The sequence below is a fragment of the Balaenoptera musculus genome, chromosome 19, assembly GCF_009873245.2.
Source record: "Balaenoptera musculus isolate JJ_BM4_2016_0621 chromosome 19, mBalMus1.pri.v3, whole genome shotgun sequence".
NCBI classification, from domain to species: Eukaryota; Metazoa; Chordata; class Mammalia; order Artiodactyla; family Balaenopteridae; genus Balaenoptera; species Balaenoptera musculus.
The window spans coordinates 16,146,659-16,269,069 of record NC_045803.1 but is presented as its reverse complement, the minus strand read 5'-3'; the positions used below and the strand labels follow the sequence as shown (position 1 = coordinate 16,269,069).

Below are 122,411 nucleotides of genomic sequence, written 5' to 3'. Positions count from 1 at the left end.
TCTTTTGCATTTCCATACAAATTGTGAAATTTTTTGTTCTAGTTCTGTGAAAAATGCCAGTGGTAGTTTGATAGGGATTACATTGAATCTGTAGATTGCTTTGGGTAGTAGAGTCATTTTCACAATGTTGATTCTTCCAATCCAGGAACATGATATATCTCTCCATCTATTTGTATCATCTTTAATTTCTTTCATCAGTGTCTTATAATTTTCTGCATACAGGTCTTTTGTCTCCTTAGGTAGGTTTATTCCTAGATATTTTATTCTTTTTGTTGCAATGGTAAACGGGAGTGTTTTCTTAATTTCACTTTCAGATTTTTCATCATTAGTGTATAGGAATGCAAGAGATTTCTGTGCATTAGTTTTGTATCCTGCTACTTTACCAAATTCATTGATTAGCTCTAGTAGTTTTCTGGTGGCATCTTTAGGATTCTCTATGTATAGTATCATGTCATCTGCAAACAGTGACAGCTTTACTTCTTTCCGATTTGGATTCCTTTTATTTCTTTTTCTTCTCTGATTGCTGTGGCTAAAACTTACAAAACTATGTTGAATAATAGTGGTGAGAGTGGGCAACCTTGTCTTGTTCCTGATCTTAGTGGAAATGGTTTCAGTTTTTCACCATTGAGGACGATGTTGGCTGTGGGTTTGCCATATATGGCCTTTATTATGTTGAGGAAAGTTCCCTCTCTGCCTACTTTCTGGAGGGTTTTTATCATAAATGGGTGTTGAATTTTGGCAAAAGCTCTCTCTGCATCTATTGAGATGATCATATGGTTGTTCTTCTTCAATTTGTTAATATGGTGTATCACGTTGATTGATTTGCGTATATTGAAGAATCCTTGCATTCCTGGGATAAACCCCACTTGATCATGGTGTATGATCCTTTTAATGTGCTGTTGGATTCTGTTTGCTAGTATTTTGTTGAGGATTTTTGCATCTATGTTCATCAGTGATATTGGCCTGTAGTTTTCTTTCTTTGTGACATCTTTGTCTGGTTTTGGTATCAGGGTGATGGTGGCCTCGTAGAATGAGTTGGGAAGTGTTCCTCCCTCTGCAATATTTTGGAAGAGTTTGAGAAGGATAGGTGTTAGCTCTTCTCTAAATGTTTGATAGAATTCGCCTGTGAAGCCATCTGGTCCTGGGCTTTTGTTTGTTGGAAGATTTTTAATCACAGTTTCAATTTCAGTGCTTGTGATTGGTCTGTTCATATTTTCTATTTCTTCCTGGTTCAGTCTCGGAAGTTGTGCATTTCTAAGAATTTGTCCATTTCTTCCAGGTTGTCCATTTTATTGGCATATAGTTGCTTGTCGTAATCTCTCATGATCCTTTGTATTTCTGCAGTGTCAGTTGTTACTTCTCCTTTTTCATTTCTGATTCTATTGATTTGAGTCTTCTCCCTTTTTTTCTTGATAAGTCTGGCTAATGGTTTATCAATTTTGTTTATCTTCTTAAAGAACCAGCTTTTAGTTTTATTGATCTTTGCTATTGTTTCCTTCATTTCTTTTTCATTTACTTCTGATCTGATCTTTATGATTTCTTTCCTTTTGCTAACTTTGGGGTTTTTTTGTTCTTCTTTCTCTAATTGTGTTAGGTGTAAGGTTAGGTTGTTTATTTGAGATGTTTCTTGTTTCTTAAGGTAGGCTTGTATAGCTGTAAACTTCCCTCTTAGAACTGCTTTTGCTGCATCCCATAGGTTTTGGGTCATTGTGTTTCCATTGTCATTTGTTTCTAGGTATTTTTTGATTTCCTCTTTGATTTCTTCAGTGATCTCTTGGTGATTAAGTAGTGTGTTGTTTATCCTCCATGTGTTTGTATTTCTTACAGATTTTTTCCTGTAATTGATATCTAGTCTCATAGTGTTGTGGTTGGAAAAGATACTTGGTATGATTTCAATTTTCTTAAATTTACCAAGGTTTGATTTGTGACCCAAGATATGATCTATCCTGGAGAATGTTCCATGAGCACTTGAGAGGAATGTGTATTCTGTTGTTTTTGGATGGAATGTCCTATAAATATCAATTAAGTCCATCTTGTTTAATGTATCATTTAAAGCTTGTGTTTCCTTATTTATTTTCATTTTGGATGATCTGTCCATTGGTGAAAGTGGGGTGTTAAAGTCCCCTACTATGATTGTGTTACTGTTACTTTCCCCATTTATGGCTGTTAGCATTTGCCTTATGTATTGAGGTGCTCCTATGTTGGGTGCATAAATATTTACAATTGTTATATCTTCTTCTTGGATTGATCCCTTGATCATTATGTAGTGTCCTTATTTGTCTCTTGTAATAGTCTTTGTTTTAAAGTCTATTTTGTCTGATATGAGAATTGCTACTCCAGCTTTCTTTTGATTTCCATTTGTATGGAATATCTTTTTCCATCCCCTCACTTTCAGTCTGTATGTGTCCCTAGGTCTGAAGTGGGTCTCTTGTAGACAGCATATATATGGGTCTTGTTTTTGTATCCATTCAGCCAGTCTACGTCTTTTGGTTGGAGCATTTAATCCATTTACATTTAAGGTAACTATCGATATGTATGTTCCTATTACCATTTTCTTAATTGTTTTGGGTTTATTATTGTAGGTCTTTTCCTTCTCCTGTGTTTCTTGCCTAGAAAGGTTCCTTTAGCATTTGTTGTAAAGCTGGTTTGGTGGTGCTGAATTCTCTTAGCTTTTGCTTGTCTGTAAAGCTTTTAATTTCTCTGTCAAATCTGAATGAGATCCTTGCTGGGTAGAGTAATCTTGGTTGTAGGTTTTTCTCTTTCATCACTTTAAATACGTCCTGCCACTCCCTTCTGGCTTGCAGAGTTTCTGCTGAAAGAGCAGCTGTTAACCTTATGGGGATTCCCTTATATGTTACTTGTTGTTTTTCCCTTGCTGCTTTTAATATTTTTTCTTTGTATTTAATTTTTGATAGTTTGATTAATATGTGTCTTGGCGTGTTTCTCCTTGGATTTATACTGTATGGGACTCTCTGTGCTTTCTGGACTTGATTAACTATTTCCTTTCCCATATTAGGGAAGTTTTCAACTATAATCTCTTCAAATATTTTCTCAGTCCCTTTCTTTTTCTCTTCTTCTTCTGGGACCCCTATAATTCGAATGTTGGTGCATTTAATGTTGTCCCAGAGGTCTCTGAGACTGTCCTCAATTCTTTTCATTCTTTTTTCTTTATTCTGCTCTGCAGTAGTTATTTCCACTATTTTATCTTCCAGGTCACTTATCCGCTCTTCTGCCTCAGTTATTCTGCTACTGATCCCTTCTAGAGAATTTTAAATTTCATTTATTGTGTTGTCATCTCTGTTTGCTCTTTAGTTATTCCAGGTCCTTGTTCAACGTTTCTTGTATTTTCTCCATTCTATTTCCAAGATTTTGGATCATCTTTACTATCATTATTCTGAATACTTTTTCAGGTAGACTGCTTATTTCCTCTTCATTTGTTAGGTCTGGTGGGTTTTTGCCTTGCTCCTTCATCTGCTGTGTGTTTCTCTGTCTTCTCATTTTGCTTAACTTACTGTGTTTGGGGTCTCCTTTTCGGAGGCTGCAGGTTCATAGTTTCCATTGTTTTTGGTGTCTGTCCCCAGTGGCTAAGGTTGGTTCAGTGGGTTGTGTAGGCTTCCTGGTGGAGGAGACTAGTGCCTGTGTTCTGGTGGATGAGGCTGTTTCTTGTCTTTCTGGTGGGCAGGTCCACGTCTGGTGGTGTGTTTTGGGGTGTCTGTGGCCTTATTATGATTTTAGGCAACCTCTGTGCTAATGGATGGGGTTGTGTTCCTGTCTTGCTAGTTGTTTGGCATAGGGTGTCCTGCACTGTAGCTTGCTGGTCGTTGAGTGGAACTGGTCTTGGCGTTGAGATGGAGATCTCTGGGAGATTTTCACCATTTGATATTATGTGGATCTGGGAGGTCTCTTGTGGACCAGTGTCCTGAACTTGGCTCTCCCACCTCAGTGGCACAGCCCTGATGCCTGGCTGGAGCACCAAGAGCCTGTCCTCCACATGGCTCAGAATAAAAGGGAGGAAAAAAAAGAAAGAAAGAAAGAAAGAAGAAGATAAAATAAAATAATTAAAATAAAAAATAATTATTAAGAAAAAAAATTTTAAGTAATAAAAAATAAAGTAAAAAAGAAAAAAAAACGGACAAACAGAACCCTAGGACAAATGGTAAAAACAAAGCTATACAGACAAAAGCACACACACAAGCATACACATACACACTCACAAAACGAGAAAAAGGGAAAAAAAAATATATCGTTGCTCCCAAAGTCCACCTCCTCAACTTGGGATGATTTGTTGTCTATTCAGGTATTCCACACAGGCAGGGTACATCAAGTTGATTGTGGAGGTTTAATCTGCTGCTCCTGAGGCTGCTGGGAGAGACTTCCCTTTCTCTTCTTTGTTTGCACAGCTCCTGGGTTTCAGCTTTGGATTTGGACCCGCCTTTGCGTGTAGGTCGCCTGAGGGCGTCTGTTCTTCGCTCAGACAGGACAGAGTTAAAGGAGCAGCTGATTTGGGGGCTCTGGCTTGCTCAGGCTGGTGGGAGGGAGGGGTACGGATGTGGGGCACGCCTGCGGTGGCAGAGGCCAGCGTGACGTTGCACCAGCCTGAGGCGCACTGTGCGTTCTCCTGGGGAAGTTGTCCCTGGATCACAGGACCCTGGCGGTGGCGGGGTGCACAGGCTCCTGGGAGGGGAGGTGTGGATAGTGACCTGTGCTTGCACACAGGCTTCTTGGTGGCTGCAACAGCAGCCTTAGCATCTCATGCCCGTCTCTGGGGTCCACGCTGATAGCCGCGGCTCGCGCCTGTCTCTGGAGCTCATTTAGGCAGTGCTCTGAATCCCCTCTCCTCACACACCCCGAAACAATATTCTCTTGCCTCTTGGGCAGGTCCAGACTTTTCCCGGACTCCCTCCCGGCTAGCCGTGGTGCACTAGCCCGCTTCAGGCTGTGTTCACGCTGCCAACCCCAGTCCTCTCCCTGCAATCCGACCGAAGCCCGAGCCTCAGCTCCCAGCCCCCACCTGTCCCGGCGGGTGAGCAGACAAGCCCCTCGGGCTGGTGAGTGCTGGTCAGCACCGATCCTCTGTGCGGGAATCTCTCCACTTTGCCCTCCGCACCCCTGTTGCTGCGCTTTCCTCAGTGGCTCCGAAGCTCCCCCGCTCCACCACATGCAGTCTCCGCCCGCGAAGGGGCTTCCTAGTGTGTGGAAACCTAGGAGGAAACCTTTCCTCCTTCACAGCTCCCTCCCACTGGTGCAGGTCCCGTCCCTATTCTTTTGTCTCTGTTTTTCCTTTTTTCTTTTGCCCTACCCAGGTACGTGGGGAGTTTCTTGCCTTTTGGGAGGTCTGAGGTCTTCTGCCAGCGTTCAGTAGGTGTTCTGTAGGAGTTGTTCCACATGTAGATGTATTTCTGATGTATTTGTGGGGAGGAAGGTGATCTCCGCGTTTTACTCTTCCACCATCTTGAAGCTCCTCCCAGTATGTAAGTTTTTGAGACTAGTTTCATCCATAATGTTGTGTGTGTCAATGGTTCATTATTTTTATTGTTGAGTAATATTCCATTTTGTGGATGTACCATGGTGTATCCATTTATCCATTGAAGAACATTTGGATTGTTTCCAGTTTTTAGTGATTATAAATGATAATAATATAGACATTCATGAATAGGTTTTTGTGTGAACATAAGTTTTTATTTCTCTAGGCTAAATATAAGTGGGATGGCTAGGTCACATGGGAAGTGTATGTTTAACTTTTTAAGAAACCGCCATATTGTTTTCCAGAGTGTTTTTACCACTTTGCATTCCCATTAGCAGTGTATGAGAGTTCCAGTTGTTTCACATCCTCTTCACTGCTTGGTATTGTCACACATCTATGATTGTGAAAAGCCCCGGTTTATAGAGACCAGTGTTGATATCTGTGTTTTGGCTGCTGTATATTACTTATAAGGCAGGGCATGACAAGTCTGGCACTATTTCTGGACCACAAATTAAGTGAAGATATTCAAGCATTACCTGGCAAGAATGTTTCAGGTTTGAGATGCACTATGCACAATCTGATACTGGGGACACAAGAAGTGAGACGACATGCTTTTTTGCATACACAGATTATCAGAAAATACACAGGAGTTGTAGGAACCATGTTTATGGGATGGAATTGATATATAGCTGGACTGGAAAATCTCTAACATTATCTCCATGATGCTTAAATGTCTGATGTTGACTTTGATTGAGATAAGGGCAGAGGGATATATAAGGTGCTGTTTAAAGTTGAAAACATCCTCAAAGACAGCCCAGAGTCAATTTGTTTACTCACATAAACAATTAGATAGCCCAGCTTGACTATGTGACCAGTGAACAGAGGGTCATAAAAGCCCTTGTGGGGAACTTCTGCCTGAGCTCTCCCAGAGCCAAGGTTCACACAGATCTTAGTGGTTCAGTCAGGAGATAAGAGTGCAGTCTCTGTGTGAATAAGGACACTGGGGAGCTTGCAACTGGACTCCCCCCAACCAAATGCTTGCCTACCCTTTCTCTTGGTAAGCTACATCCTTTGCTTTTAGAGGAAAGCATTACACGTATATACTCTGTGGAGTTTTGCTAGTTCTTTTGAACTGATGAAATTTTTGCCCATGTTAATTCTCTTGTGTCCTATGACCTTGCAGTTAGGTCTACAAAATATGAATTTGCAAATTAATTCCTATCTTGTTGTATATATTTAGGAATAAGTGGACTTGGATTCCAAAACCATGTCCACTCCTCAGAGCTGCACAAACTTCACTGACCAAAAGATCAGTTAGATGAAAATCCTCATTTCATATATTTATCAATTCATAAAATAAGGACCCATAAAAATTAATGAAAAAGAACATTTTCAACTTCTTCAAAAGAAATCTTAACACAGGAGTTTGGAATATAGCCCAATCCTGTTTCATACCAAAATAAAAACTTTTGGACCTAATTTTCCTGAACGGCTGTTAGAAAGCAAAACTTCAAGGTATTCAAAGGTTCCTCCTACAAGGATATGGCTGTACTTATGTCCATTGGATTCTATATCTTGATTTCTGTCTTCACCTTAGTTCATGAAATGACTCTGCACAGGATCTTTCAAAGATAGACTTACTTCTCTCTGCACTGTCCATAGCTGGTATTTTGGGGCTATTTTAATTTTTTTTGCAAAATTGGGAAGTATACATTTGCATTGGTAATCAAGTTGATGAGTATAACTTACTACCAGAAAAGGAGAAAAAAAAAAAAGGAGGAAAAAAAAGATATGTATATGGACTCCTCACTGAATTGTTATGTAGATATGTAATTGTAAACAAAAATTACAGTCCAAACTTCATCTGTATTTCAGGGCCAGTTTTTGCTCACGCCTAGATCACCTCGTAGTCACCACACTTTTGCTCATTGACCCTGGAATCCAAATATTCATACCTTTATTTTTTAATACAGATACTAACAGATTATTTCCCCCTTCTTTTAATCTATCAAATTTAATTTTAAAATGTGACCATTTAATTTTGAGGGTCAGAAATTTGAGAAGGCCTCAGCTGAGCAGTTCCTGCTTGGGAAGGGGGGAGTGGATCTCTCATGTGGTTCCAGTTGGATGTCAGCAGCAGCTACAGTCATCTAAAGACTTGACTTGCCCCAGATGGCCCATTCATATAGTTGGCAGATGATACTGGATAACGGCTTGGTGCTTAGCTGGGGCTATTGACTAGGGTGCCTACACATAGGCTCTCTAGCATCATGATCTCGGTATGGTTGGACTTCTTTCATGCAAACAGCTTTCCCCAGAGTTAAGAGTTGAAGCCTCATCTGTTCCCATGTCAACCTTCCTTTCTTTAGTATGAATTCTTTGCTGTTGTATAGAGTGAGTTATAACTAATCATTCTTACAGTCATTTCATTTGAAGTGTTCCCATCCATTGTGAATTCCCTGGTGTTGTAAGGATTTGAGCTATGGCTATAAGCTTTTCCATATTTATCATTTTTATATGACCAGTAAGATAGTATTTTATCCAGTTAGAATTCTCTAATGTTGCGCAAGGAAGATACTAGATGCCTCCTTTTCTCTAGTATGACTTTGATTTCAAATAGGCATTCTTAGGGGTAAAGGCAATCTCACATTTATTACATGTGTCTGGTATTCAGGATTTGAGCTGTGGCTAAAAGCCTTTGGACATGCATTATATTTGGATTCCCAGTTTTCACAACATTCATAGAGTTTCCCTCTAGTATGAATTCTTGCGTTTGAACCATTACCATATTGATACTATTTACAGCTGTCTTCCTTCAGAGTGAATTATCTCATGTTGTGAAAGTTATGAGTCATTTGATAGTATCAACATACATATACCCCAGGACCCAGCAATTCCACTCCTAAGTATATACATGAGAGAAATGAATATATGTACACCGAAATATAAATACATTCAAAGAAGCATTATTTATTATGACCCTAAGCTGTAAACAATAAAAAAAGTCCATCAACAGTAGATTGGATAAATTGAAATATAATCATATAATGGAATTTTATACAGAATGAAAATAAATAAACTTCTGCCACATGCACTAATGATGAGTTTTAAAGACAGAGTGATGGATGAAACAAGCCATATATGAAAGAATACATGATGTATAATTTACTTTATATAAAGGTTTATAATATGCAAAAACTATAATGTTAGAAGTTAGAACTGTGGTTAACTCTGAGGAGGTAACAACTTTTATACCATATTTGCAATGAGAAATACAGTCACACCGCCTTACTTTTAAAGCAGTTCTGTTCACAGTGTGGTCCATGGACCACTGCCAGGCAGCCTACTGTTTATTACTGGGTCACAACAAGGTATATATTAAAATTTAAAATAAGCAATTTAAAATGTTTGTAGCAACTTGATAGAGGAATTTATGTTTGGTGAATCTAATCATTTTAAGCTTGTATTTTCAATGACTTTTATCATTTAATTTGTCCAGTAATTCTTTTTATGTGTTTTATAGGAGAGCAAATAGTAGGTACATATGTGGTACAGTACCTTAAACTGTTTAATATTATTATATTTGCAAGCAACAGGTTTTACTATGACTTTATAAGTTTTCACCAAAAAAGTCACAGATTTTAGTGAATTCCCACAGTTTCTATCTTGTGAGTTTTCTGATGGACAATGAGGTTTGACTTACAACTGAAGAACTTTCCACATTCTTTACATTCATATGGTTTCTCTCCTGTGTGAGTTTTCTGATGGCGAATGAGGTTTGATTTCCTACTAAAGGCTTTCCCACACTGAGGACATCCATTGGATTTCTCTCCTGTATGTATTCTCTGATGAACAGTGAGGATTGCCTTCTGGCGGAAGGACTTCCCACATTCATTACAAATATAGGGTTTTTCTCCTGTGTGAATTCTTTGATGGAGAGTGAGGGTTGTCTTTTGGCAGAAGGACTTCCCACATTCATTGCAAATATAGGGTTTCTCTCCTGTGTGAGTTCTCTGATGTACAGTGAGGGTTGTCTTCTGGATAAATGCCTTCCCACATTCATTACATTGATATGGTTTCTCTCCTGTGTGTGTTCTCTGATGATCAATGAGGTATGACTTCTTTCTAAAAGCACTTCCACATTGAGTACATTCATAGGCCTTCTCTCCTGTATGTGTTTTGTGATGTCTAGTAAGGGTTGCCTTCTGGCGGAAGGACTTCCCACAATCCATACAAATGTAGGGTTTCCCCTCTATATGTGTTTTCTCGTGAAGAGTGAGGGCTGTCTTTTGACGGAAGGCTTTTCCACATTGACTACAAACATAAGGTTTCTCACCTGTGTGAATTCGCTGATGTTCAATGAGATATGACTTCCTTCTAAAGCTATTCCCACAGTAAGGGCACTGAAAGGGTTTCTCTTCTGTTTGAGATCTCTGATGCATGATAAAAATGGACTTCCTACAGAGGAACTTCCCATATTTGCTGTATGCGTGGGCCTTCTTCTCCATAATATTTTGTTGGTGAACATTGAGATTTGACTTTTCGATGAAACCTGTTCCATCTTTATTGTATTCAAAGGGTCTTTCTCCTCTGTGAGCTCTAGTATGTGTAAATAACATTCCTTTCATAAGGAAGGGTTTTTCACATTCATTATGTTCAAATGACTGCTCTGGAGTTTGAACCTTCTGATGTTGAATAAGCTCTTGTTTACCACTCAGACTCCGCTCTGTTTGTTTATAGAGATTCACTGCAGTATGAATTTTCTCATGTTTAGTATTAAGGAGTGATTTCTCCCATCCATTACTCTCACCAAACTTCTCTCTTACAGGACTTATATTTCTAATGACTAATTCTGAAATATTTTTAAAAAATTTTCCATCAGGTTTATATTCACTTAGTGTTGTTTTTGAAATAATACGGTTCTTGCTGACAGTAAATGTTTTCCCCAAAATATTAGTTCTCTCCTTCATTAGCCTTTTGTGGTTGATGGATACAACTGATCTAGAATGCCTGTCTTGGTATTCTTTGAACTTCACTAAAACATCTTCAGCTTTCCAATCTTCTTCTAGAAAAAATACAATTAACACCAGTAAGTCTTCACATAAACGTTATGGATAAGATATATATACAAACAACCCATGGTGGGACTGTCTATCTCACTACTGTAGTCTACAGAAAGGCCAAAATAAATTACCTCTTGGAGGGAAAATGTATATAACATTAAAATGAGGAAAAATTGCCATAAGCAAACAACATTTATATCTTTGGGATGTTATAAATATAAGCTACATTGAGCAGGTATAATAAACACAAGGGCAAGTAAGCAGAAGATAAAGGATGGTGAAAGTGGGATTGCTCTTGGAATGGGCAGATTCAGAGATAATGGAGGGAGCCTATCAAGGGTACTAAACAGTAAGCAATGAAAATGTTCAGGTGAAGATGAAAGACTATATATTTATTCCCTAATGACTAAATAAGTGTTATAAAATACTTCCATGTGTTTCTTCCTCACTTGTATTTAGCCCACCCATGGCAAATGAACTTTCTCAGGACTCATTTCCTAGTGCAAACAGACACACTAGTCTATAGTCTAGACCCTAACTCTCCATATCACTGCAATTTTTTTTCTCTTGAAAAGGAAGAATTGGGAAAACATAATTCCATTAGGAATTGTAAAATAAACCAGAGGACAAAGCATATCTGCAACATGAATATAATCACTGTTATGTTCTGACTGCTGCTACCAGCAATGTATTCTTCCAGAAATGATCAATAACTAAATTCTCTTGACCGTCAATTATAACTTTTCCTCCTTTCAATTTGCTAAATTACTTTTTCAGTTTTAGGGAAGGATGGGTTCAAGTTTTCCTCCCAGTGGAGTAACATACCTTAACTCTGCTATTTCCTATTGGGGCTGTGAAAGATTGAATTCTTCAATGTATAGGTACAGCACTGATTGGCCTTAAAAACTATATCTTACTACTGTTAACTTACTACCACCCATATCTGGTGGGGCAATTTTAAAGATGGATTCATCTTACTCACGACTTACATCTTATTTACAACAGCCCTTTTATCCCATCAAACTAGACATCGAAAGGTAAACAGGTAATACTGTATCATATATTTATAAAATGGAATACTTCAGTGAAATTTATACAATGGTATACCATTCAGCAATAAAAAGGAAAAAACCTACTGATACATAATGACAAAAGGGATGAATCTCAAATATTTTTCAGATTTAAAGCTTTATGCAAAAGAGTACACGTCGTACAATTCCATTTATGTGTAGTTCTAGGACACACAAAACTAATCTGTATCAATAATTGGAATTATACTGCCTTGCTGAGAATTCAACCACCTTCAGGGACATGCTACAATCCAATTTATCCAAAAGCCTTCACATATTCTTTCTACCCTTCAATGTCTATTTTGTCTGAAATTAGTATATAATTATAGTCTGGACCATCCATTTCAAGCAATCTTTCAACAACCTGCTATTTTCATATAATATTATATGTAAAATGCTCAATTTGATAATAATGCCTTCCCAACTAAAACTTATGCTCTTGGACGTCAACATTTTATTGACTATCTTCTTCGAAACCTTCTGAGTATACATTAACACACTTATCAGTGGTAAAGAGATATGATCTTGACATGTATATCTAAAAAGAACTTACCATTAAATGATTTTTGAATGGATGAGAAAGATGTTTTCCTTGCATACTACCACAGGCCATCAATCAAGTAACTATCGGAATATCTAGCCTCTGCTACAAGCCACAGTAAGGAAAAGTAAAAGAGAGGACCTTATTTTGAGGGAATTGTTAATCAGATGGGAAAAGAGGCCTCAGATAAAACAGTGTTGAATCAGGTAGCAAATTACTAGATCATATCAGAGGATTTGTCTGTTTGCATGTTTATAGACACTAAGTATAATGTGAATGCAGAAAAAAAGGAACTGACATGCTTTGGAGTCATCAAGGAACATTTCATGGGGAAGTGAAATTTGATCTTTTAATCAAAGGATATGTAGTATTGTGTGGTAAAGAATATATAATCTTGCCCAAAGAGAAGTCTGACATTTGCCTTTGGATTCTGGGAGGTAATCTCTAAGTCCTTGGAATGTCATGCCTGAGAGGAAAATTAATTGCCTGGGAGCCTTTGGCCAGCCAGAAAGTAACAATGTGATTGGGGGGGGGGTGGTCTTTGAGTCACACCAACAATGTGATTGAGAACGGGGGGCTTTGGGTCACAGAATATTAGCTCAGTCTCTTAAGGGGCTAGAAACTTAGGTCAGCCACATGGGCAGTCAAGCATGCCTATGTGATGGAGCCCTAATATAAGCTTTGGACTATAGACTTGGGTGAAGCTTCCCTGGCTGGCAGTATTCTATATGTATTGTCACAGGGAAGTAACACTGTCCATGACTCCAGAGAGAGGACTACTAGAAGCTCTGTGTTTGGTACTTTCCTGGACTCTGCCTTATGTGCTTCTCCCCTTGGCTAATTTTAATCTGTATTCTTCTCTTACAAACCATAACTGTGAGTATTATAGCTTTCAGTAATTTTTTAAGTCCTTATAGAAAACTATTGATCCTAACAGTAGTTGTGGCGACCCTTGAACTTACAGTTGGTATCAGAAGTGATGGTGGCCTTGTGTGTACTACTGTACTCTCTTAGTTTGTAGTTGGCTAACTTTGCAAGTATCCTTATGGTTATATGGCAGCTGTCATATAATGAAAGGTCCAGTGTGAAGAATAAAATCAATTGTATTGAGTACATTTGGGAGATTCGAACAGACATTAGCAGGAATTCTTAGTCAAAAAGAGAAATACATGTGGAATGACCAGATGGAATATTATTCTGTCAGCCCTTGAAAAAGAAGGGATTTAAATTTTATATAATAAGTGATATCTTTTTTGCATATTGACTGAAAGAAAACTGAAAGAACTGGAAAAAAAATCATGGCAAATCTAAATAGTAATTACAGCAGCCCACACCTGAAATAACATGGCTCTCGCTTTTGAAGATGTCAGTGGCAAACGAGAATATGAGAGGATGTAAAGATATTTCATGGAGTGAAATAAAACACAAATTGTGGAGAGATGATTTTTAAAATATTGCAGAGATGATGGAATCAACCTGATGTTACAAGAAGCTGACTACTGGAACAAAAGGATATACAAAGATAAGATAAAGTTAATGACTATTATTTCTGAAATATCAATAACCAAAAGGATGAGACAAGTGACACTATATTGCTGTAGGCAGATTAAAATATACCAGTAGAGTCCAAGTGGGAGAAATGGGCTGAAAATGGCTACTTGAAAGCCATTCACATAAAACAAGGAAATCACAACTTGAGAATGGATCAGATTATTACAGTTTACATGGCTTTTATAAAGACAAGAACTGAGGATGAAGAAAGATTCTTTAAGGATACCGATGAGAGCCTACTGAAATAAAATCCATTTATTCAACAAATATTTATTTTTTCAGAGGGAAGAAAAGCAACCAAGATGAAAAAGGCACTCAGGAACGTAGGATAAGTTTTTCACCCAAATCAAGGTGGGTACATATCAGGAATCTGAGCACTATGTTATGAAACACGGAGATTTGTTGGGAAGAAATTCATTGAAAGAAGTGATACTGAAATTATCACTTTAGTCCAAGTCATATGGATTTTGAAATCTGATAGTAGGTCTCACAGTGAGAATGGGATATGAGACTGAGTGCAGGAAACAAGTAGAAGAGGAAAGGAAAGAAAGAAAATGAAAACTAAGAGGAAGATTAATATTAGCAATGATTACCCTTTTATATTTTGGATAGATTTAAGAATGCGTATAAATAGGAGACTATAATAAAAGAAGAAAGAGAAAGAGCTGAAATGTTAAAGAAAGAGATGAAAAACAGAAGAAAGGCCTAAACCAACAGTTTCCAAGAGACCCTTATGGGAGGTCCACAAAGTCAAAAATATTTTTGTTAGTAATAACACTTCAGGGGGACTTCTCTGGTGGTCCAGTGGTTAGAACTTCACCTTCCAGTGCAGGGGGTGCAGGTTCAATACCTGGTTGGGGAGCTAAGATCCCACATGCCTCGTGGCCAAAAAACCAAAACATAAAACAGAAGCAATATTGTAACAAATTCAATAAAGACTTTAAAAATGGTCCATATCAAAAAATCTTTTAAAAATAGATAATAATAACACTTCATTGGGACTTCCCTGGCCGTCCAGTGGTTAAGACTCCGTGCTCCCAATGCAGGCGGCATGGGTTCAATCCCTGGCCAGGGAATTAAGATCCCGTATGCCGCATGGTGCAGCCAAAATAATAATAAAAATAACAACACTTCATTATTAACAAAAATAATAGAATTTTAAACTGTGCTCTTATTTGCGTTAGTGGGGCAAAAGCACTGGTGGGTGTCTTATGGAATTTTAATTTATAGAGGTGACTGAGTGATGACACAGAGAGGTTAATGCTATTAAAAGAAAATTTTTTATTACTTACCTTTCCTGAGAGGAGGGGCCATGCCATGCCATGCAGGGCCACATGGGGAAGCACCAGGTTTGGTCAGGAGGCAGAAAGAAGCAAGGGGAGAGTGTAGGCCAGAGCCTTTACTGGGGCTTGCTTCCATGGGAAAGGCAAGGCAGGGCAGGGGAAACAGCTTAGGATTGGCTAGTTTGAAGAGTGTTGGCAGGTTACGGGTTATAGGGGAGCTCTCCAGTTGTCTGATACCTGATCCTGGGTGATTTAGGGCAGGGTAAATATTGGCTTGGTGTCTGTGAGTTAGAAAAAGGAGGTGGTTGAGGATATGGAGTGGGGATTGGTTGATTTGTATATGAAAGGTGGGCTCACCAACAAGTTGTTTGTTTACTATTTCTAGAAATTGGCTAGCTCTGGGAAGGGCAATCTCTCCTCAGCCAGTAGGGCACCCCAAAGATGTCAAAACATAAAATATAGAAAATTTAACAATGATTGATACGGTGGGTAAAATGCTGGCACATTAACATATATCAAAGCACTGGCACCAATCTATAATAGTAATCACTGCATTTCTAACTACCACACACTCGCAGGAAAAATGTTTCACTTAAGACTTTTTGATAGAGCAGAAAAAATTCATTAATTTTATTAGATCTCCACCCTTGAGTACATATATTTTCAATATTCTGTGTGATTGTTAAAGAATTTTGCATACAGCACTTCTTTTGCATACCAGAGTACAGCTGATCTTTAAATAACACTGGGAGTTAGCGGCGCCAACCCTCTGCACAGTCAAAAATCTGCATATAACTTAGAGTTGGCCCTCAGTTCCTCCATACCCACAGTTCCACATCTGTGGCTTCAACCAACTGTGGATCGTGTAGTATTGTAACATTTGCTATTGAGAAAATTTGCATGTAAGTGGACCTGCACAGTTCAAATGCATGTTGTTCAAGGGCCAATCATATAATGTATTTTGTGAGGAAAAGTGCTGGTGTAATTATGTGAGTTGAGAACTAAATATCTACATTTTGTGGAACAGCAGTTTTACTTGAAAAAACACTATTATTCAGATGTGGGTATCTGGTAAACATTTTCTTGAACAATGTGAACCTGTCTATTCAAAGAAAACATCTGCCAATACTTGTCACCTACGATAAAAGAAGTATAAGTCATTATTTTAGAAAGCTTGTATTTGCTACAGTGAGCTTGTCAACTTCCCAATACTTAAAAGACTTTTATAATGAGATTGCTGGTGATATTAACACATGTGGGTTTGGGGTTTTAAAAAAAATATTGATATGGAAATGTGTCAAAATTTGGCAGACCTGTATGCACCAGTGAACTGTTACTTTCCAAATGACCAATACATAATATTACAAAACAATGCATGGATAAAATATTTAAATAGACCATTGGATTTTATGTAATAGTCTACAACAGTTCATTGTTATGATTTCAGATTTTATATTGCAACTAACTGTTTAGAAAAAAACAATTGTTAAGTGGCAACTAACTGCTTAGGAACTACCAATTGTTAAGTTTGGGTGTAGTATTAATGAAGAATATCCATGACAATCTAAAAAGGCTTTTAAAATATTTCTCTTTCAACACATATACACATGAAGGAAGATTTTCTCCATATATTTCAATTAAAACAACATATTGCAACAGACTAAATGTACAATCAGATGTGAAAATCAGCTATCTTTTATTCAGCAAGACATTAAATAAACTTCAATCATGTAACAATGCCCCTTTGCTCACTTTTCTCTTTTGAAAAATAGTTTTTGTTTGTAAAAATATGATTTTTATGTCAACATGTAATGACTTTATTATATTTACATTGTTCTTTTTAAATGAAATAAATGAATATTTTTAAATGTGTTTTAATTTTGAATAGGATACACACGCATTCACAAAGTTCTTTTAATTCTTAATAATTTTAAGAGTATAAATAAGTCCTGCAGCTGCATGTAAATCAATGAAGTTAGAACACACTCTCACACCATGCACAAAAATAAACTCAAAGTGGCTTAAAGACTTAAACATAAAACAAGACACCATAAAACTCCTAGAAGAGAGCATAGGCAAAACATTCTCTGACATAAATCGTACCAATGTTTTCTTAGGTCAGTCTCCCGAGGCAATAGAAATAAAAACAAAAATAAACAAATGGGACCTAATCAAACTTACAAGTTTTTGCACAGCAAAGGAAACCATAAAAAAAAAAAATTTGCAAATGATGCAACAGACAATGGCTTAATCTCCAAAATATACAAACAACTCATGTAACTCAACAGCAAAAAAACAAACAACCCAATTGAAAAATGGGCAGAAGACCTTAATAGACATTTCTCCAAAGAAGACATACAGATGGCCAGTAGGCACTTGAACAGATGTTCAACATCACTAATTATTAGAGAAATGCAAATCAAAAGTACAGTGAGGTACTACCTCACACCAGCCAAACTGGCCATCATTATAAAGTCTACAAATAACAAATTCTGGAGAGGATGTAGAGAAAAGGGAACCCTCCTACACCACTGGTGGGAATGTAAGTTGGTACAGCCACTATGGAAAACAGTATGGAGGTTCCTCAGAAAACTAAAAATAGAATTACCATATGATCCAGCAATCCCACTCCTGGGAATATACCCGGACAAAACTATAATTCAAAAAGATACATGCACCCCTATGTTCATAGCAGCACTGTTCACAATAGCCAAAACATGGAAACAACCTAAATGTCCATCGACAGATGAATGGATAAAGAAGATATGGTACATATATACAATGGAATATTACTCAGCCATAACAAAGAAAGAAATAATGCCATTTACAGCAACATGGATGCAACTAGAGATTATCATACTAAGTGAAATAAGTCAGAAAGAGAAAGACAAATATCATATGACATCACTTATATGTGGAATCTAAAATATGGTACAAATGAACCTGTCTACAAAACAGAAACAGACTCACAGACATAGGGAACAGACTTGCAGTTGCCAAGGGAGGAGGAGGGAGAGGGATGGAGTGGGAGTTTGCGGTTGGTAGATAAAAACTATTACATTGAGAATGGATAAACAACAAGATCCTACTATATAGCACAGGGAACTATATTGAATATCCTGTGAAAAACCATAATGGAAAAGAATATAAAAAAAGAATGTCTGTATGTGTATAACTGAGTCACTTTGTTGTACAGCAGAGATTGGCACAACATTGTAAATCAACTATACTTAAATAAAAAAAAATTTTTTTAAGTCCTGAGACTAAAAAGTTTGAGAACTGCTGTTTTAGACATTCAAAATTCTGGTAATAGCAAAGAAGTTTGTATCAGAACAACCTTCCAACTGATAACAATGATAACTATGGACCAATTATAGAAGACCAACTTGTTTGAAGACACTAAAGAATGATCAAAAGCAGGCAGAAACTGGAATGGTTACAACCTTTGAAAGAAAGAAACCACACTGCAATAAGATCTACTTTTATCCAGGTCTTCCACTGTGTGCCCTGGTAGTTCATGCAGCACACAGGGGATAGATCTCAAGGAGAAAGCAGGAGTCATTCTGTGCAGAAGAATCAGAGATCAGAGTTCAGGAGTACCAGAGTGGCTGTAAATTGAGGACAAAATCCAAGGATGAAGAAAGCATAGAAGGAAAGCCCCAACGTTAGCATAAACCCCTCCTCAAAACCTTGGTTAACTTCATTTCTACAGGGTAAGACTGCAAGGAGCATAAAGGGAAAAGACAGCTGGAACATTGAAAGAACTCAGCAGAGATTTCAGCAGCTACTTAACTCTGAAAAAACAGTTTTTAATTCCAGTCCTGTGCCAAGTTAGAAGAACCTGGTTAAAACTTTGGTGTTTCTACTGAAATCCCAGAAGGGCCATGAATTAGGAGTAAAGGCTGCATCCCAGGACTTAGAGCAATACCATAAAACTAAAGGCAAAACTGAAACTGAAATAGAAATAATCTAAACAACTTAAAATCAACCTGACAAAAGAATCGACATGAGCCTCCAGTAACTTAACCTCCTGTAAGATTAAAACTCAGCAATCTTCAGAGGAAGAAAAAGGATCCAGCAACTTCACAACATGTTATATAAAGCCTTCCTGAGAAGAAACAGGAAAATGTGACCAATAGGGAAGATAAAAACCATTCAACAGAAACAGGCTGATATATGTCCCTATGTTGAAATTAGAAGACATTTAAAATAACTATGATAAATATGTTTACAAATCTACAAGAAAAGATGGAAATATGGGTGAAGAGATGGAGTAGTCAGGAGGCATAAGGAAATGCAAACTGAAAAAAACCCCAATAGCTGAAATATAAAGTTCACTGGATGGGTTTAAAACAGCAAATAAACATAAGAGAATAAAGAATCAGTAAACTTGAAGTCAGGTTAACAGAAATTACCCAAACTAAAAGAACTTTAAAAATCCTTAGTGAACTACAGGGTAGGATGAAATGATTTAAAATATAATTGAGAATAGAGCAAGAAAAAAACTGTAGAAGTACAGACCAAAATTTTCCCAAGTTTTATCTAAAACAAGAACTCTGTGAACTTGCTAAATTCACTTATTAGTTCTACCAGTTCTTTTCTTTTAGATTCCTTAGGATTTACTATGTACACAATCATGTCACGTACAAATGAAGATAGTTCCCTTTCTAATCTGAAGCCTTTTAACTTCTTTTTCTTGCCTTATTGTACTGACTTGTGTCCTGTATAATGTTTAATAGAAGTGGTGATAATGGACATCCTTCCTTTGTTTTTGTTCTTAGAGGAAGAGCATTCATGCTTTCACCACTGAATGTGATGGTGGCTATGTTTTTCGAAAAATATTCTTTAGGAAGTTGAGGAAATTCCCTTGGATTGCTAATAAATAGATTTATAATAAATATAAATTGAATTTAATTATTTTCCTGCATTTACCGAGATGATTGTGGTCTTCTCTTTTATTTTTCTATACTTTAAGTGGTAGCTTATATCCTTGAGTTTCGACCTCTTTTTATCTTTACATGGTGAATTATATAGCTTTTTATTTTTAATGTAATTAATTAATTAATTTATTTTGGCTGTGTTGGGTCTTCGTTGCTGCACACAGGCTTTCTCTAGTTGTGGTGAGCGGAGGCTACTCTTTGCTGCAGTGTGCGGGCTTCTCATTGAGGTGGCTTCTCTCTCTTGTTGTAGAGCAGGGGCTCTAGGAGTGCGGGCTTCAGCAGTTGCAGCACACAGGCTCAGTAGTTGTGGCACGTGGGCTCTAGAGCACAGGCTCCGTAGTTGCAGTGCGCGGGCTCTAGAGCACGGGCTCTAGAGCACAGGCTCAGTAGTTGCAGTGCACAGGCTTAGTTGCTCCGCAGCATGTGGGATCTTCCCAGACCAGGGCTCGAACCCATGTCTCCTGCATTGGCAGGCATATTCCTAACCACTGCACCACCAGGGAAGTCCCTATAGCTTGATTTTTGAATTCCAAATCAACTTTGCTTTCCTGGGATAAACTCCTTTTGGCCATGTGGTATCATCCTTTTAAAATACTGCTAAATTCAGTTATTTTTTTAGATTCAGTTTTATAATATTTTATTAAGGATTTTTATATCTAGCTTCATGAAGGATGTTGCTATGTAGTTTTCTATTCTTATAGTGCCTTTGATTGTGGATAATGCTGGTCTTATAAAATGAGTTGGGAAGTGTTCTCTCCTACTCTTATTGGTTGGTATAAAATTGTCTGTATATTCCCTAATGGTCCTTTTAATGTCTGTAGGATCTGTAGTGATATAGCCTCTTTAATTTTTGATATTGGTGATGTGTCTTCTATTTTTTATTAGTAATATAGCTATGGTTTATTAATTTTATTATTTTAATGTATCAGCTTTTGGCTTCACTCATATATTCTTCTGTTATGTATTTCATTGATTTCTGCTTTAGTCAATTTTTTCCTCTTACTAACTTTTGAGTTTAATTTACTTTTCTTTTTCTAGTTACTTAGGGTGACAGTTTAACCCCTGTTTTAGGCCCTGATTTAAAGGGATAAAAATTTTTAATGCTGCTATAGTTGCATCCCACACATTTTGATATGTTGTCTTAATTATCATTCAGTTCAAAATACCTTCTAATTTACCTTAGGATTTCTTCCTTGCTTCATGGGTTATTTGGAAATGTGATTAATTTCCAAAAATTTGGGGAATTTAGAGATACGTTTTTGATTTCTAAATTAATTCTGCTGTGGTCAGAAACTATATACTATGATTTCAGTTCTTTTTAATTTATTGATACTTGTTTTATGCCCAGCATGTAGAGTCTATCTTGGTGAATGTTCCATGTAAAATAGTCTATAAAGATTAACTAGGTACAACTGATTGTGTTTCAAGCCTTCCACAGCCTTATTGATTTTCTTTCTCTTTGTTCTCTCAATTACTGAGGGAAAAGTATTTATATCTTAAGCTATAATTATATTGCTTCTTTCAGGGAGCAAATTTGGTTCTGGAGAAAATGAAAAAAGAAAATCTTACATATTACTATGGCTTGTGGCCCTCCAAAGGGCAACAGAACATAGATTATGGTATTAAAATTTCATGAGGGGGCAATTAGAAAGAAAATTTCTAAAAAGACTTTTTAGGGTAGTGAAAATGATAAAAAGCTGAGAAACACTGAAGTATTTTGAAGCTGTTACAGTTGTTATGACTTCTTAATGAAGTGTCCCTCTTTATCACTGTAATATTCCATTTTCTGAAATCTACTTTGATATATGGCCGCTCCCATTTTCTTCTTAGTGTTTGCATGTGTAATAGAGTCAGATTCTATTTTTGATGTCTTACTGCTGACAACTTCCTAGACCCACTCCCTTTTTTTCCGCAGTCAGAAACCTTGCATGTTCTCTCTGTTGGTGCTGGCAGGAAGTTTAAACCATGCAAGCCCTAGCCTATGTGTAGAGACCTGACCTTACCCCCCACCAAAACACAATAAACACCAAAGCCAGACACCCCTCCTTGCTCTCTCAAGCCATTTTAGGACCAGCTTGGGAATCTTCCCTGCTCTCCCTAGAAAACCTCATTATGTGAGATTTCAGTCTTGATATCTGTCCCAAATTTTGGGTGAGTGCAGGGGGGGATGATCTCATCCCCACATAGGGCAATCGCAAGACAGTATGGTACATATTTTTTCATCATTTTATGTTTTACCTACCTGTGTCTTTATATTTTAATACATAGGACATAGTTGGGTCTTTCTTTTCATTTCAGATACTGAATAGTCATCTTTAGAAGCTTCTTTTGGTTTTTATTTCGATCTTTGCTATCTTGCCTCATTATGTTCATTTTCAGTTTACATCCTTGATGATACTCAAGTCATTTATAATGGCTGTTTTAACATCCTTGTCAGCGAATTCCATCACCTCTACATTTTTTAGGTCTGTTTTTATTAATTGAGTTTTTTTCCTATTGAATGATTTTTTTTCCTGTTTATGGGTCATATTTTCCTCCTTCTTCATATGTTTAATAATTTTTGATTGGATATCAGACATTATCAATTTAATGTTGTTGAGTTTAAGATATGGTTGTATTTTCAAAAAGAGTTTTTTTTTTTTTTTTTTTTTTTTTGGCATTCTGTGGCAGCCAGAGTTGCACCACTAGGACCTCCCTTCAAAAAGAACTTACCATTCATGTGCAAGAACTGTTAGCATCTTCAGGATGCTCTTCAGATTTTGAACCAAGCCAGGGTCTCCCCAGGGAATCCCCACCAAAATGACTGAACACTGAGTGGGTACTAGAGGGTGGCCATTTCTGTCCATTAGGACTCCTCTGATGAACAGTCTTTGCTTCAGAGGAGTTAGGCTGGTTGAGACTTTGTCGTATCTGCATAATGGTCTAAGGGTCTCCCTGCCCAATCCCCTTTCCTTCCACATATCTGTATCATGGTCTGATGGCTTTCTGTTTCTGATCTTACTTCTTCCTTTATCTTTCATAGATGTCACCTCTAAGAAATCTATTACACTCCCAACTCTATCTCAGCATCTCCTTGGAGGACCCAACAGGCACACAGCAGTTATTTTTGGATTAGTTTAATCCTTTTGATGCTTTAATTTAAGCTCTTTTATGACAAATCTTGCAGTCTTTAATCTATTGTCCCATTTATTAGGTGTGACCTTTCTAGGGTGTCTATCTAATGTCCTATGTATTAACAAGTTCTCTCCGCTCTGGCTGAAGGGAAATAAAATGATTCCTGGTGCATCAGGCTATGAGAATTGTTTGTCTCACAACACTGTTGTAATTGTATTTTTCTTAGAACATGTCCTTGCCTGGTCTCATGGGGTTTCACCTACCCACGTGCAGACTTATCTTTAGCCAAGACTCAAGGGGAACCTTTTCAAGATTTGGGGAACTCTTTCTCTGCATAACTCCCTCTTTTGGAAAGTGTGTCCTGCAAATTCTAGTCACCTCAATTTCCTTGAATGCCAATGTTGTCCCCCTAAAGTCAGTAAAACTGCCAGGTTCTTTCTGGATTCCTCTCTCTGCACTGCAGTCTGGAAGTTGCCTTCAAATGAAAGCCTGGAATGAGGTAGGGTGCATCTCATTTATTTATCTTCTCTCAGGAATCCAGGCCTGTGCTGCCTGTTGTTCAATATCTGAAAATAGTTTTGTCCAGTTTTCTAGTTGTTTCCTGTAGTAGTATAATTCTAGACTCTGTTACTTCCTCAGGGCTGGAAGCAGAAGTTTTGAATTATAAAAATGCGGGCCCAAATGGCTTAACAATGATTTTCTTCAAACATTTAAGGTAGCAACAATGCCAATCTTACAGAAATTCCATAAGAAAGTAGATGAAAAGGAAACACCCCCAGTTTGATATGGCTGACACAATTCTGGATACCAAAACTTTTCAATGATATTACAAGAAAACTACAAACCACTATTCTTGGTAAAATCATGCATTTTGCTTACTAAAATATTAGCAAACCAATTTTATCAATCTATAAGACAGATAATGCATCTTGTCCAACTGGGGTTCATCCCAGGAGCCCAAGCTTGGTTTAAAATTCAAATTAATCAATGTAATACATACAGTAACAGATTAAAAAAGAAATATCATATGATCATCTCAACAGGTGCTGAAAAAGCATTTAACATCAACATCCATTCATAATTAAAATTGTCCGAAAACTAGGGAAAAAAGAGAACTTCCATAATCTAACAAAGAGCACTTATGAAAAATCTACAGTTAATATTAAGCTAAAGAATGAAATATTAAATGTCTACCTTCTAAATTTAGTGAACTGCTAAGGATGCTCACTCTCACTACCTCTATTCAATGTTGTACTGTAGATCCTAGTCAGTACAACAGGGTAAGAAAAAGAAATGAAAGCAATAAAGTATGCAAATGTAGAAGTGAAATATGTTATTTCAACAAGGCCTGTTTTATGTATAGAAAATCTAAAAAAAAAACCAAAACAAATAAAGAACAACAGTAACAACAACAAAATTTAATACCATCAAAAGAAATATGCAAAGTCAATACCTAAAAGTCAATTGTGGAGACACATATTAAGAACAAGCTGGAAAAAGAAATTTTAAAAACCTCATTATTTACAATAGCATCAAAAATTTTAAAAGCTTAAAGATAAACTTAATAAAATATGTATAAGACCTCTATACTAAAAATAATAAAACACTGCTTATGGGAATTAGAGAAGCTAACTAAAATGTTAAGATATAGTATAGTCATGGACCGGAAGACTCAATATTGCTGAGATGTTATTTCTCACCAGTAAAAATCCCAGCATATTTATTTAGAGAAACCAAGATGGTACTGGCACAAAAACAGAAACATAGATCAATGGAACAGGATAGAAAGCTCAGAGATAAACCCACGCACATATGGTCACCTTATCTTTGATAAAGGAGGCAAGAATATACAGTGGAGAAAAGACAGCCTTTTCAATAAGTGGTACTGGGAAAACTGGACAGCTACATGTAAAAGAATGAAATTAGAACACTCCCTAACACCATACACAAAAATAAATTCAAAATAGATTAAAGACCTAAATGTAAGGCCAGACACTATCAAACTCTTAGAGGAAAACATAGGCAGAACACTCTATGACATAAATCACAGGAAGATCCTTTTTGACCCACCTCCTAGAGAAATGGAAATAAAAACAAAAATAAACAAATGGGACCTAATGAAACTTAAAAGCTTTTGTACAGCAAAGGAAACTATAAATAAGACAAAAAGACAACCCTCAGAATGGGAGAAAATATTTGCAAATGAAGCAACTGACAAAGGATTAATTTCCAAAATTTACAAGCAGCACATGCAGCTCAATATCAAAAAAACAAACAACCCAATCCAAAAATGGGCAGAGGACCTAAATAGACATTTCTCCAAAGAAGATATACAGATTGGCAACAAACACATGAAAGAATGCTCAACATCATTAATTATTAGAGAAATGCAAATCAAAACTACAATGAGATATCATCTCACAGCGGTCAGAATGGTGATCATCAAAAAATCTACAGACAATAAATGCTGGAGAGGGTGTGGAGAAAAAGGAACCCTCTTGCACTGTTGGTGGGAATGTAAATTGATACAGCCACTATGGAGAACAGTATGGAGGTTCCTTAAAAAACTAAAAATAGAACTACCATACGACCCAGCAATCCCACTACTGGGCATATACCCTGAGAAAACCATAATTCAAAAAGAGTCATGGGGGCTTCCCTGGTGGCGCAGTGGTTGAGAATCCGCCTGACAATGCAGGGGACATGGGTTCGATCCCTGGTCCAGGAAGATCCCACATGCCACGGAGCAACTAAGCCCGTGCACCGCAACTACTGATCCTGTGCTCTAGAGCCTGTGAGCCACAACTACTGAAGCCCGCACGCCTAGAGCCTGTGCTCTGCAACAAGAGAAGCCACCGCAATGAGAAGCCTGCACACCACAATGAAGAGTAGCCCCCCTGCGCCGCAACTAGAGAAAGCCCACGTGCAGCAACGAAGACCCAACACAGCCAAAAATAAATGAATAAAAAAAAAATTAAAAAAACCCAAAAGAGTCATGTACCAAAATGTTCATTGCAGCTCTATTTACAATAGCCAGGACACGGAAGCAACCTAAGTGTCCATTGACAGATGAATGGATAAAGAAGATGTGGCACATATGTACAATGGAATGTTACTCAGCCATAAAAAGGAACGAAACTGAGATATTTGTAGTGAGGTGGATGGACCTAGAGACTGTCATACAGAGTGAAGTAAGTCAGAAAGAGAAAAACAAATACCGTATGCTAACACATATATATGGAATCTAAAAAAAAAAAAAAAGGTCAGAAAAACCTAGGGGCAAGACGGAAATAAAGATGCAGACCTACTAGAGAATGGACTTGAGGATATGGGGAGGGGGAAGGGTAAGCTGGGACAAAGTGAGAGAGTGGCATGGACATATATACACTACCAAACGTAAAATAGATTGCTAGTGGGAAGCAGCCGCATAGCACAGGGAGATCAGCTCGGTGCTTTGTGACCACCTAGAGGGGTGGGATAGGGAGGGTGGGAGGGAGGGAGACACAAGAGGGAAGAGATATGGGGACATATGCATATGTATAACTGATTCACTTTGTTATAAAGCAGAAACTAACACACCATTGTAAAGCAATTATACTCCAATAAAAGATGTTAAAAAAATAAAATAAAATAAAATAAAGAAACCAAGAAGTTGATTCTAAAATGTATTTGAAAAAGAAAATGAAAATGACCTGGAATAGCCAAAACAATTTTTTAAAAAGAAGAAAGTTAAGAGGACTTACTCTGACATCAAGACTTATTATAAAGCTACAATAATCAAAGACCAGGTGGTATTAGTAATAGGACTTAAATTATATCAAAGGAAAGAATACTCTAGAAATAGACTGACACAAATACAGTCAAACAATTTTTGATAAGATCATCAGAGCAATTTAATTCAATTCAACAAGTGATGGGACAAATTGATATCTGTATGGAAGAAAACAGACTCTTAACACTTACCTCATACCATAAATAAAACTTAATGAGACGGATCATAGAACTAATTTAAAAGAAGCAAAATATACATAACATTTTTAGAAAAAAATACAGGAAACTATCTTTACAACCTAAGGCAAATATTTGTTTGAGAGGTCAAAGAAATAATGATAAAAGAAAAAAATGATAAACTGGACTTCAAAAACTTGTGCTTATTGTTAGACACCATTAAAATGAGTAGGCAAGCCACAGACTAGAGGAAATATATGTAATACCTATATCAAACAAAATACTTCTATTCAGAAAATGTAAAGAATTCCTACTATTCAAGGAAAAAAAATATTACCCAATAAAAAATGGGTAAAACATTTGAACAGATACCTCTGAAGAAGATATAAAAAGCACTTGAAAAAGTTCTCAACATCATTAGTCATAAAAGAAATCTAAATTGAAACTGCTAAGATATGCTACCATTCTTCAGAATAGTACTTCACAATGACCAAAATGAAAATATTGATAACATCAAATGTGAAAGAGAATGTGGAAGGCAATCAAAATTCTCATACATTGCTGGTAAAAGTTTAAAATGCTATGGTAACTTTTAAAAACTGGCAGCTTCTAAAATGTGAACTATAAACCTGCCTTATGAATGAGCAACACCATCTGATAGGTATTTACTGAGAAGAAATAAAAACGTGTGTCCACAAAAAGATTTTTACAGGAATGTTCACAGAACCTTTATTCATAATAGCCCCAGGGACTTCCCTGGAGGTCCAGTGGTTAAGACTCTGCGCTTCCACGGCAGGGGGCTTGGGTTTGATCCCTGGTCAGGGAACTAAGACCCCACATGCCATGCAGTGTGGCCAAAATAATAATAATAGTAATAGCCCCAAACTGAAACATTTCAAATGTCTATCAATAGGAGATGCATAATAAACTGGTATCTCCATTCAATTGAATACTATCCTGTTTAATTAAAATAAACTATTTATATATGCAAAAACATGTATAAATCTCTCAGACATTAAGCTGAGTGAAAGAAAGTAGATATGAGAAAGGTCCAGAATAGACAAAACTAATCTATGTTGGTAGAAATCACAGTGGTGATCGTCTTAGGGAGGGATTGACTTGGAAGAGGCCTGATGGAACTTAATGGGTTAATGGAAGTGTCCTTTATCTTGATTAGAGTGTGAGATACGTGGGTTTATACTTCTGTCAGAACTCAAAGAACTTTACCCTTAAGATCTCTATGGACGTTATACCTACAAAGCATGGAGTGGATTCTTGGTAAAGTAATAGCAGCCAATAGCTCTACAAGCATAAGGCACACAAGGAAAGGATTTACGTGGGGAGCAATATTCAAAATAAAATTTAGATTTTAGAGGTATGGAAGTCAGTCATGTATAGACACTTCAAAGATCTCAGGCCTTTAAAAACAGATCCCTAATAAGACAGCTACTATCTGAAAAAAAAGAAGAAAAAAAGAAAATAACAGTTGTTGGTAAGGATGTGGAGAAACTGGAACCCTTGTGCATTGTTGGTGAGAATGTAAAATGGTGCAGCCACTATGGAAAACAGTATAGCAGTTCCTCAAAACATTAAACATAGAATTACTATATGATCCAGCAATTCTACTTTTGGGTATATACCCAAAAGAAAGCAATGACTCAGATATATATTTATATACCCATATTCATAGTAGCATTATTCACAGTAGCCAAAAGGTGGAAGCAACCAAAGTGTCCACTGAGAGATGAATGGATAAGCAAAATGTGGCATGGACATATAATGGAATATTATTCAGCCTTCAAAAGGAAGAAAATTTTGATACATACTACAACATGGGTAAAACTTGAAGATATTATGTTAAGTGAAATAAACCAGTCACAAAAAGGACAAATACCATATGATTCCACTTATATGAGGTACCTACAAGTAGTCATATTCATAGAGACAGAAAGTAGAATACTGGTTGCCAGGGGCTAGTGGGGGGGTGGTAAGGGGGAGTTATTGTTTAATGGGTACAGAGTTTTACTTCTGTCAGATGAAGGGTTCTGGAGATGGATGGTGGTGATAGTGGCACAACTATGTAAAAATACTTAATGCCATGGAACTATATGCTTAAAAATTGTTAAGATGATAAATTTTATGTGTATTTTACCACAATTAAAAAAATAGATCTCTGAAAATATTCAAAGGCATCAACTACCTGAGTCCACTGGACTTTATCGATACAGACTCACCGAGGTAACTCTGACTTGGAAAAATTTTCTCTGTTGTCCATAGTTCTTTTCCTTGTTCCAACTTGTGGATCATATCAGGCTTAGTCATGTGAAATCCTGATAATAAAAAATGAGACTTGGTCTAAGCTGTTGGGCTTCAAAACTATTGAAGGAAGAGAAAGATACAGCTTCAAGACGGCAGACAAGGTACACATTAACGTCCTACCAAAGTTAATACCTTGCACTAGGCCAAGTGTGGACACAATCACACTTTCTACTAACAGAAAGGGATTCATCACCTCTGATCTTTGAAATTCAAAGTTCCATATGTTTCAGAAATTCTTGAAAGGAGATGCATGACACTGAAAGATTCAAGGAATTTTCCTTACCTACAGAGATGAGGTGACAGTAGTTTTCCAACATGACATCCCTGTAGAGGGCCTTCTGAGCAGGATCCAGTTGCTGCCACTCCTCCTGGGTGAAGTCCACAGTCACATCCTTGAATGACACTGATCCCTGTAAGGGCATAGTCTAGTTCATCCTAAAGCAATTGAAACTAGTGAGAACTAGACATTGGAGACCATGTTCAGTGGTCAAACTGGTTTTCTTACTTTGTGTTTTGTACTGTAGAAAATTCTCTCTGAAAATACATTCATCAGTATTTACTTATTCTCTCATAGTAAAAATACATGAGATCATACTCTTTGCCTTGAATGTGATTGGTTGCTTGGTGCACGAAAACAAATAAAACCCTGACCTTGCTCATAAGAAGTTACAGGCTAAAAGAAGGGCATATGTGTAAATACATACACTCAATAGATATTACAGATGCAATGACAGAAATATGTACAAGGGAACATACTACAAAGTAAAGAAGATTTCATTTTGTATTCTAAGACTTCATTGAGGACATAAAAATTCTGTACTCACAATGAATATTTTTTGCAGAACTACATGTCATTGGCTTTTAAGATTCATGGGGAGAGTAAAACCAGTCAGTAAATTCAGGAAATAGCAAAAGGTACAGTATGTTAGGAAAGAGTCTTTGAGCTTAAGAAGAAAAAGGTATATGGAGGTAGGCAGTAGGCATATTTATGTAATACTGGATTTTTTTTCTACAGAGCAATGGTCTTAAAAATGTACTGAGCACACTCCCAACATATTTGTATTTATTTATAAATCGTCAGTTGGCATTAATAGCAATCCACATTGTTAACGATTACTGTTCTTGAATGTAAACTATTAGTATTTTCCTCCTTTTCAGTATACTGTCTTGTACATTCCATTGTAATGCATACCCCACTTTGGGTCTGCTGCTTTATGGAGTATAAAAAAACATGAAGAAATGTTAAGTCATCACATATGTTATGTGAAAAAATTTGTACTTTAGAGGCAATACTCTTGAACACTAGAGAAGGCTTGAGGTGTGTTAGGTGGGAAAGACAATTAAGTAACCACTGTTAGAGATGTGTCCTAGATTAAAGTGGTATTAGTGGTCTGGACAGGAGACAATTGGTTGCTTCATGACGAGTTTCAACAGAACTGGTCATAAATTGGTTGTAGAGTGGAAAAAAGAGAGGCACAGCTCTTAGGTTATCTGCACAGCAAGTGGGTGGGTGCTGAGACTAGAAAATGGAAATGGGAAGCAGGAGAAAGAATAAGCTGGACCAAAGGAGGTAATGAGGTAAACCTTGGACATGTACTTGAAATGTCTATGGAACATACAGGTAGTGATAGCTGTTGGAGGTTGGATATATGGTTCTGATACTCTGGTTAGAGGTCTAGGGTGGAGAGGGGTATCTGAGAGTCACTAGAATCAGATCAGTATAATCTCTGGAGTGAATATGATTGTGCATACAGAAAAAGAGACAGAGAGGAGAAGAGAACCAATTACCATCTGGGGAAAACCCAGATTGGTATTTCAAAGATTGGTAGATGAAGAGGAATTTTCTGAAAGAAAGATATGGAAACAGGAGAAAGTATCACCTTTGATTCAAGAATAGAACATCTCAAGAGTGGATTAGCAAATGCATCTCCTTCTCTTGCACGCACATATAAAGATTAGAAGAAACTAAAAATATAAGAATAAATCTATAACAGCACTGAAACACTGTGGAAAGGTTTTCACTGGTGGGCCACAGTTTGTAGGAATTGCTGGCAGACATGGATAAAATAGAAAGATCAGAGAGCAATGTAAAATTTCAGTTTTCTGTACAAGATTGCAAGCAAATCTCTATCCTAAAAACCTCACAAAACAGGAAATCTAATCCAAAATAATAATGTGATCTATCAATTCTACCTCCCACTGTATTATTGCAAAACCTAGGTCAGTGGAGATGATCAAGGTTTTTGCATGTCTGCTCCCTGACTCCTCAGAAATTTAGATCTCAAATCAGTGTCTAGACAAGATAGATTCATTCAAGTAATATATTCCCATTTAAATGAAGATAATACATTTCTGTTCCAGCAGTACTTTTATGAGAGGACTGAGAAAGGAGATGATGAATGATACACCCAATCAGTATGCAAACATTGGCTACAACTAGAAGGTGCTTTTGGGGAAGACTTAAGTTTATCCGGTTGGAATGAGAGAAACTGGGAACAGGACTGCAACTAGGGTGAGGCAGGTAAGACACGTAGGGTACAAAAGTTAGAGCTGGACAGCCCTGAGGGTCCTTCTTAAATTTTGTACCTAGGCCACTTGCTTGCCCTACTGGAGACCAGTTTGATGGAAGCAAATCCCAATATCCAGAAAATTTAAGGATAGGGAAGCAAATGTTCATATAACCTAAAAACAAGTTACTTCAGAAAGAGAGGAAACATCATCTCACCTGAGGCATGGCTTTGATATTTGCAAGAGATGAAACTTCTCTTATGAGCTCTTCTTTTGGAAAAGGGAAGAGTCCTGAGAAGGCAGAGATGGGAAGATACAAGGAGCTATGTGAAACCATATTTGACTTAGATCACCCAGAATAACTCAGCTAAATCTACATCTATTTTCAGTTTCAGCACTTGCCCACTCTGTGTACCCGACACAAATCCAGGACAGAGATTAGTGGGGAAATGGACAAATCCTGTTGCCTTATCAATGCCAGAAGCCTAATCTTCTGGTGAGGTAGAATAGATTCTGGGGAATCTGTTGTAGCATGGAGAGAGGGAACATTGTGTGTTTCCCTCTGCAGCTCTACCTTCCATCTGCCATGGAACACAGATTTATCATATATTTCCAAATCGTTCTTCATGGATTTCCTACCAATTTACACTGTCTCCAGCAGTGCATGAGAATACCTCCCCACACCCTAATGAATGCAGTTGAAAATAACTTTAATCTCTGCCTACCCGATATATATATATATATATATATATATATATATATATATATATTCTAATTTACACATTTCTTATTATGAGAATAAGTTTTTATTTCTTTTCTGTGATGACACCTTATAGTACGTCTGTTTTTCTCATAGGTGTTTATTTTCTAATTGGTTGACATTATCTTCTTTTTCAATTTAATAAATTAAACCTTTATCTATTTTAAGTTGAAAGTAATTTTTCTTAGCTGTTCATGTGACTATTAAAGTGTTTATGCCTTGTGAAGATTTTTTTCCCTGTATGTTTTATTGTTTAGCAATACTATGTTCTCAGTTGATGTGAAATGCCATCTCTATCATTATTACATATCCCTATATACTTGAGAATATTTGGACTTTCTATTTAATTTCTCTACTTCATCTCTTTATTGATTCACCTGTGCATACTACTAATTAGCATAGTTAATTATTGAAAATTAACCATTATTCATTATTAATTTATTAATAGTAATTTAAGTATTAACTACTGAGCAACTCTTTTTAGTAGTACAGGTATGGAAATAGAAAAGAAATTGATCTTTCCACACTGTAGGCTTTCAGGCAGAGAGAAGAATAGTTTGCTAAATGAAGTCTGAAGTATTGACTGCTACAGTGAATATTTTAAATAGCAAAATAATATTTTAATTACTAAAATGAGACTGGTTTTATGATTAAAAGTATACCTAATACTTTTATATCATGGAATGCCTGAAGAAGCTATTGACCCTGCCATAGATTTCATCCAGAAGCAGGAAAACTTACTTATATGTCAGTGTTGAAAGTGCTAGTTATGGGTAAAAACTGTTTTTTCCTGCATGCTACCCATGGAACACTAATCATTTTAACACATTGGTTTTAGTTCATATAATACTTCCCTGTAATGAACCTTACCATCTGGGAATTATGAAATCTTACCTCTTCCTTTACAATACTCATACCTCTATTTTATTTGCTAAATTGCTACTGAGTTACAATTTTGCAGGCAGGCTTAATGACCACTATTCAGATAATCAAATCTTACGTACCTAACTAGTGGTCATACAGAGTCTCTCAATCACAAAACCATCACAAATAGTAACAGTAGGTTACAAACACATGCAGAGTTACATTCGATCACTTACTTCAGAAAAGCACCGTCTCACAGCACCCCCATGTCATTCACAATCTCAGACAGCACATTACTAATTCCAGGCAAAGTCACAAAATCACATCACAAATCATTTCGCTTCTCCATAGTCACCTGCGGTCTCAAACACGACTCACATCTAATCCGAAGAGAGACATATGCAGAGGAGTCCCCACGCAACAACAAGACTCATCCAGCTTCACACACAGTCAGCCGCAACATCCCACAGAGCAGCACGCATCCAAAACGCAGCAGGTTGGACACAGGAGGCCGCTTCCATTTGGTACACACACACACACACACACACACACACACACACACACACACACACACACACACAGCATCCTCTGTGTGAGGCCCTGCTCCCTGCGATGGAGATTCCTCGGGGTCAAAACAGACAAGATCTCTCCTCGCAAAACTCGCTCCAGGTCACACTCGATTGTCACCTTCAGGGTCACGCCCACGGACCACGCCCGAGGCCCCGCTAGCACAGATCTGAGTGTCTGGTTACCACGGCCCGGTTCCGGTTCCCTCCTCATAATTACCAGGCCCAGTTTGGACTCCCAGTTTCCTCCCCAGACTGCCCACCAGGTCCCGCTTCCCTAGTCTGCCCTCCGGGACCGGAGCTCCCAATTCCCGCCTCCTCCTCAGAGGCCCTAGGACCTACCAACCTCACCCCCGCCAAGGCTCAGTCGTCTGCGCCTGCGCACTCCCGCGCGGGCTGGCGCTCCCAGGAGTCTGCGGGGCGGCGGGTTAGGAACCGCAAGGTCCCAGCAGCGGACGCTCGGGTGTGTTAGTGTCGGCGCCCGCGCTTTTCCGGGTTGGACTCCCGTTTCTCACAGGCCTTGGGGGGACTGATGAACTTCGGCCTCTGGTTCTTTTTCCGCTAGCCTTGTGGTCATCGTTTTCCGTGTGGTGAGTTGAGGTGACCCGGGTCTGGGTGAGGGAGGAGCTCACTGCAGGAGTCCCGGAGTTTCAGGCACGGATGCGGCAGGTGGAGGCAGGAGCCTCGAGCCTTTGTGAATTAGCTGCTGAGGAAGGTGATTGTGGGTGGGCATGTGTGATTGTGTGACTGCATCAGTGTAAGATACACACATATGAGTGTGTGTATCAGAAAGAGCGAGAGCGAGCAAGCGAGAGCGTGTGTGTGAGTATGGGGTCGGGGTGTGTGCGTGGTGGGGAGGCTCTGACTGGCCCAGATCAGCTTCCTAGGACTGAGAGGGGGCGGGGCCTCATTAATGACCGTGGTCGGCGGCGACTGTGAGGGGTTACACTGTGACCAAGTGATCCTGTGACAGCACTATAGTGACCGACTAGAGACAGATCAAAACTGGCCTAGTGTGACTTTTTTTTACTTTTAGGAGGGTGGTTTCATTTTTGCAGTTCTAGCATTGAGGAATCAGTGGACAAGATCCCTGTGTGACTCAGCCTGTGCCTGTCAAAGACTGCGAGCCCCTTGTTAACCACAGAGGTCCCCAGTTCTAAAGCATGGCCCCTGTTGCCTTCATCATTGCACCCTGTATCTACTGTCTAGCCTAGTGCTTAATACACAGGCATGCAGTACATTCAGTGTAACCTGTTTTGGAGCTAATTGTCAATTCCATGGTTTCTTGGAATTTGTTGCACTGGGCTTTCTTTCACTGCCTGTGTGTTTTCACCTGTTATAGCCACACTGCGCAGAAATGCTAGCTGCACAAAAATGGCTAGCACTCTAGGTCTCAAATATTCGAAGGGAAGTTGAATATAGACCTAGAATGAAGGTTCCAACTAAAAAAACCAAAGCTCTGTGTTTATTACGGGGATTTTAGAGCTGGAATTGCCCTCAAGGCAGGGTCCTGGGAAGACATGATATTAAGGCACCAAGAGTAGGAGTCCTTCCTCCAAAGATTCCTCTTGGAAGCTCTGTGGGGGCAAGCTGCATATTGCAGATCTACAGCATTTTCATAGCTTTGTTGACAGGAAACTGCTGTGAACACAGAAACAGATTCTGCTCCTAGGCTTCAGTCAACCTGACTTTTTTTTATGATACAGGGAAGGGTCAACAGTATTCCAGTCTTTCTCTTACTTCCATTGGGTATATTTAACATGGATGATGGAGGCTTGCTAGTGATGAAGAATGTGTTCTTATTTAGCCTGTCTTGGTATGAAAGGCTTAGTATGTCATGATCCCCTTTTCCTTCCAAGTTTTGCTGTATCCCAAAAGAAGGGCCGTGAAAGGAGAAAAGTGTAGCAGCTGCACATCTCAAAGCCAAGCTAGAGGTCATTTTTTTTTTTTAACATCTTTATTGGAGTATAGTTGCTTTACAATGTTGTGTTAGTTTCTACTGTATAACAAAGTGAATCAGCTATATGTATACATATATCCCCATATCCCCTCCCTCTTCCATCTCCCTCCCACCCTCCCTATCCCACCCCTCTAAGTGGTCACAAAGCACAGAGCTGATCTCCCTGTGCTATGCAGCTGCTTCCCACTAGCTACCTATTTTATATTTGGTAGTGTATATATGTCAATGCTACTCTCTCACTTTGTCCCAGATTACCCTTCCCCCTCCCCATGTCCTCAAGTCCATTCTCTATGTCTGCGTCTATTCCTGTCCTGCCCCTGGGTTCATCAGAACCTTTTGTTTTTTTTTTAAGATTCCATATATATGTGTTAGCACACGGTATTTGTTTTTCTCTTTCTGACTTACTTCACAATGTATGACAGACTCTAGGTCCATCTGCCTCACTACAAATAACTCAATTTTGTTTCTTTTTATGGCTGAGTAATATTCCATTGTATATATGTGCCACATCTTCTTTATCCATTCATCTATTGATGGACACTTAGGTTGCTTCCATGTCCTGGCTATTGTAAATAGAGCTGCAATGAACATTTCGGTACATGACTCTTTTTGAATTATGGTTTTCTCCGGGTATATGCCCAGTAGTGGGATTGCTGGGTCATATGGTAGTTCTATTTTTAGTTTTTTAAGGAACCTCCATACTGTTCTCCATAGTGGCTGTATCAATTTACATTCCCACCAACAGTGCAAGAGGGTTCCGCTTTCCTAGAAGTCATTTGAGGTTTTTGTTTCATGGAATGAATTTTTGTTTCTCAGGATATAGAATAACTTCATCTTAAATGCCCTGCCAAATAGTGACTAATCCATTTACCTGGCCAAGCCTTCTATTCCCAGTTAATGATAGTACCATGAGGATGGATCCCCTTCTTTCCCAGTTCCTTATCAAATGCCCTTCCTACAGTTAATTTTTGTATAACCACTTGGCAACACTTTCCCCTTGTGCTGTTTTTGTCTAAGCAGTCCCATGACACAGAAACAGTCCTCCTTTACATGGTGATTTGTTAATGCTTAGGTAGAATTACACATTAGATACTTTAGATTTTCTTCAAAGACATGAGTGGGAAAATGGCAAGGTAGGAGAAGGTTTGATTGATTTCAGAAACAGTCTTCAGTAAAAATGGTCTTCTGTTTTGGAGACCTTTAAGAATATTATTAGGGGTATGTACAGAGACATGTCTTTCAAGAAGGGCAGAAATTTTTTCCCAAGGAATTAGAAGATTTATGTGGTACCAACCAGTTATTGAATAAGATTTGGCAGCATCAGTTTTTTTCGAGTCACACAATTGTGTAGACTGAGTCAGCACTGTATAATGGTCTCTGAGTCTTGAGCAGAGGTCAGCAAACCATGACCCTGCAGGCCAAATCCAGCTTGTAGCCAATTTTTTTATGGCCTGTGAACCAAGACTGGTTTTAACATTTTTCTATAATTGACAACATATCAAAAGGAGAACAATATTTCATGACGTGAAAATTATATGAAATTCAAATTTCAGTGTTCATAAATAAAGTTTTGAATTTTGTCAAAAACTTCTATGGAAATTTGTTTTCTCTCTTGTTATATTAGCACCTGCATAATATCCTTGATTTTCTCTTTTGCCCACAAAGCCCAACATATTTACTATCTGGTCCTTTACAGAAAAATTAACTGACCCCTAATCTAGAGTATCTGGATTAAAATCTTGGTCTTGTAAGTATTTGTGAATTTGGGCAATATATTCAGTGTCTTTCTGTTCCAGAGTTTATTGTTTGTAAAACACAAATAATAGTACCAATTTCAAAGAGTTTTTATGAGGATTAGGAGAGTTAATATTAACAGCACTAGGACAGTGGCTGGCAATAATAAGTGCTTAAATTAAAACGTGTTACGGGGGGACTTCCCTGGTGGCACAGTGGTTAAGAATCTGCCTGCCAATGCAGGGGACATGGGTTCGAGCCCTGGTCTGGGAAGATCCCACATGCCACGGAGCAGCTAAGCCCGTGTGCCACAACTACTGAGCCTGCATTCTAGAGCCCGCAAGCCACAACTACTGAAGCCCGTGCACCTACAGCCCGTGCTCCGCAACAGGAGAAGCCACTGCAGTGAGAAGCCTGTGCACCGCAACGAAGAGTAGCCCCTGCTCGCCACAACTAGAGAAAAGCCCGTGCACAGCAACAAAGACCCAAATGCAGCCAAAAATAAAATAAATAAATACATAAATAAATTTATAGGAAAAAAAAAAAGAAAAAAAAACCCCTAAAAACCTGTTATTGGGACTTCCCTGGTGGTCGAGTGGTAAGACTCTGTGCTCCCAATGCAGTGGACCCAGGTTCAATCCCTGGTCGGGAAACTAGATCCTGCATGCCGCAACTAAAGAGTTCACATGCTGCAACTAAGAAGTCTGTGTGCTGCAACTAAGATCCCGCACAACCAAAATAAATAAATAAGTTAAAAATATTAAAATTAAAAAGAACCCTGTTGTTATTATGTGGATATCCTAAGTCATCCCACATTCATGAATGAGGAGCAATGAAAATATAAAGTTATTGTAATGGGCATTTTTAAGAAAACAAGCTATATGCTTAGATGGTCTATAACAGGTATCCTTCACCTTAAATGGTTTGCCCTGGAATGGTATACCAAATTATTGTATATTTATTTTATTAATGTATATTTTTCTTGGGGAAAAAGTCTATAATTTGGAGACTGTCAAAGGTGTACAGGAACCAAACAGGGTTTGAATCACTGACCTAGAACCAGTAATTCACACCTGGAAGTGAACTTTAAGAGGAGTTTGTCCCAAAATAATTTCCTGTATCATGTAAATATAAGGTTAATCATATTACATTCAAGTGATTAATATTATATAGATACAAAAAGAGATTCTAGTATGAAAAATACAAAGTGTAATGCTATGCAGTATTCATGTTTATGAACAAAATTACTCAAATTGCTAAATTATAAATCAGCTTAATTATTATAATGGCATTTCTTACCAATTTTTCAAGGATTGTATCCAATATGGTACATTAACTGGTCGTTCAGTAGAGAAAGGCAATGATAAAGCCACATTTATTAAGCCTCTACTATGAACCAAACATTGAAAGTGTCGCTTACCTGAATTGTGCACATTCACAGGTGAATCTTTTTTTTTTTTTTTTTTTAGGACTGAAGATTTTTCTTCTAATTTTTATTTTATATTGGAGCATAGTTGATTAACAATGTTGTGTTAGTTTCAGGTGTACAGCAAAGTGATTCAGTTATACATATACATGTATCTATTCTTTTTCAAATTATTTTCCCATTTAGGTTATTACAGAATATTGAGCAGCATTCACAGGTGAATCTTAACATGGAAAGTGTCTCACTATGTTTATGAGATACAGTAAGAGAAGATACAAGACTTGGTAGGTTTATTTAGTCACACTGGTTTTAGTGCTTTTACCTGTCATTTTGCCAGTCTGTTTGCTCACAGTTTTCATAAGAAGTAGAAGATTGCCTTTTTAGAAAAATGCTTTATATGGAAATAGGTGTTAATTCCTGATGATCAAATGAATGCAGTCTTGTTGAAAAAAAATAGTAATCCAGATTGCACTTATAAAATCAAAAGTACTTATAATTTTAGCATCTAGAAATAATCACTATTAACATTTTGGTGTACATTCTAAATTTTTCCTTATGCTTATGTTTATATGATTTTGTCTTTTTCAGGAAAAAAAATCACGTGAATTAATCATTTAAATGAATAAAGACCTCTCTAGCTCTTAGTTTGAAAAAGGAATTCAATCCAATCAATGGTTTGTTGTACTTCCTTGTATGTAGTGTCAAATGACAAAACTAAAACAATTTAGTAACGAGTTTGATGTCTTTAATTCAAGGGAAACAGTCCATGGATTGGGGGAGTACAGTACCTCACAAGCAGAGCACTCTCCCAAGGGGTTTTGGGCAAGAGAGAATTTTATAGACTGTTAGAAGAGGCAACAGGGAAATGGCATAATTGGCTAGGAGGTCAGGGATTTTCTTATAAGGCTAGCTGGTCCAGTTTTCTAGGGTAAGGTAAGCTAGCCAAGCTGAGTTGGAAGATTGTGATTGGTGTAACGTTAGATTTCCTTAATAGGTGTTTCCTGTAAATGCAAGCTGACTTAAGTTTACATTTGTGACTTGGGCTGGACCACTGGGGTGGCCCCCATTTTGTGGATCCTGATACACAAATTTATCAGTAGGGATAAGGAAGTGATGATGACGTCCAACTGATTTGACAGACCTGTTGCAATTTTACAGATAACAATTTATGCATAATTCCAGGGGAACAAATTATCAAGTAAAGCTACTCAATTAAGTATTTAATATTTTTTTTTTACGTAGTTAGATAACTTTCAGAAAATAGCACTAATATCTCAAGACCAAATATCTTAGGAGACTCCATTATATAAATTATGCTGACAAGGATGAGTTTATAATTTCAGATAACAGAATTAGATGTTAGTAGTTATAAATATGCATAGTTACAAATAACCCAGCATAAAAGTCTGGGTTAGACAGCGAACAAGATTGATTTTTTGTTAATATTTTCAATTTGTTACTTAAGCGGGTCAGATTCTCTTAGCTAGCTTTATGAGGCAGAATGGTGTCTATCTGTAGCTGCTGTCCTCTTCTTTCTCCCATTCTTTGTGGGTTATGTTGCTGGTGAAAACAAATTACATTTGTAAGCTGTGCTCTGTAATATATTAGCATTATAAGGAAGAGCAGGCCTAAGAAGCTCGAATTTCACTTTCATAAAAAATGGTAAGCAAAGAGAATTTCCTTTAATGGTAATGGATTACAGGATATGAAATAGTCTCTTCATCATCAATAAAAAATAGATAATATTTTGTTGGTTTTTTTTTTTTTTTTCACTTAATCCTGACAACTCTTTGAGGTACTAGGTACTGTTGTTTTTCTCACTTTATTGATAAGGAAATCTAGGCAGTACAGATAAGATACTTACGAACACACACAATAACTTTTAGAGCTAAGATTGACATTCTGAAAGTTTAACCACAGAGCTTGTTCTTATTTACAACTGCACATAATCTCTCGATAAGTTTTTAACCTGCCTGTCTTACTTATTAATTCATTACAAATGTCTTTCCTCAATATTTACTATGAATTAGGGTAATCACCTTTAAAATCTAACGTACATATTAATAGTAGCTACCAATAATTTTTTTTTTTCTTTTTGGCTGCCCCATGTGGCTTGTGGGATCTCAGTTCCCTGACCAGGGATTGAACCCAGGCCCCAGCAGTGTAAGTGCCAAATCCTAACCACTAGACCACCAGGGAACTCCCATCAATAATTTATTTAACCTCTTTTCTACCCTGAGATTTTTATGGTTATCAAAACTACTCTATGATGAATATCCTTAAGATATACCTTCATCTACTTTTATATGTTTCCTGCTCACAATATGCCAGAACTTATTCTAGTACTTGAGGGGACACCAGCACTAAAAAGAGGTAAGTTGCTCATTATTAAGCAAAGATCAAATATATGTGGGAATAAATGTAAGGTAGACTGTGATAAAGGCTCTTAAGTCAGATGACACATATTGGGAATGCATGTGGAAGAGACATTCTGATGACAGCATTCTTAGGTTATGACCAGATTATATTGGAAGACATAAAAGCTCTGGGGAGGTAAATAGGTTTTATTCAAGAAAATTTTCGTGAGATTAGATGTAAAAATGAGACTAAGAGAACAAGATTAAACAGGTGTTTGGTGGTCATCAGGGCTAAAAGGAATGAATTAGAAGTGAATTAAACCCATACATCAGGAAGACATGAAGGCAGCATTTAGAACATCATCAAAACTTATGAGACTTCTCTCAGGGACCTTTAACCGTTCTTTTCTAGGCAAAACTCCAACTTCCTTTGCCATATGTAAAAAATCAAAGTGTTAAATTAGGTGTTGGGAGCAGAAAGAAACAAAAGCCATTCAGAGTTGGCATCTATTTATCCTAAGCATTTTCTCAAAGTTCAGAGAAGACTGTTTAAGACTACTTCTTAATTTAAGAGTGGCCATGTATTAATATAAATATGCATTTTAAAAGTCTTTAAAAAGAAAGCTATTCTTCAAAAATATATTAATATTAATACATGGCCACTCTTAAATTAAGAAGTAGTTTTAAATAAAAAAAATCACAGACAGCACAGAGAAGCAATGCTAACATAAGGTTTCATAACTTTCCAGATACTTTTCTTTCTCTGTTTATATATATATACATTTTACAAGCAAAATGACATATTTATGTATTTATTTTTAAAAAACTATTGAATATGTTTTGAATATTTTCATACTTTTTCCAAGTTTTATTGAGATATAATTGAACATATTCTTAACTACAAATTTTTTTTATAACCATGCATTTAATGACTACCTTAGTAGTCATGAATGGATGTTCTATAATTCATTTTAAACCAATCAGTTATTGCTAAAGCTGAATCTTACCTGCGCATTTCCTTCTACTTGCTTTGCAGCTCCCATGTCTTGGCCAACTTTACCTCCCCATCTAGGACCCTCTGGGAACATCTGTGTCATTTCAAGTGTAGACATGTTCTGCAGTGTCACATTGGCTCCTGCTGGGTGGAATGCAGATGACAGTAACTTGCTCAGATGTATTTATTCAGGGGAATAATATAGGAACTGAATAGTTTACCCTTTTATCTGGGTCTCACTGAATACAAATATCTATGTACCTCCCCATTCAAAATCTACTTGTTTTGAACTTCACATAATGATAGATCTTTTTTAAAAATAATTAATTAATTAATTTATATTTTTGGCTGTGTTGGGTCTTCGTTGCTGCACACGGGCTTTCTCTAGTTGCGGTGAATGGGGCCTACTCTTCGTTGGAATGCGCGGGCTTCTCATTGCAGTGGCTTCTCTTGTTGCAGAGCACGGGCTCTAGGCACACGGGATTCAGCAGTTGCAGCACGCAGGCTCAGTAGCTGTGGCTCGTGGGCTCTAGAGTGCAGGCTCAGTAATTGTGGTGCACAGGCTTAGCTGCTCCGTGGCATGTGCGATCTTCCCGGGCCAGGGCTCGAACCCGTGTCCCCTGCATTGGCAGGTGGATTCTTAACCACTGCACCAGGGAAGCCCAAAGATAGATCTTTTGTTTTTCAACATCTTTGTGAGATTCATCCATGTTGCTGCATGTAGCAGGCACCTTTTCTTTTGCTATATATTCCATTATAGGATGTTGCACAGATTATTTTTCTATTATTCTGTTGTTGGAAATTTGAGTTGTTTCTAATTTTTCTTGAAGAGATACTACTGCTACGAACATTACTGTACATGTGTTTTGTGGACTTAAGCATTCTATTTTGCTGTGGAGATGCACAGGGAAAGGATTGCTGGGTTATGTAATACATCTATGTTTAGTTTTGTAGACACCAATGTACATATATCCAGTGTGTTATGCTCTAACAGCCACTGCATGAGAGTTCTAGTTGTAATAAGTTAAGCATAATACTGCAGTCTTTATGATAACCACTAAGAATAATGTATGACAGTATAAATTAATGGGGAAAACTAGAATAATAAAAGTATTTGACTAATACAACAGAAGGTAAGAATGGTGGAATAGAAAAACAAAGAAACAGAGGGGACACATAAAAGCAAATGTTGGTGTACCCAACATTATTAGTAATTAAATTTAATGAAAATGGATTAAACACTCCAATAAAAAGAAAATTGTTGAAAAGAACAAAATCAACCATATGCTTTTAGCAGCTGACACATATTAAGTATAATGACACAGAAAATGAAATATGAAAGAGGTATAATGCAAATACTAAAGGAAAGTTGGTGTCTCTCTATTAAGATCAGAAAAAAAAAAAAAGGACTTAACGAGAGATAACAGGGACGTTTCATAATGATAAAAGTTTAAACCCAAAAAGAAGATATAGTGATCATGAATTTGAATATACCTACTAACAGCTTCAGGATATACAAATCAAAGATTAACAAAAGTAAAAGGATGAATCAACAAATCCAGTCATTGTTGAAGATTTCAGCATACTGTTAGAACAAGGATACTAAAAATCATTAACGATAGATGTTAGCAAATGACCTAACTGACATACATAGAATACTATATCCAACAGCTAGAGGTTATACAGACTCCACTTACTGAAATTTGCAAATTGCCTGACTTCTTTACCTTTTGTGTTCTGATCTGTTGAATGGAAAGATTAAATTAAATTATAGAGCATTGATGAAGATTAAATGGTAAGGTTTATAAAGCATCTATCACATAGAGCTCTTAGTAAATATTTGTTGTTTTCAAGCTGTAAGAGGCTTTACTTTTCTCCAGCATGAATACTGATAAAAGAGGTGGTAAATGATGCTACTGAAGGAATCAGGGTAGCTGACTGTGATTAAGAAATGGGGGGGCTTCCCTGGTGGCACAGTGGTTGAGAATCTGCCTGCCAATGCAGGGGACACGGGTTCGAGCCCTGGTCTGGGAAGATCCCACATGCCGCGGAGCAACTGGGCCCGTGAGCCACAATTGCTGAGCCTGCGCGTCTGGAGCCTGTGCTCCGCAACAAGAGAGGCCGCGATAGTGAGAGGCCCGCGCACCGCGATGAAGAGTGGCCCCCACTTGCCGCAACTAGAGAAAGCCCTCGCACAGAAACGGAGACCCAACAAAGCCATAAATAAATAAATAAATAAATAAATAAATAAATAAAATTAAAAAGAAATGAAGATATAAAATTAAAAAAAAGAAAAGAAATGGGAAGTGCTAAGCTGGAGGATTCTGGGACTTGTGTTGGCTTGGGGGTAGGACTCCATGTGGGCCAATGCTGTTTTGCAATGGCACTGTTTTCTGTTTTTGTGTGTAGGGTGATCAGGCATTCCCAGTTTCTACATAAAAAAAATCCCAAAATTAGTGGCTTAGAACAATGATAGCATTTGTTTTAATCATTAATTTGTTCCTTGGGCAGAACTTTGTGGAGACAGCTAGTCTCTGCTCTACCTGGCTTCAGCTGGGGTGGTTTTAATATTGGGGGCTGGAATCATCGGAAGCCTTGCTCACTTACGTATTTGGTAGCTCACGCTGGCAGTCAGCTGGAACCTCAGCTGGACTGTGGTTGGAATATCCAGCTGTGGACTTCTTGTGTAGCTGCTTGGATTCCTCACAGCAAAATGATTGGGTTTCAGGGTGAGCGTCTTGAGAGTGAGTTACTAGGAAGCTCTATTGCCTTTCCTAATCTAGCCATGGAAAATAGTGTCATTTCCACTGCACTCTATTCATCATGAGAATCACAAAGGCCTGTTCTGTTTCAAAGGAAGGGAAATAAACTCCACTTTAAAAAAAATTAATTTATTTTTGGGTGTGTTGTGTCTTCGTTACTGCGTGCGGTCTTTCTCTAGTTGCGGTGAGTGGGGGCTACTCTTTGTTGTGGTGCGTGGGCTTCTCATTGCTGTGGCTTCTCTTGTGGAGCACGGGCTCTAGGGTGCCTGGGGTTCAGTAGTTGTGGCTCGTGGGCTCTAGAGCTCGTGGGCTCAGTAGCTGTGGTGCACGGGCAGTTGCTCCATGGCATGTGGGAATCTTCCCGGACCAGGGCTCCAACCCGTGTCCCCTGCATTGGCAGGCGGATTCTTAACCACTTCGCCACCAGGGAAGCCTGTAAACTCCACTTCTTGATGAAGTAGGTGAATGGCAAAATTCTGGAAGAACATGCAGGACCTGAAATATTGTTGTGGGCCTTATTGGAATTTACAGTATGTACCAATCCCTGAGGCCAAAGATGAGGTTTAGGTGTGGATGGTGTCTTCCCTTTGCAGCCCTGCAAAGTAGAATAGCGGGAGGAGTTATCTGCTGAAGATATGCCCAATCTCAGGCCCAGGCCAGTATTAGCAGAGTGGAGGACGAGCCAGAACCCTCCTGCTGAAGTGTCTGGATCCTACTTTCAGACAGGAGGACCTCTGCTTGGTATCTGTGCCTGTTTACTGGATTCTTTGTGTGTGGACTGTTTAGATTTGTCCAGAACCCATCTTACCTGTTATTTTCTATGTATGTTGATAAGGTACTGTTTACAGGCAGGAAGACAAAAGAAAAAAGCACATATTAATGTGTATCATTTGGAGAGCTGAGAAGTACTTCTGGTGTCAGACCAACTTTCTTTTCCCAGTTCTCACCTCTGTAGTCTCTGTGCTTCTCCAGGAGGGAAACCCTGAAGAGTACTGACAAGTTCTCAACCATTTTAAACCATGGCTTTGGTAAGTTGCTGTTTCTCTCTAGTTCTTGAACATAGTTATATATTAGATCATGTGAACATTTCTTTATTTAGAAATGTCCTGTGTAACAGAGATCTCTAAGAAGCTGTCCCCAGTTCCTCCCATACCAGTGAAGTATGATGCCAGCCAGCCCAGGGTCCTCCTGATGGGTCTCCCTGTTCTTCCATTAATGTGTAGCATCTCCTATAAGTTCAGCCTTCTTTCAAGAAGAGTTATGGAGTAAAATTAAATCGCTTGAGGAGGAGGTATTTCACCATCCAAAGAATGGTGGAGGGATGATTAAGAGAAGTTGGTCCCATTTAATTACTCATGGAAAAACTTAGAAATTCTTTGCATTTTCTAGGAAAATACACGATTGGCAGTTGATTGTCCCCAGTGTTGGTATGTGTTGAGATTACATGTTTTATGAGGCTTTTAGGATTGGGTAGGAGTAAAATTGGGACTTGCATACAGAGATATCAGGGATCTACCTTGGGAATCAGTCATGGAAAGATGATTATCAGGAGGAAGATTTATTGTGTACTTGAAAAGTCTGTGCTGGTTTAAGATGATTTTCTATGTGATTATGGACCATTCTGTATTTTATATCCACTAACTCAGGATCAACTAAAGTATTCAGTGAGGGATGGTGGCTCAGCTGGATTTAAAAGAAGTAGATAACTATAGACTCCCATCAGTAGAAAAGATGTTAGAGATTTTTTCCCCCACCCTAAACTTGGTAGTATAAAAGAATAATTAAGAGTGATATATCTACTAGATTAACTGTAGCTGTTGAAAAATTTACTAAATACTTTGGCATAAGAAAGTTTAGTGCTTATTACGTATTTTAAAATAATGGTCTTAACACCCAAAACGAAACAAGTTAGAGAACAATTCAGTGTGAAATATGAAACCAGTAAAAAAATGACAACTAGAAAAAAAATGGTATATAACATAATGATGAACCTGAGGCTTGAAGAAATTCTTTAATTTTACGCAAACTATTATCTCTCTATATATCTATATAGAGATTTAATACTATGTTGGAAAAGAAATTCCATGAATTATATTTTCTTAGTCTATAATGGAAAAAGAGGATGTAAAAATTCACATTTATTAATAACTTATGAGGTAGGCATATGGCATGCAGTATGCTCATATTCACTATTTCAGTTAATTAGTAAATTGTGATTCTTTTATTCATTTCTAGCCATGTTTCTAGACATGTTTTTATAACTGAGGAATCACATAATAGGCATGAACTAAATCAACTAGATTACTTAAAAATATGTGTAAAATCTGTTTCTGAAACACTGATTTCCTTAACTTCTCTTACCATAGACTTCCAGCCACAGCCTATTTGCTTGCTATATAGCCCCCTTCTTGGATTTCAAACCTTTATCTACTCTCTTTCTATTTTGAAAACATTTCTTGAATTTCACCAGTAATGCTTGGGTTTGTGCTTTTAGGAATGGGTAACATTCAGGAAAGCGGCCCTAGAGTTCACTCAGGAGGAATGGAATATCTGGGGTTCTGCTCTGAGGGAATTGTACTGGGATGCGATGATGGAAAACAGCAATTTAGTTTCACTGGGTAAGCTATCTGCCTCAAATAATTTAAATATTCTCTCTGGAATATCAAGGCTATCTTTTAAGAAACTAGATGATTTTTTTCACCCTGTTTTCAAAGGAATGGGTTAAGCTTTGTTGTGTTGCAGATGACACCTCACCATCCTTCATGACATTTATCCTTCATGATGGTCATACTTTTCTCAGCCCCTTCATATAATTTCTACCTTCTTTGATACCCAGGGAGCTAGATGTGATTTGTGGGACATTTAAGACATACGTATTGCCAAAGAAACCAGGTGTTATATTGTGTTTGAACTCAGAATTGGTAAAGATGCTGTACATTATTTTCGGACCCACCTTTAGTACAGACAAAAAAAATCCTGATTTGTACTGATTTTCAAAGTAATCTCTACAATTTACATGGTGATGGACTGAGTCAAAAAATATTTTAAATGAAGTGAACAAATTCATTTCTTATAACAAAATTTTTTTTATTTGACCTACATTGTCATTGAAAATGACAATCCATGAACTTTGCATTTATCAGCATTTGTTTAGCATTCTAGAAAGAACCTGTGAATGTTTCAGAAATCTCCATTTGTCCTCTTAGCAAATAACAAACAAAAATATAGTAATCATAGCCAACATAGTTCTCATTGAATTAACTGTTATACTACATTGCCTTTTAATACAGAGAGAACCAGTATAGGTTTAAATAAGACCTTTCTTACCTCTCTCATCTCTATTCTTTGTGATTCTTTCATCACCCTAAGGTGACTGTTCTCTCAATCCCTCTACCCTTCTCTGAAGTCTTCACCAATATTATTTTTGCTTACAGGTCATTAGAAATTTAATTCTCAAAATGTTTTATAGAGTTGGTTTTAATTCTTATAAATATTTTTATACATTATTTCATATTTATTTCTTATAGGCAGTGTGACCACCATATTCGAGCAAGGGAAGAAGCTGGGAGGGTTGTCAAGAAGACAGAGAGCTCAGCTGAGTGAGGGCTGATCAGGCAGGGAACTTTAATTACAACTGTTAGGCCTTTTAAAAAAATTTTTCACTTTTCAATTGTTTGATGTTACTATATAAAATTAGTTTATTATATAATAACTTTGTATCCAGCAACTTTTCTAATTTACTTATAAGTGCTAGTTCTTGCTTTACAGATTCTTTAGGATTTTGTAAACAAACAATTGCCATCTACAAATAGGGTTTTCTTCTTCTTTGCCAGTGTTTATATCTTCATTCATTTTTATTGCCTTAATGTAATTGCTAGGACTTCCAATACAGTGTTGAATAGAAGTAGTGAAAGTAGACATTGTTGTCCTTTTTTGGTCATAGGAGGATAATGTTTAATATTTCATCATTACACATAGGTGGAGGTTTTGTGTAGATGCTCTATCAAATTTGGCAAGTTCTCTAGTCCTAGCTTGCTGAGAGTTTTTATCATGAAGGGATATTATATTTTGTAAGATACTTTTTCTGAATCTACTGAAGCAATATGTCTTTACTCCTTTATTCAACTAATATGATCAATTAAATTGATTTTTGATCATTAACTCAATCTTATATTCGTGGGTCATGTTGTATTTCCTTATATATATTTCCATATTAAATTTGTGTGAAATAATAGAAAAATATATGTTGATCTCTGCCCCCAGTTCCTAGTATAGAACTCCTAAAACCCTTGTATTTGCCTAAGTCATAAGAGTACTAGGAGCATCTTTTGTTCTAATATTTGGTCTTTGACTCTGGTTCCTGACAGAGTTCCTAAATCCCTTGGAATTTCCTAGGTAATAGGAGAGTGTCTTTTGTTCTGAGAAGGTAACTCTTGGTGGGCCCCTGGATGGTAGCTGGTCACCAGAAATATCAAGCCATGATTAGAAGCTTGGAATTTTCAGCCCCACCCATCATGGGTAGGGGACAGGAGCTGGAGATTAAGCTAATGATTGATTATGCCTACATGATAAAGCCTCCATAAAAATCCCCAAAGTATGGGATTCTGAGAGTTTCCAGGTCGGTGAACACAGTCACATACTGGGAGGGTGGTGTGGCCCAACATGGAGACAAAAGCTCCTTGGCTTGGGACCCTTCCAGACCTCCTTCTATGTACCCCCTCATCTGGCTGTTCGTCTGTATCCTTTATGATATATTCTGTTATATAACAAACTGGCAAACATAAGTGTTTCTGAGTTCTGTGAGTTCTAGGAAATGCTCATACCCAATGAAGAACCCCGATTTATAGCCAGTTGGTCAAAAGTACAGGTGACAACCTGGGGCTTTTGATTGGCATCTGAAATGGGGTGGGGGAGTGGGGAAGACAGTCTTTTGGGACTGTGCCCTTAACCTGTGGGATCTGATGCTATCTCTAGGTAGATGGCATCAGAATTGAGTTAAATTTTAGGACACCCAGCTGATGTTAAAAAAAACCCATACTTTTGCTGACCAGAAGTAAAGTGGGATAGCAGTGTAAGACTAAAGGAGAAACACAGGAGGAATGTGTTTTTCCTACCCAATTTGCTAACACTTTCTTAAGAAATTTTGCACAAAGCTTTAGTATGTCATTTTCTCTCAAGTTTTGGTATTAGTGTAGTACTGGCCTCATAAAACAAGATGTGAACTATTTCCTCCTCTCTTCTAGAAAAGTTTGTATAAGATTGGCATTATTTCTTGAATGTCTGGTAGCATCCTCTAGTAAAATTAGCTAGCCCTGGAGTTTTCTTTGTTTATGATAACAAATTCATTTTCTCTAATAGGTATTGGGCTATTCAGATATTCTATTTCATCTTGTGTCTGTCTTATACTGTTATATTTTTCAGTAATTTTGTCCATTTCATCTGAGTTGTCAAATTTGTTGCAATGAAGTGGTTCATAATAATTCCCTTGTTAGACTTCTACTATTTATATGTTCCTTAGTGATAAGTTCTTTTTCATTCCTGATATTGGTGACTTGTCTTTGCAGTTTTTTATTTTTAACAATTCTAGGTAAGGTTTAATCAATTTTGTTGCTCTTTCCAAAGAAATCACTTTTGGTTTGGCTAATTGTATGTCTATTTTCTATTTAGTTTATTTCTTCTCTTTTTCCTTCTAGGTACTGAGGGTTTACTTTGCCTTTCTTTTTCTAGCTTCTTAAAGTGGAACCTCTGGTTACTGATTTTAGACCCTTCTCTTCTAATATAACATTTAAAGCCAGAAATTCCCTACTTTAACTCCATTCCACAAATTTTTATATATTGTATTTTTATCAGTCAGTCCAAAATATTTTATTTCCATTTTGATTTCCTCTTTAACTCATGGATTATATAGAAGTGTGTTGCTTAATTTCCAAACATTTGTGTGTTTTCTAGCTACTTCATTGTTATTGATTTCCAATCTAGTCCCATTTCATCAGAGAATACACTGTGTATGATTTTGATCCTTTGAAATTCATGGACACTTTTTGTATGGCCCAATATATAGTCTACATTGGTGAATATGCTGTGTGCACTTGAAAGGAATATGTATTCGATGGATGTTGGGTGAATTATTGTACAAATATTAATTTGTCCAAGTTGGTTGATAGTTCATATCATTTATGTCTTCACGATTTTTTTTTGTCTTGTATTTTTTTCAATTGCTGAGAGACAGATATTAAAATCAGGGTCAGGACTACAGTAATGCTGAATTGAGTAAAGCACCTAGGGTGGAAAATTTAAGGAGGCAGTCATTCTTAGGGTCATGCAAGTGCAGTGTTGTTTGATGTTGTATTTTTAGGTGTGTACACATATATGACAATAATTCTTCCTAATGTATTGACTCTTCTATCATGAAATGTCCCTCTTTATCACTGATGTAGTTTATCTGAAAACAGTATAGCCACTCTACTAGCTATATAAACTATATCTATATAAATACAACACACTATAATTTTTACCTTGAATACTTATATGTAGTTTAAAGAAGTTAAAATAAAAGAGTTATTACATTTATCCAGAGAGTTACCATTTATGCTCTCTTCCTGTGTTCCTGAAGATCCCATTTCCCCACTGGTAGCATTTTGTTTTAGCCTGAAGAGCTTCCTTTTAGCATTTCTTGTAATGCAGGTCTATTGGTAACAAATTGTTAGTTTTCTCTTATCTAAAAGTGTCTTTATTTTTCGTTCATTCTTGAATATATTTTCTCTGAATATAGAATTCTGCCTTGTTAAGATTTAAACACTTTTTAAAATTGTGTAGTGGACACTGACACCTCTAATTCCAATCCAATTTAACAAGGTTTATTTCAGACCTCTTCCTTTACATGTTTGTACCTATCTTCTCTGACTATGAGAATCATGGTTCCAGATATCCTCAGTATACTGTTATTACCCAGTTACTCTGCATGTATCCAGGCTGTCATCCATGCAGACCACAAACTCTGCCTGAGTTTCTCTGTACATGTCAACACATGGGCCTAGACCCTGATTCTCTCCCCAGTTGTGGTCAAGAAGATTGAGCTCCTCCATGGACTCCATTTTCCACCACTCTGACAGAAGATATGTGAACTCTTTCTCTTTTTATACCTTTATTTTGAATTTTTTTTTTTTGGAAAAAAAATCTCATAGAGGCTGTGGGCAAGCAAGCCCTGATACTAAGACCCACCACTCTTGTGGCAGGCATAAACACCAAGTGAATCAATTTCCTTATCCCAGAACTGAAAACTCTTATGGTAGACTATTGAGCCCCTGGCTGCTTATATATTCTTTACTTTGAAAATTTGTAGTTTTAAAAATTTTATTTGTCTTAAGATATAATCTGTGGTTTTATTGTTTTTCTTTATTGCTTGTTTGTCTTCACTTCTGGTAAACTTTCATTTGTAATTTATTCTTGAATTTGTTTCTGAGTTTTCCTAACATATACTATTAGTTTATTTATTGTAATATTTTCTGTGTTTATTCTTATGTAGTAAAGAATTAACCTTACACAAAGAGAGGTCTTGCCTTTGCCTTTGGCTCCTGGGAGGTGATCACTAAACCCTTGGAATGTCCTGCTTGATAGCATCTTTGTTTACCTGAGGGTAAAAACCGAAGAGTCTAATAATGTGATTTAGGTTGGAGTTTTGAGTCATGCAGTATTAGCGCAAACTCTGGAGGGGGCTGGAAACTAAGGTCAGCCATGCAGGCAGTCAACCATGTCTATATGACTGAGCCCCAGTAGAAACTCTGGACACCAAGGCTCAGGTGAGCTTCCCTGATTGGCAGTACTCCATGCTTAGTCACACACTATTACTGAAAAAAGTTAGCATCGTCCATGATTTCACTGGGAGAGGACACCTCGAAGATTTTAGAATGCTTTAAGTCTATTCTTTCTATTGTTAGTTAGTGCCTTTTAATCTTTTGTTTTGAAACGCCATTAATTAATCATTACTACTTAGTATACACTTACTTAGACTTCCCAACCAATTTTATCTCATTCTGTCTTTCTGGGATCAATTTACTTCTTGCTAATGTGTATGTTCTAGAAATTCTCCAGTGAGTCTATGAAAGAATCCCCATTCTTTGCCTTAAAATGTCTTTATTTTGCCCCATTCTTGACTGCTATTTTTCCTTTATCATTTTGAAGGTATTATTCCATTGTCTTCTGACATCTCATGTGCCTAATCATCATTCCTTTTAGGTAACATGTTTTCTTTCTTTTTCTTTCCTTCAGAAGATTTGTTATTTTGCAGTATCAGGATGTGTCTAGGTATTAGGTCTACTTTCATTATCCCACTTACAACTTATTTTGATTCCTGATCGTGAAATCACGACTTTAATTATGAAAAGTTCTAAACCATTTTCTTTTCTGATGCCTCCCCTCCTTTCTCTATTTCCCTCCTTTTATGACATTAGATATGTATTGAACCTTTTCATTTTCTTCTATATCTCTTATAGTTTCCCTTCTATATTTCACATTTCATCTCTGTGCTGCCTTCTAGGTGATTCCCTCAGATATATGTTTAAGTCTAATAATTTATTTTTCAGTAGTGTTAATTCTTTAAGTTCTTAGGTTTTTGTTTTTTTTACTTTGATTTTTATTTCTGGAAATTCTCTTTATTCTTTTAATATCTGCAGATTCTTTTTATGTATTGTGCTTTTGTTGACTTTTCCATTTTAAACATTTATTTCATATTCTTTTATGTTGTCATATTAGATGCAGTTCTTGTAGGTACCAACTTTCTACCCCCCGCCCAGTTTTACTGATGTAATTGACATATAACATCATATAAGCTTAAGGTGCACAGCATGATCACCTGACACATGTATATATTGTGAAATGATCACCACAATAAGTTTAGTTAATACCTGTCACCTCACATAGTTACAAAATAATTTTTTTCTTTCTGATGAGAACTTTTAGGATTAGTAACTTTCATATATGCTATTCAGCATTGTTAACTATAGTCATATTGTTGTATATCTCCAGTACTTACTTGTTTGTGCCTTTTGACCATCTTCACCCAATTCCCCTACCCACCACCAACTTTATTTCTTTACCTGCTGACTCTCCTGTGATGGCTTTTTCCTTGTTGATTTACTTTTAAAAATTTTTTGATTTTAAAAATTTCCTTCCTTTTTATTTAATTATTTATTTTGGCTGTGTCGGGTCTTAGTTGCAGCACACAGGATCTTTTGTTGTGGTGGGCGGGCTCTTCGTTGTGGTGTGCGGGCTCCAGAGCACACAGCCTCAGTAGTTGCGGCACGTGGGCTCTCTAGTTGTGGCACGTGGGGTCCAGAGCATGTGGGCTCTGTAGTTGCGGCACGCAGGCTCTGTAGTTATGGTGTGCGGGCTCAGTAGTTGTGGCGCGCAGGCTTAGTTGCCACGTGCAGGTTTAGTTTCCCCACAGCATGTGGAATCTTAGTTCCCTGACCAGGGATCGAACCTGTGTCCTCTGCATTGGAAGGCAGATTCTCAACCACTGGACCACCAGGGAAGTCCCTTCTTGTTGATTTATAGTTTTTGTTTTTCAGCTCATTTCAGTGGAGGAAGAGGTTGTTGTTTATTTCAACTTAATCTCATGTGCCCTGAGTTAAAAGAATTTCTAAAGCAGTGCTGTTACATTTACTTCCTGCTGAGTTGTAAGCATTTCAGTAGAATTCAACCAGGTTCTCCATGTAGGAATTTTTTTAATTAAAAATTAAATTTCTTTAATAGATATGGAGAGATTCTGTTTTCCTATTTCTTCTTGAGTTAGTTTTGGGAAGTTGTGCTTTTCAAGCAATAATAACATTTTATCTGTGTTGTCTAATTTATTGGCATCAACTTGTTCATAACATTCCCTTATTTTTTTGCTATCTGTGGGATCTGTAGTGATACCTCCATTTTCATTTCTGACATGGGTAATTTGTGTTTTTTCTTTTATTAACTATTCTTAATATGGATTTATAAATTTTAAAACTCTTTCTAAATAAACAACTTTTGGTTTTATTCATTTTCTCTATTGTCTGCTTTCTACTTCATTAATTTCTGCCTATTTTTATTTCTTCTACTTATTTTGGGTTTCGTTTTTTGGGTTGTCTTTTTCTAGTTTCTTTCAGCCTTTATTCATTTTTTAAAAGTGTGGTAAAACACACATAACATACAATTTACCATCTTAACCATTTTAAAGTGTACAGATCAATACTGTTAAGTATATTCACATTGTTATGCAACCAGTCTCTAGAACTTTTCATCTTGCAAAACTCAAACTGTATCCATTAAACAGTAACTCTCCATTTCCTCTTCCCCAGCCCCTGGCAACCACCATCCTGCCATCTGTTTCTATATGTCTGACTACTCTAGGTACTTCATATAAGTAATACAGTATTTTTATTTTTTTGCCCCCAATCCCCTAAAAAAGTCTCAGAGATTGCAAGCTCCCTCATCTCTTTGGGCCAGTGAGTAGTATTTTTCTAGAAATATTTTATAGGACTAAGCAGGGTCTTAGTTCCAGCTCTCTGCCCCCAGTTCCTGTGTAGAAATTAGAACCCCAGACCCCAGTTAGTACTCTTAAGCATTATATATGGGATCAAAGATCTCTATGAGGCGTCAGCTCAAAGTTACCTTTACATTTACTGTTGTGATTCATCTCTTTGTTTCTGGATGCAGAATTTTCCTTTTTCTGTTTCTTTTCTTTTGAACTTGACCATTTTTAAGACATTTTGTCATAGTTTAGATGGCATTTCTCTGTGTTTGTAGGGGGAGTAGGGACAGGCATTCACTTGTTATGTCTCTCTTTTAAAAAAATTGCTGGGACTTCCCTGGTGGTGCAGTGGTTAAGAATCCACCTGCCAATGCAGGGGACATGGGTTTGATCCCCAGTCCAGGAAGATCCCACGTGCTGCAGAGCAACTAAGCCCGTGCGCCACAACTACTGAGCCTGTGCTCCAGAGCCCACGAGCCACAACTACTGAGCCCGTGGGCCACAACTACTGAAGCCTGCGCACCTAGAGCCCGTGCTCTGCAACAAGAGAAGCCACTGCAATGAGAAGCCCGCACACCGCAACTAAGAGTAGCCCCGCTCAGTGCAACTAGAGAAAGCCCGTGCACAGCAACAAAGACCCAACGCAGCCAAAAATCAATAAATAAAAAATAAATTTTAAAAATAAATAATTTAAAAATTTCTACTGTACTTTGTTCTTGCCTCTTACCTAGAGGAGAGAAAAAAATGGAATGATTTCCTCACTTTTTAAAAAGTGTAAGAGAGGCATGGAGAAGAAAAAAGAGTGGGTAGTATTGAATTAATGACCAGAGGAAGGCTTAGGGCACCTTTTCTAATTTTACTGAGGTTCAAGGCCTGCTCTATTCCTAGGCTCCTGTCACCAAGGACCTGCTTCTCTTGACCTCTCTCTTCTCCAGTGCTTTACCGTGTATAGAAAGTAGGCTTTTCTATCTGCTCTTTCAACCATAGATTACTTCCATGCCTTTGGTGCCTGTTACAGAATGGAGATGTGTAAATGGGACAAAGCACTCCTGGGATATGACTACAAGGGAGAGATGGAGAAACACGATCCATAAGGGTGAGCTGGAGATGGAAGAAAGGACACAGTGTAACATGGGGACCTCCCTTCTTGCCATATACTAATATTATAATGTATTGATTTTACGTCTATCTTTACTCACTAGAAAACCAAGGTCTGTGGACATAATAAAGTCTTCTTGTATGGGCTCTCCTAAGCACTCACTACTTAGACATCAAATCACTGTCTAGACAAGAAAGGTTCATTCAAGGAATATATGCTTATTTAATTCAAGAGAATGTATTTCCATTTGTGGGCATGAGAAAGGAGATGCTGAGCAAAACATGCAATTAGTAAGTGAACATTAGTTAAAATTAGAAGAAGATCTTGGATAAGGTACAGGGTTATCTGGAGAGAATAAAAGGAAATGTGGACCAGTTTCATGAAAGGGAATCCTATCTCCAGGAAGTTTCAAAATGGGAAAATGCTCATATATGCTAGGGGAAAAAGACTATTGCAGAAAGGAGAAAAGAAACATCATCTACTCAGAGCCATGGCTTTAAGATTTGCAAGAGAGGACCTTTGCTCTTTTCGATTCTTTTTTAGAATAATGAACAAGGAAGAGAGAAGGGAGACATAAGAAACCATGTGAAACTGCACTTACCTTAGAGTTTCCATAACAACTTAAGTCTGCCTACTTACATAGTAAACAGTTACTATTAAATATTAATATTCATTATGCTAAATATTAACTATTCAGTAATACAGGTTAGGGAAATAGAGAAGAAACTGATTATGTACTTTTCCACACTGCAGGTTTCAGTCAGATGGAAGAAATTTTTGCTTTAAATGAAGTTTAAATATTGATTTTTTACAGTAAACATTTTTATTAGAAAATGACTAATTTAATTGCTATGAGACTGACCTTGTGATTCGAAGTATTTCAGATACCTTTCCTTAGCTTAGAGCGACTGAAAAAGTTATTAAATCACCCATAATTTCATCCAGGAACAGGGAAAAAAAACTCACTCAAATCTGTTAAAAGTAGTACATAGAGGTAAAAAAAGTACTTTCTTGTGTACTACTTCTTGAACCCTAGTCATTTCAACATATTAGAATTAGTTCTGATGGTGTTCCAAGTATGCAATCCAGTCATCTAGAAATTAATTTTACCTCCTACTTTCCAATTCTTTTTTTTTAAAGTAACATACTTAAGTTTAAGGTGTACAATGTGATGATTTGTTACATGCATATATTGGGAAAAGATCACCACAATAAGGTTAGTTACCTCATATAATTATGCTTTTTTGTGTGTGGTGATAACATTTAAGATCTAATCACTTAATAACTTCCAAGTATATAATACAGAGTATTATTAATAATAGTCACCATGCTGTACATTAGATCCCCAGAACTTATTCATCTTATAACCTTTGACCAACATCTCTCCCTTTCTCCCACCCTCAGGCAACCACTATTATTCTACTCTCTATTTCAATGAGTTCGGGTTTTTTCGATTCCACATACAGTGAGAACATAGTATTTGCCTTTCTCTGTCTGACTTATTTCACTTAGCATAATGCCCTCAGTGTCCTTCCATGTTGTCACAAATGACAGGATTTCCTTCTTTAAGGCCGAATAATACTCCAGAGTGTGTGTGTGTGTGTGAATGAGTGTGTGTGTGAATGAGTGCATGTGTGTAAACACACACATTTTCTTTATCCATTCATCTGCCAGTGGACACTCAGGCTGTTTCCATGTCTTGGCTGTTGTGAATATTGCTGCAGTGAAGATAGGAGTCAGGTATCTCTTTAATATCCTGTTTTCATTTCCTTTGGATAATCTTATATTGCTATTTTACTTGATTAGAAACAGTCATAATTCTGCAAGCAGAACCAAAATGAAACACACCTAACTAGGCACACACAGTTTCGCAGTCATTCATTAATAACGCTTATGTAGTGATCCACTTTCACAGTCACATTATAATGAACACACAAAATCATGGTAAGAGTTGGTACAGACACCTTGTTTCCTATGATCTCACCCACTTCACAAAACCATAATTCCATGGACCCTACGTGATATTCCTGACTCCACTGAGCCCGTCTCCTAATTCCATAGAATACCAAATCAAACTCAGAAACCACTTACTTCACAGTCACATACAGTCTCAAACAGAAATCGTAACTAATCCTACAAGGTTTGTCAGCTTCTTAGAAAGTTAAATAGAAACTTAACCTATTATCAGCATTTTCTTCCACTAGGTATCTCCCCAGGAGAAATAGAAACATGCCAGCGTTATCAAAATACATAAAACCTGGAAATACACTAAATGTTCATACAGAGAAAATGAAAACACAAACTGTGGCACATTTGCACAATGGAATGCTGTCTAGAAACAAAAGGAATGAACTAAACAACATTAATAAATCTTACAATACTAGGATGAGCTAAAGGAGACAATTGGAACTGTAGAACTGACAAAACTAAATTACGATGACATGTATCAGAACCATGGCTGTCTCTGCTGTGAGACTAACAGGAAAAGGACACCAGGGAACTTCCTGGCGGTGATGATATTAAACACGCCAAGGGCATGCATACACTCACTGCGCGTCTGCTATGTGCCGTGGGTGTTGGGGCTTTCTCAAGGGGCAAAACTGACAAAAACAACAAAACCCTAGACCCTCTGGTTCACGATCACGGACCTGGGGTCCCGCACGTACAGGCCTGAGTGAACTCGCCTGGGCTCTCTCCTGCCCGAAGTCCCTCCGCACGGCTTCAGCCCTTCTTAGCCCGGCCTCCCTCGGCAGAGATTCACGATTTCCGCCCCGGCCCTCCTCTGCCGGGTTCCCAACTCCCTCTTCCCTCCTAGGCCCGGAGCTTCCAATTCTCAGCCAGCCCTACCCTAGCCAGGCTTCTTCCGTTTGCCTCCTTGGTCCGCACCCGGCTTCCGGTTCCCTTTTCTGCCCTCCCCGGCCCAGGTTTGCGATTACTTCCTCGGCTTGGGCTCTTCTTCCTTCCGCGACCTCACCTCGCTCTCAGAGGACCATCACCCGGCTCTTCGGCGTCTGGAAGGACAACCAGCTGCAACCCCTCCACCAAAGGCGTGCGATCATTGCGCCCTGGAATTCCCGGGAGTCTCAGGGCGGGGAGGGGGGTGTCTCTGCAGCTGGTGGGCTCCACGCTCCGCTCTCAAGTCTGGACTTTTTCGGTGTTGGACTACATTTCCCACAGGCCCCAGAGCCGCCAATGAACTTCGACCTTTGGTTCCCCTTCCGGTGTCGTGGTCGTTATTGAGTTATGCCTGGTGAGTTGAGGTGACCCCGGTTAAGCTGCGGGAGGGGCTGGCGGTGAGGAGGCCTCAAGCTCGCAGAGCGTGGATGGGGCTTGTGGAGCCAGGAGCTTGTGTATGCGTGAGCCGCGGACGACCATACTTGCGGGTGCTACTGTTTGTGACGGCGTCGTTGTTGAGTGTTAGTTCGCGCCTGTGCGTGCGTGAGAGCGAGAGAGCGAGGGCTAGAGTGCGTGTGACGGGGCCCTGGGATGGCGTGACTGGTATCTGATTGGGCTGGTGAGACTGTCAGTGGGGGCGGAGCCTACTGTGTGACCATGGTTAACATGGTGGCGACGAGGGTGTCTGACCGACACTGTGACCAAGTGATCCTGTAACATCTCTGTTGTGACTGACTATAAGTGTGCACGAAGTGGAGTTTTAAAATTTTGTTTTCAATGAGCTTGTTGAAGTTTGGAGTTTTGTTTTTTTCAGCTAGGAGTGTGTAAATATTTTTTGTACGTGTGTGTGTATAAGCTATAACACCATGTCCCCAGTACCCAGCCTCGTACTTTACACAGAGGGGGCATTGGTGAAGTGAGTGTTGCCCATCCAGGTCCAATTGTAGGTTCCATCGTTTCTTGGAATGTGTTTCCCTGGATTCACTTCTGTCCTCACACCATGTAGCCAGTTGGGTCTAGCTGTAGAGGGATGGCCATCAGAGTGAAAGTCATGAATTTCACTCCTATAATGAAAGTTCCCAATAGAAAAGTACATACTGAATCCTTGGATTAGCATTTAGGCCTGCACTTGCCTTCAAGACAGGCTTCTGGGAAGACATGAGGGGGAGGGCACAGGTGTAGAATCCCTTCGTGGGTTAAACTCCCTTGGATGCATTATGGAGGCCATTTACACCTTTCAGAAATACAGCATTCCCTGAGCTGTGTCCTGTAGAAACTGCTGTGAACTTAGATTCCAGCTCTGGGCATAGGTGATGCTTACCTTTTTCTCTGATACTGGTAAAAGTCAGCATTCTATTTTCACTCTTACTTCCATCCGCTTGTATTTGTGGTGGGTGATGGGTCATGTCTGATGGTGGGCAGTGTGTTCACCACAACTCTTAGCCAGTCCTGAGTCTCACAAGTCCCGTCTTCTTGATCCTGTAGCTCTGCAAGTTCTGAAGTGGAGAGCATTGCTACTAACTTAATGGCCCATACAAGGTCAGTTCGTGTTTGCTTTTTGTTGTCATACATTTTTGTTTTACAGAGCATAGAATATTTGCTTTCCTTCCTTTAAACTTCCCTACCTAATTGTGACTTATCAATTTTCCTGGTTCTTGTATATAATATCACATCTGCAAATAGTGACAGTTTTGCTTCTTTTCTCATTTGGATGTCTTTTATTTCTTTTTTCTGTTCTCTCTCTCTTTTTTTTTAACATGTAATTGCTCTGGCTAAGACTTCTAATACTGTATTGAATAAAAGTGGCAAGAGTGGGTATCCTTGTCTTGTTCCTGATCTTGGAGGAAAAGCTGTCAGCTTTTCACCATTAAGTATGGTATTTGCTGTGGACTTGTTATATATGACCTTTGTTATGCTGAGGTATGTTCCCTCTATATCCAGTTTACTGAGAGTTTTTATCATAAATGGATGTTTAATTTTGTCAAATGCTTTTTATGCATCTATTGAGATGATCATGTGTGTTTTATCCCTCATTTTGTTAATATGATGTATCACATTAATTGTTTTGGGGATGGTGAACCATTCTTGCATCCATGGAATAAATCCCACTTGGTCATGGTGTATGATCCTTTTAATGTATTTTTGAATTCAGTTTGCTAATATTTTGTTGAGAATTTTTGAACCTGGGTATGTATTTCTTCTTTTGTTTCTGCAAAAAGAATTACATAAGTTTGCCACATAAGTGAGACAAAGTCACAGTTTTATCACACTTCTAGGCATGTAGGAATAAGTAGAAAGTGCCAGTGGTCACCATGTGATTTGACATATCTAAGTTTTCAAAGCTTTGGGGATTACATAGATATCAAATAAACAATTACCAGGAGAACAAATCATGAATTAAGACTGCTGATCAGAGATTCATGGTTTTTTAAGAAGTGGTGGTTTCTTTCAGAGGACATAGGAATGATCTGGGAAATCCAGGTATCATACAAGACCTCATTATACAAATTACACTTGAAAGGACAGTTTTATGGAAACAGAAATAAATATGCATGTAACTCTCTGTGTTGGACAGAGGAACAAGATAAAGCCTTTTATGCTCAAATTGTCACATATTAGATAGATTCTAGTTATATGTCTGCAGCTTTGTGTAGAGGGCAAGGAGATATATCCTTTCATTTTTGAGAATCTTTGTGACAAATATTATTGAGGAAAAACTGTAATCTCAAGGCTGGACTCTGAAATGAGTTAACATTATAAGAAAGAACAGACCTGAAAATCTCAAATTTCGCTGTAGCACAAAGGTGAAGCATAGAGGGAATTTTTAAAAAATAATGAAACAAGGGATGTGAAATATTCTTTACCATTTCATAAATTAGCAGACAGCTTTTATTAGGTATCATTAGGTGCTTTTTATATGGCACTGAAAATGCTTTATGTCTTTTATTTAATTTGATCCAGACAGCAACACTTTGAGGTAGGTCATGTTGTTATTTCCATTTTACTGATGAGGAAATTAAGGCAGTTAAGTAACTTAGTAAAAGGTTACACAATAACAGCCAAAGATAAGATTTGCAAACTGAATTTTGGATGATAGATTTTATGTTCTTTATCATGATAGTACACAACCTCCAATTATTTTAAAAATCTGATTGTTTGATGAGTAATTCATCAAAATTTTTTCCCCCAACATTTAATATGAATCAATGTTATCATTGTTAAATACTGCATAGATATTGCTAACATATAGCTCACCACACTTTAACCTGTTGTCTATCCATAGATATTTAGAATTATCATAAACTACGCTGATGTAGATCATTGTAATAGAATTTTGTCTACTTTTTTATCTGTTACTTAAGGAAAAATTTCCAGAAGTTGCATTTACAGATTAAATATTTATTAAATGCCTGTAATATGCCAATTTTATTCATGTTATTGGTGTGGATATTAGCATTAAAGAGACATAGTTGCTATCCCTTAACTTGTTTATAACTGATCACATAATATAAACTGTGAATAGGACTAAAACTATAGTAGGGTATGATAATGATCATTAAAGAAATTGGATGACATGCATTTGAAGTTGATGAGGAGAGACGTCATGGAGACAAACCCAAGGCTGTTAGGTTTTTACCAACTTACACTAAAGCCATGGATTGTCAGGGTTTACCAAAACCATCCTCAGATTGACGATTTGCTAGGACTCACAAAATCCAGAAAAACTGTTATGCTTGTGTTCATGGTTTATTACAGTCAAAGGATACAGATTAAGATCAGCAAAGAGAAAAGTCCAGGAAAAATTAGATGTGTACTTCCAGTGGAGTCATATAGACAGCACTAAATTCTGCCAGCACCATTTTGTAACAACACTTATGAAGTAGGTCAGGGAAACTCACCTGAGCCTTGATGTCCAGACTCTTTATTGAGAGTGAGTCACACAGTCATGGAGCAACTGTGTGACTAGCTTAGCTGCTTCAGAGGTCAAATTGATACAGTGCATCCCAGGACCCCTGGCCAACAAAAATAGGTGTTTACCATAAATCACATTTATAGCATAAATTATCTGTCTGGCATAGCCCAGATATGCTCTTATCAAGCAGGATATTGTAAGGGCTCAGAGGTTGTCTCCCAGGAGCTGTTCAAGGGCCATTCCTTTCTTTGGAAAGAGCAGAGTTTGGGTACTCCAGATCCACTGAGTTCATTGTTTACTGCACCCATGAGATATCCATGGACATGAATGGATTTAGTTAATAACTTTCATGCTTTAGTAAATTTTGGTAGGTTATAGATTGTTTCTAACTTGCCAGTGAACTACTACCCATGCTCAGATTTCACTCCATAAAGAAGAAATTCTGAACTAAAGAGACAAGAACCAGAGTTAGAACTGTCTTTGTAGTAAGAGGAATATGAGTTCAAAACTCAGCTCTGCCACTTTGTGGGTTTGGTTTTTTTCTTAGACGTAACTTAATGTAAACTATACAAACCATATTCTAAAGCTGGATTGTTTTTAACATTTATGTATATCTATGTAACCATTACACAGCTAAGATATAGCATATTTCCAACACTCCAGGATGCTCCCTTCTGTTTCCTTCCAGTCATTACCAACTTGCCTTTACCCCCAACAAAGGTAACCAATATTCTTTTCACTATTACAGTAGATAAGTTTTAACTAATTTGGAAGTTCATATAAATGGAATCGTACATTATGTACTTTTTTTTTTTTGCCGTGCTGTGTGGCATATGGGATCTTAGTTTCCCAACTAGGGATCGAACCTGCACCCCCTGCAGTGGAAGCACAGAGTCTTAACTACTGGACAGCCAGGGAAGTCCCCATTATGTACATTTTTTTCTGCCGTCTTTTGCTCAACCTCATGTTTATGAAAATCATCTGCTGTTTGTTCAGTTTTATTCTTAAGTAATCTTCCACTATAGGAATGTATCTCATTTAATTTTTCCCTGCTTCTGTTGATGGATGTTTGGGTTGTTAACAGTTTCAGGACAGTGTAAAGAAATGCAGCTAAAATAATTCTTTTACATACTTTTTGGACGGAAAAACTCATTTCTATTGGGCATATACACAAGAGTGGAATTGCTAAGTCACAGTATATATGTTTCTTTAGTAGATTGTGTCAAATAGTTGCCCAAAGTAACTGAAATAGTTTACACTCAACAACAAGGGGTTTACAGTTGTAACAGGTGAAAAATGCATAAATTAACTTCTACAGTAGGGGTTAACAAGTTTTTTTTCTGTAAAGGACAGATATTAAATATTTTAGGCTTTGTGGATTACACAGTCTCTGTCACACCTACTCAACTCTACCATTGTAGCACATAAACAGCTATAGATGATATGTAGCTTTGTTATATTAATCCTGTTTATCACTTTTCATTCTCTTTATTTGAACCTGTGGATTCAGATTACCATCTGGATTCGTTTCCTTTGCCCAATGCAGCTTTTCTTCTACCTATCTCCTTTGTGTTATTATTGTCAAACATATTACATTTATATATGTTGCAGGCCCAATAATACATGTTATGTGTGTGTATATATATGTATATAATATTTATGTATATGTATACATATATATGAATTACTTCATACAGTTGATTTAAAAAATTTTTTTATTTATTTTTGGCTATGCTGGGTCTTTTGTTGCTGCCCGCAGGCTTTCTCTAGTTGCAGCGAGCGGGGGCTACTCTTCGTTGCAGTGTGCAGGCTTCTCATTGCGGTGGCTTCTCTTGTTGCGGAGCACGGGTTCTAGGTGTGCGGGCTTCAGTAGTTGTGGCTCGCGGGCTCTAGAGCACAGGCTCAGTAGTTGTGGCGTACGGGCTTAGTTGCTCCACGGCATGTGGGATCTTCCCAGACCAGGGCTCAAACCCGTGTCCCCTGCATTGGAAGGCGGATTCTTTACCACTGGACCACCAGGGAAGTCCTGGGAACTTTTCATCCATTATTTATTTGAATATATTAAAATGCACCTTTCCTCTTTTCTGTTACATTTATTACAGGTGTGTGCTTAATGGTGTCCAACATTTCTCTGATGCTCTTTTCATTTTTCTTCCTTGTGTTTTCTTCCTTTGTTCTTCAGATTGCATGATCTCTATCACGTTATCTTTAAGTTTTCTAGTACATTTTTTTCTGCCCAGTTCACATCTACAGTTGAGTTACTCTAGTGAAATTTTCATTTAATACTTTTCAACTCCAGAATTTCCATCTAGTGATATTAAATAACTTCTATCTCTTCACTGATTCTTTATTTGATATGACATTGTGATCATACCTTCATTTACTTTAAGCATGGGTTCCTTTGTTTATTGAACATATTTATAATGGCTACTTTGAAGTCTTTGTTAAATCTTGTTGCTTTCTCACAGGCAGTTTCTGTTGTCTGTTTGGTTTTGGCTTTGGTGTTTTTGGTTTATGGGTTATATTTTCCTATTTCTTCACCTGTCTCTTGTTTGTGGAAAGTAGATATTTTAAATAGTTGTTTTAACTCTGGTACTTTTGTCTACTCCTTCTCCCCAGGCTTGTTATTGTTATTTGCTTTCTTGTTTAGTGACTGGCTAGATTAATGAAGTGAAATCTATCTCCCCCATAGTGTAAATCTCTGATGTTGCTCCTTGGGGTATAGACTTTGCTATTACCACAGTTACCCTTGGATGACAGTGGTTTTGACAGGGCTGTCTTTGAGTGTCTCTTTACCTGACCACACCAAGCTGTTAGGATCCACTGATTGTGACTGATGGCACTATTGTTTTCAGTAATGCTGTGGGGTTACACTGCTTCACAGACTAATGAAATCAAGTCAATGTCTGAGATTTGTTCTGACAATAGGAAGGGCTCCCCAAGTATCTTTCTCTGATCCTTTCTGACAAACTAGCCCGCATACAGTTTAGCATTTATCTCCAATGAATTTTTCAATCTTCTCCCAATAGCCTTTCACCAAAATTTCCACTGTTTTTGTGAATGTCCTTACCCTTGAACTTCTTCACACTCTGTTGCAAATGAAGGCAGTTCCTTTGGAGAGGGCTCTGGAGGGGATTGGGCAGCAGTCCTAGGTTTCAGTTTGCCTCTCGTGGCATGGAACTCCTGCCCTATGAGCCAAGGCAAAGACAGTTGGAACCCCAGTATTCTCAGCAGTGCCACACCCAAGGTACAGCCTACAATTCTTGTGTGGCTACTAGGCAGAAGAAAATTTCCATTCCTTCGTTGCATTTGCCTGAGCAACGGTAGCTGGGGGCAGAATGAGAAATGCTGATGTTCTACTCCCAGGAAGATAGTTATCTGACTGGGAACAGGGCTTGAGTGGTGAGGAAGTTTGTGTCCTTGGCTGGACTAGTTTGCAATGGAATCTTTTTCTCACTAGGATGGGATGGACAAGGAATGGTGCAGGTTAGATTAAGATACTGCAGACTTTCACAGTTCTTAATAAGTTTTAGTAGATTTACAAATGTTTCTTCATTTGCTCTATGTTTTTATATATAATTTTACCAGTTTCAATGGGGAGCATGTCGGTGGAGCTCCTCATGCTGTCATACCAGAAGTGGAATTCCCTGATCAGTTCTTTACAGTTCTAACCATGGACCATGTAAGTTGCTATTTCTCTCTCCTTTGTGAACATTTCATTTGTCTGAATCTTCCCAGAAAGCGGCCCTAAGAGCCTGCCCCACATCCCCATAAAAATCCCCATTTTCACTTTCTAGTGAGAGTTGGAGTCAAACAGCACACTGTACCTCCTATGTGCCTATCTATTCTCCAGATAACGTTCAGCATTCCTGTGTGTTCAGTGTTTTGTTCAGAGCAGCTCTAGGGCAGAAATGGAATCCCTAGATGGAGGCATTTACCAGCCTTTTTCATACTCTTGGGTAGAGAAAAAGAGCAAATGGATCCATTTGATGACATATGGGCAAAGTCTGTACTTCTGAACAGACCTATTTTTCCAGGTAGACTGGATTTGATGTTGACTAGTCTCAGTCAGACATAAATAGTAGATTACTGTAGATTTCAGAATTGGAGGAGATCTTATCCAACTTATGTCTAAATATAATTAAGGCTGATATATTTCCACCAAGCAGACTACTCTGTAGCCACTAAAAAGCATTTAATAAATAATTTTTCATTAGAAGTTATAATTCTTATATATTGTGAAATGGTGATTAACAGTGATGAACTTGGGGTTTTAAGAAATTTTAAAATATTGTTCATATTCCATTTTCTAAGCTAGATATTTTTCCTTTACAGAGGAATGAGGATGTAGAAATTCACTATTATTGATAATTCATTCAGCAGGCATGTAGCATGCAGCGTTCATGTATACACTATTTCTTTTAATTTGTAAACTGATTATTTTGTTTATTTCCAGACGTGCTTATCTAAGAAATCCCATAGCATGCAGGAAGATTTCTCTGAATCAAAAGGATTCTTTAAAGATCTGTAGATAGTCTGGTTTGGAAGCATTAATTTCCTTACTTCCCATACCATAGGCTTCTACCCCTGGCCAATGTACTTACTATTAGACCCCTTCCTGTAATGCAATTCTTTTTCTTTTTTTTTTTAATTTATATTATTGAAGTATAGTTGATTTACAATGTTGTGTTAATTTCTGTTGTACAGCAAAGTGATTCAGTTATACAGATATATATTCTTTTTCATATTCTTTTCCATTATGGTTTATTACAGGATATTGAATATAGTTCCCTGTGCTATACAGTAGTCCCTTGTTGTTTATCCATTCTATATATAATAGTTTAATTCAATTCTTTATTTCTTACCTTTTACTCAAAAATGTTTCCTTCAATTTTACTTATAATATGTGGTTTGTTGTTTCAGGAATTGGTGACATTCAGGGATGTGGTCATCAGCTTCTCTGAGGAGGAATGGGAGTATCTGGATTCTGCTCAGAGGGACTTGTACTGGGATGTGATGATGGAAAATTACAGCAACTTGGTCTCACTGGGTAAATTTAGCTGTTTACATAATTTAGAATATGTTCTATAGAATATCAGTTGACATTCAGTGAACTCAAAGCTATCTTTTAAGAAACTAGATGAATTTCTTCTCCCAGTTTCCAAAGGCATGGATTGAGCATGGTGTTGGAGATGACAACTCCATTAAGCATCTTCCTCATTCTTCATGTAATTTCTATGAAGTCCCTTCTCAGTCTCTTATAATTTCTTATAATTTCTACCTTCATTTATTTTTGGCTGTGTTGGGTCTTTGTTGCTGCGTGTAGGCTTTCTCTAGTTGCGGTGAGTGGGGACTACTTTCCAGTGCAGTGCGCATGCTTCCCATTGCTGTGGCTTCTCTTATTGCGGAGCACGGGCTCTAGGCACGCAGGCTTCAGTAGTTGTGGCACGAGGGCTCAGTAGTTGTGGCTCACAGGCTGTAGAGCGCAGGCTCAGTAGTTGTGGCACATGGGTTTAGTTGCTCCGTGGCATGTGGGATCTTCCCAGAACAGGGCTCGAACCCATGTCTCCTGCATTGGCAGGTGGATTCTTAACCACTGCGCCACTAGGGAAGTCCTTGGATTTGACTTCTAGGATACATACACTGTATCCTTTGAGATATCTATTATATTGTGTTTGAGCCCAGAATTGCTAAAATTTCTTTATTACTTTCTTACCCACCTTCTGGGAGAACAGCTAAGATACTGTGTCCTGAGTTGTTATGATTATTAAAAGAATTTGTATAATTTATATTGTTACATTGGCAAATAGAAGTCATATTCATTGCCTGACACAAGTGTTGTCTTACACCTGCTATGGGGTTAAAGAACTTTGCATTTAACGTTAAGTCAGTATTCCAGCAAGGACCTTTTAATGTTTTAGAAAGCTCCTTGTTTTCCTCTCAGCTCACATAGTTCTTGCCTTGTACCAGGCCCTGATTTAAGCCCTTTTAATATACTGAGTTATTTAATTCTACAACCCTATGGCATAAATACTACTTGCATTATTGTTCTTTGAAGAGATTGCTAAGACAAAGAGTATTTAGGCTACCCCTCCAGGGTTACATAGCTAGTGTCAGAAGCAGGTTTTCTTACCCAAGCAGTCTGGCACCACAGTTGATATTCTTAGCTGTTACAACATACTGCCTCTCAAGGCAAAGAGATAGCATGGGTTTAAATAAAAGAAGACACTTCTTTACCTATCTGGTAAAGTATTTATACAGCTAGCCATTAACAATCAAAGACTATGATGGGCTAAAGTATACTAAACCAATGAAAATCAACAAATCCATAATGATACATAAATAAGAGGTCAGAAAATTTATACTCTCTTTATACTTTGTAATTCTATGGTCACTCTAAGGTGAATGTTCTTTCAATCTTCTCATATTTCTCTTCTCTGAAGTCTTTCATTTCAATCTCATTTATTAAAAACTTAACCAATTCTCAAAAGTGTTTTTTAGAATTGGTTCTGATTCTTATATATTTCTGTATATTATGTTACATTTCTTTGTTGTAAGCAGGGTGTTCCATTTCTAAGCCAGTTTTGACTACCTTATTAGTGGAAGGGAAGTTGCCCTGGAGGGTTACAAGGGATGTGACAAGTAAACAGGGCTATGTGAGTGAGGACTTGATGAAGCAAGGAAAGCCATCACCAGAGTAAAAAGCCCAGCCTGTCCAAGAGGAGGTTGGCCCCTGTGATGTTTTGGGGAAACTTCCTTTAAACCCCTATGGGAAAAAAGCCTGATACTTGGGGAAGAAAATTAAGATCTTTCCCAATTCGACCAACATTTCCTCTAGTTCCTCTTGTATTTAGACTTACATAAATGTCTTCACTGACAAAAAAATCTTGGTCATTTATATAATCAACACTTAATCAGTGTCTACAGTAAGATAGATATTGTGTTAGCCCTATAAGTACAATGTATATAAGTAAGAAAGACCAATACAGATCTTAATGTCATGGAACTAACATACTAGTAAGTGAGATATATAATAAATAGGTAAATAGATGATTAGAAGATATATCATGGATAGTGATATGTGCTATGAAGAAAAGTAAGCAAAATAAAGGGATGAAGAATGATGGAACTAATTCAGATATTATGGTCAGAAAGGGATCTCTGTGGTCCTATTTTAGCATTCTATGAATATACAGTTCCTCATCAACAATTCACTTAATGCTTTTTACAGTTGAAAACCTTCATTTAAATCAGTGTTGTACTAAGTCCAACATTCCTTCTAATACATTTAATTAGTTACCCTCATGCTACTTGATAAACTTGAAATCTAATGGAAAAGGCAGCAAGTGTTTGATTATACTCTTTATATGATTGTAACTAATTAGCCACCTCAAATGGTGCACTTGAAATTTTCTGACCTCTTATTTATGTATCATTATGGATTTGTTGATTTTCATTGGTTTAGTATACTTTAGCCCATCACAGTCTTTGATTGTTGATGCCTAGCTGTATAAATACTAATTCCTTATGGATTTTTGTGTACCTTTGACTTGATTCTTTATTCTTTGAATTTACTAATGCTTTCTGAAGCTTTCCCAGGCTCACCCTATACCCTCCCTATCCCAGACCAAACACCTGAATTGGTTAAAAGTGAGTTCTTCTGGTCTTCCATGTTTTATGTGTTTTGTTCCTTTTTAAAAAATTAATACTAGCTATAAATTTTTAGTTGTTTAGTTAATGTTTAGTACACAAAGTACTTTTCACCCTCTTTTGATTCTTGTATTCTTGTCAAAATGGTGGTCTCCTTCGATGATTTCTGTGTCTTTTTGTTATGATTCATTAATATTATAAAACATTCTTGCTTCTGTCACAACAGTCAAGGGCACATCTTCTACCTTCCCTGCTCCAGGTCATGACTCAGATATTTACTTTAGGAGCCCTGGTTCATTACCTGGTTTATTGCCACAACCTGGGCAATAGGCATGCTTATGATTTTTTGTTTCATGGAAGGTAAGTCTTTGACAATTTTATCTCTTTCTAGCAAATTGTTCTTTTTTTCAACTTTTATGGCTTCTGGGGTTTTCAGTATTTATTTACCTAGAAAATAATTCATAAGTCAACATTTTCAAATTGATTGGCATACGAGTCTTATAACATTTAAAAAATACCCTCTGTGATGGTTCTTTCACTTGTCATTTACTTTTTTTTTTAAATAGATCTTTATTGGAGTATAATTGCTTCACAATACTGTGTTAGTTTCTGTTGTACACCAAAGTGAATCAGCCATATGCATACATATGTTCCCATATTCCCTCCCTCTTGAGCCTCCCTCCCATCCTCCCTATCCCACCCCTCTAGGTCATCGCAAAGCACAGAGCTGATCTCTCTGTGCTATGCTGCTGCTTCCCACTAGCTAACTACTTTACATTCTGTAGTGTATATATGTCGATGCTACTCTCTCACTTTGCCCCAGCTTCCCCCTCCCACCCCATGTCCTCAAGTCCATTCTCTATGTCTCCATCTTTATTCCTGCCCTGCAACTAGGTTCATCAATACCATTTTTTTTTTTTTTAGATTCCATATATATGTGTTAGAATACGGTATTTGTTTTTCTCTTTCTGACTTACTTCACTCTGTATGACAGACTCTAGGTCCATCCACCTCACTACAAATAACTCAATTTCGTTTCTTTTTATGGCTGAGTAATATTCCATTGTATATATGTGCCACATCTTCTTTATCCATTCGTGTGTCGATGGACATTTAGGTTGGTTCCATGTCCTGGCTATTGTAAATAGTGCTGCAACGAACGTTGTGGTACATGTCTCTTTTTGAATTACGCTTTTCTCAGGGTATATGCCTAGTAGTGGGATTGCTGGGTCATATGGTAGTTCTATTTTTAGTTTTTTAAGGAACCTCCATACTGTTTTCCATAGTGGTTGTTTCAATTTACATTCCCACCAACAGTGCAGGAGGGTTCTCTTTTCACCAAACCCTTTCCAGCATTTATTGTTTCTAGATTGTTTGAGAATAGCCATTCTGACTGGCATGAGGTGATACCTCATTGTAGTTTTTTTTTTTTTTTTAAAGCAATCCCTCCAGGACATTCTTTTTTTTTAATTAATTAATTAATTAAAAAAAAATTTTTGGCTGTGTGGGGTCTTCGTTTCTGTGCGAGGGCTTTCTCTAGCTGCGGCAAGCGGGGGCCACTCTTCATCGCGGTGCGCGGGCCTCTCACTATCGCGGCCTCTCTTGTTGCGGAGCACGGGCTCCAGACGCGCAGGCTCAGTAATTGTGGCTCACGGGCCCAGTTGCTCCACGGCATGTGGGATCTTCCCAGACCAGGGCTCGAACCCACATTCCCTGCATTGGCAGGCAGACTCTCAACCACTGCGCCACCAGGGAAGCCCTCATTGTAGTTTTGATTTGCATTTCTCTAATAATTAGTGATGTTGAGCAGCTTTTCATGTGCCTTTTGGCCATCTGTATGTCTTCCTTGGTGAAATGTCTATTTAGGTCTTCCATCCATTTTTTAATTGGATTGTTTGTTTTTTTGATATTGAGTTCCGTGAGCTGTTTGTATATTTTGGAGATTAATCCTTTGTCTGTTGTTTCATTTGCAAATATTTTCTCCTATTCTGAGGGTTGTCTTTTTGTCTTGTTTATGGTTTCCTTTGCTGTGCAAAAGCTTTTAAGTTTAATTAAGTCCCATTTGTTGATTTTTGTTTTTATTTCAGTTACTCTAGGAGGTGGGACAAAAAAGATCTTGCTGTGGTTTGTGTCAAAGAGTGTTTTTCGTATGTTTTCCTCTAAGAGTTTTATAGTGTCTGGTCTTACATTTAGGTCTTTAATCCATTTGGAGTTTATTTTTGTGTATGGTGTTAGGGAGTGTTCTAATTTCATTCTTTTACATGTAGCTGTCCAGTTTTCCCAGCACCACTTATTGAAGAGGCTGTCCTTTCTCCATTGTATGTTCTTTCCTCCCTTGTTGTTAGATGACAGTATGTGCGTGGGTTTATCTCTGGGCATTCTATCCTGTTCCATTGATCTATTTTTCTGTTTTTGTGCCAGTACCATACTGTCTTGATTAGTGTAGCTTTGTGGTATAGTTTGAAGTCAGGGAGCCTGATTCCTCCAGCTCTGTTTTTCTTTCTCAAGATTGCTTTGGCTATTCGGGTCTTTTGTGTTTCCATACGAATTGTAAAATTTTTTGTTCTTATTCTGTGAGGAATACCACTAGGAGTTTGATGGAGATTGCATTAATCATGTAGATTGCTTTGGGTAGTATAGTCATTTTCACAGTATTGATTCTTCCAATCCAAGAACATGGTATATTTCTCCAACTGTTTATGTCATCTTTGATTTCTTTCACTTTTTATATTTGTTGATTATATTCTTTATATGTTCTCTAACTCATCACATTCTGATTCTATATTTATTGAATTCTCCTCTCAACTTTTCTTTAGGTCACTTTGTTCTTTTCTGTCTTCTTGAGTGGAATGTATACATTGGTTTTCATTCTTTCATTTTTATCAATATAAGTGTTTAAATCCTTACTTTCTATGTGACTAATATTGAGTTTCATAGATTTTTAATGTGCAATATTTTCAGCGCCACCATTCCCTGAAAGTTTTGTAATTTCAGTTACATTTCCACAATAACTAAACAGTTATTTGATAGAAAGTTTCTTCATTTCTAGGTGGAAGTACTTTTAGTTTACTGATACTGGCATTCATTTATGATTTTATTGTTTCAGTCAAATAATGGTGTTTGCATTATTTCACCTTAATTATACATAATTCAGTCACAGGAAATTATTTTTGCCTTTTATCATGCAATGTATATCAGTCACTTTGGATTTTCCTTAGGTTGTTCCCTCATCTGATTGCCAATCTCCAGCTAGGTCCAAGAGATCTTTTGTTACAAAGTGCCTTACACTCTTGCCCACCTCCACCCCCTTTTACATACCATTCTGTTACTAAATTCTCCTTTTCAGCCACATGTTTACTCAGAATTGCATAAGCTTTAAAATATGGGAAATACCTATTATAATATCTAAAACATTCTGATACTTTTTTAGGCAATATAGCAGTGGTTAGCTTTGAGAATAGGAAAATGGAAAGGAATACCTGGGAAAGAGCATAAAGGAAAACATTTAAATATAGACTAGGATTTCAGGAGGATAGATGAATAATAGTGAAAATGTTACTGAAGAGAGGTAAATAAAACACCTTCTTTATTGGGATGAAGAAACTCATGGTTTTGCATAGGAGGAAATTAACAGCAGTGATGGAGACAGTATGCGTAGGTGGAGAGGCAATTGGAAAACAATCATTTATAAACACTATTATATATATGAATGTATCTTACTATATTATAAATTTCATGTATATAAATTTATATATATAAAATCACTGTAGTGTAGTGTGAGGTTTTAAAGGTATGGAGATTCTTATAGTTATATAATTATTTTGATAATTGTGTTCTCCAGTGACTTATTTTTGTAATATTGGCTTTTATTCTCACATTGCTTTCAACCAGTGATTTGCTTTTCCTGTAATTGTAAACTACTATGACCTTGGGGCTTGCTATTCAGTGGCACATAGAAGAATGATTTTATATTTCCTTTTGGAGTTTAATAAGGAAATAAACAGTATGATAACAGAGAAAATTACAGATTACACAATTGAAAAGATGGGTATGAGGGCAAGGAACTAGATATTGGAATAGAGACATAGATATGAACTTACTTAGAGTCAGCTAGTACATCATTTCAGAGGGTGGTAACTTTTAGACCCGGACGACGAAAAGGAGGTAGTATATAAGGATTCCATTTCTGAGAAATGAAATATCTTGTGGGTATCTCTAAATGATAGGAAATGTGGTTTGATGCAGAAGGTGAAAATGATTAGGGGATAATGGATTAAAATATTGTTTTACAAGCAGCACCCTGTTATCGATGGTAAAGTATTGGGATTATATTGTAAAAGAAAAAAAGAAAACTATCAGAAAACTGTTAGTATGTATCGATAATCAAATTTTGATCTGTATTTGCAGTATCTCTACAAGATACTGATGACTAAATTCCACATCTATAGGTGTTGATTCAGTTTATCTGGATTAGTTCATGAACATCAGTACTTGACAAGCTTACTAGGTGATGATCAACACCAAAATTTCAGACCCACTGACTTAATCCATTTCTCTTAGCACAAACCTCACAACCTTATGTTATACTCTTAGCATTCTCTGAGTTCTCTTTACCTTTCCTCAAACTTCATAACAGTATTTTAATCATTCACTTATACTGTGAATTATTTTCAGTTTTTCTCCTGTGCACTTCATAACTATTTTATCTTCGTGACACATGAAAAAAGAAATTGTTTTTTCCCTTTCTTTCAGACTTGGAATCCAAGTATGACAAAAAGACTTTATCTACAGAGAAGGACATTATTGAAAAAAATGATTCTCAGTGGGAAGTAATAGAAAGTAGTAAATTAGTTGGCCTTGAGAACTCCATTGTCAGAAATGATTGGCAAAGCAAAAGGAAGATTGAAGTACAAAGACCTGAAGTGGGATATTTCAGTCAAATGAAAATCATCTCTGAAAAAGTGCCCGATTACAAAAATCATAAATCTCTTACATTACATCAGAGAATTCATGATAGTGAGAAGCCCTGTAAGGAATATGGGAAGGTCCTTAGTTGTGACTTAAACTTTGATGAATATGAGAAAATATATACTAGTGAGAAAACCTCTGAATGTAGTAGATATTGGAAAACCTTTGGAGTAGATGACCCACATACCCTACAACTGAATATTCATACTGGTGTGAAACCTTGTAAATGTATGGAATGTGGGAATGCATTTAGTTTTTATGAAGACCGTAGTGTACACTGTGATGATCAGAAGTGCTATAAATGTAAGCAATATGGAAGGATTTTTAGAAGAATTGAAAAAATCACTCCACTTCAAAGAATTCATGATGGTGAGAAACCCTATGAATGCACTTTCTGTAGGAAATCGTTTAGAGTGCATGCACAACTTACTAGACATCAGAAAATCCATACTGATGAGAAACCTTACAAATGTATGGAATGTGGCAAGGACTTTAGATTTCATTCACAACTGACTGAACATCAGAGAATTCATACTGGTGAGAAGCCATACAAATGTATACAATGTGAGAAGGTCTTTAGAATTAGTTCACAGCTTACTGAACATCAGAGAATTCATACTGGTGAGAAACCTTATGCATGTAAAGAATGTGGGAAGACTTTTGGAGTCTGTCGAGAACTTGCTCGACATCAGAGAATTCATAGTGGTAAGAAACCCTATGAATGCAAAGCATGTGGAAAGGTCTTTAGAAACAGTTCATCCCTGACTAGACATCAGAGAATTCATACTGGTGAGAAACCATATAAATGTAAGGAATGTGGGAAAGCTTTTGGAGTAGGTAGTGAACTTACTCGACATCAGAGAATTCACAGTGGTCAGAAACCTTATGAATGTAAAGCGTGTGGAAAGTTCTTTAGACTTACTTCAGCCCTTATTCAACATCAGAGAATTCATAGTGGTGAGAAACCTTATGAATGTAAGGTATGTGGGAAGGCCTTTAGACACAGTTCGGCCCTTACTGAACATCAGAGAATTCATACTGGAGAGAAACCTTATGAATGCAAGGCATGTGGGAAGGCCTTTAGACATAGTTCATCCTTTACAAAACATCAGAGAATTCATAATAGTAAGAAACCCTATGAATGTAAGGAATGTGGGAATGCCTTTAGAGTGGGCAGGCAACTTACTTGATATTGAACAAGTTGTACTGGTGAGAAGACTTTTGAATGAAAGACATATATAAAGCCCATTTGTTTCTGAGTTTCATTGGAAAAATCTGTGTATTTAAGTAGAAGTTATCGCAGAGATTCTACCTCTCTTAAATCTATTTCCAGACTTTATGGCCACTCTAAAACTAGAATTATTCATTCATAAGTGATATATACTTTCAGCTTTGTTCAATATCACCAAATATTTCTCCTTTTTATATCAATTAACGTTCTGAATATCTGTTTATGTAGGATGATGCCTATCAATCCATTTCTTAAATGCATGGGAAATGTATTTCCCTAATTATTAATTATTTGAGTTATTTTCATATGAGTTTCTTGTCCAGGGATGTTTTGCTTACAGTTACTTTTGGTGTTTGTGTTTTTGTTCTTTTGCCTATTTATCGTTTTTGGCTTAGTGATTTGTAATATTGCTCAAATATATCTTTTGCATTCTAATTTTTTGCTTGTTTTATATGGCATACTTATCTTCTCCAGAGAGTTAGAACCCCCAGATACTATGTGGTTTTAAAGTTTTGTGGTCCTGCAAGGTGTTTGTGTAGATTTGTTTTGTTTTGTTTTCTCTTGATTTTGTTCTAATGGTAGATGTTTTAACTTTTCCATTGTCATCAAATGTTTGAATTCTTTTTGAATTTCTATTTTGTTTTGACACAACAGATTTCCCTAAATACCTTTTGCAACACAATTCCTTTAAGGAGGCTTTTCACCTCTAGGCAGTACCAGTCAGCATCCAAATGAAATGAGCATTTTAAATATTTCATAAAATATTCTAACCCAATCTTATCAGTCTCTTAAATTTGTTAGGCAGCTTTAAAAGTAGGAGAAAATCTACAGCTATTGCAATGGTTATAAACTGGTCACTAAAATTAAGAGGGTTTACAACGCTGCTATTACCATGGCTTCAATTGGGTTTTGTATCTATTTATAATTTTCCTTTTTATTCCGTTCAGTGTTGTCTTACTGTGTTTTGGCAGTTGGAAAATCAGTAGACCTTTGATTTTAGCAATCTTCCCTGACTCAGGAAAAACAAAGAGACAACAAAAAAAAATGAGACAGTTAATAAGGTTGCAAATCTTAGCTACTCATCACCTCTTTCTTACAACAGTTGACCTGGTTATATAATCAAAGTGATCGAAAGCCACTGGTTATTAATTTTTATAAGAAAATTTACCTATTATATTTACATACATTTACATCACTGTCATTCATTAGATTTTAATTTTTGAGATTGGTGTCTTGCCCAGTTTTGCATGATCAGCAGTAGTAAGTAAGGTGTTTTCTCATTGGGTATACTGAGCTATGTTTTCTTTACATATTCCTTATTAGTAATTTTTTTAAGTTAGCAGTTATTAAAAGTATGTAACTGATAGATCATTCATGTCCTACAGAGTAAAAGAATGGGTCTCTGTTGTTACCCTTTTTATTAGGATACTTGCTGTTTCATATCTTTGAAATAGTTCAATTGTATTATAATTATTAATGTTGTTATTAATAGCTCACTCTACTTACTGAGCTGTCATGTGACCACACTGCTGATTTGCTCTTCTATCCTACTCTACCTGGTTATTCTGAGTTACCATCAATGCTGATTAATTTCCCTCGTCTTGCGTAGTACTCCAGAGCTACTTGCCCTACACTTCTTTGTTTTTAATATTTTTTGCTTGCTCGAACAAATTAAAACAATGAGCTATCCAAACCTTATATATGGACTTAAAATTAATGACAGAAATAAAATAACCATGTGGCTTGACACTTATTTTTTGAATCATTAATGAATAAATGAAAAAAAATACAACACATCCACAACATTTTTCTTTGAATTTTGTTATGAACTCCTGTCATTTCACAGACTGCTAATCTGATAAACCAAAATGTAACTTTTGGTACTTTTTCTGGTACTTTTTCTTGGTGCTCAAATTGATAAAATTTATTCCTTTCCATTTTCATTTGCTCCTTTATCCTTTCCACATTTTCCCTAGCCTACTTGGAAGCTTTGGGTTCTTTCCCCAAATACAAGGGGATGTTCCAGACCTATCCTGTTTATTGCTGTCCTGACCATAAAATTAGCTACTGCAAAGAAGGGATTCTGGTTCAATTTAATGGTGAAGAATTCTAATTAATAAATTTAAAGGGAATGAGGGAAATAGGAAATCACCATAATAATAGTGGTAATTATATACAAAATCCATTGATGGATGGTAAGAGTTGAAGGTGAAAGTATAAGGAAAAAATGGGATATTAGAATTGTCTCAAAGTATCTCTCCCAAGTATTTAATTACAAAGATAAGACATTGCACACACCCCTTTAACCAAATAATCACCAACAGTGAGACATTGGCATCAAGGTGATGCACTAAGAAGGGCAAACGCTTGGGTAGTATTCTCACCAAAACATGCATAACTATTTTCTAATAATGAGGGAACTGCAGGCAAACCCAAAATGAATACCCTTTTGTAAAATAACTTGCCCAATACTCCAAAAGTTCATAACTTTTCTAGGTCATAAAAGGCAAGGGAACTAAATACAATGCTGGATTGTGGATTCAATTTTTGGAACATTAGCAGAGAAAACTTGATGAAATTCAATCAAACCTGTCATTTGATTGATAGTATTGTTCCCAATGTTAATGTCCTGGTTTTGATCATTATACTACAGTAGTGTAAAATGTTAGTATTAGGCAAACTGGGAGAAGGGCATATGGAAGCTCTGTAGTCCTCTTGCAATTCTTTTTTTTTTTTTCTTGCAATTCTTAAGAATAGAATTTTTTTTTTTTAATACTCTGTTTCCAGTCAAAATGGGAATAATAGAGGCAGGATTTACCTTCCTGCCTAAAATAACAAAACGCTAGATAAAATATGAGAAATAAAGGTTTTCAGACATTGGACACCAGGCAACACAATGGTAATGCCTAAGAAAGTATAAACAAATGTGATCCATACACTTGACCCAGCTTACTGCCTAGAGAGCATTTTCACATCTCAGCACTGTGAGGGGGAATACAAGGGGAGCTTTGTAATCTCCCTAAGTAGACAAGATGGAGCTGAGAGTCCAGGGAGGCAGTGATGGCTAGAGTCTGCAGGGCAGAGTATTGAGCCAAGTTCTAATCAGTGCATGGGATCAAGGAAACCACGTGAGGACAGCAAAAGAAATGCTTAAGAGCACAGGTAATCCTTGGAGCTCACAAGCCAGGGATAGTTTGTGTCCCCATCAGCAAGAGTGGTAAACCTCATAATTTATAGGGCACTGGTTAGATTACTCAAAAAGCTATTGCCTCAGTAGAGAGGCGAGTTAGCACTAGATTAAGGCTTTCCTAGTCCCACCTAGCAGAGCTTAAAGCAAATCTTGAACAAATTGTTTCCAGGTAACATAAGTATATTACAGAACAAAGTTTGAGTATATTTATAGAAATGCAAAAATACCAAGCACATTGAAGGTAACTTTCATAATGTCTGTAGTAAAGAAATTTTACCAGAAGTGTAAATAAGCAGGCATACATGACTATAATGCGAAAAATCAATAGAAACACAACCAGAACTAGAAATGACAAAAATAGACTTTGTATTTGATAATAGATACTGACAATACAAAAGTCATAACTATATTCTACATATCCAACAAGGAAGAGAGATTGATCATGTTAAGTACCAATGTGGAAAATATTTAAAAGACCCAAACAAATCTAGAGGTAAAAACAACAATGTCTGAGACATAAAAATACAGTTGCTAGGATTAATAGATTAAACACTGCAAAAGCAAGCATTAGTAAACTTGAAGACATAGCAATAAAAACTATATAAATTGAAACAGAGAAAAACAGACTGAGAAAATATGAGTATCAGAGCTGTACGACAACTTCAACTAGCCTAATTACGTGTAATTGAGATCCCTAGAAGAGAGGAAAAAGAATGGGCAGGGCACGAAAAAATAATTGAAGAAATAATGGCTGAGGGACTTCCCTGGTGGTGCAGTGGTTAAGAATCCGCCTGCCAATGCAGGGGAGACGGGTTCAAGCCCTGGTCCGGGAAGATCCCACATGCTGTGGAGCAACTAAGCCCATGCACCAGAACTACTGAGCCTGCGCTTTGGAACCTGTGAGCCACAACTACTGAGCCCACATGCCATAACTACTGAAGCCCATGCACCCTAGAGCCCATGCTCTGAAACGAGAAGCCACTGCAACGAGAAGTCCACACACCACAATGAAGAGCAGCCCCCGGTCACCACAACTAGAGAAAGCCCACGTGCAGCAACGAAGACCCAATGCAGCCAAAAATAAATCAATAAATTAATTAATTTTTAAAAATAATGGCTGAAAACTTTCCAAATTTCATGAAAATTATAAACCCACAGGTCCATGAAGTTCAACCTATCCCAATCACAAGAAACATGGGGGACAGGGGGTATTACTCCAAGGGAATCATAACGAAATTGATTAAAATCCATGCCAAAGAGAAAATCTTAGAAGCAGGGAGGGGGAGAAATATCCTGTATGTGCAAAAGAGCAAAGATAAGAAGCCATACTTCTGGACATGATGGAGTAAACACATTTTGCCCTATTACTCTCCACTTATTAGACTTAAAATCCATGGAAAAAATACATGAAATAAACTTAAGAAGAATCTGAAAGTTGGAGTAATGAAGGCCCAACTCTATTGACCTTGGGATTCGAGTAACAACCCAGCCCAGTGGTGAGTTCCCTGGCGGAAGACTGGGTGTTTTGTTGTTTTTGTCTTCCCATATATTCCTATCTGAGCACCAGAGACTTGAAATTAGAAATACCACCAGGTGCAAACAACTACCAAAACACCAAACAATAACAACAAAAAAAAATAAAACACCCAAGGTATGCTTGCTTTTCCTATACAAAGGGCTGAGAAGGTTGCTGCCCTGCAGAACAATACCCTGTTGACAATGCCAACTCTACATTAGCTGAACACTTTAAAAATGCCAATCTTTCACACTATTATGCACAACAGCTAGCAGCACCATCCTCCCTTCTTGCCAGTAAGCATCTGCAGAGGCCTTGTGTGTTCACAGCCTAAGATCCCAGCCCAGCAGTAATGCCTCTTCTCCCAAGCAATGGGCATATGCAGATGCTGTGTGTGTGAGCAGAGACCTGACTGCCATCCTGGCCCATCAATAATGGGCATCTATAAAGATCGTGTATGTGAGTAGAGCATTGACTGCCAACCTAGCCCAAGAACCATGAAGCACACCTCATTTCCTGGCTGGCAGATGCATTAAGAGGGTGTAAGTACAACTGGGGCATTGACTACTGTTGCAACTTGGCACTTACTGGGTGGTGTTCCTCCCCTTACTATCTGACAGGCATTTACAGGGGCAATATGTGAATTATCACTCCAATGAAGCAGTAACAACGGTCCTTTCCCTTTCCAGCCAGTGGGGGCTCCAAATACTATGTGTGTAAACAGAGCCATGATTAAATCCCAGCTTATCAACAAGTAACAAGATTTACATAGGAACCAGAGTGTCTTAAGATTATAACCCAAATCATTGGGGTACAGTCAAAACTTACTCATCCTAGCAAGAACAAGGAATATTCAACTTGAATGAAAAAAGACCAAAACAAAACAAAAAAAAACCGAGATGACAAAAATGTTGGAATTATAAGGATTTTAAAGTTACTATATAAAAATGCCCAAATAAACATGGAATGCACATAAAAACAGAGCTCCAAAATACAAGAAGCAAAAATTGATGATTTCACAATAGGTAGAGCCTTCAAAGTCAGTTTCAATATCAGCTAGAACAACTAGGTAGTTGGGCAACAAGAAAATAGAAGACTTGAACAAACTATGAATCACTTAAATAATAGGCATCAATAGAAACTCCACCCAATAAGAGCAAAATACATGTTGTTCTCAAGCATATACATGTAAAACATTCTCCAGGATAAAACACACTGAGACATGAAACAAATCTTAATAAATTTAAAAGGATTAAAGTCATACAAAGTATATACTTCAGTCACATGATATTAAATTAGAAATCCAAGAAATTTGAGAAATTCACAGATATTTGGAAATTAAACACATTACTAATTAACCCTAAGGTTCAAACAAAAAAATAAGGAAAATTAGAAAAATATTTTCAGATGAAAATGAACCTAATGAGATGCATATAAAGCAGCACATAGAGGTAAATTTATAGCTGTAAATGCTTATATTTTAAAAAAGAAAAGAGAAAAAAAAATCTCAAATCAGTAACCTAACTTTGCAGCTTAAGAAGCTAGGAGGAAAAACCTAAAACAAGAAGGAAGAAGAAAATAATAAGGAATAGATGAGAAATAAATGGAAGAGACAATAGAAAAAATATATAAATGAAACCAAAATTTGTTTCTTTAAAAGATCAACAAGGGACTTCCCAGGTGATCCAGCGGTTTAGACTCTGTGCAGGGGGCGCGGGTTTGATCCCTGGTTGGGGAACTAAGATCCCACATGCCACATGGCACAGTCAAAAAATTTTTAAAAATCAAGTAAAAGATCAACAAAATGACAAATATTTGGCTAAAACCACAATGAAAATAAAAAGGGAGAAGGTACTAAAATCCAGAATGAAAAAGAGGGCTTAACTACCAACCTCACAGAAATATAAAGTATAATAAGGAAATGCTATGAATACCTGTATCCCAGCAAATTAGATGACTTACAAAAAAAATTCCAAAAAAACAAAATCTACCAAAACACACAAAAATGGATAATCTGAATATGTCCATATTTGTTAGAGAAAATGAATAACAACCTTCAAAACAGAAAGCATCAGGCACAGATGATTTCACTGGTGAATTCTACAAATGTCTAAGGTAGAAATACTAATTATCTGTGATCTATTCCAGAAAATAGAATGATGTCCTAACTCATTCTATGAGGCTGTCATTACCCTAATACCAAAATCAGATAAAGACATTGTAAGGAAGGAAAATTACATACCAATATCTCTCATGAATATAAAAGCAAACATCCTCAACAAATTATTAGAAAATCAAATCCAACAAATGTAGAAAAGTAATTACATACCACAGTCAAGTGGGATTTCTCCCATGCTTGCAAGACTGGTGCAACATTTCAAAATCAAGTAATTAATCTATCATATCAGTAGGCTAAAGAAGAAAAATCATACGATCATATCAATAGATGCAGAAAAAGCATATGAAAAGATTCCATACTCATTCATTATTAAAACCCTCTCAGGAAACTGGAAATAGAGGAAACTTCTTCAATTTGATAAGAACATCTACCAAAAACTAACAGGTAACATCATATTTAATGGTGAGGAACTAAAGGCTTTCCCTCTAAGAGCAGGAACAAGGGAAGGATATCTGCTCTCACCACTCATATTCAATATTGTACTGGAAGTCCTAGCTAATGCAACAAGAAAAGAAACCGTATACAGATTGGGAAGTAAGAAATAAAGCTATTTGCAGATGACATGGTTGAATGTGTAAAAATCCTGAAGGATGATCAAAAAACTCATGGGACTAATAAGTGATTATAGCCAAGGTTGCAAAACATAAGGTTAATGTACAAAAGTCAAGTACTTTCCTATATACACCAGCAATGAAAAATTGGAATTTGAAACTAAAAACACATAATTATTTACATTAGAACCAAAAAAGTACTGAGGAATAAATCTAACAAAATATGTACAAGAGATATGAGAAGAACTAGAAAACTCTGATGAAAGAAATCAAAGAACTAAATAAATTAATATTCTATGTTCATAAATATTAAAAAATCTATGTTTGTAACCCAATATTGTTAATATGACAGGTATTCCAAACTTGACCTATAGAGTCAATGCTATATCAATTAAAATTACAAGTTATTTTGTGGATATTGACAAACTGATTCTAAAGATCATATGAAAAGACAAAGGACCCAGAATAGTCAAACAATACTGAAGATGAAGAAGTTGGAGGACTAACACTATCAACTTCAAGATTTACTATAAAGACACAGTAATCAAGACAGTGTGTACTGGCAAAAGAACAGACAAGTAGATCAATGGAATAGAATAGAGAGCTCAGAAATAGATCCAAACTAATAGAGCCAACTGATTTTTGACAAGGCAGCAAAGACAAATCAATGGAGAAATGTAACAATCAACAAATACTGCTGGAACAACTTGATAGCCACATTAAGAAAATGAATCTGGACCAGGCTTTACAACTTAAAAAAAAAATCAAAATAAATCATGGACCTAACTTTACAGTGTAAAACTAAAAAAAAAACAAAAACAAAAACACACAAACTTCTAGAAGATAACATGGGAGAAAATCTAGGTGACTTTGGGTTTGGCAATGATTTTTTTTAGAAACACCAAAAGTACGGTCCCTGAAAAATAAAACTTGGTAAGTCAGATGTCATTAAAATTAAAAACTTCTGGGGCTTCCCTGGTGGCACAGTGGTTAAGAATCCGCCTGCCAATGCAGGGGACATGGGTTCGAGCCCTGCTCCGGGAAGATCCCATATGCCACAGAGCAACTAAGCCCATGAGCCACAACTACTGAGCCTGCACTCTAGAGCCCGCATGCCACAACTACTGAGCCCACGTGCTGCAACTACTGAAGCCCATGCGCCTAGAGCCCGTGCTCTGCAACGAGAAGTCACCGCAATGAGAAGCCCGCGCACCGCAACAAAGAGTTGCCCCTGCTCGCCGCAACTAGAGAAAGCCCACGCGCAGCAACGAAGACCCAACAGCCAAAAATAAAGTAAAAAAAAAATTAATTAGGAAACATCCTTGTATGCAGGGAAAAAGAAGGTATAAGGAATTGAAATACATTTTGTTAAGGGAAAAGAAAGTAATTTTGTCTGAAAGAGAGGTCAGATAGAGAGAAGAGAAATGGACAAAATCTGGAGATAAAAAGGAAATTATAGAAGGTAATGGAAAAGAAACCCCGGGCAAAGAGTTTAATGTGTGATCAGGACTAAGATTAGAATAAATTTAATTAAGTAAATGAATTTTAATATTAAAGGTAAGGTGGTGCAAAACTAGAATTTGTTTCCCTCTCTGTTAAGAGGACAAAGTTTTCCTGGAATAATGATCTGCTTTAATAACAGATTATAAAAGTTTCTTTGCCTTTTAAGTAATCTGTTTTAACGATCTGTATTTGCCTTTGAAATCTTTTATTGTCACTTTAGTGAAGTGAAAAAGTATTGTTTCACAGCACCTATAATCCTATTTGATGTTTTTGACAAACTTTCCAAAAATCAACTTCTAAATGAAGTGTTATTGACGTGAAATAAACTTGACATTTTCCAGAGGTCCCCTGGAACATCTGAAGAGATTTGTTTTCTCTCCTTATCAGAGAAAGATATTAAACTAATTAGGCTTATTTGGTATATTAAAGAACATGGGAAGCATTATCAAATGAGTGGTGATAAACCCTCTTAGGATATACCGTATGGATAAATATTAATATAGCTATTCTAGAAATTACATGGAATTCCTAAAAGTCTGGTATGTTCTAGTATAATGTTATCAGTCATAATTCTAGTTATTATCTTTAATTGTTCTATGTCACAGAAGTAACCAAGTTTCTTTGCCAATTGCATTGTAATCAGATCTTTAGCCATGCCTTTTTAAGTCTTTTGTCATTTATAGGCAGTTATTGTACTCTGATGCTTTTATAAAAATGCTTCATCTTCAAGAAGATTCATAGAAAGGACCTTTTGACAAGTACAGGTTTCTGATAATTTTTACATCATACCACCGAACTGGGTAAGAAATTAAAGAATTCTAATGGAAACCCTGATGGCTTCATAAAACTGTTAACAAAAGAGCAAGATCAACAAGAATTAGCTACATAGGGCTGAATGATAGTTTTTATGACTTTTTTGTCTGAAATATTACTGGCTTTTAATCTTTGTTTTCCAGATATAAGGAAACCCTCCCCCTTAAGCTAATTATAACTGACAGCAATTTGGTAAACTATACTTTTGTAAGCAGAGTAGAAACATTTATCTTTTCTACCTGATCCCTCCAGAAATTAGAAACTCCTAGGTTCCCAGCAGCCTTACCAGGTAAATAAGGAAGGCCACCTGACGGGTACAGGAATTTTGAGTTATTTTGGGGACCTTGAGAAGGGAGGAATTCATCCAGATCTATACCCATCACAGGTGGCAAGTCCTTGGCATGGCTTTCCTGGCCTTAAGAGGCCTTTTAAAAGTTCAATCTGAGATTCCTTATAAAAAGTTCCAGCACAGCCAATTTAAAAGAGCCTGTAGGGTGAATTACACTTATGTAAATAATCAGGCTAAGTTTATTGAAGCCAAACTTACTTTGCGAACAGTCTTAATTTGACTATCTTTGGTAGAAATGAGGATAATTTTAGAGAGAAAAATTATGGTTTAGTGATATTACTTTATGTATGTTAAGTTCTAGTGTTGTTAATTTCTTCTGAGGGTTTGTGTTTACTACCTAAGACTCACTTCCTGGATGACTCCTTGTTACTATGTTGTGTTATTACAAAAGTTTAACTGAATTATTAAAAGACATTCTAGGTTTGTTTCTGAAGCTTATCACAGTAGTCTATCTTTAGATGAAGATCAGATGCCCTGTGACCTACAACCAGGAGATTATATACATATGAAGAAGCATCATTTAAAGCAGCAATCCCCAACCTTTTTGGCACCAGGGACTGGTTTTGTGGAAGACAATTTTTCCACGGATGGGGTGGCAAGGGGGAGGGGGATGGTTCATGCAGTAATGAGAGCAGTGGGGAGCAATGGGGAGCAGCAGATGAAGCTTCACTCGCCCGCCAGCCGCTCACCTCCTGCTGTGCGGCCCGGTTCCTAACAGGCCACGGACCAGTACAGGTCCGCAGCCCAGGGGTTGGGGACCCCTGATTTAAAGGACTGTCTCCAACCTAGATGAAAGGACCCTTAAACTAGTTGATGTGCAGCAAAAGTGAAGAAATTCACTCTTAGAATCATATTTCCCACTTAAAATGGGCCCCTACACTGTACTGGTCTATATAGAGGACTGCTGACCTCAAACTCACCTTAAAACAATGCTCAAACAGAGAGGAAATGACACACCAGGACAAGAAGACAACATCAGAAATAGAGAGCTATCCCAAGATGCTAGACCTGACTTGTATGATTATTTATAGTGTTCTCTTGATCTCTTGGACTTTTGCATATGAATCAAATGTTTTCTATTACAGGCAAAATTCTATACAGAGTTTAAAACTTAATCCAGTTTTTGGGCTTATGGTCAATTACCTATGTCCAGTACTTTTGGGTTACCTTGGTGGATTTCTCCTCTCCAAGGCAATGATTGGATAGTCCGTAGGAAATTTATTATAGAAGAAAGAAGTTATAGTTCTGTTCGGGCCACTATTGATATTACTAGATTGGACCCCCTCAGTTGGCCAATCAATCATACTTGCTCTGACCCTGGACATAAATATGAATTTTCTTTTAAAGTTACTCAAGCTCAGAGAAATGAGCTAATTTCAGTGAAAGAATATAAACTCCTGATTATTAGGAGGGACCCTCCCTCAGTCATGGGATGGATTTATATGGCTAATACCAGGCTATGGTTGTTTAAGTTTAACGGAACAATTTGTTTGTTGGGAACAATTAAATCATACTAAAGATAACCAGCCTAATAACACTAGGAAATTGGGCTGAGTGCCTTATGAACAATGCTTATATATCATTACCTTTAAAGATAGCGATTGGTAAGGAACAGACTGGGTCAGATGACTGGGGATATACTGGGCCACACCTAATGGAAGCGCTTGGTTTAAATTCTTACTTATGATCTTATCAATGCTACTAGCTGTATTACTTATACTCTGCCAATTTTATAAAATTATTGTTTTTTGCATTACCAAATGTGACTGAGCCTCCAATAAAGATAATGATGACTAAGCAACCTGAAACAATTAACTAAATATAGTTTTACATATACATATAAGATCAAAATGATTGTAGTAGTGTAACCCTAGATATGGGAAGAAGCAGCAAGAGGGAATCATTTCCTAGACCATAACAGACTAGTAAGACAGATGGTACAGAGACTTTTATGACTACCATTAACAATGCCTAGTCCAGTAATAGCACATTGAGTGGCCCATCAATGAAATCCTTGCCAGACCTAGGAATGAGCCTTCCTAGCACCATGGGACAAATTGGTCACAAAATGCCTCCCAAACCTTGGTTGAATTTATGACCAAAAGGGGGAAATTGTAAAACAAAAAATGTTGTCCACCATCCAGTTCTACAAGAATCAAGCCATTAGCCACTACAGTCACTGACTTACATCCTGAAAGGAATTCAGGATGAGTCACTCTGTGCTCTGCAAAAATGGGCCTTTAGATAGTTAGAATTATTTCAGGAGAATTTTTAAATGAACTTGGATTCTTGCATCTTCCCATACTTAGAAAAGCACTAAAATCATTACTTGAGATATTTGTTCCTCGTGACTGGCAGTAACCTTCTACCGAGATGTATCCTTAACTGCGTGTACCCCTTCACCTCTTCAGGGTAATTTCTCAGAGCTATCTGAGAGGTTGTCTCCCAAGGTATAGTGCTCAGTAAGTCCCCAAATAAAACTGAAACTCACAGTTCTCACGTGTGTTTTTATCTCAGTCCACATTACAATGAAAAGAATTAAAATGCTACTACACATTTCATGCACCTATAGGTAAATTTTGTTTTGTTTACCAAAAACTTTCATACAATATATACCATTTAAAATCCTCTATTTTCATTTAATACTGTAAATTCTCTTATGCTTCCTTTCCTAGTAAATACATGGTTATAAGATGGCTGCTCCATATGCAGCACTATATCCACTTTCCAGGCAGGAAGGAGAAAGGAGGAAGGCCAAAAGAATACATACCCACTGAGCCTGCCCCATCCCCACCCCTTTAAAGAACTAAGAAATCCAATCTAACAGCTTTTGTTTACAACCATAAGGGAAACTAAAACATGTTTTTTGTTTGTTTGTTTTTGGCCATGCTGTGCGGCTTGCAGGATCTTAGTTCCCTGACCAGGGATTGAACCCATGCCCCCTGCAGTGGAAGCCTGGGAGTCCTAACCACTGGACCGCCAGGGAATTATCTTCCTATTTGTTTTTTGTTAAGCTGAGCACACTGCCCCTTCGAACAAAAATCCGGATTTTTATAGCAATAAAGGGGAGAATGGATATTGCGTTAGTCACACATGAAAAAACAACACTGTCTAATATTAAAAATATTCTCAAATAACTTTCAATTATGTGGGAAGTTACAACATCACTTAAATGAAAGTATTTTAAAAAAATATATGTATACACATGTGTGTATATATACGTGTGTATATATATGTATCTACATGGTTACATATAGGTACATATGTAAAATCAGAATACTCAGCATACATATTAATTTTTTAAAGTACGAATGCAAGGAAGATATTTCCAAAGAGAAATAGTGGGTTCCAGTTTACTTCATGGGTCTTTGTTAGGAGTTAGCCAAGAAAGAAAAAAAATCACCTCCTGAAAAAGTAAAGCATTTTACAAACAAAGAGAAAATACCAAGCCACCTTATGTACGACTTTTAGATGTCACAACCATTATTTTCTCCTCCTTGGAGATCTCTCTTGGAGAAGGATATGTTAGCTAAGCAGCAGTGGGGAAAGGATGGGGTTAAAGCACACCAAAGTGTGCTTTGTTTTGCAGAAACTGTTAAATTGCAGAAAGTTCCAAACGCCAGATGTTTCAAAAAGGTTACAGTGCAAACAAACAACCAAAACACCTGCTTGCTTGCAGTTTTTGACAACCTAGAGTAACCTCTAGCTCTTTACCATGCCTGCCCTTTCAGGGCTATGCATGCCCCCCAGGTTTAAAACTTCCCCGTCCAGCTTTGGAGAGACAGTACTTTGAGAGCTAGCTCTCTGTCTCCTTACTTGTCACAAATAATAAATGCTTCTGCTTTACTCAAAAGTACTTGGTGTGTTGACTGGCTATGCACCACAAGGGACAGACCCATTGAGCCCGGTAACAGAGATGGGGCAAGGAGACAACAAACCTTTCTTGAGGTCCAGATGACAAGGTCACCTTGCTCACTTGCCCCTCCCTGACCAGGGGAAGGCTATCAGAGGAGACCCGGGCTTCCATCTCAACCTCAACGTCATAGAGAAGAATCAGGATTTTTACAGGGGCAGAGCCATCCTGTGTCTCATACATGACTACATGTGACACAGTAACTGACAGTCTCCCCAAATTCACACATCCAGTGCTGCATAGTCACACACCCACCAGTAGACACAAAGTTAACAGCCTCAGTCACAGACTCCCCTTTCCTTCCGCACACAGTGCTACACACTCACAATCCCCACTAGGGCGCAGTCACAGAGGCACAATAACAAAGCTCCCTATGCCTGCACAGAAGAGGAATACACGATCCCACAGAAACAATCCACACACCCACCACAGGGACACACAGTCACAGGTAACCCACACCAGCACACAGTATTACACACGGTCACACATTAACAATCATACCACGGAGATTCATCCACAGAAAGCTACACACACACGGTATCACACACAGTCAGAATAACACACACATCACTGGGACACATAGTCACACAGAATTTCGTAACCGACACTCCCCTCCCCAACCCCGTCCGTTCCGCCTGAACAGACTTAATACTCAGTCTCAATCCCCGCCCCGAGCTCTGGACGTTTCACCTCCAATCTCCCGTGCGCGGCGTCAGCCGCCAACAGCTCAGAGACTAACACCCGGCTCCCGTACAGCTCTACTCAGAGCCTCCGGCCGGAGAACGCGGCGACCTCTGGGAAATGTAGTTCAGAGCCGCACTCGCGAGGGACAAGATGGCGCTGGGCTTGAGCCCTGCCAAAGAGATCCCCACAATCACTCCCTGCCTCACTCCTACTCCACCCCAGCCTCGAACCGCGCCCTGGAGTCTTCTGGCGCTCCTGGCGTAGCCTTGCACCGTGGCTCCTAGTTGGAGTCTCCCTGGCGTGCTTGAACTGGGCTTCTTATAACCCAAGGCACACCACTGCCCTCTTCCAGAGGTAGAGTTAGCACAGATAGAGTGTTACCTAAGTCCTGAGGCTCAGCCTACGTACACTACTCCCCCAACCAGGAAGACAGTCCCACAAGCTTTGGTGGAGTTGAGAAAGCGCGAAAGCTGACTCGAAAAGCCGACTCGAACCACTGAAACTTCTGGGAAATGTAGTCCACAGTCAAAAAAACGTGGACAACCGGCCAATATCGACTGATTCTGCCCGGTACTGAGCCCAGGCTTGGCGGAGCCCAGGAGACCTCTGGGAATGCTCGCTAGCCTGGAGTGCGCAGGCGCAGGCGCAGGCGCAGGCTTTCCGGCTCGCCATCGTCGTCTTTGTCTGCTGGTGAGTTTGGTTTTGGCTCAACGAAACGCAGATCTTGTTGCGGGACCTGGGTTTCTGGTTTTAGAATCCGGTCGGGTAGGCTGTAAGGGAGGTTTTGTGGAGCCTACTACCGGGCTGGGGAAACTGAAGGGGAGGAATCGCCTCCTGTGACGTGCAGTGTTCAAAGCTTCTGTGGATGGGGGCAGGGGTACAGAAGGAAACGGGCGGGTTCTCCGGTGGGTGACAAAGGTTGTGAGGGAGTGTGAGAGGGTTGTAGAGTTGCAACCTGTATGGTTCCAGGTTTGTGAGTTTGGGTGGCATTGTGAACTTAGTGGGGTAGTACCATGTAAACCTCACTTTTCTAGTTTCTAAAATAATGATAAGGATGCATCTCTCTGGAGCATCCGTTTCTGTGAAAGATGAGAAAGGGAAAAGGCTAAAAGCAGACTCATTGTGGAGTAGAAAACAAAATCAGCATTCCTTTTTTTTTTTTTTTTTAAATTGGAAAGATTTCCGGGAAACTTGTTATTCGTTGTCTAGACTCTCTGTAGGTATTGAATTTTCTTAATTCTTTGAAGGAATTTTGGTAAGGCTGCTTTGAGAAGTCCTGGACTAAGGAATAGCTTTAAGAGGTAGTTTCCACAAGTGCAGACAGCACGGACGGAATTGGGAAGCAAGTTGTCCTGTCTTTGGTGCAGAAATCAAGTAACGGATTTAAGACTCCCTGGTTTGTCAGTGAGCATGGCAGTCTGACTCCTAATTTGGCCAGGTTTTCCCCAAACGAAATGGCCTTTATAAATGTAGCGAAACAAATTTTTCTTTTATCTACAAAGAGAATTTCTTCCAGTATTTTATCACACTTAACATATTTTTCAATAAAACGAAAAAGAAAAGTACCACAGTACAAAAATTCATGTATAGAAATAATAGCTTTGATACATACCGAAAATAATCAGTAATAGTTATAAAGAAGACTACTTTATTTACAATAGCAACAAATCAGATAAAACACCTAGGGATAAACAGTAAATGTATAAAACCTTTATGAAGATTATTTTTAAATGTTAATGAAAGACCCAAAAGAAGACTTGAGCAAATGGAAATATATACTATATGTTAGATAGATTTTGAAAGTCTGCAATGTATTTTGTTATATGAAGAAAGTAAAGTGTATGTTTGGTGTAATACACTACTTTTTTTAGTAAGTGGGGATAGGAATGTATATTTGTAGTTACACAGAAAATAAAAATAGCTGTGAGGGGATGCAGCAGCTAGGGCACGGATAAGAATCACATTTTTGCTTGCGTGTTTTGTACACTTCCATTTTTAATTGGGATGGAGGAATTAGATTTCTGTGTTCACTCCATTCCTTTTCAGGAGTTTATCACTGCCTCATTCTTGAACGTTTCCTTGATTTCCATAATACTTCTCTCATTTTTATAATTCTGGTCAAAACCAAGGAACAACTCCCCCCCCCCCCAAAAAAAAGAAAAAGAAAAACCCTCCATTAGTGACTTATGTTTCTGTTTTTCCCTTAAATATTAGTGTTCTTAAGTTTCTGACTTTGATCATTTTTTTTCACCTCTAAGAACTCTATGAGCAAAAAAATTCCACTGCTGTGGCTTCAGCTGACACAGGACTAACAAATGATCATTCCTATTTGAGGCTTGTCCTGAGCTCCTCATGCACATATCCAACTGCCTAATAGACAGCACCATCTGGAGGTTGCATAGGAACTTCAAACTCTTTATGTCCAGAATGTTATACTTATGTCTTTCCTCCTGCAGTTTGCCTCCATCCTTTCCCCCTTCTGTATTACCTGTTTTCATCAGTTCATAGCACTGTCCGGGCAGATTCTAAGCATACTACATTGGATCAAGCGTGTGAGGAAGTATGATCCTTTTATCTGTCATACCCCATTACAAATTGGAGACCATGGTCTTTTCAATACACATAATAAGTGAGAAATGTATATATGTTTGCTGAACCAATGAATTGAATGACCATATAATTATAGGACGCTTAAAATATTTAATGTCTCCTAGAGTAACATAACCTAGGTAAAATATTAGGCTTCTAAAAATTTTAAGAACTCTGATTCATGAATTATTTCAGAGTCACTCCCTTTGTATTTTATCCATATCACTCAAGGTTGACGACTTCACACTTATGAGAAAAGTGTTGTTATGATACTCAAAACTGTGACTGTGACTGTTCAGTCAGGAGCAAGGCTACAAGTGACACCTGCTCAAAGGTACCCGTACAGGTTGTGATTCTAGAGAACTCTAGCAACTCAGTCTTGTAGTTTCTCTGTGTAACCTAAATTCTGAAAATACGATACCTTCTGTTTCTCATTTTTTGAAATGTATGGAGCCTTTAAATGGTATAATGAGTTTGACCTGAGATGCAAATTACAAATACTCTTTTTTCCATGTGCTCACATGTATGTATGTGCTCCAGTTTCTAAGCCAAAGGGTCAGCGTTACATTGTTCTTTTTCACAAGCCAGCTTCCTTGTGCATCTCCAGGAGGTGCACTTTCCTTATCCTTCAACTCCTTTGAGGGTCTAAGGGCTCAGCCTGAATTCTGGGATGCTGCTTTGACCTTCAGCAGTAACATCCAAATCCTATGTTAGTATTTCGAATTTTAAAGTCACCAGTTCAAACAAGAAGAGCAATGGATGATTGAGGAAGAAATGTAAAGGAGGTGTTCTCCAGGTGAGTTAGGAAGAACCCAGCAGGTATGAATGGAATAAAGGCTCATTACAGTTACTCAGTGAGTTTACAACATCTGAAACTTTTTTTGAGGAGGTTTTCTTATCAGCCCCCATCCTTTGGAGTGAAAATTGCTAGGAATTCTTTAGATACCTAGGTAACATTTCCACCTGTTCTTCCTGGATTGGTACTCTTCTTTTTTCAGATTCTGGAGGACTGGGTGCCTCTCTAACCTCTATTCTGGATGCCAGCCTCTCTACCTCATTTGCAGTCTCAATTTTAGGACTTCTACAGCCTAAATTTCGTCCTTCTCTCTGTAACATTCTCCATTTTTTACTTCTCCCTATATGCCTAGACTCCTTTCCTTCATTCAGTCCTTCTTGCCAAGGATTATAGATCTGTAATCTTTCAAAAACTAGCACGTAGATTCTTTTCTTTAAAATTTAACTATCATTTCTCCCTCCTTCTATCGTTATATACCTCAGAGTTGAATTTTACCCCCTTATCCTTATTTCTTATTGTCTTCTTACCTCCAGATATCATAGTATAACTCTTCTCCAACTCCTGCCTTTTAACAATAATGCAGGCTTGGAAATTAGTGCTGACTTCCTACTAGTTCAACTCCCTGTTACTTTTAAAGAGAAATAGAACTATTATTTTTAAACTCTAATACATATACTTGATAGAAATTAAAAGACTAGATATGTCTCCTTATTCCTGGCTCTCAGTTCTCCATTTCTGCTCCCTGGAAGCAGCAATTATTAACATTGTATGCTTCTAAATGTTTTATGAGTATACAAGGAGACTTTTAGGCAGAGCAGTGACATGATTTGACTGTGACAAGATTACTGTGATTGCTATGTTGAGAAGAGTTGTAACATATATCAAAATGCTCAAATGTGAAGCAAACTCAATGTATTCTGTTTAAATGGTGATCTGTTAAGAGCAGAGGTTGGCAACTATACCCTACTATGTGTTTTTGTAAAAAGTTCATTCATTTTCTTATGGTCTGAGACTACTTTCAGGCTACAATGCCTGAGTTGAGTTGGCATCTGCAGATACATGATATGTAAAGCAATGAAACAGGACTAAAAAGTGTTATCAATCATGGTAAAGCTAAGTGACTATAATAAACCCCAAAATGTGCTGGTTTAAGGAATGTAGGAATTCATTTCTTGGTCACATATCAGTTATGTGGTGAGTAGTCAAAATTTGCGTGGTAGCTTTGGTCTTTGTGGTACTTTAAGATCCAGATTTCTTCCAGGTGTCTCTTTAACATTTAGTTGTGGTTGAAGCTGGATCAACAATGCATCCTGGTTCCAGCCTGGTAGAGGAGAGAGGAACCACCACTCTGGGGTGGGGGGGGGTCAATGAATTATTTTGTAAAGGGCCAGGTAGTAAGTTTTTTAGGCTTTGTAAGCCATAGGATCTCTGTTGCAACTACTCAACTCAGGCATTGTAGCACAGTTAGTTTGCTTAGCATTAGAGCATTTTGATTTATACTTTGAAAATACTTTTTAAACCACAAGATAAATGCTGTTGAAAGGACCATTTTGCCTGGTATTCAGACAATGTTGCCTAGTTCAGTTCAGGACTGTCATTTCACAGTATAAAAAATTCAGTTTGGGGAGGGTGGGAGGGAGGCTTACGAGGGAGGGGATTGGGGGATATATGTATGCATATGGCTGATTCACTTTGTTGTGCAACAGAAACTAACACAGCATTGTGAAGCAATTATACTCCATTAAAGATGTATTTAAAAAAATTCAGTTTTGATAAGTATGTGTGAAGGATGTTGATATAATCCCTGTAAAAATACAAGGGGCTTTAATTACCAAGGAGATGTAATTTCTGTGTTTTCTTTTGGCTTATTAGTAATACAGAACTTAGTCCTGATCTGTTGAGCATCATGCTTTGGCAAATTTAATGAATTTAAAAATTGGAAAATTTTAAATATATAGTATTACTGTACTTTGTTAAAAGTTTAGTAAAATTCACATCTTAAACCATGTATACCTGGGACTTTGGGGTGATAAAATGTCTGAATGATTATCTCTTTTTTTCCTATGTTTATTTTTCTGTTTAGATTTTCTGTCTTTTCTGGTCTCAGTTTTCAGAGGTTGTATTTGCTAGGTTTTCAAATTTATTTGCATAGGGTTGAGCAAAATAATCTCTACAATCCTTATTTCCAAATAATCATTTTTTATTTTTGTAATTTTGCTTTTATTCCCTTTTAGTTTTTCCCTAAGAATCAACTCATGAATCTATTATTACTTCTATTTTTGTTTGTAATAATTACTTTTCTTATCTTTACTAATTTTTCTGTTTTTCTTTTATTTTCTTCTCCTTATTGTAATTCCTTAGTTGGAATGTTTATTATGATTATTTCTTTTAAAAATAATGTAAACATTTATGCTAAAACTTCTCCAAGCATTATTTTCAAATGTGTTCTATGGGTTCTGGGTTCTGATATACATTGTGTTCTGAATAATATTCTGAACATTACACAATTTATTTTAATTTCCTCTTTGACCAAAGAGTTTGTTCAAGCCAGTAGATTTTGGAATTTACAAGTGAAAGATTTTCATTTTTCTAATTTATGACTTTTTTTTTTTAGTCAGAGTATTTTATTTTTTATCTGTCCTTTTCTACTTTGTGGAATATTTGAGATTTTATAGGCCTACCATGTGGACTGATTTTGAGAATGTTCTCTGAGCATTTTAAAAGATGGTTCACTATCTATTTTCAAGATACAAAATAAACTAGTTAGCTCTATATTATAAATAAGTGCATGTTTTTATTTCATGTTCCCATTTTTTATATGTTTGTATATTTCATGGATTTGATCTCCGAGGTTGAGAGAGGTAGTCTTCTCAGTTGCTAATGTGTTTTTGTATCTTGGATATCTGTATTTTATATATTCATGATTATCTTCTTTATTTTATCTTTAGTCTTTATTTTAGCAATTCTTATATATTGTTTTAGATGCATATCTTGTATATATATAGTTTAGGAGGGTTTTGCCATATCAGTTGTTAAACTTTAGCATGAATCAAAGTCACCTGAAGGGCTTGTAAAATACAGATTGCTGGGCCCTACACACAGGTTTTTTGATTCTGGAGGTCTGGTTTGAGGCCTGAGAATTTTCTGTATGATCCTATCATAGCTCTTTTAATAGTTATTTTTATTCTAGTTGCACTTATTGACAGGAACAATATGGTTGGTATTGATTCTCTGATTTTACTTTATATACTGTTTTTATTTTATTTTATTTTATTTTTGGGCCACGCAGCGCAGCTTGTGGGATCTTAGTTCCTTGACCAGGGATTGAACCCATGCCCTTGGCAGTGAAAGCATGGAGTCCTAACCACTGGACCTCCAGGGAATTCCCAACTGTTTTAAATTCTGCCTCATCTTTTATCTTTTGTATCTTTTGCGTAGGATCTTTCTTTGTTTTGAATATATGTCTTTTTTTCCCGAAAATTTGGAAAGTTTATATTTTTTTCTTATGGTTGCCTTTATATTCATAATTTTCTTAGTCTTCATCCCTGATTTGAGACAGTATCTATTTACTATCTGTTACCAGTATATTTTATACATTTTACAATACATATTTTCAGTCTCCCTCTTCCCTTCACTGCACAGTTAGTGATTGTGATTATTATTCTAGCTTTAAGTAGTAATGGTTGCACCGTTCTCACCTCTCCCTTCATATGTATGAAATTCTTTGCATCTTTGCCGTTGATTGTGCAGTGACCCATCTATCAAAATCCTATCCACTATTCAACCTTGACCTTCATTTTTATTAAACTGTCTCTCACTTCTAGCCCAATCTCTCTAATCTCTGTATCTCCATCTTATATTGTAGCTTCCAGAGCAACTTGGATCTTAAGTGTATACACTGTTAGATTTGTATTTTTCGCTTTGATGTCTAAGACATACATTGAAGCTCATTGGCAGAAAGGCCAGTTTTTATCCTTCTTGTCTGCATTCTTGAGCACAAATAAGATATTTTATTTTGTGAAATGTCTAGTCTTTCTCCCATTTTAAAAACTAAATTGTTTATCTTTTTATTATTGTGTTTCAAGAGTTGTATATATTCTGGATACAAGCCCTTTATTAGTTTCTCCCAGTCTATGGCTTTCCTTTTTGTTTTCTTAACTGTGTTTTCTTTTCTTTTCTTTAATTAATTAATTAATTAAATTTTTTTTTGGCTGCATTGGGTCTTCCTTGCTGTATGTGGGCTTTCTCTAGTTGCGTCGAGCGGGTGCTACTCTTCGTCACAGTGCACGGGCTTCTCAGTGCAGTAGCTTCTCTTGTTGCAGAGCATGGGCTCTAGGTGTGCAGACTTCAGTAGTTGTGGCACGCAGGCTCAGTAGTTGCGGCACACAGGATTAGTTGCTCCGCGGCATGTGGGAGCTTCCCGGACTAGGGCTCGAACCCGTGTCCCCTGCATTGGCAGGTGGATTCTTAACCACTGTGCCACCAGGGAAGTCCTTAACTGTGTTTTTTGAAGGGCGTTAATTAATTTTTAATTTTGATGAAGTCTACCATTTTTTCTTTTATATTAATAGTTTTTTTATTAATAGTTTTAATAAGTTTAGTTCTTATGCTGAGGTCTATAATTGATTTTGAGTGAATTTTTGCTTATGGTATGCAGTGAGGGTTGAGGTATTTTTTTCTAGTTATGGAAATTATAGCACTGATATGAGTGGCAGCATATTACTAATCAGTTCTTGAAATGATTTATAAGAAAATGAGGATATAATTTTAAGACAGATAGATCAGGATAATGTCCAAGGTTTGCAGTGAGTGGATGGAAAACAGTTACAAAAGAAAGGATTTAAAGAGAGGCCAAGGAAAGGGCTCTTGACAAAAAAAAGAGCTTGGGTGCCAGTATATCAGGCATAATGAAAGGAGAAAAACAAATGAAAATTGAATTTGATGGCAATGACAGTTTCTGTATCAAGAAATGATAGTATCAGTAATCAAAATAGAAATCAAAATCAGATTTGGAAGCAAAAATGGCTATTTTCTGTCATATTTTCTTTTTTTCTTTCCCATTAAATATATGTGTACTTTGCTGTTTAGCCCATGTGAAACTCAGTTGTAAGTAGATAAAAAGAGCATTGTCTATAGTTATTATACAATTATAGACTCAGTCAAGTTAAAAGGCCCAAGTCTTCAAGATCTCTGTAAGTATAACAAATAGGGGCTTTTAAAAGTCAAATAGGATTATAGCTATGCTTGCTCCATTCTTCCTCACCCATAGTTTTTGTTCCACATAGACAGCCACTTTCAACTCATTTGACTGTGTCTGTTGGTGTTTATTCCCGTATTTTATACAGCTATTTTACCTATTTTAAATGTGATCAATTTAATCATTATCAACATGCTAATATGAAAGATGGGGTTCAGAAAATTTCCTGCATTCATTTTTCTTCATATTTTCTCTGAAACTCCTTTCTCTGATGCTTCATATTTTCTCTTGAACCTCCTGGATTCCTCCACTAGACTACTAATTTCCCAGTCATTACTCTCCTTTTTTTTTTTTTAAAAATATTTATTTATTTATTTATTTATTTATGGCTGTGTTGAGTCTTCGTTTCTGTGCGAGGGCTTTCTCCAGTTGCGGCAAGCGGGGGCCACTCTTCATCACAGTGCATGGGCCTCTCACTATTGCGGCCTCTCTTGTTGCGGAGCACAGGCTCCAGATGCACAGGCTCAGTAGTTGTGGCTCACGGGCCTAGTTGCTCCGCGGCATGTGGGATCTTCCCAGACCAGGGCTCGAACCCGTGTCCCCTGCATTGGCAGGCAGATTCTCAACCACTGCGCCACCAGGGAAGCCCTACTCTCCTTCTTTATTCCTTTCTCCCTTCCTTCCTTCTTTTTTTTTTTTTTAATTTTTTTATTCTGGGAGATATTCTGGAATTTTTTTCCCAACCTATTGAATTTTTAAGGTCAGCATCATATTGTTTATTTCCAAAAGCACTTATTTATAGAATCCTATTAATATTTCACTGCTATATAATCTCTTAGCTTTCTGTGATACTAATTATATATTGTATGTATGTGCTCTTTTGTTCCTTGCCTTGTTTTTTCCTATTTGTTTGATCTTTCACATTATGGCTTTTGTCCAATTTTTGTGATCTTTAACTCTACATTAATACATTGAGGTACCAGAAAGATTATTTTAATCTCTGTGTCCATGGGTGGGTCTTGTGAAATGGTGGGCTTCACTGTGCAGCATTCAGTCAGATATCTAAGTCTTTCTTTTATATGACTCCAAATGTCAGTATCTGTAGGTGTTCTCATGATCTTCTCATTTTTTCAAACAAGAACCCTTCCTTTATCTGACAACTACCAGCATTCTTGGAGTCTAGCAGAAGAAAGAAGTTGGGAGCCTATACTATATATAAACTTATACTCATCCCCTTCTTTCATTATGGTACTCTCATCTACTTTCCCTGTCATCACTAAATTTGGAGTTTCTCAGTTGTACTTTGGATAATTCCTATTTCTTTCCAGTTAGGAGAATTGGGTGTATCAGCTGCTCCTTTCATTTTATAAGCCCCACCTTCCACTCTCATGCAGTGTCTCCAGTTATAGTGCCTTTCTGTTGACAGCTGTGTCACAGATTGCCTTGCTTCTAAGTGGCATCCTCATCTGCTAGCATTTTATTTAAGTCACTCAGTTCTGCTGTTAATTTACAGTCCTTTATTTGCTTTCCTTTCAAAATTTCCTAATACTTTCATCCACTGTTGTCTCCTCAACCTTTTAGATTTTATGAGTAATGCCCTTCATCCCCTATTGTCATTTTAATGGAGTTTCAGGAAAATGTAGAAATAAATATCTTATTTAACCACATATCCCTTATTAATACTCCTATTCATTTTATTTTTTATCCCTTCATCCTAGGCTTTCCAAATGTTACGTGTTTGTCTTTCATCCTGTTTGTCACCTGTTTTTTATGTTTTCCCTTACTTTACTGATTTATAAAGTATACATTGTTTCATTTAAAAGCAGTTTAAGCTACATGCACCCATGGATGTTATTTGTATTTGAGCTTTCCTTTATACTGGTAGGTTAGGTTTGAAATAAAGAGTCTATTTTTAAATTGCATATTTTTGAAATTTTATTAAAAATAGTGGGAAAATTTACAAGTGTGATATTGATGATGATGATTGCTACTTTATTGAATGTTTACTACATGCCAGGCATTAAATATTTTACAGTGATTAACTCTTTTCAATGATGATTTTTTTGTACTCCTTTTTAGAAAAGGCCTGGGAAATTTATAAGTAAATAAAGACACAACAGGAAAGACTTGTGGGTTAAGTCTCATCCTTCTCCGTGAAAACACAGCTAAAGAAAAACTCAGAAAACCTAGGTAGCAGAAAAGTATTTCCTCTGAGCACAGACATTGATTCTTTAAGACTACTCCTCTGTGTATGGGACTCAGTTTAAACGAGTTTGGAACATTTAATTTACACTTAAATATGAGAGAAGCTGTCTAAAAAAGAACCATTAAGAATATAATGAGGATGCTATATTTCATCCCAATTTGTAATCAGCTAATCACAGGATAACCAATGTGAAAAGTCTTTCATCATATATTCAACTTTGATAGATAGCTGAAAATTACTATTGGAGAGAAACCATATGAATTTACTGAATGTGGAAAAGCTTTCATCCATGTCACATGTCAAGAGATACTAAGGAATTCTTGTTGGAGAAGGTATCTGTGCATGATAAGAATGTTGGAAAGCCTTCAGCCTGAATCAGATCTCCTTCAGCATGATCAAATTCATGCTGGAGAGAAACCTTATGAATGTAATGAATGTGGAAAAACATTTAGCCTGAAGCAAAACCTCATAGAGCATAAGAAAATGCATACTGGAGAGAAATCACATGAATGTAATGAATGTGGTAAAGAATTCTCTCGAGTCTCATCCCTTACTCTACATTTGAGAAGTCATACAGGAAAGAAACCATATAAATGTAATAAATGTGGAAAAGCCTTCAGCCAGAAGGGAAACTTACTTACTCATCAAAAACATCATACTGGAGAGAAAACTTATGAATGTGGGAAAGCTTCTATTCAGATGCCAAGCCTTATTAAACACCAGAGAAATCATATTGGAAACAAACCCTATGTATGTAAGGAATGTGGCAAAGCCTTCAATGGCAAATCATATCTCTCTGAGCATGAGAAAATTCATACAGGAGAGAAACCATTTGAATGTAATCAGTGTGGAAGAGCTTTCAGCCAGAAGCAATACCTTGTTAAACATCAGAATATCCATAGTGGAAAGAAACCCTTTAAATGTAATGAGTGTGGAAAAGCCTTTAGCCAGAAGGAAAACCTCATTATCCATCAAAGAATTCATACTGGCGAGAAACCTTATGAATGTAAAGGGTGTGGGAAAGCTTTCATTCAGAAGTCAAGCCTCATTAGACACCAGAGAAGTCATACAGGAGAGAAACCTTATATATGTAAGGAATGTGGAAAAGCCTTCAGTGGGAAATCAAACCTCACTGAGCATGAGAAAATTCATATTGGAGAGAAACCCTATAAATGTAATGAATGTGGAACAATCTTTAGGCAGAAGCAGTACCTCATTAAACATCACAATATTCACACAGGAGAGAAACCCTATGAATGTAATAAATGTGGAAAAGCCTTCTCTCGAATCACATCTCTCATCGTACATGTGAGAATTCACACAGGTGATAAGCCTTATGAATGTAAAATATGTGGGAAAGCCTTCTGTCAAAGCTCATCTCTTACTGTGCATATGAGAAGCCATACAGGTGAGAAGCCCTATGGCTGTAATGAATGTGGGAAAGCCTTCTCTCAGTTCTCAACTCTTGCTCTGCATATGAGAATCCACACTGGAGAAAAACCTTATCAGTGTAATGAATGTGGGAAAGCTTTTAGCCAGAAGTCACATCATATTAGACACCAGAGAATTCATACTCATTAAAACTCTATGAATGCCTTGAATTTGGGAACACCTTCAAGAGAATTCATATTAAACAGTATATCAGAAAATTCATTTTACAGTAAATTCACATGAATGTGGAAAATCCTTCAGCAACAGCTCAAAATGTAATATACTGAGAATTTAATAACTATCACAGTATCATGAAAACCTACACCCCCAAGACCCCACAACAAACATTGTTCATGCTGTACTTTTAGGAGCATTCTCATTAAGGATCCAGTCATGGACACTAATCAACATGGTTCTGGAAGGCCTACCTGATGCATTCAGACAAAGATAAGCGAGGTATAAAGATGTGAAATTAAGAGACAAAATTGTCATTTTTTTGTTACATGTTTTGCTACATGTATAATCATCAAAATTATTTGCTCTTGATGCAGTAATAGAAAACAAAGATTGTGACAGAATATTATATCCAGAAACATATGCATGTCTGTATGGGGAATTGGCAATTGATAGAGGTGGTAATCACAAGTTGGTAGGAAAATCTGGATGATTCAAAAAATGGTCTCAGGGTAAATTGACTCTTCATGTGGAAAAATATTAGATCTTTGCTGTTGTTATACATTAAAGTATTTATTTAAAAATCCAAAAGTGTTATGAAGGTTAGAATGCAAAGAGCAAAACTTAATAATATAAGAATTTTATAGGAGAATTTTTTCAAACCTGAGGGTAGGAAAGAATTTCGAAAACAGATTCCAGAATACCCACTCTTGAGTATACATACATATAGCGAAGAAACTGATACATGTACCCAGGGAGTCCTGTACCTTTATGTTCATTGCAGCATGAATTATATTAGCAAAAAATTGGAAACAAATGTCTGTCACTTTTGAAATGGATGAATAAAATGTGATGCAGTCACACTGTATAATATTCTCTAGTAGTTAAGTATAACAAATTAAATCTATATGTATTAATAAGAAAGATATGGAAGTCATGTAGAGTGAAAACAAATGAAGTGAATATATTATAATTATTCCTGTATGAATTTAAATTAAATCAACACTAACCAACACTAGTATTAAAGCATTGGTTATGAGTGAACATTTTTATGTAAAGCTATGAAGAATGGATTGGAAGAATACACACTCAGTTCCCAAAAGTGGTTGTCTCTAAAAAGAAAGGCAGTAGAAGGGAAATGGGGCCAAACATGGTAGTTAAAGGATACTTCAGTTTTGTATCTAAATATCTATTTCATTAAAAAGAAATAAAGATTCCAAGTAAATAAAACAAAATATGTTAATTCTGAATTGTAATAATATATGAGTTTATTCTGTTGTTTATGCTGTTTCTTTTAAACTTCTGAAAATTAAAAAAGATAGGGATAGGAGTAGGGAAACTACATGGAGTACATGTTATAGTGGATTCACATTCCCAGTTAGATGCAGATATTTTACAGAAGATATTTCTACAATCATATCTTTACTATAAAATATGAATTTTAAAAATTGGAATGGTAACAAATCTAGTTATTTAAATTTACTCTCAAATGTCATATCACTAATCTCTGTGTGGTCTTTACTGAGACCACAGTAGATTATAGCATGATTTTGCAACAGGTGATTGAATCACATACATTTAAGGATCATATCACTTTGTAATACATCACTTAGTAATACATGCACAGACTTGTTAGAGATAATTCGTTTTTCAGAAACACTTATCAGGAATTTTAATAGTCCACATAACCAGTATTGGCATTAGAAATTTGACATTTTTTAAATGAGGAAAACATGTCACTCTTACATTTTTTTGTATGCCATTGAGTAAAACATCAACTCTTGCATTTCAGCTTGAGTTTTAAACTCAGACTATTTTTTTCCTCTAGTCTGCCACAGTCAGTTTCCCCCACCTCTAGTTTGTTTGTTTCCTTCAGGAAAATGGCACTGAAAAGGGAGATCTCAGACCTAAACAGAATTCTTTTATTAAAAGCAAATCTTTTTGAGGATTTTTGATTCTTTTCCACAATAACTTGACATATAGAAAGCAGTTAGTGCTCTTTTTGAATAGTGATAAAAATGAGTATGTAACACTTAAACCTTAGGCTGCTTTCAAATATATCAATTTCTTTTAAACTCAGAATAATACTATGCTACTATAACTATAGCACTGCACTGCTTATTAGCATATTTGAAGGTTGGTCTTGAGATAAGATTATAAATGCCATAGGTTGACTTTGTGAGGTAATGTATCCAAATAAGATACATGTATATCTATGTGAATCTAAATTATCCTCTCTTTTCTTCCATTTCTCATTAAGCATTCTCTCATATTCCTTAAGTGTTATCCACTTGTGCTGGTGCGGCTTTGAAGTTACCAGAGCAACTAGGAACTCTAATCCAGACCAAATAAGGAGGATTACCTTTTCGTGCCTATAGTTGGTCAGTGCCAAGGCCCAGCAACAAGAATGATTATAATGATCAAATAGAGTAAGATAAGCAGTTGCTGCACAGTATTCAGTGATATTGTGTGCTATAAATTTATTCAGCCATCCCCCTACTAATTCAACTTGTTGCTAGTTATTTGCCATCACAAACAACACTATAGTAAACACCTTTATATTGGCCCTTACATTTTATTTTTATTTCTTGGGGATAGATTATAGGCAAGAGACTGCTAGATTAAAGGATATGTGCTATTTTAAAGTTTTAATAGATGCAATCAGTTATTTTCAAAAAGACAGGTTTCCTCCAGCCATGCAATAGGTGGTATTATACTAAAATTCATGTTTGTCTGATGAGTATAAACCTCACCTTTTCCTAGATTTGCTTCTTTGTAAAATTTCATATTATTAGCCTATTTTCCTATAGGATTATTTATTTTTTTGTCAGTTTTGAAGACTTCATGTATTAGACATTAGGAAGTTTATGGATTGGTTATAGAGATATTTTAATCTCTAGATTGTATATGTTACTTCTTAGGTTTTCTTATAAGTTGTCTATTTCCTTTTTGCAATATATAAATAATCCATCTAGAATTGAATTTTTAATGTCATGTATGAGGGTTCATTTTCTTTTCTTCCAGATGGGTTGCCAGTTATAGAAGCACAATTTGTTAAAATAATCCAGCAGCCAGTTTAGCAGCAAGTCACACAGCTCTGACACCTGCATGTCCACCAGAAGCAATCACAGATTTGAACTAGCAATCAAAAAAAGAGAGAGGGAGAGCAGAATAAGCTTTAACCTAGCATTAGGTTTATTATTAGCTTTGTCCTGACAAGAAAATGTCTTCACAGCATGTTCATCAGACAGTCCTGCAACTACCCAAGCAAGCACAGCTTCCACTGCTTCAGCACTGCACAGAGGAGAAAAGATCAAAATGGGCGTGGTTCACCTCAGCACTGGGAAACATTAACATTCTCATCCAGCACAGTTTATAATAATCAACCAGGGCATCTGCACGGTGTGCCACCATCACATGGGGCACACTCAGTTGTAACAATGATAATCATTTAAGCACAGAGAAGCCACTGCCTTGGTTTCCCAAGACTTGTGATGCCTTAGTTATATAGGCTGTCAATGTCTACATGCCAATTAACAGTTCGTCCCATCCAGATACAGGCTACAAATGAGAGATTTACAGTGGTGTTTTCTTCAAGGAAAGTGTGGTAGAAATGCAAATCTAAAGTCATCTTTCCAGAGATGAATCAGTGGGAAAGGCCTGTTCTTAATCCTTTACTGATACCACACTTTTCCTACTCAACTAAAACTTTGCTATGTAATCCTTTAACCATATGATCTTTTCTTCATTCAACTTAAACTGCCTTATATTTTGATTTATACCAAGACCTATTTCTATATTCTCTTGCTTCATTAATCTGTTTTTCTATTCCTATACTAACACCATATTAATTGATAACATTAGCCTTATTGTATTTTGATACTGAGTATTACAGCAAGTCCCCCACTCCCTGCTGTTTTTCAGTTTTATTGGCTAAGTTAATTTTCTTTCTATATAAATTAAGATAGTTTTCTCAAATTACAAAAACCCTTTGATATTCTAATTGGAATTACATTAAATTTATACACTTACTTTGGGAGAAATGACATTTATGATACTGTCTTTCTGTCCCAAAACATAGTATGCCTTTGCATTTGTTCAAATTGTGATTCACGTCCTTCAGCATGAGGATTCTGAACAAAGTAATTTGAAGCCCGTCGCTGCTTAATACCATTATATTAAAGATTTTGTTCGGTGAATAAGGAAATCTCCCCTCCACCCCAGCCCAGAATTCATGTGTGGAAGCCCTAATCTACAATGTGATGGTATTTGGAGATGGAGCCTTAGGGAGATTAATTAGTTTTAGATTAGGTCATGAGGGTGGCACACTTATGATGGGAGTAGTGCCCTTATAAGGAATGCCTCGTGTATGCACCAAGCACACAGTGAGACAGCAGCTGTCTACAACCCAGGAAATGGACCTTCACCAAATCTGCCAGCACTTTGCTACTGGGACTTTTTAGCCTCTAGAACTGTGAGAAATAAACGTCTGTTGTTTAAGCCACCCAGTCTATGGTATTTTGTTATAGTAGCTCAAGCTAAGACAGTCCACTTCCTGCTTAATTCTACCCCAGCCAGTTAAATATGAGGTAAACATCTTGTCAGATGCTTACTATGAGCTCCTGATATATGGTAAATAAGACAAAGCCACTTCTCATTAGAAGAGTATAATCCCAACTCCATTAACAAGCTCTGTAATTTTTGGCAATTTGTAAAACTTCCTAAGTCTCAATTTCTTCATTTTAAAATAAAAATTGTTGGAATGGGAAATATGTGGAAAATACAGTTCCTGCAAATGACATCACCAAAATGTTGAACTAGGAAGCTCCAAGCTATTGTTTTCCCACAGAAACTGAAAAACAACAACAACAAAAAAACCCCAGAAGCTTTCTGAACCAACTTTGTAGTACCTCTGAAAAACAGTCAAAGCTTTTTTGAAACAAGAAAATGCTCAATTAAGAAAAGCCATCTTTAAAAGTTTTGTGGCATGTTTACTCTTTCCCCACCCCTCCCCAGCACAACAGTGATCTTGGTCGTGACCTGGTGGCAACCCAGTTTCTCCTTCTCAAACTTGAAGGAGCAGAGCAGACCATGTTTGCAAATTATTGTGTATCTCTGTTCTAACCTATCTTGAGGATACATGAAGGACTGATGCAAGGCACATTGCTGTTTTACATTACTCAGAATGCAGGTGGGGAAATGAGCATGCACTGCTCATAAAACCTTCAAGGTGGGATGCCTGGGGCAAGAGATATTGGTGGGGACACAAACTATGGCCTGGAGGAAAAACTAGGGTAAAACCCTGGGAAAATAAGACATTCAAAAGCAGATGTATATAGGGGGGACTTTACTAAGACATACACATGTCCACACAGGGACTTACCTGGCAATCCAGTGGTTAAGACTCTGCTTCCACTGCAGGGGGTGTGGGTTTGCTCCCTGGTCAGGGAACTAAGTTCCCATATGCCACACAGTGCAGCCAAAAAAAAAAAAAAAGAAAAGAAAAAAAGATATACATATGTCCACATGAGAAGCATGCCAAGAAGTCTTACTTAATCTTGAGAAGACAAGATTTCACCTTGGGGTGATCCCTAGGCTCAGAGCAATTCTAGCTAAATGGTGAAGGAATGCCCCAGCACAGAACCAACCTGCAAAGACTAGGGAAGGTGGCTGTTCTCTTGTGTGTGCATGTTCGTGTGTTGTTTGTTTCAGCTTCTGGCATTCAAGAAAATCTCTGTCAAAACAGTTAAAAGCAGATATACACAAAATGAACTAAAGAAAAAGGCTTTTAGGGACTTGCCTGGTGGTCTAGTGGTTAAGACTCTACACTCCCAATGCAGGGGGCCTGGGTTTGATCCCTCCTCAGGGAACTGGACCCCGCATGCTGCAACTAAGAGTCTGCATGCCGCAACTAAAAACAAAGATTCCACATGCCACAACTAAAGATCCCACATGCCACAACAAAGACCCTGCACAGCCAAATAAATAAATATTTTTAAAAAACAGAAAATGACTTTTAAGTTATCATGCATGCAAGAAACAGTCTATGCAAAAATAATTAGAAAAAGTATCAGATTACCACAGCCTTTAACAATCAAAAACATTGAAACTGGGGGAGGGGGAAAATCTGATTTCCAGAATTAACACTTTTTAATAGTGTCCAATTTACAATACAAAACATAAAGCACATGAAGAAACAGGAAACATGACTCATTAAAAGGAGCAAAGTTAATTGACAGGAACTGTCCTTGAGGAAGCCCAGTCATGGACTTACTAGACAAAGATTTTTAAACAATTGTCTCAAATATGGTCAAAGAGCTAAGTGACAATATGGACAAATAACTAAAGGAAACCAGGAAAATCACATGAATAAAATGAGAATATCAACAATCAGAAATTATAAAATGGAACCAAACAAATTCTGGAGCTACAGTATATAATAATTGATGTGAAAAATTTACTAGAGGGGTTGGTTCAACAGTGGACATGATTAGACAAAAAAAAAAAAATCAGCAAACTTGAATATATTAAATAATATATTATTTTATATTGAGTCTAAGAAGCAAATAGAAACCCAAATGAAGAAAAGTGCATAAGGGACTTGTTGGACACCAACAAGCAGATCAACATATGCATTATGGAGTCCCAGAAACAGAAGAGCTAGAGAAGGGGGTAGAGAGGTTATTTGAATGAATAGTGGCCCCAGACTTTAAAAATTTGATAAAAGACATGAATCTGGGGCTTCCCTGGTGGCACAGTGGTTAAGAATCCACCTGCCAATGAAGGGGACACGGGTTCGAGCCCTGGTCTGGGAAGATCCCACATGCCTCAGAGCAACTAAACCCATGCGCCACAACTACTGAGCCTGTGTTCTAGAGCCTGCAAGCCACAACTACTGAGCCTGTGTGCCACAACTACTGAAGCCCATGTGCCAAGAGCCCATGCTCCACAACAAGAGAAGCCACTGCAATGAGAAGCCCGCGCACCGCAATGAAGAGTAGCCCCCACTTGCCACAACTAGAGAAAGCCCAGCGCAGCAACAAAGACCCAATGCAGCCATAAATAAATACATAAATTTATTAAAAAAAAAAAAGACATGAATCTACAAGAAGCTCAACAATCCCCAGCTAGGATAAACCCAAAGAGACCCAGACTGAGAAACAATGTAGTCAAATTTTCAAAAGCCAAAGACAGAGACACTTGAAAGCAACAAGAGAAAAGTGACTCATTTAATACAACAGATCCTCATAAGACTGTCACTCAATTTCACACCAAAACCTTAGAGGCCAGATGACCTACAATAAATGCTAAAGGGAGTCCTTCAGGTTGAAGATATACAATATAAGAAGAAACTCTACTCCAGGAGAGTAAAATACATGGGCAAATATTTTCATAATTTTGGTTTGTAACTCCGCTTTTTATTTTCTACAGAATTTACAAGACAAATAGATTAAAATATTTACAAATCTATGTTATTGGGCACACATTGTATACAGATGCAACATTTTGGCATTAATAACAAAGGGAGAACAGAACTCTATAGGAGAAGAATTTTGTTATGTGGCTGTAAATAAGTTGGTATTAATTCAAATTAGATTGTTATAACATTTAGGATGTTATATGTAATACCTATGGTAACCATAAGGATATATCTATAGCATATGAAATCAACAACATATGAAAAGGATTATACACCATGACCAAGTGGGATGTATTCCTGGATGATTCAACATGTTCAAGGATAGTTCAGCACACATCAATTAATGTAATACACTGCATTTAACAGAAGTCAACACCCACTCATGATAAAAAAAACACTCAACAAATTAATAATAGAAGAAACCTCCTCAACATGATAAAGCCATATATGAAAAACCCATAGATAACATGATACAATGTTGAAAGACTGAAAACTTTTCCCTTAAAATCAGCAACAAGAGAAGGAAATCTGCATTCACCATTTCTATTCAACATAGTATTGGAAGGTCTACCCAGACCAATTAGGCAAGAAAAAGAAAATGCATTTAAATTGGAAAGGAAGAAGTAAGATTTTCTCTATTCTCTGATACAATCTTTTATGTAGAAAACCCTAAGGATTCCATAAAATATATTAGAGCTAATAAATGAATTCAGCAAAGTTGCTGGATACAAAACCAACATGCAAAAAATCAATTTCATTCCTATACACTAACAATGAGAAAACCCTTCCCCATGCAAATTATGAAAACAACTCCATTTACAATAGCATCCATTCCACTTGCAACAATTTTGCATCAAAAAGAATAAACTATTTAGGAATAAATTAACCAAAGAGATCAAAGGTTTGTATGGTGAAAACTACATAATAGTTCTGAAAGAAATTAAAGAAAACATAAACAAATGGAAAGACATCTCATGTTCATCAATAGAAGATGATACTGTTAAGATGACAGTACCACTCAAAGTGATATACAGATTAAATACAATCCCTATCAAAATCCCAGTGGTGCTTTGGTGGAAATAGAAAAACGTATCCTAAAATTCATATGAAATTTCAGTGGCCTGAACAGCCAAAGCAATCTTGAAAAAGAGAACAAAGTTAGAAGGTTTGCTGATCTTGATTTCAAAACTTACTACAAAGCTACAGTAATCAAAACAGTGCAGCACTGGACAGACAAATAGCAAACAGAATATAATAGCGACCCCAGAAACAAACTTTTGTGTATATTGTCAATTGATTTTTAACAAAAGTGCCAAGACCATTTAATGGGGAAAAGACAATCTTTTCAACAGATGTTGCTAGGAAAACTGGCTCAGGTTGTTATGAAGTTGAGCCCTTACCAAAAACCATATACAAAAATTAACTCAAAATGGAAAAGAAGACCTAAACTTAAGACCTAAAACCATAAAACCCTTACAAGAAAACAGGGGGAAAGCTTCATGACAATAGATTTGGCAATATTTTATTGGATATGATACCAAAAGCACAGGCAAACAAAAGAAAAAATAGATAAGTTGGACTAAATCAAAATTAAAAACTTGTGTATTAAAGGTCACTATCAAGAGGGTGAAAAGAGGGACTTCCCTGGTGGTCCAGTGGTTAAGAATCCACCTTCCAATGCAGAGGACGCAGGTTTGATCCCTGGTCGAGGAACTAAGATCCCACATGCTGCAGGGCATCTAAGCCCACGCACTCTAGAGCCCACATGCCACAACTAAGGCAAGCCCGTGCACTGCAACAAAAGATCCCACATGCCACAATGAAGATCCCGTGTGCCACACCTAAGACCTGATGCAGCCAAAAAAAAAAAAAAAAAAAAAAAAAAACAAAAACAGAGAGAGAGTGAAAAGAAAAGAATTGGAGAAAATATTTGCAGCACACATATTAGTATCCACAATATATAAAGAATTCCTACGACTCAACAACAAAAACAAACATACGAAGAAGAATTTATGCCTATCCTTCTCAAACTATTCCAAAAGATTGAAGAGGAGGGAACACTCCTAAGTCATTCTATGAAGCCACCATCAACCTGATATCAAAACCAGATAAAGACAGTATCAAAAAAGAAAATTACAGGCCAATATCTTTGTTGAATATAGATGCAAAAATCTTCAACAAATTATTAGTAAACTGAATACAGCAATATATAAAAAGGATCATACACCATGATCAAGTTGGATTCACTCCACGGTCACAAGGCTGCTTCAACATATGCAAATCAATCAGTGTGATATACTGCATTAACAAAAGGAAAGACAAAAACCACCTGATCATCTCAGTAGACAAAGAAAAAGCATTTGACAAAATTAAACATCCATTCATGATAAAAACTCTCACCAAAGTGGGTATAGAGGGAACATATCTCAATATAATAAAAGCCATTTATGAAAAACCCACAGCAAATATAATACTCAACAATGAAAACTGAAAGCCTTCCTGCTAAATTCAGGAACAATACAAGGATGCCACAGCAATCAGACAAGAAAAAGAAATAAAAGGTATCCAAATTAGAAAGGAAGAGGTAAAACTCACTATTTGCAGATGACGTGATACTCTATATAGAGAACCCTAAAGTCTCCACACAAAAACTATTAGAACTAATAAATGAATTCAGCAAGGCAGCAGGACACAAGATTAATATACAGAAATCTGTTGCGTTTCTTTACACTAATAGTGAAATATCAGAAAGAGAAAGTAAAAAAAAAAACCCCGTTTAAAATCACATTAAAAAAATACCTAGGAATAAACATAATCAAGGAAGTGAAAGACCTATACACTGAAAACTATAAAACTTTGATAAAGGAAATTGGAGATGATTCAAAGAAAGGGAAATAATATCCCATGCTCTTGGATTGGAAGAATTAATATTGTTAAAGTGGCCATACTACCCAAAGCAATCTACAGATTTAATGTGATCCCTATCAAAACACCCATGACATTTTTCACATATCTAGAGCAAATAATTCTAAAATTTATATGGAACCACAAAAGACCCAGAATTGCCAAAGCAATCCTGAGGAAAAAAAGAACAAAGCTGGAGGCATAACCCTTCCAGACTTCAGACAATACTACTCAACTATGGTAATCAAAACAGCATGCTACTGGCACAGAAACAGACACATAGGTAAATGGAACAGAATAGAGAGCCCATAAATAAACGCACACACCTACAGTCAATCTATGACAAAGAAGGCAACAATATATAATGGAGAAAAGACAGTCTCTTCAACAAGTGGTGCTGGGAAAGCTGGACAGCTACATGTAAATCAATGAAATTAGAACACTCCTTCACACCACATACAAAAATAAACTCAAAATTGTTTAAAGACCTAAACATAAGATGTGATACCATAAAACTCCTAGAAGAAAACATAGGCAAAACATTCTCTGACCTAAATCATAGCAATATTTTCTTAGATCAGTCTTCCAAAGTAAAAGAAATAAAAGCAAAAATAAACAAATGGGACCTAATCAAACTTAAAAGCTTTTGCACAGCAAAGGAAACTGTCAACAAAATGAAAAGACAACCTATGGACTGGGAGAAAATATTTGCAGACAATGAGACTGATAAGGGGTTAATATCCAAATTATATAAACAGCTTATACAACCCAATATTGAAAAAAACAACCCAATCAAAAAATGGGGAGAAGACTTAAATAGACATTTCCCTAAAGAAGACATACAGATGGCCAACAGGCACATGAAAGGATGCTCAACATCGCTAATTATTAGAGCAATGTAAATCAAAACCACAATGAGTACCACCTCACACCAGTCAGAATGGCCATCTGTAAATGGCCATCTGTAAAGTCTATAAATAATAAATGCTCGAGAGTGTATGGAGAAAAGGGAATCCTCCTACACTGTTGGTGGGAATGTAAATTGGTGCAGCCACTATGGAAAACTGTATGGAGGTTCCTTAAAAAACTAAAAATAGAGCTACCATATGATCCAGCAATTCCACTCCTGGGTGTATATCCAGGAAAAATGAAAACTCTAATTCGAAAAGATGCATGCACCCCAATGTTCATAGCAGCACTGTTTACAATAGCCAAAACATGGAAATATCCCAAGTGCCCATCAACAAGATGAGTGGCCTAAGAAGATGTGGTATATATATACAATGGAATATTACTCAGCCATAAAAAAGAATGAAATATCGCAATTTGAGGCAGCATGGATGGACCTGGAAAATATTATACTTATTGATGTAAGTCAGACAGAGAAAAGACAAATGCTTTATATCACTTATATGTGGGATCTAAAAAATAATACAAATGACTCTATATACAAAACAGAAAGAGACTCACAGACATAGAAAACAAACTTATGATTACCAAAGGGGAGAGGGAAGGGGGGGTAAAAGTTGGGTATATGGGATTAACAGATACAACCTATTATACATAAAATAGATAAGTTACAAAAATTTACTCTACAACACAGAGAATTATATTCAGTATCTTGTAATAACCTACAATGAAAAATAATCTGAAAAATATATATATATATAACAATCACTTGCTGTACACCTGAAACTAATACAATATTGTAAATCAACTATACTTCAATTTTAAAAATTGTTAAAATGGTAAATGTTGTGTTATGTATACTTTACTACAAAAAAAAATCTATTTCCTGGTAATAAATATGCGATGAGTAAATGTTAATCATAATTATTATCTAGTATTTAAATGAGTAGTCTCACATCAGTAAGTTAAAAAATAATAAATCTACAATATTGGTCTAAGCTATGATTAAAAGAATAATATTTGTTCAGAGAAGGTAGAGACCAATGCTAATTGAAAGAGTTTTTTCATCTCAGGTAGGAATGCAAAATTAACATCAGAGGATGTTTTTATATGGACAGAGCATATAATAAAAGAGGCAGATGTAGGGAAGAATACAATGTGAAAAACTTGAAATGGAGTACAGGAAGAGTAAATCTTGCCAACTCCAGTATAATTGATTTTCCTCTCTAGTACCTCAAGGTCTTGAAGGTTTTGAATCCAGATTCTGTGACCCAAAATGCATTCATTTTGCATAGTCTCCATAGACAACCTGGGTCATGAACAGAAACTATTTGAAGTGATCCCTCAAATGTGAAAAGGAAGGGTATGTCAGTCAGGCAACATTTTTCCCATCTTGCAACCATAGAGACATTTGTTGAACATCTACTATAGCCCAGGCCACTGAGGAGCTATGTGTTTCTAGAAAAGCCTCAGTCATATACTTTGCCAAATGTCCTAAGTATGAAGTGCAAAAAGTCAAATCTATTTTTCATTCAATTATTTATTGATCCCATCATTGAATTAGGTCCTGTTGTTGGCTAATGGATATGTAATACACAGTTGGCTCCCTGAGGCTCACATAGTGTAGTACAGGAAACAGATATAGGGTTAAATAATCATAAATGTTGTGGAATAGAAGCATGTGAAAGATATGCAAGAGTACAGAAGAGCCTGTGACAAATTTTGAAGCTGGGTCTGGGGAGGCTTCTCAGAGAAGGTAACATTTAAACTGAGTCTTGAAGGGTGAGAGTGACATCACTGGGCAGAGAAGGGAGAAAAGATCATTCCTAGGCAAAGGATACCCTATGTGCAATTGGTCAAGGGTATATTACAGAAATTGTAAATATGCTGTCCCCAAGCTAGGAGCAGCTTCCCACCCACTTTACCTGATTGGTTCTGACTCATCAGCTCAGTGGTTAGTTTCTCAGGCAAGAAGCCTCTGAGATACCTGATTAGGGCAAAACTGCTATTTTTACTGGTCATCAAACTATATAAATCCTTGTTGTAACACTTAAAACTGCTGAGAATTTCCATTTTTTTTTATTACTGATAAATACCTGTCTCCTTATCTATGCTGCAAGACTCAGGAGGACAGAAAACATGTTTACTATTATTCACAATTGTATTCCACAGCTCTTAGCACAGTTTCTGGACCACAGAAGGTGCTCAATAAATATCTGAGGAATTAATTAATGAATGAAATGAATAAACCCCCTCAAGACATGACAAGTGAGTTGCCTATGACTGATAAATAGAAGACGAAGACAAATCCCCAGGATTCCTGATCTCTGGTCAGGGCTCTTTTCAATAACAAAAAGCCCTGGGTTAGGGGAAAATTTTGTAGATATTTTGAAATTCAGCATTTTCCATCAATATAAAGACAAAGTTATATTCTTCTTAAACCACTGTACCATTCTTTTTTGTGGTCATCTCCAAGGGCTCTCAAATGACCTTGAAAGGTCACAGACTTTGGAAGCAGTGATTTTTCTCTCTCTCTCTCTCTTTTGGGTACTGATATTCACATTATTCCATCTCTCAGGGAACTGTGAGATGAGATCTCAGATTTGACAAATATTCCCATTATCTGCCCTGGATAAAATGGGAATGACTTCTACTGTGCTTTTTTACTCTCTTCGCACAAGTGATTCATGGTGTATTTGTGAATGGAATACTAGGACAAATGGTATCTATATTTCTATATTTATTAAATATTTCTAAATTGCATTAAAATTGTTGTACCAATTTATAGTCGTTTAGCAATGTATGAGAATCCCCACTGACCCACATCCTCACCAACCCTTGTTTTCACACTAATTTTCCCAAACATATTGATTGTGGAATGGTAGCTCACTATGGCTATAATTGGCATTTCTTTGGTTATTTGTGAGGATAAGCTTCTTTTCAAATGTTTGTTGTCCATCTAGTTTCCTCTTCTGTGGATTTTCTGTTCATGTATACCCTTCACCCACTTCTTTTTTTTTTTTTTGCATTTACAAATAATTATGTATGAATTGTGTATATAATCTGAATACTAATCTTTTGTCGGTTATACATGTTGCAAATATCCACTCTCAGACTACAACTTCTTTTTTCACTTTATGATATTTTTGGATGCCCAATAGTTTTAAATTTTAATATAATCACCTTACTCTTTTATGTTTGCATTTGGGATGTTGCTTATGAAGTATTTCCTACTCCATGGTATCAAAGCTATTGTACTATATTTTCTTTCAAGAGTCTAACAGATTTGCTTTTCATAGTTATTTCTCTTTTCCCCCTATAATTGATATATAACATTATATTAATTTCAGGAACACAACATAATCATTTGAAATTTGTATATAGTGTGAAATGATCATAATAGCTCTAACATCCATCACCACACAGTTATAATTTTTCTTTTCTTGTGATGAGAACTTTTAAGATTCACTTTCTTTGAGACTTTCAGATATACAATACAATACTATTAACTATAGTCACCATGCTGCACATTACATCCCCAGGACTTATTTATTTTATAACTGGAAGTCTGTACCTCTTAATAACCTTCATCCATTTCACCCACCCACCCACACCCACTCCACACCTCTGGCAACAACCAATCTGTCCTCTGTATCTGTGAGTTTGGTTTTTGGATTTTTTTTTCTTTCCATATATAGGTGAGATCATATGGCATTTGTCTTCTGTCTGACTTATTTCACTTAGCATAATGCCCTCAAGGTCCATTAGTTTTGTCACAAATGAGACTACTTTTTTTGTAGCTGAATAATATTCCATTGTATATAGAAGATATACAGATGGCCAACAGGTATATGAAATGGTGCTAAACATCATTAATCATCAGGGAAATGAAAATCAAAACCATGAGCTATCCCCTCACACATGTTAGAAGGGCTGTCATCAAAAAGACAAGAGATAAAAAATGTTGGTGAAGATGTGGAGAAAAGGGAACCTTTGTGCACCGCTGGTGGGAATGTAAGTTGGTGGAGCCACACTAGAAAACAGTTTGGAGGTTCCTCAAAATATTAAAAATAGAACTACCATATAATCCAGCAATCCCACTTCTGGTATACAGTTGACCCTGAACAACATGGGTTTGAACTGCCTGGGTCCATTTATATATGGATTTTTTCAGCAAATACATACTACAGTACTACACGATCCATAGTTAGTTGAATCCTCAGATGCAGAACCGCAGATCCAGAGGGCTGGCTGTAAAATTATACTCGGTTTTCAACTGCGTTGGGAATTTGTGCCCCTAACCCCTGCATTGTTCAAGGGTCAACTGTATATCCAAAGGAAATGAAAACAGGATTTCAAAGAGATATCCGCACTCCCATGTTCATTGCAGCATTATTCACAATAGCCAAGATATGAAAACAACTTAAGCGTCTGTCAATGGATGAATGGAATAAAAAGACGTGGTATATATACAATGGAATATTTTTCAGCCATAAGACTTTATTTCAAAGGAGCAACAGGATTAGTTTTCAGATTCAACTCTTTTGAATGTTCACTACTTTGGACTTTAACTTTTGAGTGGTTTTAGTTTTTAGACTTTAAACAGGAAATACGAGTGGAAGGAAAATTTTCTCAAATTTGGTACATCTTATGTTGGGTATTTCATTAGTCCTTATTGCAGAATCTCTGTGATGGGCTTTATTAGACAGTAGAACTAAGCATAATTTGGGATGGAAAAAAATTATACACTGATGTGAAAAACCAGAGCCGAACAGTAGCTAAGATAGTAAAAATACATTTTATTCAGGACTATATCAATAGGGGAAAAGATACCTCAGGCTCAATTCTGAATACAGCATGGACAAGTGGAAATTTATAGCCAGGGAACAGGATGAGGGTCAGTGGATGAAAAATTCTCAGAGGAAACATCAGGGGTAAGCGTGGTTCTGGCTAAATCAACCTAACAGGGTTCTTGTTGAAGGCAGGCCAGCATGATCCGTTGTCACTTGGGGGATGGTGGATGATGAGGAACCTGATCAGATATCAAGAGTGATCAGATGTCAAGGGTGAAGGGTTCTAGTTCAACTGACTTAGCAGAGTTCTTGCTACATACAGATTTCATAATAAGTGCACAGATAGACCTAGGAGATGGTTCAAGAATCTGACTAAAGTTTGGTCAGGCAAAGAATCTTTGTCACAGGATTGTTGGCATTTGGGCAAAGCAAGACCTTGGGGTTAATTAAACTAATGTGCTATGAATGACCCAATTCAGAGACTTCTGGAGGCAAATTATACATTTTCATTAGCAGTCCAAAAGGATGCCCCAAGTAACAAGGGTTGGTAGTGGGGCAGTGGTCTCATGAACATGCAAGCAAGGCTATACTAATAAATTATTGACTCCAGAGGGTTTTGGCCATATCCGTTGAGTTAACAGAACAAAACCTGGGGAACGTTAGTGAATAATGCTTCTTTCCCACTCATCCATTTTTCAAGAGGAGAGATTTTCCCTAAATATTCTTGGCTTCTTGCCTTACCTCTTATTTCTCTCCTGGAAAGGTGGAGCAAAATAGCTGATTAGAGAATTTATTGCCGCTTAGCTCCAAATTAACCCTTTGTTGCCTGATCTGTGAGAAGAGATTTTTCTTTTTAAACATTTTTTCTTTCACCAGCTAGCATGATGTTTAGTTTCGTCATTAGAGGGTGCTGGAGAAACAATGCAGCAGGAAGGAGTTCTTGGTTGAGTGTGGCTCTCTCTCCAAGTTCCTGAAAATACGCTCTATTCTCTATTGCTTGGTTCCATAGTTTTCTCCAGTACAAAGTGCCTTTCTGGCACAGCTTTCTCCAGCATTTGGCCACCATGTTTTCTCTAGTCCTTTACTCAGTCACAGACATCATAGCCGAGCTCTTCAAACAAATGTGTCTGTGTCCCAGCCAGGGCTCTACTCCCTATAGCCTTTCTAAAGCCCTACAAATGCACACTTGTGGGCCTCATGTAGCCAGCCATCTAGCAAGCCAGTAACTGGCCTTTATCAGCTGACAGCTACCAGGAGCTGTCCTGGCCCAAGCCCTTCATGGATATATGCTAGGTACCTACAAAGGGAGGGCTCTATAGCTCCACATTCCAGTAGTGTCCATAGTGATGCCCCAACTCCCTCTACATGTCTATCTATCAGCTTCTGCTCATCTCACTGCCTGGTGTAAATCATATCTGGGGTCTGAGCAACTCAGAAAACTTCTGTGCTATCCAGTGGTCTTTCAGGAAGTATGAACCCCTCCCCTTCCAAGTTGGTCCTTCCTTAGGTACACTGCCTCAGCCCCAGAGACCCTTGAGTTCCTTTCCATCTCAATAGTATATAAAAATAGCTCTATATAATTACTATTATTGCTTAATAATTCTTTATATTAAACTTCCCTGTTTCAGTTACTGTGTAGTTTCCTGTCTTCTGATTAAACCTAGACTGGCCTGGCCCTGGTTCTTTTCTCTTCTGCTGTGGAATCTGCCTGTCTGCATAGAGCACAGAGCATGCATTCCCTAGCCCATGCCTTGGGCCTGGGTATTAAGAGTCTTTTTTTCCCACCGTCATGATTCACTAAGCCAGTCTATTT

The 122,411-nt window shown here is 37.2% G+C and overlaps 3 protein-coding genes and 1 non-coding gene across 15 annotated transcripts; 2 read left to right on the top strand and 2 right to left on the bottom strand.

Annotated features, from left to right (window-relative positions):
* Positions 1-8,494: 8,494 nt before the first annotated feature.
* On the bottom strand, positions 8,495-60,010 carry ZNF382 (zinc finger protein 382). Of its 11 annotated transcripts, none has more exons than XM_036832870.1 (6): positions 59,473-60,010; positions 42,476-42,603; positions 32,019-32,092; positions 29,577-29,661; positions 29,209-29,304; positions 8,495-10,529 (listed from the first exon to the last, which is right to left on the bottom strand). In XM_036832870.1, the coding sequence occupies exons 3-6, from the start codon at positions 32,025-32,027 to the stop codon at positions 9,106-9,108; spliced, it is 1,614 nt and encodes a 537-aa protein (XP_036688765.1). In that variant the 5' UTR covers positions 32,028-32,092; positions 42,476-42,603; positions 59,473-60,010; the 3' UTR covers positions 8,495-9,105. The 11 variants fall into 11 exon arrangements, with proteins under 11 accessions (XP_036688765.1, XP_036688766.1, XP_036688768.1 ...); XM_036832871.1 differs by having other exon boundaries at positions 59,491-60,010; XM_036832873.1 differs by having other exon boundaries at positions 42,476-42,606; positions 59,799-60,010.
* Positions 41,239-41,310, bottom strand: TRNAV-UAC. The gene has a single exon. It is a non-coding gene; the product is annotated as a tRNA-Val (tRNA).
* An 18-nt stretch (positions 60,011-60,028) lies between the features above and the next one.
* ZNF529 (zinc finger protein 529) lies at positions 60,029-79,234 on the top strand. The gene is made up of 5 exons (XM_036832874.1): positions 60,029-60,207; positions 61,205-61,258; positions 67,221-67,314; positions 68,556-68,682; positions 76,035-79,234. The coding sequence occupies exons 2-5, from the start codon at positions 61,245-61,247 to the stop codon at positions 77,438-77,440; spliced, it is 1,641 nt and encodes a 546-aa protein (XP_036688769.1). The 5' UTR covers positions 60,029-60,207; positions 61,205-61,244; the 3' UTR covers positions 77,441-79,234.
* Positions 79,235-92,826: 13,592 nt separating this feature from the next.
* Positions 92,827-109,065, top strand: ZNF260 (zinc finger protein 260). 2 transcript variants are annotated; one of them, XM_036832947.1, is made up of 2 exons: positions 92,827-92,869; positions 102,841-109,065. In XM_036832947.1, the coding sequence occupies exon 2, from the start codon at positions 103,310-103,312 to the stop codon at positions 104,546-104,548; it is 1,239 nt and encodes a 412-aa protein (XP_036688842.1). In that variant the 5' UTR covers positions 92,827-92,869; positions 102,841-103,309; the 3' UTR covers positions 104,549-109,065. The 2 variants fall into 2 exon arrangements, with proteins under 2 accessions (XP_036688842.1, XP_036688841.1); XM_036832946.1 differs by lacking the exon at positions 92,827-92,869 and adding an exon at positions 95,509-95,564.
* The last annotated feature ends 13,346 nt before the right edge of the window (positions 109,066-122,411 follow it).

What these genes read in the sequence shown, in the direction of transcription:
- ZNF382 (XM_036832862.1), bottom strand. Translation starts at nt 29,715, where the DNA reads ATGCCCTTACAGGGATCAGTGTCATTCAAGGATGTGACTGTGGACTTC. An exon ending in CTGTCACCTCATCTCTGTAG is followed by an intron (nt 29,305 to 29,576) that starts GTAAGGAAAATT and finishes TTTTATTATCAG; the next exon opens with GATTTCACATGACTAAGCCT. An exon ending in TCCAAGTCAGAGTTACCTCG is followed by an intron (nt 10,530 to 29,208) that starts GTGAGTCTGTAT and finishes TATTTTTTCTAG; the next exon opens with AAGAAGATTGGAAAGCTGAA.
- ZNF529 (XM_036832874.1), top strand. An exon ending in CAGTTCTAACCATGGACCAT is followed by an intron (nt 67,315 to 68,555) that starts GTAAGTTGCTAT and finishes TTGTTGTTTCAG; the next exon opens with GAATTGGTGACATTCAGGGA. An exon ending in CAGCAACTTGGTCTCACTGG is followed by an intron (nt 68,683 to 76,034) that starts GTAAATTTAGCT and finishes CCTTTCTTTCAG; the next exon opens with ACTTGGAATCCAAGTATGAC.
- ZNF260 (XM_036832947.1), top strand. Translation starts at nt 103,310, where the DNA reads ATGATAAGAATGTTGGAAAGCCTTCAGCCTGAATCAGATCTCCTTCAG.